Source organism: Brachypodium distachyon, chromosome 3, assembly GCF_000005505.3.
Source record: "Brachypodium distachyon strain Bd21 chromosome 3, Brachypodium_distachyon_v3.0, whole genome shotgun sequence".
Classification (NCBI taxonomy): Eukaryota; Viridiplantae; Streptophyta; class Magnoliopsida; order Poales; family Poaceae; genus Brachypodium; species Brachypodium distachyon.
The window spans coordinates 47266533-47402784 of record NC_016133.3 but is presented as its reverse complement, the minus strand read 5'-3'; the positions used below and the strand labels follow the sequence as shown (position 1 = coordinate 47402784).

General features: G+C 46.4%; 16 protein-coding genes and 2 pseudogenes across 26 annotated transcripts in view; 7 read left to right on the top strand and 11 right to left on the bottom strand.

The window, feature by feature from the left end:
• The window catches only part of LOC100826251 (pentatricopeptide repeat-containing protein At5g06540), a 2294-nt gene extending 846 nt beyond the window's left edge, over positions 1–1448 (bottom strand). The window contains exon 1 of one of the 2 annotated variants that reach the window (XM_024460809.1): positions 1–1448. This exon is cut by the window's left edge and continues 64 nt beyond it. In XM_024460809.1, coding sequence (XP_024316577.1) covers positions 1–1358 — 1358 coding nt within the window. In that variant the 5' untranslated portion in view covers positions 1359–1448. The other variant, XM_014900710.2, reaches the window with a different exon arrangement.
• Positions 1449–2617: 1169 nt separating this feature from the next.
• On the bottom strand, positions 2618–8999 carry LOC100834825 (beta-glucosidase 2). 3 transcript variants are annotated; one of them, XM_010237232.3, is made up of 14 exons: positions 7967–8986; positions 6637–7059; positions 6502–6565; positions 5978–6036; positions 5774–5849; positions 5612–5683; positions 5233–5320; positions 4849–5107; positions 4541–4656; positions 4374–4455; positions 4241–4282; positions 3363–3465; positions 3151–3238; positions 2618–3026 (listed from the first exon to the last, which is right to left on the bottom strand). In XM_010237232.3, the coding sequence occupies exons 2-14, from the start codon at positions 6763–6765 to the stop codon at positions 2795–2797; spliced, it is 1410 nt and encodes a 469-aa protein (XP_010235534.1). In that variant the 5' UTR covers positions 6766–7059; positions 7967–8986; the 3' UTR covers positions 2618–2794. The 3 variants fall into 3 exon arrangements, 2 of the variants coding, with proteins under 2 accessions (XP_010235534.1, XP_010235533.1); XM_010237231.3 differs by adding an exon at positions 3657–3685 and having other exon boundaries at positions 4241–4455; positions 7967–8968; XR_002964629.1 differs by lacking the exon at positions 2618–3026 and adding an exon at positions 3657–3685 and having other exon boundaries at positions 7967–8999.
• LOC106866417 lies at positions 7947–9812 on the bottom strand (annotated as a pseudogene).
• Positions 9813–10149: 337 nt separating this feature from the next.
• On the bottom strand, positions 10150–15009 carry LOC104583782 (transmembrane 9 superfamily member 1). Its single transcript, XM_010237233.3, has 12 exons — positions 14801–15009; positions 13978–14170; positions 13766–13870; positions 13606–13623; positions 13429–13517; positions 13188–13340; positions 12858–12992; positions 12595–12761; positions 11528–11622; positions 11061–11434; positions 10669–10942; positions 10150–10587 (listed from the first exon to the last, which is right to left on the bottom strand). The coding sequence occupies exons 1-12, from the start codon at positions 14894–14896 to the stop codon at positions 10520–10522; spliced, it is 1767 nt and encodes a 588-aa protein (XP_010235535.1). The 5' UTR covers positions 14897–15009; the 3' UTR covers positions 10150–10519.
• A 1105-nt stretch (positions 15010–16114) lies between these two features.
• LOC100834525 (zinc finger transcription factor YY1) lies at positions 16115–20165 on the bottom strand. 2 transcript variants are annotated; one of them, XM_024460810.1, is made up of 6 exons: positions 19854–20165; positions 19643–19701; positions 18153–18352; positions 17957–18046; positions 16970–17113; positions 16115–16902 (listed from the first exon to the last, which is right to left on the bottom strand). In XM_024460810.1, the coding sequence occupies exons 1-6, from the start codon at positions 19898–19900 to the stop codon at positions 16390–16392; spliced, it is 1053 nt and encodes a 350-aa protein (XP_024316578.1). In that variant the 5' UTR covers positions 19901–20165; the 3' UTR covers positions 16115–16389. The 2 variants fall into 2 exon arrangements, with proteins under 2 accessions (XP_024316578.1, XP_010235528.1); XM_010237226.3 differs by having other exon boundaries at positions 16115–16890; positions 19854–20160.
• A 3720-nt stretch (positions 20166–23885) lies between these two features.
• On the top strand, positions 23886–29145 carry LOC100834225. The gene is made up of 13 exons (XM_010237225.3): positions 23886–24371; positions 24477–24802; positions 24897–25216; positions 25313–25405; positions 25499–25589; positions 25771–25864; positions 25975–26072; positions 27010–27079; positions 27178–27281; positions 27837–27953; positions 28043–28119; positions 28262–28306; positions 28423–29145. Exons 2-13 carry the CDS (start codon positions 24512–24514, stop codon positions 28958–28960), a joined length of 1938 nt encoding a protein of 645 aa, XP_010235527.1. The 5' UTR covers positions 23886–24371; positions 24477–24511; the 3' UTR covers positions 28961–29145.
• A 1370-nt stretch (positions 29146–30515) lies between these two features.
• LOC100825624 lies at positions 30516–31660 on the top strand (annotated as a pseudogene).
• A 12391-nt stretch (positions 31661–44051) lies between these two features.
• On the bottom strand, positions 44052–45067 carry LOC104583781 (vegetative cell wall protein gp1). Its single transcript, XM_010237224.3, has one exon. The coding sequence runs from the start codon at positions 44967–44969 to the stop codon at positions 44430–44432; it is 540 nt and encodes a 179-aa protein (XP_010235526.1). The 5' UTR covers positions 44970–45067; the 3' UTR covers positions 44052–44429.
• A 4997-nt stretch (positions 45068–50064) lies between these two features.
• LOC100833606 lies at positions 50065–52294 on the top strand. The gene is made up of 2 exons (XM_003575070.4): positions 50065–50249; positions 51478–52294. The coding sequence occupies exons 1-2, from the start codon at positions 50177–50179 to the stop codon at positions 51672–51674; spliced, it is 270 nt and encodes an 89-aa protein (XP_003575118.1). The 5' UTR covers positions 50065–50176; the 3' UTR covers positions 51675–52294.
• A 1304-nt stretch (positions 52295–53598) lies between these two features.
• On the top strand, positions 53599–55029 carry LOC100825319 (putative disease resistance protein RGA1). Its single transcript, XM_003572560.4, has one exon. The coding sequence runs from the start codon at positions 53599–53601 to the stop codon at positions 55027–55029; it is 1431 nt and encodes a 476-aa protein (XP_003572608.2).
• A 2849-nt stretch (positions 55030–57878) lies between these two features.
• Positions 57879–60599, top strand: LOC100825013 (protein disulfide isomerase-like 5-3). Its single transcript, XM_003572559.4, has 5 exons — positions 57879–58252; positions 58644–58747; positions 58836–59206; positions 59345–59652; positions 59954–60599. Exons 1-5 carry the CDS (start codon positions 58001–58003, stop codon positions 60188–60190), a joined length of 1272 nt encoding a protein of 423 aa, XP_003572607.1. The 5' UTR covers positions 57879–58000; the 3' UTR covers positions 60191–60599.
• A 31-nt stretch (positions 60600–60630) lies between these two features.
• Positions 60631–63960, bottom strand: LOC104583780 (trafficking protein particle complex subunit 12). Of its 2 annotated transcripts, none has more exons than XM_024462407.1 (2): positions 62875–63960; positions 60631–61739 (listed from the first exon to the last, which is right to left on the bottom strand). In XM_024462407.1, exon 1 carries the CDS (start codon positions 63856–63858, stop codon positions 62878–62880), a length of 981 nt encoding a protein of 326 aa, XP_024318175.1. In that variant the 5' UTR covers positions 63859–63960; the 3' UTR covers positions 60631–61739; positions 62875–62877. The 2 variants fall into 2 exon arrangements, with proteins under 2 accessions (XP_024318175.1, XP_024318176.1); XM_024462408.1 differs by having other exon boundaries at positions 60631–61712.
• Positions 63961–65958: 1998 nt separating this feature from the next.
• Positions 65959–70649, bottom strand: LOC100833103 (cytosolic invertase 1). Its single transcript, XM_003575069.4, has 4 exons — positions 70035–70649; positions 69506–69937; positions 67100–67658; positions 65959–66667 (listed from the first exon to the last, which is right to left on the bottom strand). The coding sequence occupies exons 1-4, from the start codon at positions 70425–70427 to the stop codon at positions 66372–66374; spliced, it is 1680 nt and encodes a 559-aa protein (XP_003575117.1). The 5' UTR covers positions 70428–70649; the 3' UTR covers positions 65959–66371.
• Positions 70650–81967: 11318 nt separating this feature from the next.
• LOC100832792 (probable mixed-linked glucan synthase 9) lies at positions 81968–89439 on the bottom strand. 4 transcript variants are annotated; one of them, XM_003575068.4, is made up of 3 exons: positions 89119–89439; positions 84392–85142; positions 81968–83787 (listed from the first exon to the last, which is right to left on the bottom strand). In XM_003575068.4, the coding sequence occupies exons 1-3, from the start codon at positions 89343–89345 to the stop codon at positions 82150–82152; spliced, it is 2616 nt and encodes an 871-aa protein (XP_003575116.1). In that variant the 5' UTR covers positions 89346–89439; the 3' UTR covers positions 81968–82149. The 4 variants fall into 4 exon arrangements, with proteins under 4 accessions (XP_003575116.1, XP_024317871.1, XP_024317872.1 ...); XM_024462103.1 differs by lacking the exon at positions 89119–89439 and adding an exon at positions 85241–86944; XM_024462104.1 differs by lacking the exon at positions 89119–89439 and adding an exon at positions 86364–86944.
• A 5250-nt stretch (positions 89440–94689) lies between these two features.
• Positions 94690–109014, top strand: LOC100824097 (histone H3-like 3). Its single transcript, XM_024460876.1, has 4 exons — positions 94690–94820; positions 108406–108471; positions 108592–108682; positions 108844–109014. The coding sequence occupies exons 2-4, from the start codon at positions 108419–108421 to the stop codon at positions 109012–109014; spliced, it is 315 nt and encodes a 104-aa protein (XP_024316644.1). The 5' UTR covers positions 94690–94820; positions 108406–108418.
• Positions 109015–110146: 1132 nt separating this feature from the next.
• LOC100832261 (exosome complex component RRP45A) lies at positions 110147–114329 on the bottom strand. 3 transcript variants are annotated; one of them, XM_010237220.3, is made up of 9 exons: positions 114094–114329; positions 113739–113948; positions 113563–113658; positions 113352–113466; positions 113030–113110; positions 112744–112932; positions 111788–112053; positions 111554–111609; positions 110147–110624 (listed from the first exon to the last, which is right to left on the bottom strand). In XM_010237220.3, the coding sequence occupies exons 1-9, from the start codon at positions 114219–114221 to the stop codon at positions 110422–110424; spliced, it is 1344 nt and encodes a 447-aa protein (XP_010235522.1). In that variant the 5' UTR covers positions 114222–114329; the 3' UTR covers positions 110147–110421. The 3 variants fall into 3 exon arrangements, with proteins under 3 accessions (XP_010235522.1, XP_003575114.1, XP_003575115.1); XM_003575066.4 differs by having other exon boundaries at positions 111891–112053; positions 114094–114328; XM_003575067.4 differs by lacking the exon at positions 111554–111609 and having other exon boundaries at positions 111891–112053; positions 114094–114327.
• Positions 114330–115493: 1164 nt separating this feature from the next.
• LOC104583779 (ammonium transporter 3 member 3) lies at positions 115494–118155 on the top strand. Its single transcript, XM_010237219.3, has 3 exons — positions 115494–116293; positions 116368–116653; positions 117558–118155. Exons 1-3 carry the CDS (start codon positions 115646–115648, stop codon positions 118064–118066), a joined length of 1443 nt encoding a protein of 480 aa, XP_010235521.1. The 5' UTR covers positions 115494–115645; the 3' UTR covers positions 118067–118155.
• A 9508-nt stretch (positions 118156–127663) lies between these two features.
• On the bottom strand, positions 127664–131706 carry LOC100831269 (serine/threonine-protein kinase SAPK7-like). Its single transcript, NM_001317347.1, has 9 exons — positions 131587–131706; positions 131418–131492; positions 131208–131309; positions 131043–131096; positions 130845–130937; positions 130456–130548; positions 128288–128392; positions 128098–128196; positions 127664–128011 (listed from the first exon to the last, which is right to left on the bottom strand). Exons 1-9 carry the CDS (start codon positions 131704–131706, stop codon positions 127664–127666), a joined length of 1089 nt encoding a protein of 362 aa, NP_001304276.1.
• Positions 131707–136252: the final 4546 nt, after the last annotated feature.

Below are 136252 nucleotides of genomic sequence, written 5' to 3'. Positions count from 1 at the left end.
ACGAGGCTCAAGCCCGCATCTTTCTTGGCTCCCTTCTCCACCATCATCTGCCGAATTGCTCTTGCATCATCCCATAGACCATTGACTGCATACAGATTGAACAGAATGGCATAACGTCCACCATGGTGTGGCTCTAGCTCAATGAGCCGCTTCCCTACACGTTCTCCGACAGTAATATCATTGTGCATCTGGCATGACAACATCAGCGCACCCCATTGTGAGGCATGTGGCTCCATTGGCATATCCAGCAATACAGCCTCAGCTTCGCCTACGCGCCCAGCACGCCCAAGGAGATCAGCAAGGCACCCATAGTGCTCCCTCTGTGGCTCGATCCCATGGTGCCACATTGACTTGAAAATCTCTCTCCCTTCATCCACATGGCCTGTGTGGGTGCACGCGCACAAAGCACCAGCAAACGTAGACTGATTTGGCACAAAACCTTCCTGGAGCATCCTTTGGAACAGCTCAAGTGCACGGTCACCATGACCATTCATTGCAAGCCCTCCGATCATTGAATTCCACAGCACAACGTCACGGTAGCGAACACCGTCAAAAACACACCAGGCCTCCTCCATGCACCCACACTTGCAGTACATGTCCACCAGCGCCGTCTCAACCATGACATTCCTTTGCCTCCCCGCAAACCCCTCCGTTTCCAGATACTGATGGGCCCATCGACCCCTCTTGACCGCACCAAGATGCGCACACGCCTTGAGCATGCTCACCAGCACTACCACATCCGGCTTGAAACCCTCCCTCATCATCTGATCAAACACCGACAATGCCTCTCCAAACTCCTCGGCATGCACAAGCGCGTCGATCATCGCGCTCCAAGATACCAGATTCCGCCCCGGCATTCTGCCGAACACCTCCCGCGCTGCCGCCAGGTCACCGCTCTTTCCGTACCCGGACACCATCGTGTTCCACGAGGCCACGTCCAGAGCGGCACCCGAGTCGAACACCCTGCGCGCGTGGGGGAGGAGGCCAAGGGTGCAGTAGAGCTTGAGGAGGGAGTTGGTGACGACGGAGTGCGCCAGCGCGCCGCACTTGAGCGCCTGCGCGTGCGCGACGGGCGCGGCGAGGCAAGCGCTGCCGGTGGAGGAGGTGGTGAAAGAGGACGAGGCGAGGGCAGCGAGGAGGAGGGAGAAGGTGAAAGGGGTGGGCGTGGTGACGGCGCGAATGCGGGAGTAGAGGACAAGGGAGGCGGCCGCGGGGGCGCCGCGGCGCGCGAGCTCGGCATGGAGCGGGCAGCCGTGAGAGGGCGCTGTGGAGGAGATGGCAGCGGCAACGAGCCCGCGGAGGCGGCGGTGCACGGGTGCGAGCGGCCACCTCGATGCTATCCGACATGTGCTGCGCATGATTTCGCCGATGCGGGAGCTGCCGGGCGACGGTCATGCGTATTCAGATTTCTTTTGCTCCTCAACCCTTCAACACCTACGGCTGGTTTTGGGCTTTTGGCGCCCTCCCTCCGTTTACATCTAGCTCACGTCCACGCGACAAGGGTCCGCTTCCTATGGAACAAAGGATCTGCGTATAAATTTTGTATGTCAAGATGTTCTTATTCAGTTCAGGTGATTAAGACATGTCAAAAAGATAATTTAATTCAGATAACAATTTTGTAAAAGAAAGAAACAACACTAACTGAATCATCCAAGTTCCTTTCTATAGTTTTGCCTCCCAGAAAGCACAAGCATGATAAATATACTTCAGGAGCAGTGTTCATCAAGAAACATCACTAGTATCATCGATCTTACAGTTTTGTATGACGAAATTCAGGTCCCATTGGGTTCAAGAATAACAGCTGCTGTATATCCTAAAGATCTAGTACTACTACTTGACAACTATGATCACAACTATATAACTCATCAAGCATGAAAAAAAAATTAGCCCGAAGAGGGGCCAGATGGAACAAAAGGGACGACAGGAACACAAAAAAAAACCACGGCTGCCCAGCTTGCTGTAAAATAATGATCAGATTTCACCAATGCCCTGGCATCTTGGCCACAGAAACAATGCCCCCTCGTCGAAACGAGGAATTGATAGACAGTTCCTCCCCACCAGTATAATTGGGGCTGATCTTTAGTGACACTTTATGTTCCTGTATATCCTTCTCAAAAACACTGTCGATCCAAGGTATCCTACAGCACCATGTATCCAAATTCCAACCTGTGTCAATTGAAACCATCCAATACTTGGTTTTGTACATGCTGTCAGTGAAGAAGAGCTTACCACAAAGTGTTCCTAAACCCAGGCAGAACATCAGAGTGTAGCCGAAGTAAAAGCTTGTCTGGAAGAATCCTGACATGTCTTCACATTGTAATAGTATATGGAGTAGAGGTAAACATAAACGGCAGTGGAAGCACCAGAGAAGAATGAAGTCCATTGCCAGTGGTAGTTCTCAGCATTGAGCAAGAACTATGTACCAACAATTGTTACACAGATGGTGACAATTAGGAGGATCAAAAAGACCAGCAACATGAACCCGTTTATTAGTACACCTGCTAATAAATTTTCAGAAAGGAGGCATCAGTATCGACTCCCAACTGGCAGGGCTCTTCACCAAACATACGAATCTTAAGGTGGAGTAATCAGATAGCTATCGCATCAGACTGAGCCATAACTAAATTTCAGGCAACTGAGATTTACCAAACAAATCTTATTTATAGTACTTGAGTTGTTTCACACCACCATTCTTTTCAGAAAAGAAAAGGAGTGGCCTTTTGTCAAACAGTCAAAACTCTAGACAACTGCATGCATACATACAGGTGCCATCTCTCGAGCACGTGAACCACACTTACGACACGGTGTTCCGCGTCAGGTCCTCCTGTGTTCTTGATATTAGAAGAGAGGATCCGTTCTTCTTCAGGAAGCCAGAGTACCAGCGAGCAGAGAGCCTGGCTTGCCGCGGTCGCCTCATGTCGTCGAAATCTACGCGGTACAGGCCATACTTGGACTGATATCCTGCCCGGAGTTCGAACAGGTCCATGAATGCCCAGGTGAAGTAGCCTCTCACATTAACCCCATTCCTGCAGAACAACAACAGGGCATCCATCTCGTCAGTGTGGAATACTTTCTTTCATTGTTTTTCATGGACAGAAATGCAGTCGTGTGCAGAAAAATCGCGTGTATTTGGCCATGAATCAAGTATACCTTATAGCATCTAGTGTGCTTCCCATGTAGCTGCTCAGGCAATCGACCCTGTAAGTGTCATTGAGGCTGTCCTTGGGAGATCCCATGCCTGGTGAGATGAAAAACAGGGTAAGTGAGGTTAAAGAAGCGACTTGAATAGTTTACAGACTTCGTGTCAAACTGTATGGGTTGCCATTCTTTTCTTTATTTTTTTGAGCGAAATATGTGCTTGCCATTCTCGTGGACATAAAGAGGAGGGTTCCCGTAGGTTTCTTTCAGGTACTCCAGTACTAGATGCAACCCATCGGGATCACTTGGAACATTTGTTGGGACACCCTGCAGACAAATCAAGATAGTAACTATGACAGTTATAAACAAAAATCCGTTTGGCAACCTTGATCAAATCTATTTTAAGCGCGTATTTTTTATCTAATCTCTTGAGTTAGTTTGGTATTTCTAATTTAATATTTGCAGTGCACAGTCAAAAGAATTGGAGTTGGCAACTTCACACGATGACAAGATTTTACCTGACCAGCTGGCGGATCTGTCCTAGAAGCTGCAGCATACAAATAGTTATCTAGTTAGAGCAACAAAGGCACACAAGTGCAATCATAGAGTTACTGTATTTCTCAAGCAAACAAAAAAAAGTTCTGCCATCTAGAAAATTGTGGCAGAAAAAAATGTAATTCGATGGAAAAACAATACTTTCAAGACAGCAAACATGTTTGGTGGTGATTTATGACCGAACACTGCTCTCAGAGAATTGTCCATGTTATATGACTCATTGATCAGGAAAGGCTGCTTTTCAATTATTAGTAGAGTAGGATCCATTGTAGCAGCTTCTCAGTATTTTGCATATCTTGCAGTGTTTGCTGTGTGCACCTTATTATAATTTAAGACAGGAATTATATTCTACTCCCTCCGTTCCATAATTCTTATCTCAAATTTGCTCAAAAATGGATGTATCTATTCCTAAAAAGTGTCTAGATACATGTAAGATTTCGACAAGAATTATGAAACGGAGGTAGTACATACTATGCCACAAAATCACTAGTAGCAGTTAAGCAACAATTTGATCTATCACCATGGGAAGAACAAAAAAGTTATTTACCTCTGTAAGAAATTGACATGTCTCCATAGAAGTCTCGAACACCTGTTTCCATAGGCCGGTCACTCACATAGAAAGAATAGTAGTGATTTATTCCAAAAAAATCAAAAGAATCCTTGACTAATCCAGACTGAACCATTGTGAAGGATGGAAGGCGAGAGCCAACAATATTCTTCATTACTTCAGGATAGTCCCCAGACACCAAAGGCTCCAGTATCCTGTCAGTATCACGGTCAGGCTCTCAGCAGGCAAGGATTAAGCATTTGACATGCTTCTACTGTAAGATTTAGGTAAATACCATACCAGCCAAACATGAAATCCTTAGATCTTTGAGTTGCTTCTAAATCCACAGTGGAATTTGTGAATGGATAACTCCAATAGGAGTAGATATTTATGCCGATGACTCCTTTTTGCTCAGCCTGCTCCAAAAGTTTTTTCATGAGTCCGTACCTCAAAAATTTTGCACTGGAAAAGAAAACAGGAAAAGGCAATATTGTACTGAAATGCGTATCCGAAAGCTGAGTTATGATGTGGTTAATGTGCAATGACTGAAAATATTGGATTCACCATTGAGCTAAGCTAAGTTTTTTGGTACAACATCATTCGCTCACTTTATATTTTTCTCTGTACAGTTTGAAAACTGATGCATGAGCCAATAGGGTAGTATGAACTGCTATGTATGGTTCGGTGCTGGAGTTGCCCACTGTGCACTTTGTTATTCCAAATGGATCTGAGCATCTGCCAGGTGGTAAATGACCGATGCTGTAAGAGGCAATTGCACCAATGTTTGGCTCATTCACTGTAGTCCAATATTTGACCCTATCTCCGAACTCTCTGAAGCAAACATCCGCATAAGCTGTGAAATCTTCGCTGCATTTTGCAGGTGCAAAACTATGAATAGGACAATTATGTTGTAAGCATGTCATGTTACTACAGAATTGCCACTCAAAAAGAAAGTTATTTCTCTCTTTTTCTAAAGCCTCGTATGAACTTACATAATTCTGGGGCTTAACCATCCACCATACTCGTCTTCAAGAATTTGAGGGAGATCTATATGGTGAAGTGTGATATGTGTTTGAATGCCTGGACAAAAAAAACTTATTGGTGTATACATCTCTTAAAACAAAGTGATGTTTAGATCTACCACATGAACCTAATCCTGCATTGAGTACAACATGAGCGCATACAAAGGGAAAACCAAATCTACAAAAGAGTTAATGAAATGAATATGCATAGCCTTATCAAATGGCAAACTTATTCTAAAACATTGAGAGTACAAGCATTGAATTAACTACTCTTAATTCCGGATAAATAGTTTGAAACGGAGACCCCCAAGGTCAAGGACAGATACAGAGAAATGGAAAGAGTATTTACCACGTTTGACAAGTTCATCTATGATGTTGTTGTAGTAGTCTAGCCCTTTGGGATTGACAGCCCCACGTCCATCTGTGAACCATGAATTTTGCTGAAACAGTTAGAAAAAAAATAGAAAAATAAACTGCCTTGTCATGATGGACCTTGTGACGAATTCTGTACTTGGAATAAGCCTTGACCAGGAGATGGAGAACCTATAGGCCTCTAGGCCTGTCTCATATATAAGCTTTATATCCTCCTGAAATATCAGATAAGTAAATGATTTCTTTTGGAATGCCTAGATCTGAGAAATTCTGAATTAGTCCTAAAGTTGATGCATACACATAGACTTCGAAACACGGGCAGAAGATTTCTCTTACTGTTTACCTTGTATTTATGGTACCCATCTGCAGCAATATCTCCTGTGCTTTTGTCTGGCATTTTACCTGTCAACACAAATCAACAATGCTCAACCACCTGTGGTGCCGGTTATGGCCTATCATCATGTTCAATTTAGTACTACTTTAGTAACAAAAACGAGATTCTATGGAAGTGTTAGTCTGAAAGGGAATTGGTCAATTTTCTACTTCATTCATCATGAAAATGATGTAACTGTGAAAACCTCTTGTTGTTAGACCTTCGAAATACAAAACAAACACTCCCTCCGTCCAATAAAAGATGTCTCAAGTTTGCCAAAATTTGGATGTATCTAGACATAACTTAGTGTATAGATGCATTCAAATTTAGTCAAAGTTGAGACATCCTTTGTTGGACGGAGGAATAACAAAAATAGTCACATGCTACCATGCTATAGTAATTCTTTTTATGAAACTTGCAGCCAAATTTTATAGCAGCACCCCAAAATCAGAAAGATAAATTACACAATAGGTAGCAGCAAGTTAGCAACAAACCTGAATGAGTGAAAGTGTCCCAATCGCTTGGGCTCCTTCCATCCTCAGCAACAGCACCCTCGTACTATATGCAGATGGAACATCAAACTTTAGCAAACCATGATTTTCAGAATAAACAAGATTTCATCGTATTACCTGGTATGCTGAGGTTCCAGCTCCAAATACGAAGTCTTGTGCAAAATCACATCTTGTGAAGTCAATAATGGCAGCTGCATCTTGAACCCAGAGGGACAGCAAGATGTAGAAGAAGGCAGTAACACCCATCTATGCCTATGTTCTTGCGTTGGTTCGCCCTTAGGGGGGATTTATATGACAGTTGACCTCAACCTCATCCTCATCCCCATGAAAATTTATCAAATTAAACAATGTTTGCAGTTGACATGTGCAACTACCATGTGCACCATTCTTACTTTGTTTCCTTGCCATGAGTGAGAACCCAGTACAACGTGATGGAGCTGACACCTTATTCTTTAATTAAAATGTCTCTGTCTGGAGTCTTTATACATTTTATGCACAGGTGATCCATACGCAATTGTTTAACTTCGACTTTTCGGTATCCTGCAATCAGCATTAAACAATTTTTTGGATTAATGCGTCAGAAATTAGATGGATACACAAAACACTGATTGGTAGACTAAGGCATGCTCACTTCAAAAAATAAGTCCCATGTGGATCATCAGAATGACGGGAGAAAGGATGAGGAATGGGATTGCGGAATTGGCTATTGTGCCAAAAACTACGACCGGGGTCGGGGTGGATGGCGAGCATCAGCATCTGCCTGCCTACCATCTTCTCCGGGTTCTTGCTTTATGGCAAGAATACGTTGCAGTTGAACAGGGGCTGCAGGTAGTGCACTACAATTGCCTTGAAAATGGAGAGCCTGGTGCGGTGTCACCAAGATGGAAAAGCAACGATCTTACGGAGGCGCTGATGTGCAGAAATGGAGCAGAAGAAAAAACACTTGTACAGAAGAAGTGTCATCGGGCCTGTCGGTAGCTTGTGTTTTTGCTGCTGATCTGCTGGAGAATAGGTAGCTGTTCGGGGTGAGGGTTACCTGTCTGTGCAGAACGTTGAATACTGTAGCTAGGTACTGTATGTCTGTAACGATACCCTTTATCGAAAAACGTATGTACCACATGCGCTTTATACTTGCTCTGGCTCACAATTACTTACAGAGTACTCCATCAGTTCCTAAATATAAGATTTTCTAGGTTTGTCCTAAGTCAAAAAATTTAAAGTTTGACCAAGTTTATAGAAAAAAATATCATCAAGATCTACGACTCCAAATTAGTTTTGTTAAATCCATTATGATATATATTTTCATAGTATACTTATTTGAAATTGAATATATTAGTATATTTTTCTATAAACTTGGTTAAACTTTAAGAAATTCGAGTTAGGACAAACCTAGAACATCTTATATATATATAGGAACAGAGGTAGTACTAGTCTAAGTTATTCGTACCTTTCTGCAGGGAATAGATCTGCCTTGTCCGGAGTGTGGATCGTGGAACCAAACCATTTCATTCCATGAGGCTCAAACCCGCATCTTTCTTGGCTCCCTTCTCCAGCATCATCTGCTGAATTGCTCTTCCATCTTCCCATCGACCACTGGCTGCATGCAGGTTAAACAGCACGGCATCATGTCCACCATCATGTGGCTCTAGGTCAATGAGCCGTTTCCCTACATATTCTCCGACAGTAATAACATTGTGCATCTGGCATGACAACATCAGCGCACCCCATTGCAAGGCATGTGGTTCATTGGCATATCCAGCAATACAGCCTCAGCCTTGTCCATGCGCCCACCAAGCCATCAGCAAGGCGCCCATAGTGCTCCCTCTGTGGCTCGATTCCATGGTGCCGCATGGACTTGAAAATCGCACTCCCTTCGTCCACATGGCCTGTGTGGGCACACGCGCAGAAAGCAGCAACAAACGTCGGCTGATTTGGAGCATCATTTGGAACAACTCAAGTGCACGGTGACCATGGCCGTTCATTGCAGGCCCTCCTATCATTGAATTCCACAGCACAACGTCATGGAAGCGAATGCCGTCGAAAACACACCACGCCTCCTCCATGCACCCAAACTTGCAGTACATGTCCATCAGTGCCGTCTAAACCATGACATTCCTTTGCCTCCCCACAAACCCCTCGCTTTCCAGATACCAATGGGCCCACCGACCCCTCTTGACCGGACCAAGATGTGCACACGCCTTGACTCCTTGAGCATGCTCACCAGCACCGCCACATCCGGCTTGACACCCTCCCCCATCATCTCATCACACACGGACGGCGCCTCGCCAAACTCCTCAGCACGCACAAGCGCGTCGATCATCGCGCTCCAAGACACCAGGTTCCGCTCCGGCATTCTGCCAAACACCTCCCGCGCTGCCGGCAGGTCACCGCTCTTGCCGTACCCGGACACCATCGTGTTCCAGGAGGCCACGTCCAGAGCGGCAACCTTGTCGAACACCCTGCGCGCGTGGGGGAGGAGGCCGATGGCGCAGTAGAGCTTGAGGAGGGAGTTGGTGACGACGGCGTGCGCGAGCGCTCCGCACTTGAGCGCCGGCGCGTGTGCGACGGGCGTGGCGAGGCGGGCGCTGCCGTAGGAGGAGGTGGTGGCCTGGTGGGATGGGACGAGTCGAGGGCAGCGAGGAGGAGGGAGAAGGTGAAGGGTGTCTGGGTGTGGGTGTGGTGGCAGCGCGAACGCGGGAGTAGAGGGCGAGGGAAGCGGCTGCGGGCGCGCGAGCTCGGCGAGGAGCGGGCAGCCGCGAGAGGGCGCTCTGGAGGAGAAGGCAGCCTGGGGGCCACTGCTATCTGGTATGCGCTTCGCATGATTTGGTGGCCAATGCGGCACATGGGAATTTTTTGGCCTCGACAAAAATTTGGTTTTTTTTTTTAATTGTTGTCGATTGACCCTAAATATTTGACTTTTAGCCGACTCTATTTCATTTTTTTACTAAAGTTGTTAATTTATGGGCAAGTAAGATCAAGACCAATATTTTGGGTAAGCCAAATTTTGTCAGGTCGCTCAAACCAAACACACCCTCTTCAGCTCTTCTGCTCTCTTACTAGAGTGCAAATGGCACGACACAGTTCAGAACCGTACGATTTACTCATCCAACGGCTGGATGCCCTTCAACACCTAAAGCTCTGGTTTTGGCGCCCTCCACCCCTTTCTCTGACAAGGCCTGTTTCCAAAGGATTTGCGCTGCAGCATACCTTACTGCTGAATGTGCATCTATCTCTGTACCATAGTGTGCCGGGAGTCCCAGGTGCCGGTGTTTTCAACCGGTTGTATTCAGCATGACTACTCTATTGCTGTTTAATGATGAATGAACATTATGTTTCACAAAAAAAGAGGACTTGCCTGTAACTATTGAATTCAGGTGATGAACATTATGTTTCACAAAAAAAAGACATGTGCTCCCTCTGTCCCATATTAAGTGACTCAATTTTGTCCAAATATGGATGTATCTACACATAAAATGTGTCTAGATACATGTAATAAAAAGTCACTTAATATGAGACAAAGGGAGTATAAAACGACAATTTAATTCAGATAACAATTTTGTAGAAGAAAGAACGACTAACTGAATCATCCAATTTTCTTTCTGTAGTTTTGCGTCCCAGAAAGCACAAGCATGATAAATATACTTCGAGCAGTGTTCATTATCAAATATCACTAGTATCATCGATCTTACAGTTTTACAAGACAAAATACATGTCCCATTGGGTTTAAGAATAACAACTGCTGTATATACTAGACTACTACTTAGCAACTATGATCACAACTATATAACTCATTGAGCATGAAAATTTTTAGCCCCGAAGAGGGGCGCAGATGGAACAAAAGGGACAAGAACACATAAAAACCACGGCTGCCCAGCTTGCTGTCAAATAATGATCAGATTTCACAAATGCCCTGGCTTCTTGGCCACAGAAACAATGCCCCCTCGTCGAAACGAGGAATTGATAGACAGTTTCCCCCCACCAGTATAATTGTGGCCAATCTTTAGTCACACTTTATGTTCCTGTATATCCTTCTCACGAACAATGTCGATCCAAGGTATCCTACAGCACCTGGATCAAAATTCCAACATGTGTCAATTGAAACCATCCAATACTTGGTTTTGTACATGCTGTCAGTGAAGAAGAGCTTACCGCAAAGTGTTCCTAAACCTAGGCAGAACATCAAAGTGTAGCCGAAGTAAAAGCTTGTCTGGAAGAATCCTGACATCTTGGTCTTCACATTGTAATAGTATATGGAGTAGAGGTAAACATAAACGGCAGTGGAAGCAGCAGAGAAGAATGAGGTCCATTGCCAGTGGTAATTCTCAGCATTGAGCAAGAAGTATGTACCAACAATTGTTACACAGATGGTGACAATTAGGAGGATCAAAAAGACCAGCAACATGAACCCGTATACATAGTACACCTGCCAATAGATGATCAGAAAGGAGGCATCAGTCTCGACTCCCAACTGGCAGGGCTCTTTACCAAATAAGTATATGAACAAAATAGAGGCAATGAAGAAACAGCATTGTCCTTTTTACCTTGTAATTCCAAAACGATGTGAAGACGAAGTACATCTCGATGAAGATACTGCCGAAAGGAAGCAATCCTCCCATAAGGGCAATTACAGAAGGCGTGAGGTACCATTTCTTCTCAGGGATAGGACGCGGAATAGTCTTCACTCTGCATGGATTATTTGGGGCACCACTCCAGTTTCTACCAACAACAGTTCCCAAAAGAGCAAGAGGGAAAGAGATGAAGGCCCAAAGGATGAACATAACCACCATTGTGCCAAATGGTATAGCAGCTAATGATCGGTAGAATATAGCAACAGTGTTGAGCGCTAGGCCAATTCCAAAGCACATAAATGGGAACAGTGATGCTGTCATGATCATTGACTTGATCCAGTTCTTCCCTGCTCATTAAAGAAATGACTTGATCAGATATAAGCACTTTCAGAATCATAGGTGTGGTATCGTTTAAGATTCTAGGTAACTGGAGTTCATACCCCCATGTCGTGAGTATAGGGCACCACTAACATATCCAGAAATGAATGAAGTAAGTGCATAACAAACAATGAATGTTGTGACGATAGCTCCTCGCCTGGCAGGAAAGAAAACAAGGTGTGAGAGACAGTTTTGCATAGCATTACAAAGAAGATTTAGAATGCTTATACAGAAAAGTAACACAATGCTTATGAAATATAGACAGATAGTCAAGATATACAAAGTGAAAGTAAACTTAGTGCTACAGCACCAGGGTTTCAAAGGAGCACCCAGTGCAAATAAATTATAAGAATAAGTCTTCAGCTTTTATTCCTGAGGAGGCTGTAGGTTTTAATAAAAAAATGTGAACTATGTTGTTAAAATTCAACTTAAGAAACTGTTCGAGCAACTAGACTGTCCATCAAACAAGTCTGGTTCTACGCACAGCTAACTTATCTGCTTATCTAAAGTTCGACATAACATTGATTTGACAATGTTTCTTCAGTAACTTGGAACAAAAATCTACATAGAGAGGCTGTAGTTAGAACAAGTTCAAGAAATATATTTCGGAATTGATTTCCAGTTGATAAATATTATAATAGATACAATTTGGAAATGTTTGGAAGGCGGTGTGTTTCAACCAACTCCATGTATACTACTCCCTCCGATCCAAAATATAAGGCATATAATTTTGTTGACTGTCAAACTTGCTACAGAAAAAGCCATCAATATCTAGTGTCAAATCAAGACCATTAGATCTATCATGAAATGTATTTTCATAGTGTATTAATTTGAAATACTAGATGTCAATATCTTTTGCTAAAGCTTGGTACAACCCAGAGTGACATGCATAAGTTCCTCAGCATGCAGAACAGCAACAATTTTATGCTTGATGCAGTAGTATTTGTGCATAAAAGATTTAGTGTTTAAAACTGAAGTACTCTCGTTATTTGGCTTGGCAAAACAAGTTACAAGCAGGAGAAAACTTTGGGGCCAAGGCAGGTGGCTTCATTAAACTGGCGCATTTACTAGAAGCTGCTTGTAAAGAGAAAGACATCAACTATAGCAACAGAACAAAGTACGTGCATACCCAATGTACAACATTCCGATGATTGCCAACAGAATCACTAGCAGAATAAGAGCGGACAACTGTGTACCAATACCGACGAGAGCTGAAAGAAGAGCTAAACTGCGAGGAGGCCGGAAAACATCCCCATGAACAAGCTTCCACCCAGATTCTTCATTGACATCTCTTTCCTGTTATGAAAATAGTTTATGGGTGCAAAACTAGAGTCAGGAAATCATAGCTTGCATAACAGAATTTGTCTTTTATTTGTACAGATAATCAATCACCAGAGTTTCCAGATCATCATCATCACGGGCATACTTTGCATAATCATTTCTTAGAGTGCGCATCAATATCATCGACACTAGCCCACTGAGAAAGATAACCATCATAAAAGAATTGAAGATTGAAAACCAATGTATCTGCAGTCAAGAACAATATTCGTGGTCAGAGGAAATGATCAGAAAACTCTACAGGAACATGGCATGTGCGTTGACAAGATAAATAGGAACAATAGTTGAAGCTGGCAAAGGATTAGATCAGGGGGAAATAACAACATTCATATGAAACAAAGTGAAGAAATTTGCTTTAATAGCAGAGTCAATTCTTGTTATTACCTGGTGTTCAAAGAAAGGATAGTCAAGGTATACATCAAAGCGATGAGCAAACATTACATTTGTTGGTTCCCACTTGACAGAATATGTCATATCCAATGCCTTACCCGCATCAATAAGCTTTGGACTTTCTTGAGTAAGATTAACATGGATAATCTGCATGAAAGTAGCAGCGATTATAAATGATAATCGAAATTTGAAGGTTCTGTAAAAGGGAAATGATAAAAGCTCATGAAACACAAACCTGATTGCCATTGTATCTGATGAGAATGTTCTTGTGAGTGAAAAGAAAATATTTGTTATCATTGTTTTTATCTGCTTCTCCAACAAAACCTGAATAGGCCAATTCAAAAAAGGATAAGCCTATTGAAGGTGATGTAGAGGGATAATCAGCTATACGAAATGAAGAGGATATACATACCCCAGAGAGGCAAATCATCTTGATTGTAGCAAAAAATGCCGAGCAGCATATTCAGAAAAGAGTAACAATTAATTCAGTAAGGCAGAGTTCACCGAAATTCTATTGTAAATTAGAAGGCAAGTAGGCATGTTAACGCAATAAAAGGAACTAGGCAGCTTACCGATGAAGAATTCAAACCAGTATGAATTCTCAATTGCATCTGATAATTGCTTGGCCTTGTCAGGATCAAGTTCCATCGAACATATGGTATCCTTATCAACATTCTCTGATATAAACCACGATCCAATTTAACAACACATTTAAACCTTCCCATTTCAACATTCAAGACTGAAGCGAGACGAAACAACAATCAACAAGGGATAATTCGCTTACTTCTGAATTTTATGTCAATCTGGCTATCAATCAGTTCATTCCCTCCGAGGACCTCACCAAGCCCTCCCCATTTGTGCACAGGGTTATCTGACTTGTGGCAAAATGGAAGGCTGTAGTAGTTGTACGTCTCCTGCGGGTTGTTATAGGGACCAACCTTGTTCACCCAGAGCGTAACCGGATCTTCCTCTTGGTACTGCACAAAAAAAAAGAGCACGAGGCAATTGACAAGGTCACACAGCTTGAAACAATAATTGCTCTGGGCAAAAGCTCTTTCCAAGGCCTAACATACACTACCATAGGTACAGAGTCCAGACATTATCGAACATGAAATACAGAATTGCAGCTGCAAGCTAAACCGTGCAGACTATAGGCACTTTATAGAAGAAGCAACAGTTCAGCAATGCAACAAAGGATCGTTTGCCCAAACCATATGGACAGAATATAACAGCAAGGACATCGAAATTTTAGAACGTTAGCAATGCAACCCCCCCACATTGCTGTTGCTCGTCTTGCTCCCCACCTACGAAATCGCGATTCCAATAGTCCATAGCCAACAAAGTGGAGTAAGATCTAGCAACCAAAACCAAATGACCACCCCGATCCAGCACGAGGACTATCCAGAGATCCCGTCTGCTGGAGGCCGCGCCACGCAGATCTGCCGCCGAGCGAGCAACAGATCTAGCAACCGGCGGAACCCCATACCGCGAACGAAACCAACTGCTCGGAGTTGGGTGCCACCGCTCCACGGGCTTGGCAGAGACGCGCATGCGCACGTTCCAGCAGAGCGCGCGGTACTGGAGGGGGAAGCAAGCTGGTGCGTTACCTTGTGGTCGGAGTCGGAGGCGGCGGCGAGGAGGGGGAGCAGGAAGGCAACGGCGAGAGCGGCCGCTGCTGCAGCGCCGCCGCCGACGAAGGCCATTGGCGACGGCGAGAGAGAGGAATGGGTTGTTTCTTCTTCTCGTTGCTCTGGAGGTGTGCGAGGTGGGTTGCTTCGCTTGCTTGCATGGCAGGAGACTGGGGGAGGTTTTGAGGAAGCATTAACATTGTACAGTGCATAGTACAGACTGCCGCCAGGAAGACTCTGAGATTTTCATTTTCATTTTTTATGGTGCTATTTTTTTGGCTTAAAGCATGTTCTTTTTTATTTTTGAAAATTTGAAAATAGCTTACCATGTTTGCCGCATGGTAGCTCTAAGAGTGTTCTTGCTTTTCTTAGAAAAATACTCCCTCCGATCCTAAATTGTTGTCGAAATATTACATGTATGTAGACGTTTTTTAAGAATAGATACATCCATATTTGAACAAAATTGAGTCAAGAATTTAGGATCAGAGGGAATAGCGATCAGAAACTCAAAGGCGTCCAAATGTAAAAAAAAACATGAACCAATGTAAATATTTTAGCTGGCCGTAAAAAAGAAAGAATGTAAATATTTTTCATGGCCCAAAATATTTATTTCTCACTAATATGTGCAACAAAAACTCACTAAACATTTTTTTTTCAAGTACAATTGTATGTGGAGGCAGTGGAGCAAGGCCATTGTAGATTCCACATTAGGAGCGGGCCACACGCATGCACGGAAAGTGCAATTTTAGAATCTTTTTGTGGTCCACGAAGTCTCGGGATCGGAGCTGACGCTAAGAAAGAGAACAATTGGTCAACATAGGCCTTTACCACGAATCGAAGGAATTTATAAGCACTGCAAGTCAAAATAAGCGAATGGGAGATGGACGCTCTCTGTCTTTTCGGGTGTAAGAACCAATGCAATGTGCCATCTCATGTGATCTGATCAGATCAAAGAACCGATGGCTGATTGCGTTATTCTCGAAAACATAAGGAAATGCACATCGTCGTTTGAATATTGGCTCCATATGCTCCCCATGCCCACGCCACGCTTGGCTGCTTGCGCCAAGATTACCTCTCGTCTCCGACAAGGGACAAAGAGACGGCTTGACATAGAACCACATTGCCACATTGCCGTTGCAATGTTAATGACACAGGATATGCATACAGCTTACCAAGGCAAAGGGCACAAAGACGCGCTTTGCCAACTTGAACGTCGCCATCTTTTTCCAAAGAAACATGATTAGACGAATGGTTATTCTGCAACACAAAAGAACCGACCCAACCACTGACAGATTTCAATCCACGCGTGCGCTTCTTAACACTCAAGCGCAATGCATATTAAGGATGCAAATAATGATCTATAACCAAACAGTGCATAGTATCCTTCCCAAAGTTAATAACCTGGCATCGGGAAGCCACCTTCAGAACCTGCATATGCCAACTCTCCATTTTCCTTGCCTACCTCCTAGCCAACCTTATTCAGATATATTGTACACGTATGAATAAACTATAACCAAAGCTTACGAATTATGTGCACAACTACCAAGATTCAAAATTTCAATTTGTGGTCATTCTTCATCCTCTGTCTCCTCATCATCATCATCATCGCTGCTGGCAGCTATGCGCCCCCATCCCATATCTGCCGGTTTATCCCCCTCTTCCTCCGTCTCCTCGCTGTCATCGTCATACAGCACTTTCCTTGGCCATTGGTGCTCCTCAGCGATGTTGATAGCTGGTGATGGTGTTGTATATTCAGCACCGCGCTTGGGGATCTTTGGCAATGGCATCTTGGCCGTGGCGCTCGGTCTGCTTCTGCGGGAACTCTTCGACGCGGTGCTCCTCGAAGGACCAGCTTGAGCACCAGCGTCCGAGAAGTGGTTGGGATGCTCCTTCTTCAAATGGAGGTTTAGTTTGTACTCATGAATGTATGCCTTGGCACAACCGTCGTAGGGGCAGACATATGGGCGCTCAGCCGAAGGAACTGGAGGCGTTACCGGAGGAGGTTTCACTGTGTTATGGGGGTGATCTCCTAGTGCATTGCGGTTCATTGCAGCAGGCATACCTGGGTTCTGCGCACCAGCCTTTATTAGTTTTGTAAGTAGAGGTTCTGTGGTAAGTGGCAAATTTATAAATATCCATACATCGTACCTTCTCATGCTGTGTCCTGAAATGAGCCCTCAGTTTAGATTCCTGTGTAAATCTTCGACCGCATTCTGGGTACGGGCATGGATGGTAGTTATCCGCAAAATGTGTTTTCATGTGTGCCTTTAAATTAAAATCCAACGAGAAAGCCTGAAATAACCAGGACCGAAAGCACATTACATAAGTTCCCAAAATCCACTGCTAAAAAGAGAACGCCAGTGTCATATCCAGCGCAACCTACTAAGCTTAACAGAAATCTCGAAAAGTACGAGAGTGAATGCAGACAGCTGCTGGTATTATTTGGGTTCTGAAACACTATTTAGGTTAGGTTGCACAGAGATGCACTGAAAATTCCCGTCCTATTTTTTTAGATGATCAGATAGCATGGCTCCCCGCTTCCATTTCCAGTAAACAAAACCATACATCGGGCATCCAGTTCAGGCAGTACAACTGTAAAAGGAGAATAAATTGACACAGGGATCTATTGCATGAATTTAAACGGAAGATCTAAGGCCTGCCTTCAGGGGTTGGATATCTTCAACTACGGATGCAAGCAGGATCTCACTTATCCTGATTAATTGACTTACTAGTTAAAAAAAAATGCTCAAATTTTGACTTGAAGATTTGAAGGTTGGAATAGAAACAGGATATATGCGTGATCTTGTTTGCATCCCTATCTACAACACAGCCACTGGACATTCTCTTGACTCAGAGAATATCTTCAATTGCAGAAAATACTGCGAGGATGTGAAATTTTTCTCTCTAGTGTGCATGTGAAAATTTCATATGGTGTGTGGGAAAATGCACTTACTGGATAACAACCCAAACAGCCAACAGAAAGATAATGAAATGGCCATAGCTCCAAGACAAGAAGAGTTGAACTCAAACAGAAACCGAGCATCGAGCTTTTCAATAAAAAATATCCATGCATGATTAACGAAATTTCAGTAAAGAAAAGCATAACGGATACAACCAAGAAAACATGGTAATTACCTTGCCGCAACCTTCATAAGTGCAGAAAAAGTTCTTCTCTCCTGTATGAATAAGAAAATGCCTCTTCAATTTTGAGCTATCTAAAAATTTCTGCAAAAACAGATTTAGCAACAAACTTTAGATAAGCAACTCAGTGGCAACAAGCCAACAATGTCACGGCCATATGGATGCAAGACTGATAAATATGACACAATACCTTGCCACATCCATCATAATGACAGATATACTGCCTCTCCCCATGGACGTGCGCATGTTTCCTAAGAGCCCCCGCGTCAACAAAAGTTTTCCCGCAGCCGTCATAGCTGCATAGGAAAAGCACCTCAGTGGTCGGTTCAGGCTTTGCAGTGTCTGCCCCTTGTTCCTTGTCCTTGGCTTTCAGAGCAGACAACCTATCCTCTGTAGAGGAATAATGTAAAAACATTATCAGAATGAGAAGGCTAAATCAAAAGCAAACATCATGCCAGAATGAAAATCCATTATTTTGTCCTCATTGAAGATTGCACGAGATTTCTAAATCGTTCATAAATAAGTTGTAAACAAAGAACAGGAGTGGGATAATGCAAATTGCCCACACCAAACACTTAAATTTGAACCGAAATGATTTGACATGCTAATGGCGACCTCCATATTGAATATCAACTTCTGCTACTTGTTTCGAGTGAACTCATTGCTCAACTAGTCAGTTTATTGGTTCTGAAGTCTGAACAGACTACAGAAAGTCAGAAACTTCACAAGCTTCCTGTCAATGTGTACTGTTCCGCGTCAAGAATTTTTGCAGTAGACTACATCAGTAAGAGGGCAGATAAATACTTCATGCAACTGGTAGAACAAACAGAGACACATAATTACAATCTAAATGGTGAAAACATATCACATACTATCTCACCGACCCATAATCACTATTCAGGAAGCCGCAACCTAGGTTTATCCTGATACTACTCCGAGGTTCCGTACTGGCTGTAGATACAACATTGATACGGTGATATACCATGATTTCGTATCACTTTATCGGGAAGTATTGGTGGATTTAGAAATCCAAAATAAATGAATAAAATTATGATACTTCACTGAGCCCATGACTACTCAAATTTGATTCTCAGTAAAAGTTCAATACAAATGGGTATCTGTACACCTCAGAACCAATACAAATGGGTATCTATACAATCCTACCTCAGGTCTATCCTCAGGTCTATAGTCTCTGAGCCCAGGACTACTCAAATTTGATTCTCAGTAAATGTTCAATACAAATGGGTATCTGTATACCTCAGAACCAATACAAATGGATAATGATACAATCCTACCTCAGGTCTATCCTCTCTCTTCCACTCCTGTTGCCGCTGCTCTCAATTTGTTTTTGTTTTTGTTTTTGTTTTTGCTTTTAAATACACATACATTATCCAGAGCTGCACCCGTATCGCATATCAGGGTAACTATTCACAACCAAGTAAACAGGTGGCCTAAAGTGAGGCGCAATTAGGCTAGCAGAACCAAAACCAAAGCCTCTGATAAACCTCTGATGTAATGCAATTTAAGCAACGGAAACCACAACCACAGCCGAAGGTCATTGCGAGTCGCAACCGCAGGCACGATGACGCTAAGCAACAGTACGTCACAGCAAGAAAGGTTGAATCTTTTTTTTTTTTTGACAGCAGCAAGAAGAAGGTCACGTAGGTAGGATTAGCGTACCTCGCACCCACTTGTAAAGCGCGCACGGGCCGCCGGCGATGACCAGGTCTTGCGGAATCCTAGGCGAGCGAGCAGCGCAAACAAATTCAGATCCAAATCACATGAACCGGAAGCTAAAGAAAGCTCCCAATAGAGAGAGAGAGAAGCGGACTAGATTTTTTCGAGGGAGAGAGAGAGAGAGGAAGGGCGTGGTGGGTGTTGGGAGACGAACCACTCCTTGACCCATCGGTGACGGAGGCGTGGGGCGGCGGCCTGCATCTCGTCGGAGCGGCGGGAGGCGGCTAGGGATTGCAGGGGAAGATTGGGATTTGGGGCGGGGGCGCTGGGGTGGGGCGGCGACTTATGTTGACCGGGCTACGGGTGGGTACTACAGGGGGCATGGCCCGGAGTCGGAGTCGGATGGCATGGTGGTGGATGGATGGGTGGCAGTAGCATGTCGCGGTGTGATGGCTGCGAGGAAATCTATGGCCAGCGCCTCGCGGACGCGGCTGCTCCGTTCCCATCAGGAGAGAGAGCAACAAAAAGGAAAAGAAGGACTCCCTCCCTTCCCTCCCTGCGATTTGTTGTTTGCGGTTGTTGTGGCCTTGTGGGGGCGTCCATAGACCAACAGAGCTGAACACCGGGACGCGCGGGAGTCGCTGGACCTCGCTTTACTGCCCGTATAAATAAATTCCGAATTTCCTTTGGAACATATATATGGAAGGGAATGGGGTTAGTACAGTATCAAATTTCATCCATGAATGTGTGTTTTTTTATGAGGTCTCTTTTGTGTCCGACAAACTGCCGTGTCGCCCTCACCCCCACCTATTCCAACTTTTTTTCCTCTCCCCCCTTTCTCCTCTTCGGCAGTCCGCTTCATCTCCTCCATCGGCGTGGCTCCTTACTTGAGGCGGGACGCCGTGTGTGGTTACTTAGGGAGTGTTCGGAAGTCCTCCCACTTCACGAAATCCACCGATCCAGCTTCCCAATCCCGATTCCAGCGTGGTTGGTGGAGCGAAAAAAGTTCGGTGCTGCTCCCATTGGCTGCTGGGCCGGAAGCCCATTGGTACAAGTTGTACCGAACCGAAGCCAAGAATTGGAGCACCCAATTCAGCCTGTTCTGGCTATCGAGGGAGATCGAACCTGCGGAGGAGGGGCCATCGAGGGGGATCGAGCCGTCGAGGGAGATCGAGGATTCGAGGGAGACCGCGAGACTGTACGGGCCGATCTCGCTGACTAGGACGTCGTCGGTGAGCTCGTCGCTTGCGCGTCAATCTGGAGAGGCAGAGTCAGGGGAGGCGGCTAGGGCAGGCGAGCATTGTTCCTAGGTTGCGGAAGCTGCTCCGGCGGGCGACTTGTCAGATGTGGCTGCGACTGAGAGGAGGATTGGGCGAGGATAATGGAGGATTGGAAGGAGGAAGTGGACTACCAGAAGACTAAGAGCATCTCCAATGGCCCCCCAAATTTTGTCCCTAAATGTCCTTTTTTTTTTGTCCGTTTAGGCGGGGGCAAGTGGACATGTGTCCACCCGGCGTCCGCCCCCGTCACCCAACAACGTCCCCCAAAACGGACAACTACATGCCCAACTTATTTTATTTTGCATTCAACAGAAACATACTATATAATTGCAGAACAAATACATATGATTTTCGGATACAATTGCATAGCAGATCTTCGGATACAATTGCAGAACAAATACAATTGTCCAAGACACCACTGCCATCTTCCAATCCAAGCGCACAAGAACACAGAACACACGTACATTGCTGGTAATTCAACTACAAAGGTGCACTCACAGGTGGCTGGTAGAATCGATGCAGCATCGTATCCAATAGTAGGGGGCAAAGATGGCGCGTGTGTATCGGTGGTGGAAGTAGGAGAAGCCGTTGTTGATGATGGTGCCGCTGACCGACTGCCATCGAACGCGCCGGCAGACCCACTGAAAGCTCCGCGCACTCCAGCGACGCCACTTCTGGCTCGCCTCCTCGTTGTCGTGTGGGAGTCGCTCCACCGCCTCCGCCGGTTGGTCCGCACCACCCCGCCGTTGCTCGGCCGAGAGGGAGGCAGGGAAGAGAAGGGGCGGTGCCAGGGAGAGGGAGGAAGGGAAGAGGGGGAGCAGTGGTAGCTGCCGGTGTTCTTGGTGGATCCGACACCTAGCCTTGCGGCTGGTAGAGCAAGGCCTGGTAGATCAAGGAATCACCTCCCATGGCGGCGAGGGCGCGTGGAGCCGAAGGGGGCGAAGGGGCCGGGTCGGTGGCCGGGCGCGAGGAAGTGATGGGAGGGACGGCGGGATTCGGCCTCCGCTTTCCTGTCGTCCATGGGGGAGCTCGGGTGGGGAAAGAGCACAGGAGCACGACGATGTGGGGAACGAAGAGAATCGGGAGGAGGAGGAGATTGTGGAAAGAAAAAAGGTTCGTGGGCTAGGCCTGGATAGAGGACAAACGGACACCCCACTCCCCCAAATTTGGGGCAACTTTGGGGGATCTGTCCGGACAAAAAGCCCATTTTGTCCGTTTGGGGTAGCCCATCGGGACCTTCTTTTGGGGCCAACATGTCCATTTGTCCTAAATAGGACATCTGGGGTAGCTTTGGGGTAGCCTAATGGAGATGCTCTAATGGAGGCGGCGGGGAAGACCCTACCAGCGACAAGTTTTTTTTATTGCAATCGGCTCAGGAAAAGGAGGTGCTCTAAACCGTTTTTCACTTATGCGGTGACAGTATTCCGTAATTTCACGCTGCTCCGTGTTTTGCTACTCCAGGAATTTCCAAAAGAGGTGCTCCGAGTTTTGTATAGCAAATTTGACTGGCTTCCCGGATCTAGCTTCTTGGAGTTAGAGTGTTCGGCGCTGCTCCACGGTGGAGTTTTGGGAAGCTGGAAGCCAGAGGACATCCGAACACACCCTTACTTGCCACATTACTTGTATCCTAGTCCGTATTTAACATTATAAATGAATAGCTTATGCTTATTTTTTGTTCTGAATCTGGAAAAAAAAGGAAAAAATGGGAAGCATGTGCTTGTCATGGTAGACACAACGCGGCTGTAGCCTGTTGGTGCGCCCAACGGCCGCTGCGGAAAGGGAAACAATGGGCCAGATCTTTTCGGCTTCGGCTTCTCCAGAAACAGTTTTAACTTCTCTACCCATAGAAACTGTGGTGGGAAGAAGTTCGGGAAAAATTACATTCCAGTTCTTTTTAGCTTTTGCATTGTGTGAGTTGCCTATTGAAATGTCTGTACTACGCTTGGTCTAAACTTCTGTCAACCTTACCTAATATGAGTATTATTTCATCAATTTGCTACACATATATACAAGAAAAGATTGATGGAACTGGTATCACGTACATCACATACATAAGCATCAATTTGCCAAAGATGAGTTCATAGTGCATCACGATTCGACAAGCAAAAAATGCTAAAAATTAATCAAGATCTCGAACACAGAAAACTAGCAATCTATTCCAAGAAGAAAGGAAAAAAAAACAAGCAAGTCTCAAAGGAGCACTAGACCGAATTGACAACGGCCGACGGAAAAGCGAATCGATCCTAGGTTGGCAAAATTGACAACAGCCTCAACTCCTGCTGCATCTTGCTCGCTAAGAACCAGCCGACGGCGGGGACTTCGTGGGGCGGCGTACCGACAGCCGGGCGACAAATCCGCAGCAGCCGGGGCACAAATCCACGGAGGCGGCGGCTGGGGGACGATTCCGGGGCGGCGGCGCCGCGAAACTGCAGGGCGGCGGAGGCGGTTATCCCGAAGCATATTGGCCGGCGTCGTGGTTTCCGGTAGGCGACAACGCGGCAGGGATTTCGTGGGGCGGCGGCTAGGGAGGAACCCTATCTCCACTGGAGAGGCAGATAGGAGACATGAGGAATTGCTTGCGAGGGGCTGCACAGGAGAAAACTGTTGGCGAATCGATACGTGCTTGCGGTGGCATTTCTTTCTTTTGAGCCAAAGAAATGTGGGATTTTTAGAAGTTATCCTGAACCACCTTTTTCTCATGTGAAAGATTTTAGGGGTTAAACTGCTTCTCCAAACCGTTTGGAATCGAGTTCTTTTTGGCTTCGTCTGCCGTGGATCTAGAAGTTGTCTCATAAACGAAAAGAACTGACACAATACAACACCACAATAGTCGACAAAGTTTGCAAAGTCAAACAGCCACCAAAAGTCAGTGCTTCGGTGGGCTGACAGGCCGTACAATTAAAAAAAAAATCCTCCCAACCGTGGACTTCGCCCATTCACCCCCACTCTCTTTCTTTTCTTCTTCGAAACAAATATAAATAGAATTCTCGCGCATCAAAAGGGAAAAGAAAAGCGGCCATTTCTCCGATCAAATCCACATCGGAATAACCACCGAAAAGCACAGGGTTCCTACTTCCTACCGTCCGGCCAGCCGCCATCACGCCGTGGGTGGGAGGTGCCTGTCGCCGCTCCGGGCGCGGCCTCCCGCTGCTTTAGCGCGGGTTTTCGGGCAAATTTTGGTCGCGCCAAAGGAGAACTAATCTGTGTGTTTTTTCTTAATAGTCTCCTCATCCTGCCTCCGACAACGCCGGCTTCCTTGACTAATCGGCGGGGGAATTTCCGCGGCGTTTTGGCCGATAGTTGTTCGTCTTCCCTCCGTTCCGTATGGTGCTCGAATCGAAAGAGAGCTCATCCACCCCCTTCGTCGGTTTCTTGGTGGGTGGGTCTTGGTCTTCCGTTGGTTGTCTTGCCTGGCGCCCCGTCAACGCGAAGGCTTTGCGCTGCTCTGACCGGTTTGATTGCCTACCTTTTTTCGTGGCCGCCAGCGAACGTATCCCGGTGCTGGAATTCGAGCTCATTCCTCATCAATTCTGCATCTACTACCTGTTTGCTTGCAGGTGTTGTTGACTTGTTGGGCATTGGCCCTCCTGCCATGGGCGGCGTGTGCTCGGCAGGGATCGCCGGGGACAGGTCGCCCGCGGAGCTCTCGTTCCGGGCCTTCTCCGGGTTCGTGGTGGAGCAGGAGTTCAAGGCCTTCTCGGCCGCCGGCAAGGCACAGGGCAAGAACAAGACCGCGCCGGTAGAGGAGACGGCCAGCTTCTCCGAGAATGGCTCGCCCCCGTGCACCAGCCGATCAATCCCCAAGGAGTCGCACTTGACCCGTGCCTCGTCAGAGAAGCACAAGAAGGCCGGTGGGAAGCCCAGGCAAAGCACCTCCGGCAAGGCAAGTCTGAATTTTCAGCCCACCCCCACCGTGCATGTCGGTGTGATCTTCTCACATTGCGTGATGATTCTTTTCTCTGTTTCTGCTGTTGCAGGTTTCAGACAGAGCTTCAGTGTTCGGCAGAGCGAGCACCTCGGCAGTGCAGGTCTTGGACACGCTGAGCAGCAGCATGTCCAGCCTGAGTCCCGGAGGAGGCAGCGGGTTTGCGACCGGGGCGGCGGTGAAGGGGAACCGGGTGTCGATCCTCGCCTTCGAGGTCGCCAACACGGTCGTCAAGGGCATGAGCCTCATGCAGTCCCTGTCCACGGAGAACCTCAAGCATCTCAAGGAGACCGTGCTCCGGTCGGAAGGCGTGCAGCGCCTGGTCTCCGCCGACATGGGTGAGCTTACGAGGATCGCCGCGGCAGACAAAAGGTCTCACATCATGAGTTCCATAGTGCAGCTTTCCTGCATGTTTTCGAAATGAAAAGGGGAAGCTTCAAGTCCTGGTTTGATTTCCCCTTTCATCAGGCAAGAGCTGGGAGTGTTCTCGCGGGAGGTGGTCAGGTTTGGCAACCGTTGCAAGGATCCCCAGTGGCACAACCTTGATCGATACTTCTGCAAGTAGTCCTTCTCCACTCTTCTGCACTGCATGTCTTGGTGGTTGGTGTTGATGTTTGATGATCTCACCGGCTTTGGTCTTGTTTCTGTTGCCAGGCTAGAATCGGAGATTGCACCCCAGCCGAACTTGAAAGAAACAGCCAAAGCAGAGATGCAGCAGTTGATGACACTTGTTCGGCACACGGCTGTGAGTACATTGCTGCACCCCGAAATACTCCTATGTACTACTCAGTTGTTGGGATGAATGGAAAACTGAGTTAATGTGTGCATCAATCACGATCTGTTTAGACATCTTCCAAACTATATCCACCCTTGCCTTCCTGAATCCCTAATTCAGTTGCAACTTCAATTTTGTTTCTCTCTCATAGGATCTCTACCATGAATTGCATGCACTCGATAGGTTCGAGCAAGATTATCGCCGTAAATTGGAGGAAGAGAAAAGATCAATTGTATCTGAAAGAGGTATATCTGTCATCATTTATATCTCCTCCCCCAGTAGCTTGAGATCCTATTCAATAAAACCAGTGCTTTTTTCCCAATACAACTCATGGTTGGGTGCAATGAATGATCAGGGGACACCATTCAGATCATAAGACAAGAATTGAAGAGCCAAAGGAAGTATGTACATAATTTGAAGAAAAAATCTCTTTGGAATAAGATACTCGAAGATGTAAGTAACTTATACCACAATGTTGCTTAAATATTACCCTTTTGTTCTCTAGTTGTCAGAGTGTCCATAATGACCCGATCAAAAACTATTTGCTCTTTTTACTCCACTCATGAGCTTTATTCCACTATTTACCATCCTATGTACCTACTCACTTACTCCTCACTAAGTATTTTCTCGGTGACACTAATTATCATCTTTTCTTCTTTTTTTGCCTCTTCGCACATCCCTTCTCTCTTCGGTCTAATGACTTCTTCTGAACAATGTTTCGTAGCAATGCGCGGAGCATCATCATCTAGTTTAACAATTCATCCACATCATCATCCAAGTCATCTTAACAATTGATGTAAACCTACTATTAGGGCCCTGTTTGGATTCAGGTATTTTTTGTTTGAGCTTTGGTATTTAGTTCAAATATGAAATAAATGCAAAACTTTACCGGTAAATACCCCTCATCCAAACAGGGCCTAGGGACTTTACGGTGGATAAAGGATAGAACGGCAGTTAATTTACTTCAAGAATTTTAAAATTACCTTAAATTCAATATCATAGTTGCAAATATATTTTTATTAAATACTGTATAGACATTATAATCCAACGCATTTTAAAGAACATGTACCCATCAATTTGTAACTGAAGGTACATATTTTTTTAGATTTGATTTTTATACCGTTGTGGTTTATATTGTGTACGTTGTGGCATCCGAGAGACTGCAGTCGCATGGGCATGGTTGAAAAAAAAAACGTTAAATGGATGAAACATGGGATAAAAAGGATGAATCTTTTCAAAATTAGGTAACTATTACTACTCCGTGACAACTATAGGAGGTTTAAAATCTCTAGTTTGAATTATATAGATAGGCTTAACTTGCCAGTCAATGTGTGCTTAATTGGTAATCTGAATCATCCAATTCTGCCTCCCCCTTTTTTAACAATTGCAGGTGATGGAGAAGCTCGTAGATATTGTCCATTACTTACACGTTGAGATTCGAGATGCTTTTGGGTATTGTGGTATTGCCTAGTTGCTCACTTCTACCAGTATTTATCAACTTACAATAGTAATCGCCCTGTTAGTATGGATTTATATAATGTTTTTTCGGTTCCTGTAGATGGAGCTGTACCATTGAATGGATCTTCCGAGAGCCATCAGACGTTAGGGTCGGCTGGCCTGTCGCTGCACTATGCAAATATCGTTTCGCAGATTGACAATATCGTAAGTTTCATCAGGTTATTCCGTTATTGACATATCTTTTGCGATCCCTTTATTTCTTCTACGAACTGATCTTTATGATTGGACATATTATTGGTTAAAGTTAAATCTTGATAAACACCCAAGTCAATAGTTCGGAATGAATGGAGTAATATATATTTTTCAGAAATAAGACACAAACATGAGTAATTGAGTACTGTATATGACAAAGGTATACATGGGCATGGGAGGCCCGGCCCGGCCCGACATCCCTGGCTGGGCTCGGGCCTCCCTTTCCAGTCCCAAGCCCGGCCCGAAAGCCCGAAATGATTAAAACCGGGTATTTTTAGGGAAAAAATAGGTATAAAATCATTTATTTATTCCGAAAATAATTATTTTAATGCTTAAATGGCCTATTTCTGGGGTTTTGGGCCGGGCCGGGCTTCAGGTTTGACCGTCGGGCTTTTACGAAGCCCGGCCCGGGGTTTGTCCAGGTATAGATAAAGGTTGACCAGAAAACCTTGCTAGAGTTGAACAGTCTTGGGATCGGACACTTACTGATTTTTGCTGTCATCTAAGGTTTCCCGAAGCTCTGTTCCTCCACAAAGTACACGAGACGCGCTCTATCAAGGGTTACCTCCAAATGTTAAGTCTGCTCTCCGAATACGACTGCAAACTTGCTCAGAGTTTCAGGAGGTATAAAACATGGTCCCATACATATAAATTCACGTTCCATCCCGGAATTCATTTTGTAAACAAATTTGCATTTCCTTTTTCCTTGCTAGGTTCCGATCACCCAAACCAGATCCTCCATGGAGAAAACACTGCAATGGATCGTCCCTGTCGCTAACAACACAACCAGGTATCTCAATTCTGACCATTTAACTTCTTCTTTTTTGACGGGAAGACCATTTAACTTCAGAACATCCAGATGCTGGTTCTTCTCCAGACTCCAGGTATTGACTGATCTATTGTTCATTATTGTGTCAATTTACTTGATGCAGAGCACACCATGGATTCGGATGGGTCGGCGAGTGGGCAAACACAGGGTGAGAGAGACAAAGATGCCGCTCATCAATCAGTTCGTTCCCCTGTTTGCCATTCCTTGATCATTCACGAGAATTCTTCTCATCTGGGTTTCGTTCATCCCACCGACTATTTCCAGGAACGATCTGATGCGGAGGGCGGCCGTGCAACCGGAGGCGCTCAAGATCGAGACGCTCCACCACGCGTCCATGGCAAAGGCGGAGGCGTGCATCCTGGACCTGGTGGTGTGGCTCCACCGGCTCATCAGCTACAACAACGGCGGCTGCAGCCCTGGAGCCGGAGGCAGGTCGCCGAGCAGGAGGAGCGGCAGATCCCCCACCCGCTCTCCGAGCCCGCCCAGCAAGACGGCCCTGCTCACCAGCGAGGACCGGGAGATGCTTGCGGAGGTGTACATGCGGCGGCGCCAATGGCGGCCACCAGGGAAGAGCAAGAGCCAGGAGCTGTCGTCGTCGTCGTCGAAGCGGGCGGCGGATGCGGCGCTGAACAAGGACGACAGGCTGAGCAAGAGCAGCAACCACTCCATGTTCCCGCTGGCGAGGAGGCCCCGCGCTGCGGCTCCCGCCGTCGTTGGATTCGACATCGACGGCATCGAGGCGCGGGGGCCGGGCGCGGTCCGTGGTAGAGCGGCGGCGGACGGCGTTAAAAAACAATGGTGAAATCACACGTCTCGCCGCCGTGAATTGTATTTTTGTTTTTTGGGAAGCGGATTGTATATTGGTTTTTGGAACTGTTAATTGTAGTACTAGCATAGTATAATGTTTTGAAAACGAATTACACTAGTAATATGCTTTTTGTTGATGGCTTGTACTCCTACTTGATAAACTTTCTAAAATTTGACTAACCTCATAGAAAAATATGGACATCTGAAATGCCAAATGAAGCAGATTCATTGTGAAATATATTTTCGTAATATTTTGATTTGACACTATATATGTTATTAACATTCTTTATATAAACTCGGTCAAAATTTAGAAAATTTGACAGTCGACAAAAGTTATACAGCCTATATTTTAAAACAGAGAAAATAGTGTACAACGTTGTTGTCAACAAATCATGGACTCGCGGTGTTGAAAACATAACAAAAAAGAACGGAATTAAGTAGGAAATACGGAAGAAACTATGGTCTCAAGTTTGAAACCATATTGTGTTGTTTTTCTATTTCTGGGAGAAGCATTTAAACGAATATGGAAGCAGGAGACAGATACAAAACGAAATATGCGATGACATGAAAGCAAATTTATTGAAACAAAAGGTTTCCCTTGAACCAAGCAAATAAGGTATTATCTTCGACCCATATTACGTGTCGTTGATTCAGTGCTACTTTGTAATAAATCTGCTTCTTAATGAGCTAATTAGTGCATATTAAACAAAAACAAATTTTTTATGGGGGCAAAGCCCCCCCTCCCCCCCCCCCCTTGTCTCCGTCCATGGTAATATGTGTCGGAGGGACTTTTTTAAATCTGCGACAAGTAATATGGGTCGGAAGGAGTACAACAGAACGACCAAACTTGTTAATTTTCTTTTTAAACCGTGGGCGCTCCCCGTCGATTTCCCATAAAAAAAAGACCACCAACATAATCTTACAACAGGCACCAGGACCGAAAGTTTAAAAAAGAAAACAGATTAATATTATCACGTATCATAGTTACGCCAGGTATGCAAGAGGGAAAATAACCAGTTAACTCAAAAGGTTAAATGGTCTTACAATTATTTAAAAAAATCAAATTTGAGATTTGACCTTTATTTCTTGATGAAAAAGATAGTATTTTATAAATTCAGAGCATAAAAATAAAGTACCTACCATACTCATCTAACATCTTCCAGATTTTCATCTCCCCCGATCGATTATTCTTTCCCTCTCTCTCCACTCATCTTCCTGATTTCCGGCGTCTGATTTCACGGCAGCCAACCACCATCAACTTCTCCCAACGTCAGAATTCAGATCGAGTCCCATCCTCTCCTCCGACGGCGCCCCCGGTGGAGTTGCTCTCGAATTCCGATTAGCTTTACCTTTCCCAATTAGGGCGAGGCCTCGGCTTGTGATCGGAGTAGTATAAGTATAGTCGGAAGCCCCGCCTATCCTCTTTGTCTTCCATCCAAGATTGTACTTGCAAGTATTCCGTAGAAGCAATTCGAATTCCTTTCTAGTCTTCAGAATTCTGCCCAAGCTGGTAGACCTCCCTCACAATTTGCTGAAGAAATTTCAAAAAGATGGACATGTTGTCGGAGCTGCCAGAGGACATATTGATGGACATCTTTGCCACCCTTGAGATCCCTGATCTCATACGTGCCGGATCTGTCTGCCATTCATGGCGCTCGGCCTACACCAGCCTGCACAACCTTGGGAACTACTACAAAAAGCCCTAGATACCTTGCTTGCTGTTCACTTCTGAATCTGCTGGTGAGAGTGTGGCATGCCTCTACAGCCTCCTGGAGAAGAGGGTTTACAAGTTAACTCTCCCAGAGCCACCTATACGCAGTAGGTTCCTGATTGGGTCTACAGTTGGCTGGTTGGTCACTGTCGATGAGAGATCTGAAATTGAAATGCACCTTCTCAATCCCATCACCGGAGAGCAGATAGCTCTCCCTTCTGTCCACTCGTATGAATACTCGAGACGCACGGCTAATCAGGTTCTCCGCACACGTGATCTTGGTTTCCTGCCGGTATTGTTCCACCGCAAGGCTTTTGTGTTTTTTGATACATCTACAGGAAGCTTCATCGTGGTGCTCATCCACCGCCTAGCCTCTCAGCTCTCGTTTGCAAGAGTAGGGATGAGAAGTGGACCCGGCTGCCACCACACACATCTGGCTATGAGGACTGCACCTACAAGGATGGGCTGTTGTATGCAGTATCTTTATCTGGAGAAATCCATGCCTTCGATCTTAGTGGCCCTGCTGTCACAACAAAGATTATCATGGGAACGCCACACGATTTTGATTGTGAGAGCATGTACATTGTTCAAGCTCCATGGGGTGATCTTTTACTTGTTTGGCGTGCAAAAGACTTTGACTTTGAGGATCATGATCCTGATGCTGATCCTGCCACACTTGTGGTGAATACCGAGCAAATTAAGATGTATAAAGTTGACACTGATGTAAAAAGGCTTGTGGAAATCAACTTCTTGCATGACCACGTGTTGTTTCTTGGGCTTGGCCAATCACTTTGTCTCAACACTGAAGAATATCCGTCTCTCAATGCAAATCATGCCTATTTTACTGATGATGATCAATACCAAGCATGCAGGAAGAATAATCGTCGTGATATAGGAGTTCTAGACTTGGGTAATAATAGAAGGGAGAATCTTGTTTCTCCTCAGCTTTGGTCCAACTGGCCTACGCCCGTGTGGTTAATCTGATGAAATTGGCAGCGAATAAGAAGGTCTGGGGTTCAATTAGTCATTAGGCGCTTGCCTATGTGCACGTAGCCTAGGCCCCAAGCGGTGGACGACTATCAGAAAGAAGTGGTGATTGCTTTAATTAATAGAGCATCAGAGACCTTCGATCAAGTATCCAGGTTTTATGAACATCTGTCATCTTTTCATACCTTGTTACTCTCTCTTTTGGGGAGGATTCCGTTAATCTGGAATAGTGTTGCAATCGCCTTGAACTGCCTCAACAATTTCAGGGGCTTGTACAAAGTTCAGGGGCCTGCAAGTGGGCATATACAAATTATTAATTAAGATGCATTTTTGTTCTTCACAAGTACCGGGAGGTTCCTACTAATCTGCTCTATATACCAAGATGGCGCCATGAAGTTCTTAGCTCGCCCCTTGCGTCTTATGTGTTTGCTTTTGTCATTTGTGGTGCTCTATCTTATTTTTGACGGGCTAAGACAGGTGTTCTGCCGATTCATTAAAGAAGAGGGAAAACCAGTCTGAAACAGTTACATGTGCCTAAGAATCAACAGAGAAAACAAAAAGAACAGGAAAAGCAAAGAAAAATCGATGCCAACCTACATAGCTCGGCTGTACAAAAAAAGGATTACAATCCCCTCGCAGAATAAAAACTCTCCATTGCCCCCTCAGGCGTTGTTCGGTTATGAAATTCCCTGCAGCGATTGAGAGAGATTTGAGGGAACTTGAACTAAAATGGGATTGATGCCTCCCAAACCCCACCAGGATGGGAGTAACCGAACAGGCCCTCAGGGTTTGTTCGTTTTCATGATTTCCCCTTTGGATTGAGGGGGATTGGGAGGGATTAGAGGGAAAATGAACTAAAATCTCTGCCAATCCCTGTGGTTTTGTGGGCATCGGGCATAAGCGGACGGTCCCTCAATGATTTCCTTAAGCATCGCTCTGTCAGCTTCTCCCCCCCCCTCTCCCGTCTCATGAATGGCCTCTGGCGACTCACGGGGCGACCCCCTAACCCTAACCCTAGCGCAGCCGCCACCCCATCCTTCCCCCTCACCGTCGTTGCCGGTGGAAACTCCCTTACTCTTCCTTCTGCTGGCGTTGGGGCTCCTCCTCCTCCCGCGGGGTCTGGCGCCACTGCTCCTCCTGTCGATGGCAGCGTGAAGGCGTGCGACGCAACGAGCGATCGGTCGCGCCTGGCGGCAGGCCTGCGCCAAGGCTGCTCTGGCGCCGCCCTTCGAGTCGGGATCTGCAGGCGCCTCCTCTGCCTTGCTACCGACAGTTTGATTCTTGCTTCCCTGCGGTAGTGGTGATCTCCGGTGGTCTGCTGCTTCCCTGCCTCCGCCTCGCCGTTTTACTTGGGTCTCGGGGGTCGGTGGTTAAGGGAGGGGCGAACTCCCTGCCCGGCAGCGTCCGGTGCCAACGATGGCGACGCTTGTGGGCGCCGTTACCTCCTTGGAGGCGTCATCGTGGCCCCTGACCATTCCTTCTCCATCCTCGGGCTCTAGGGGTAACCTTAGGTTCGGCTTGCCAGGGCTCCAAACCAAGCAGTGGCAGTGGCGCCTTGGCGTCGTTCCCTCTTTGGAGGCGCTACCTTGGTTGCCCGTGGAGTCTTCAGGTGTGGCGGCGTGACATGGCAGTCTCTCTTCTTGGCGGTGAGGTATCACGATGCTGGAGTTGATCCTCTGCTCTGGGTGTTGGACTTCTGGGGCGCGATGTTGGTCGCTGCCGGTTCCCTGGTTGTTGCCTCTTCCAATTCAGACCAGGTCATTCATCTACTTGTCGACCGGGGCATGATCTGCTTCCAGATCGGCCTCCCTTCTTAGGCGTTTTGGTGGGGGAACTGCCCGGGGCAGTCTTGGTGTCATGGTCACAGATTGGGGTGTCTTGCAGCTGTCGTGAAGCGGCCTTTGATGTCTTGTGCTTTGCTTCTTTGCCTTAGTACAGGAGGTTGGGCAAAGCGAGTCTCTTGCCACTGTGGTTTGAAGCTTGGTGGCATCTCTTTTACCTGCTCCGATCCTAGGCTGGCTGAAGGTCTGCTGTTGTAGCTCCAGGCTAGCTAGGGCTCCGTCTTAGGTCGTCCGATGAGGACGGTCGTGTTCTTTTCTTTTGTGGCCTCGTCGTTGGCGGGTGCATCGCATATGTTGTAAATCTTGTAAGATTTGGTTACTCACGCTTTATTTGCGCCTTCTTCTTAATGAAAATGACGCGCTTCCAAGCGTGTTTGAGAAAAAAAACTCGACAATTTCACTCTTTCCACAGATTCCAGATCACACATGCAACAAAAGCCACTGCAGCTTTGCGCTCCGGCGAACGAACGCCTACAACCATAATTTTCCGACATCGCTGAACAGAGGAAGCAGCCGTCATCGCCTAGAAAAAATCTTAGTGCAGCTAGGTGCTACCCATCTTGTGTATCAGTGTATGGATTGAACGTCTATGAGAATTTTTATTTGCTCTTGGAACGTCGGAGGTCTTTTTTTTTTACCAATTAAAATACCTCTTTATTCATTATCGATAATGGTTACATCATTTAGGAGAAGAGGTAAAATACTCTCAGGAGGATTTTCCATCCAGGTGAGGGAGGGAGAATATTTAGTAGGTTGGGATAACTCATGAGCAACAATATTCGCTTCCCGAGGGCAGTGACAAAACGTTACTCCTAGGTAGAAGCAGTCATAGCACCGAGACCTGCAGATCTACCTCCCTTGTTCATGACATCGATAACTTCCACACTATCTGAATTCACTAATAGCATGTTGCATCCGCAATGTTGGCAAGCTCCAGGCCCATGCGAAGTGCCATTGCTTCAGCGATAGGAACACTTGGACAACCTGTGATCTTCTGATTAGCTGCAGCAACAAATTCGCCTCTATGGTTCCTAAGGACAGCTCCAATTGCACCGTCGAGTGAATCTTGATCTAGCGCTGCATCCACATTCAACTTGAAAATCCCTTGCGGTGTTTTCTGCCATCCATGCCTCTCTTAATGCTTGCTTTTTTACCCCTCGCACGGGCAAAGTTCTCACCCATCACACGGATTGAAATAGCAGAGCGTGCCGGGGTTTGGACAAGCTCCCCGCGAACGCCTTGCCTTCGTTCCCACCATAAGTACCACGAAGCTGTAGCAATAAGATTACCAAGGTCAGACGATGCATGCTCTTCCATCAGGAATTGTAGGACGATCTGACTAGAGCGATCCACAGCACAAGCATGTTGGACAACATCCCCGAGGTCAAGATTGTCCCATACCTCCTTTGCTCGACAGCAAGTAAAAAGCAGAACGTCGAAGGTCTTGGTGATGACAAGAAATGTGCCGACGTGCTTACAATCGTTTACACAGAGCCCAAGCACACATCCAGGCACATTTTCCGGTCCGGCATGGACGCAGCACAGGTTAGTTGAATTCGAAGTCAGTCAGCCGGACCACCAACATGTGTGTCGCGAGTCCGCTGGGCCACCGTGTGCATTGGCGAGCAAGCCGTCTCAGCGAGTGTGATTCCACGAGCGCGGTGACAGAAAAGGCCCGTTCTCGTTTGGTCTGTCCAGTGGTGTCTGGGCTTCGCTGGTGGGAGGATAACCCATTTGTCTTGGCCCATGTTGACTACGCCAGGCCAGACAGAGATGGGGCGGAGATGACAGCGAGCGGGCGACCGACCGCAGCATCATGGCTAGAAGGGACTCAATTCTCCATAAGTTCTCGAAGCTATTGCCTGTTGTGAGGCTCTGGCACTGGCTGCCAACCTGAATATTTCCCATGTTCAGGTTGCGTCTGACTGCCTTGGAGTTGTGAATAATTTTCAGGAGTGTACGTTGTGTTCCTATAGCGCCATTGCTAGAGAGTTCCAGGCAAGGCGGAATCTGTTCCATGGAGTCATCCTAGCTCTCATAACCTATCCAAGGATGCGTCTACTCTCACTATGGGGCGTCCTTTGTGGCTTCTCAGCACCCCTGACATTTCTTGTATCCCAACTAATATTCTGAGTTAATAAAGTGGGGTACTTCGCCAAAAAAAAGGCTAGAAGAAGATCTTTGGCACAGAAGCTCGCTATGCTGGAGAGACTCTTGTGTTGATAAGTTGAGCATAAACCACCACTAATGGCGGATGGAGAGAAAGAACACAATACTAATTGGCACATGTAATTTTTTTTTAAACGGAGGCAAAAGCTTTGCCTCATCTCATTAAATAAGAAGGAGTTCGAACAAGGTTGAAAGGAAAAAGAAAAGAAAAAAAAGGCTAGAAGAAGAGCTTTGGCACAGAAGCTTTGTCTCATCTCATTAAGACTCTTGTGTTGATAAGTTGAGCATAAACCACCACTAATGGCGGATGGAGAGAAAGAACACAATACTAATTGGCACATGTAATTTTTTTTTAAACGGAGGCAAAAGCTTTGCCTCATCTCATTAAATAAGAAGGAGTTCGAACAAGGTTGAAAGGAAAAAGAAAAGAAAAAAAAGGCTAGAAGAAGAGCTTTGGCACAGAAGCTTTGCCTCATCTCATTGGCACATGTAAAATAAATTAGGCATATGGTGTAGGGGCATAACATCTTCTCTTTATCATTTCACTTTTCCTAAAATGAATTCAGCTGAGCCGTATTTATAGAGTAGCACAAGTTCTGTTAAGTTCTGGAGGGAATTCCATATATACCATCTAAAATTTGTCCAAATGTTCAAATGCCACTAAAAATTTTCGCTTTTCAAATCTATTGTTCAAATTTAGCACTGTGTTTAAATTAACCACCGCCGTCAGTTGACTATTAGTTCAACATTATCTGACCTTCAAGTGGAGAAAATTGAACAAAATTTGAGTATATTATTTTGAACACTATTTCGGCTGTGAACTACGATGAATTTAGGTATATTATTATGCTGGACTTTATTGTGAAAATTGCTATGTTAAGCTGAACAAAGGAATATGTTGCTGAAATATTGTTTTCACACCGATTTCTTTTTCTATTTTCTTGCTGAAATTTATCCCAAACTTGTTTGCTAAACTGATGGCAACAATTATGTAGCAGCATAAAGAAGAATTGTTGCTGACCATGTAAAGGTGCTAGGGGCAAAATAGTCTTTTCATCAGCCACATGACGGTCACTCACTGTAGTGAACTCAGACGCGGTGCAAAATTTGAGTGGTAGATTTGAAAAGCGGAAATTCTAAGTGGTATATTGAGTGTTTGGAAAATTATTGATGTTGTATATGGAATTGCATCTTGCTTCCACAGGCGCCACAGAAACAAACTAAAAATTTCGTGATATTGGCTTGGATGGAAGTTTTCTTTTAGAAAAATCACCCGGGCTTTATTTTCAGCACCACAGAGCGGAGGTTCCGTATCTTGCAGCCATTAGATGAGAATATATTGGAGATTAGGATGTGTGCAATTACATGGGCTTAAAACGATCAAATTGGCACCCTGCACTTGGATTAATTAGTGCAAACCACACTGACCCGCTTGCTTGATGGTATCCAACGGTTGAAGTTGTGGAACCGCTGCATTATCGTGCACACAAACATTTCTGTCTTTCTGATAAAATTCCTCTGAATCAAAGGGAGAGTTTCAGAGCAAGTGTTTGCACCTGCGCCTGTAAAAATCGATGATCCAGGATTCCAGGGTGATCGAGCACTTGTTCTTCCACTTGGGGTCTCCAGTCTCCACGTGCTTACTGTTAATTGGGACCCCTCCAAGCTTTCCAGCTATTTTACCCGGCCCGTGTCATGGTCCCAGGATGATGGGGTAGGACGTAAGTAACGACGCCCGACATGGGATGGAATCCTCCATCTGTCTCATCCTCAGAGAGATTGCCGTGAATCCACTCCAGAATGATATGCAGCAGGAAATGGAAGAAGGGCTGCATGTGTGCACCGATCGGCAAGCTGGGATCCGAGTGACGGTCCGACACACACGAATGAATCACGAGTGATGCGCAATGATTCGATGCTACCACCCGGTGAATGGCGACGGGTGAAGAATATATACGGTGACCCGTGTGTCTTGCCTCCACATCACATATGCCCCTGCCTGAGAAACCGGAAGCAGAGCAAATGATGTTTTTTTCTTTCTTTCTAGAATACACCCAAGAAGGTGTATATATCATCGTCATTTATAGAAGAAGAGCAAATGATGTGCTTGTAGAATTTTTTGGCTGAACGTCTCCTAGTCGCTCTTGGCCAAGATACCTCAGCTTGTGCCTTACAACGCATCCTAGCTTGCACATAAATACACCTTTGCCAATTTGCCATGGCAAACATAGTAAGGAAAAATGTTCCATGCTTTTCGGCAAAGAATTAATTGGCTTTGTATGTTAGCAGATAGTACTATATGTAGCTAAATCTATAGTGAATATTCTTTCGCTCCCCTTTCAGTTGTCCTGTAGTTGAACCCGAATGCAAAGTAGTATGCGCCTTGTACAAAAGGAAGATACTTTGCAAGATCATGTGTGATTAGCCTATGGCGGTTGGGGCTCGTTTTCACGAGGAATCCGTGTTTAATTAATATACTTAGGGGTGACTTGATCAGAGAAAAGCATGCGATGGGATTAGGTTAATCATATCAGGAGAAGAGTTGCCCAATAGCATTTTTCTTTTCATTTCTCGAGAACGAGGTGGGGGTAGGTTAACGTGTTAACAAAGCTATCTTAGTACCAGCAGGCATAGGAGACTGGAGATAAAGTCCTAGACAATGTCGCCATGATCTAAGTGATCGATAGTTAGGGAGAACTAATGCGTGTGTGCACGCGATGTTATGGTGCATGTACACTCAACTAGCTGGGTCTGTTAGTGCAATCTATCTTTATTTATCGCTTCCCGATCAAAAAAATATCTTTATTTATCGCTAATTATTTGGTATTCCATTGTTGGCCATATGCATAATTCAAAACGTGAGTATATGTGCATATGTAAGTATGTAACCATTAACCATGGGCTATCTCTCCTAACAAGGAGAGCACGAGTTTGACAATTCATCTGTGGTTTCAGTTCAGAACTTTTAAAAGAGTTTTTTACTGGTAACCCCGTTTACACGGCGGAGGCGCTGGGAATACCAAGAGGTAACCGAAGATATATTGTTTAGTACTCAAATGAATTGACACTTATTATGGATCAGAGTGACTAATAAAAATCAAAATACATAGTAGTATCCTTTTTTATAATCAAATTTGCCATGTATTGCATTTGTGTTGTTTTGTTCGTGCAATATATACATGCCTTGAGACTGATCCATGCATGCTCATTTTAAAAATCCAACAGCGACTTTAATTTCATATAAAATTTGTTCCACAATATATCTATCTATGTAGTTTGTATGAACGCCATATTGCTATTTTATTTAGTTTTTATTCTAACTTTGTTTTCCATGTACATAACTTTATCTAATAATTAGCTATTTTTTACTTCATATCAATTTCATATTAAGACCAAGCTGTTATTTTACATATTTTTTTGATGGAAAGACCGTAGGGAAAATCCCTAAAACATAATTTTGAGCACAAGGATTTGAACCATGGTGGGTGGAATCATGCACCCACGACTCCACCATCACACGAAAAGGTGTTTCTCTGTTATTTTACATTTTAATGTCAAATTTAATGCATAAAGAGACTATTCAACATCTCTTCCTCGACTATATATCCTAAGATTTGCATACTGTGGTGCATCATTTTTGTGAGTTTTAACCTCCCTCCACCACGATCAGTATCAAATATGTTTAGGAAATTGTTACTAGCGATTCCTAAATCTATCAAATCACTTATTTTGACGGGCACATATGATATTTGTTGGTCTAGCTACTTGGAACCGACGTAATGATCTTGTTTTTTACAAGAAAAAAGTTTGCCCTTTCTTGCAGGTATTTCGGCTGGTACTTCACTGGCTTCGTATCTGGTTTCTACTACAAAATGTGGAGGCACAAGCTTTAATGGACTCTGGGTGTGATTGGCTTTTTTGTGTGTAACTTTGGACTGTGTTTTTTCCTCTTCTTTGTAAGAATCTTGACGATAATATATGATTATGTTCTCAAACGATGCAGAGGCCGTGTTTTAACCCTCCTTTATGAAAAGATAGGTTATCTCTTTCAAAAGAATTGTACTCTTTATCTGCATAATAAAAATCAAATGCCCTTTCGGGATTTTGTATGAATATCTAAATTCATCGACACAATTATAATCTTGATTCATTGTGACCAGACGGCAAACGGTATAAAACGGTGCACATATTTTACTATTTTAGCATTTGTAAACAAACGTGATGTCTTTATACATTGAAATATAGATTAGCTGCAAATAAGTGCGTAAAGTATTTTTTTAACTTCTGCGAGCAAACGTGATGTTCTTTTTTAGTATGATCTAGATATAAATTAGGTGCAATTAAGTGCACGATCGAGAGAGAAGACGACCATGCCTGCATGAACAATGACATGCATGTACGTATAAGTATAACTAAAAGTACTTGTGTGCAAAGTGCTATGGAAAGAGAAGCAATTTTTTAACCTGGGGTGGACTATTGTTCTGCCAAGTTTGAAAAGCCAATTTAGACTATTATATCTTAATTAAGTGCCGTACCCATAGCTAGGTAGGACTAGAGTATATATAGCCATGAAAGCGTCGTGAAACAAGGAATTAAATGTCGCAAAGAAACAAGGAATTGAAAGAAGGGAGAGAAAATGAGCTGGATGACATTTCTTGAGCTAGGAGAAAACTCGGTAGAGATTATTGAAATTTACAATTTAGAAAGCAATCGGGGTAGAATACTAATTAATAAGGCTAGTGGGCCAGATGGCTTTCCCATTGAATTTTATAAAAAATTGGTCTTTGGTCTGTCATGATCTTTTGTTACTATTTAATACTAGATATTTCTAGATTTAACTATGAGATCATTATCTTACTTCCGAAAGGGCAAGATGCAAATAAAATTCAAATGTATAGGCCCATTTGCCTATCCAATGTCCTTTTTAAAATCTTCACTAAATGTGTGCATAATAAAACTGCCTTGGTAGCTGACAAGGTAGTAGATGAGATTCAATCTGTATTTATCAAAGGTAGATATGTCCTGGATAATGTGGTACTACTTCATGAGTGCTTAGATGACCTGCATAGGAAGAAAAAACCTGGGGTGCTATTTAAGGTTGATTTCGAAAAAGCATACGATAAAATAAATTGGTCGTTTATGTTTAATGTTCTTAGAATGAAGGGCTTCCCTTCAAAGTATATAGACTGGGTGATGAGTACAATTAGTGATGGTCATGTAGCTGGCATGGCCAATGACATCATAGGACCTTATTTCAAAACTAAGAAGGGCTTAAGACAAGGAGACCCCTTATCCCCTATTTTGTTCAATATTGCTGATGATACTCTTGCGGTTCTTATTAAAAGAGCACAAGAATTGGGACTTATTAAAGGGTTGGCTTCCAATTTGCTAGATGATGGAATGATTATTTTACAATACGCCGACGACACTATTTTCTGTTTTGAGGATGATCTCATTAGTGCTAGAAACCTAAAATTTATACTGTGTCTTTTTGAACATTTAACAGGGCTGAAAATTAAGTGAAGTGTACTGTTTTGGGACTGAAAGATCGAGTACGCCACAGAGGGGGGGTGAATGTGACCAGTTTTAATTCTTTCTTAAAAAATGAAGACTGAAGACTGAAGATAGTCACAGTGCTTCAACAACAGAGATTTTACTTAGCAATTTTAGAGTAGCAGTGGAATGAAGAAAGATGAACAAGTAAAGCAGTAGCAGTGAAAACAATAACAGTACAAGTCCACCCAATCCTACGTCTCCGTTGAGTGGGCTGAGTCACACAAGACTCGCGGATATACAAGTCCACCCAATCCTATTGAGCTAAGACCTAAGTCTCGCCCAGTTACTCGTGATAGATCTTGAGGTGATCTCCGGACCTTCACAGACTGGTTGATGGCGAATCACAAGCGTCGATTGCTCTTCAACACTGACTCCTAGCCGTCTAGGTGATGCCAATCACCAAGAGTACCAAGCTTCAAGTGCTCGGCTAGAGAGGGGATCCCATTCTTATCTGGTGTTCTTCAAAACCACTCGCTGGGGGATCACCACCGAACCCGTTCGGGGTGGGTCGTCTTATATGGCCTTGGCCACGACCGATCTAGCCGTTGTGACCCGTTGGATAAAGTGATCCCTGAGACTCTAGTTCATACTTTATCTCTTTGTCTCACAACGATTAGATTACGTGGTCAAAATGTAAAACGACAAAGATTTTCAAACACATTTGAAATCAGAGTGAAGACTTCACGCGGAAGTTTCTGTGAAGCCTGAAATGCTTCATTCTTCACTCCGATGAAAAACACTCACGCAGAAAATGGTTTTCGCCTAAGCTGAACATGAAGAATAGGTTTCACCTGAACCAGCTCCACACATCAAACCCCCCTTAATATCACTGCATTCCTATACTCAAGTGAAGAAAAAACAACGAAAAGACCTATGAAGAAAGCTACGCTTCACATTTTTCACTGAGTTCTTCATACTTCAAGCCAGTACCTGTACTTCAATTTTTAGGAGTCATCGATGCTGGTTAAACCAACTTTTCTGAGGAACTAAAACCTGAAACACTCCGTGTAACTCATTAGTTTCTCAACCATGTTGTCATCATTCATCAAAACCCATACAGGAGCAAGGTTTCCCTTTCAGGGACAGCAACTGAGAAAAATGATGAGTATTCGTTGATTTTTACATGTCAGAAAGGGACAGATCCTTTTAGATATCTAGGGATTCCAATTAAGGATAAGAGACTCACTAATAGTGATTGGAAAGTAATAGAAGATAAGGCAGAAGGTAAACTCTGTTGCTGGCAAGGAAAGATTTTGTCCTTGGGGGGGAGACTGGCTTTAGTAGAGGCTGGGTTAAGTAATGCTCCTAGCTATATGATTTCTCTGTTTATAATTCCTAAAGGGGTTAAAAAAAGATTAGATTTCTTTCGAGCTCGTTTATTGTGGCAGGAAGATCAAGGGGTAAAGAAATATCATTTGGTTAATTGGCAAGGAATCTGTCAACCTAGAGATCAAGGTGGTTTAGGAGTAACTGATTTAGATATTAAGAATATTTGTCTTTTATGCAAATGGTTATGGAAATTAGAGAATGAAGAGGGTGTTTGGCAGGATATGATTAGAGCCAAATACCTGAAGAAACAAATACTTTACAGATGTGAACAGGGCTGTGGCAGTCTCATTTCTGGCAAGGGTTGATGCAAGTTAAACCCATTTTTATTAACTGTTGTAGAAAAATAATAGGTAATGGGGAACGGACATGTTTCTAGGAGGAACATTGAACATGAGACTAAGCTCTTTGTGATAAATTTCCTAGATTATATGGAATAGTTAATAAGCAGTATGTGTCAGTAGCTGAGGTAGTAGGTTCTAGATGGAAGTGTATCAGCTTCCGAAGATCTTTCCAGGAGGAAACGTTGGACATGTGGAATCAAGTGGTAGACCTATGCCAGCATGTTCAGCCGACAGAGGAAGAGGATAGGTGTTTTTGGACATTGACTAAGTCTGGTCAATTCTCAGTAAGATCTTTATATAGAATGCTGAAAGATAAACAGGTTGCTATCCCATATTTGCAGCTGTGGAAAACTAGGATCCTTTCAAAAGTTAAGGTCTTCTTATGGTTAATGTGCAGAAACAGCATATTAACAAGGGACAACTTAGCTAAACGAGGTTGGGATGGACCAACTAAATGTGAATTTTGTGGTGATCAAGAAAGTGTTGATCACTTGTTCTTTTCCAGTTCGGTGGCGAAATTCCGCTGGAATGTGATATGTTGTTCCATTGGGATCAACAAGGCCACTGAATCGATGGATGATCTTATTAACATCTGGATACTGCAATTCAAAGGGCGGCAACGCACATATGTATCTATGGGCGTGGCCTCTTTGTGCTGGAGTATTTGGAAAAGCCGCAATTTATCTTGTTTCCAAGGAATAGAGCTTAAGGAACCTACTAATATTATCTTTTATGTATGTCATTGGATAGAATTTTGAGCTGGTCTTCAAAAGGATTCTGATCGTGAGAGGTTTAAGATTGGGGCTTCCAAACTCTCGCATAAAGCATCGGAAGTTCTGCGGACGTCCTCTGAATGGCGGGCGACGACGAGGAGGACTACAGACTGATGCTGCAGCTGCTTGTAGTACATCAAGACATTTCTGTAGTCTATGTCGTTTGGCCTATAATTTGCAGTTTTGCTGGAGTTTAGCAGTTGTATGCTGCCAGCATTGTTTTGGTTTTTACTTTTCGCATGCTGAACTCCTAATTAACACCTGTTGAACTGCTGATTTCGCTAATGAAATCGGGAGCTGAGCTCTTTTATTATGAAAAAAACTAATTAATTAAAGGAGTACATAAAAACCCATGCACGAAGGCTTTACAGATTTGATCAGCAGCGTCCAGAGCAACACCAACTAGCACAAATTAAGCTTAAAAGTTTGGTAATCCCCTATATAAACCCAGCAATTAGTGTAGTAGTAAAAGCACACCACGACAAGCGAATTATTGAGGCACGCTTAATAATTCAGCACATGCAGTATATGGAACCAACAAATCATATGCTCTCTCTCTCTTTCCATGAAACCCAACATGGCTAATTTACACCAAATAACCCGGAGGTAACATTAATTGCTACGAACACGCGGCCGGATTGACGGAGACGGACGCAGCTATAGCTAGACTGAGATGCATGTCGTCAATGGCGGCGCGGGGCGCGCCCGCAAAGGCGCAGCACGAGCAGCAGTAGCACTTATCTCGAATCGATCGATCTCACGGCGACTTGACCTTGTCGGCGAAGCAGGAGGCGGCGCGCTTGCAGGAGCGGTAGAGGCCGAGCATGGAGAGCCAGTCGGCGAGCGCGTCGGCTACCCGCGTCCTCCGGCGGCGGATCCGTATCCGCCCCCGGTTTTTCTCCGGCGGGAAGGAGCAGTCGTAGTCGGCGGGGACGACGGAGGAGGGGTCGTAGGGGTCGGCGCCGGACCTGCAGAGGAGCGAGGGCGGAAGCGGGAGGGGCTTCTTCCCGCCGCCGCCGCCGCCGCCCTTGGAGGAGGAGCGGGCTGCGGAGCGCGCGGGGGTCTTGGGGATGCCCGGGCGGTGCTCCCAGGAGAAGGGCACGGAGGAGGCGCGGAGAGGGGAGGGGAGGAAGCGGTGGAAGGGGGACGGGGAAGGGGGGAAGAAGGAGGAGATTATTGGGGACGGCGCGGCGGTGGAGAAGGAGCTGGAGGGAAGGAGGCGGTGGCGGCGGCGCCTGCGTCGAGAAGGGGCGGCGGCGGGGGTTGCCGGCGCGGGTGGCGAGGAAGAAGTGGGCATCGATGTCTGTGGTGTTTGTTGTTGGTGGTGGCGATGGGGCAGGCCTGCTGCTGCGGTCTCGTCTCCGGGTTTTATCGTGCGCGCGCGGCTTTGGGTGTGGACTGACGAGCGGATGGACATGGGCACTGGAATATTTTTCTTCTGTTTTGGACCTCGCGTTGGCCTTCCAGGTGGGAGTGTGGGCCGCTGACATGGCTTCCTGGCGCTTTGCGCGATCTTTGTTGTTTCATACCCTTTTCTCGGAATCGTTTCCTACTTGTTTAGTTTTTTGAAAGAAAAACTCCGGCCGTAACCACCGCAAAATAATTGTTTCTTTCTCGCATATTCATATCAGCAGCATGCATGGCCATCTCTTAATCCTTTACGATTTCCGAATAACTATTAGGCATGCGAACGCCATTCCCCTGCTAGATGTTTTCGTATTATCGGTTACATGCACACTATCATCCGAAATATAATAGCGGAAGGGAAAAAGTTGCGCAAAAATAACTACAGTATTTCTCCGTCCAACAAAATATGTCTCAACTTTGACTAAATTTGAATGCATCTATACACTAAGTCATGTCTAAATACATCCAAATTTTGACAAATTTGAAATATCTTTTGTTCGACGAAGGGAGTACGTAGTACATTTATTCTTGCATTGTACAAAAATGAAAACGTAGATGATTTTTTTCAATGTTGTTTTAAAAAAAATTAAGAGTGGAGAATCTCGTTTAGTGCTGAAGAAAGTGGTGTTCAAAACTGTGTTGTAGTACTAGTTGAAACCGAGTGGGCGAAAAGCAGCCTTGGACTTACCAAGTTGTGCAGTATGAAAACAAGGCAAAAATTCACTTTTCCTAAAAGTGGGAAATTAAGAAAGCGAGGCGGTGACGAAAGTGGAAAGACAATTTGCGCACCTGCACTATCGGTCCATCTGGTAATACGTCGTGCATCACGTCTGGCTTAAGCTTTGCATGCCCCCCGGAGTTATCAGGAGTAGTTATAGTTAGCAGCAGTAAAATGGAGTACAACATTTATTTCTGTTTCAGAGCTATTCCCTCAGTTTCATAAAAATTGATATGGTTTTAAACTTGTCAATTTTTATGAAACGGAAAAGGTACCGTAAATTGAATTAAATTGACTGGAAGGGCACCTGGACCGTACAGAGGCTATTGGAGTGAAGTGGAGTGGCAGGAGGCAGTAACTTGCAAACAAACCAAGTACCGATATCGAGGCGTACACGTGCACGGTAAAAAAGATTGTTGGCTTACGCCAGGGAGCACCGTTTTCAGCTTAGCCACCAGGCCCGGGAGCACCGTGGCCGACTGGCCGGAATGGATGCACTGCACGCATGCCTTTAGCTCGCACCTTCATTCCCCAACATCACAAATTAACGAACATACATCCGGGTCATCGGGAGACAGGAATGCCCAGAATGCAAAGCAAAGCAAAGCGGATCCAGCGAGCAGGCCTCCCAAGAAAAGGAAAACGAAAGAGAGAGAGAGAGCGAGAGATGCTTTCTCTTCCATCGATCGATCCCCACATGTCTATCCTGCATCCGCATGTCATGTGCATCTCATCGTACGCAACCTAGCTTGCACTCGCTCTCGTTGCAATGCATCACGGAGATCGACGCTGATGGCTTTGATTCTTCCGGCTAATAATTTCGTCAGGCGTATAGCGCGCATTGCCTAACCATACTATATTCTGAGTACATGTGTTTATTAGTTAATTGTTTTGTTTTCTGGACTTGTCGCGCTTACTTAATTCATCTCTTCGCCGTCGCGTCGAGTACGGGAGCGTTTTCAGCTCGCAAACGGACAAAACGCAAGGTCACGAACAATTGATTTCAGGGCGGGGTTACGAGTTTTGCCTTCAACCGAAGGAACCGTGATTTGTTGTGTTTGGCTATTTGGCATCGTCTTATAGTATAGAGCGAACGAGAGTGATTAAAAAACGGTTCTAGGCAAATCTCAATTCGTGGAAATTGGAGGTGATTCTTCTCTCTCTTTCAGTGATGCATCCTAATTACGAGTAATTTATTTCTCGTCCGTTGTGTACGAGCCATGTGGTACACGCTGACCTAACCTCGTTTGTCTCGCAGCAAAAATAGTCTTGCAGTTTTTTGGTTTTTACGTACGGACATATATTCTTGCTGCTACAACGACCCGGAGTTTGTTCTCCCATCAAATCCGATATTTTGCTTCTAATGGCGACTAGCTCTCTCTTAGTTTGCAGTCAAAATACATGTAGGATTACCTCTAATCCCGCTGGCAGAACAATTTGCCAAAACATACATGTATACTTGATTGTTTTGAAGCGAACAAAACATGGACATGAAAAACGGCAACGGAAGGAATTCATACTCTTAACAGTTGTTTGGCCGGTCAGGGCCTTGCGTCGCGCCTGATTCGTGCGAGACTGGTCGCCGTCAAACGTCGCCGGGGGCAAATGCAGCACCGTGAAGCAAACAAAAAGCGGTGGTCCGGCCAGCGAACCGCGGGGCACTAGTGGACATACTGCCCACATAAAGTGTGTGCGATCTGAAAGCTATATCTGGTTCTGGAGCACCTTCCACGACCATGATGAGAAACAATTCCCTCTCCTAGTACTTAACATTCTGGCTGTTAATCAATCATTATTAACATGCAGCCAGTCTGACTGTATCTTCTCCTTCAAAAACGAGTGTTTTTTTAGGAACAAAAAAAAAACGTGTGTTTATATATATAGGCAGGAAACAGAAAGCATCAGTGCATGCATTAATCCATTTTTGTGAGGTGCTAGGTCTGTTACTTAGCAATACAAAAGCATAAGAGAAAATTAATTTTTTTAGTCCCTCAACTTGTCGCAAATTTCAGATTTCAATCCCTTAACAAAATTTTGTACTTTTACTGTCCTTCAACTTTCAAACCAGACACATTCGGTCCCAACCCCGATCCATAGAGGTATTGCTGTCCACATCCATATGGCATGGGTTTCCCCGAACCCGCCACCGTCAACGGGCAGGAAGCCGGCCGCCACTGGCGTGGACCAACACGGGGTCCTCGATGAACATGGACCGCACGTCCACAGGACCTCAGTGCACCTCCGTCGCCATGCCATTGATGAACACCATTGTTGTATTCGCATGCCCCCCGTGGGCTGCTGGCACGAGAAGTATATCTATGATGACGAGTATTGCTGCTGGTCGTGTTGGTGGTGGTGTGTTGTAGCCATCCGAGAAAGATGATCTCGACCCATCCGTTTCCTACCCTATCTGTCACGAGATAGCGAACATGTCATCCACGCCGCCCACATCATCCCCACGAACAAACATGGACCACATCGACGAGGCCGAGGACAATGAGATGTACCCAGCATGGATGTCACCATGTGCCGCCACCAGTGTCGACGGCGGCCGGCTGCAAGGGAACCACCAGATAGCGCTTGCTAGGTCAGCGTGTCGTTTTGGGACATAAAATCATTCAGATGGCGGTTCAGACTTCAGAGAAAACCGTGCCGCGTGGACAAAAGTACCACTTCAAGTCAGCGAAGGGACGAAATGTGTCCAATTTTGAAAGTTGAACGACGAAAAAAATACGAAATTTTGGCAAGGGACCTAAAACGAACTTTGCGACAAGTTGAGGTACAAAGAAGCATTTTTGTCGAAGTATAATGTACTAATAAGTAAAATGAGAGTGCGAGGATCATTAATTATTGTTGACAATTATAATTAAAACGTGGTGTTATGCTAAGAGACGAAGCCGCGTCATGAATGGATATCAGCTCGAAGCCTCTAGGCTTGCTTTAGAAGTCGCGTTTATTTTCTTTTCAACTTTGGGGAAGGACCAAAGCACTTTCCAGGAAGAAATTTGTCGGTTACTAGTCAGAACAGTTCTGAGCAAGGAACGCTCCATCCAGCTAGCTGTTGGGAAAATAAATTATTTGTGAACCGCACGCTACTGGCTTGATCAGAGCAGTGTTGGAGTACTGTTCCTCGTGTACGTTTGTTGTTTATACTCCATTGTCATCGCGCTTTAGAGTTAGGGGACTGTATTTTGTACTTGAAAATTGAAGCCCGCGTACTCCATCCCCCGTGCATACATAAATATAAATGTAAGTTAACATTTTAGCTATCTTAAAGCATTGACCTCACATGCAAAAATATATGGATTGGGTAGGTAAGAATAAATTTATCGTATTTGTTATGTGCCTTTCTAATACTACCACTGTTCTAAATCCAAAATGGTGTATGTTTGTCCTACTAAATTTACAGAAAAATATACTAATATCTACAATATCAAATATGTATACTATGAATATATATACTCCCTCCGTCATATATTAATTGTCAAAATATTACAAGTATCTAGACGCTTTTTAGGTATGCATCCATATTTAAACATTCGACACTTAATATGAGATGTAGAAAGTATATATCATTGGATTTAACATCAAATAGTTTTGTCCAAAGTCAACTTGATTCTGGATGATTTGTTAACATTAATGGTGTCAATGGTGAAACAACTTGACTCGTAGCTAACTCTTGGCTAAGAGTCTGACTTTTCACATGATCGGTTCTCTTCTCTTTCCTCACAAATTCAAATTAAGAGTCAACCTTTCGCAAATGGCCTAAGAGTTAAACTTTTTTACCATTATACTCACATTTAAGGCCAAATAATGATAGAGTAATCATTTAGAGTCGGTTTAAACACATGACACGTTGTGTATGCCCTCAACCAGAACCGGGGAGAGGAGAAACTATCACAATATCTGTCAGCCGCCCGATTCTGCATCTGTGCTCACTGTAGGATGGTCACTTACATTTTTGCTTCTTTTGTTTTGCTTCCTAAGGAAAAGTAATACTCCTGTATGAAGACTTCTCAGTTCAAACATCTAAACAAAAAAAGACTTCCGAGTTCAAAGGTTCATACGCGCAAATCTTTTTTGCACGTAAAACACGAAAATTACGAGTGCCGGAGTGGAAGGATCGCGGCACGCAGCAGGACTACGGCAGCCGGCTGATCCGCCGAAAACCCATACTTGCCACCGAACGGCCCAGCCCATCACGCGTGGGCGGCCCACAACATTGGGCTATATTGGAGAAACACTTTCGGCCCCTCCTGGTTTCTCCCATTCTTCGCTCACCTGACGTTACGGCGTCGCTCGAAAAAAACAAAAAAACCTGACGTTACGGCGCACCGCGATCCCGGCGGCGACCACTGTAAGAGAAGAAGACGACGACGATGGCGCTCAACCGCGGTGCCCTCTCGGGCCTCCGCCTCATCTCCGCTGGCGCAAAGGCGGCCTCCGCGCCAGGTAAGCCCACCTTACCTCCTAGTCTTACGCGCCCACGACGATCTGATTGGCGTTTCTTTTCCGTGGCGTGGTTCGATTCCCTTGTTTCCGCATTTGTTCGTGACCGATTGTATCGCTCCGGACGCGTGCATACGTAGACGTAGCAGATCCGATCCATTTGTTTCGGAATAGATTGTCGGAGAATTGTCTGTCGTCTCGGTTTGGACCCAATATATTAGTAATGCTGTTTGCAAATGCTCGTTACATTTTAGTTATTGGCATAGTATTTCTGGACAATGCTGTTTGCAAATGCTCGTTACATTTTAGTTATTGGCATAGTATTTCTGGACCTTCATCGTGGAATTGATGTCCGTTAGAGCTGTCTCTCAATCTTTCAGAGTCTCATTTTATCCGAACTTCTGAACAACAAGAAGCCCATGTTATTGTTGTCTAGAAGGATTATATAAACAGGTGGGATTTGTGTGTTCGTTTTATTTCAGCAATGGTGCGGTTTTTATGTACATAATTTTCTTTTCTTTGGGTATGTCGAGTTATCAGGTTGCCTTGCATCGAGTTCTGTCAGAAGGCTACTACGCAATGTCAGAGTTAAATGTTTTCTTTAATGCGTTCTAGCACAAAGTCTAAATCCTGAAGATGATAGGTGTAAGATTATGTTTTTGTTGCATTGCCTTGGTAGTTGGCCTTTTTTTATTCTGTATGTGCATTTTTTTATGCCAACCGTTGGTAGGGACATTCTACATGGACAGTTGTTGTAATTTTCAATCTCTAGGTGCGGTACTGCAAGGGTTTGTGGATATTTTCGTTATAGTATGATAAGGAGGAAAAATAGATAGATATGTTCATAATACTGACTTAAGTGTGTAGTAGTTCTAGCTGTACTGTACTTATGTTACATTCTTTGTCAGATTGACAATGCATAATTGCATCATTTAGACATTTGAGGAAGGTTCTTCTTCAATCGTATCAATTCTCTGCAAAGTCTTCAAGTTCAAGAATTTGTAGGTACACCATGGACTATGCTAATACACAGAGTACATAATGAACTCTTTAAATGAATGCATGTCTTTCTTAGATGTCATCACGTTGCAATATTAGAATTCGGCAAACCATTTTGCAAGCATGGAGATGTTGGTTGCACATTTGTTATGTTTTTACACCCAAATTAGCAACCTGTCTAGTTTAACACTTCTTTGTTTCACTTTCCTGATTTGTAAACTACATATCTCAGCCACAGGCTTGCGAAGGATGGGAGCGCACGCCCACGATGAGCCTTACTACATCCACGCCAAGCACATGTACAACCTTCACCGGATGAAGCACCAGGCTCTTAAGGCGTCTCTGTCCGTGGTGGCTGCAGTTGGCGTTGGCATTGCAGTCCCTGTGTATGCAGTTGTTTTCCAGCAGAAAAAGACCGCCTCTGGATAAGCTAAACGCCAAAGACAGCTTCAGATACTTGCCCATGGCACTTCTTTCTATTCGCTCGCAATTTGAGAAGCTCAAGCTGGAGCTTCAATTTTACTCTGGTCACTGCTGTTTTTTTCTCTTTCTGTAAGGTTGATCCTTTATTTCGTGGCATTTAATGTAAGAATACTAGTGGAAATCCCGGGCATTGCTGCGGGCCTCCAAGGGCACCACATCTCTCCATACGTGAAAGAAAATTGGATTGAAATGAAGCAAAATAAATTGTATTTAGGTTGAAATACATGTTGCTTCTTCCATAAGAATAACTTGGAGATGTGGTGTCCCAATTTTCAAGTAAGGTGTTGAAAAATGGATGATCACATGGTAGCTGGTTTGAGATGTGAGCATGAGAAGACATACTCTTGAGAGTTAGCCACACCGGTGGTAGTTTAGTATCCCAAGGTCTTTTTATTGCATCACTATATTTTTTATGAGCTTCTTTTGCTAGAATGATGAATGGAAAGAGAGCATGGTTTGGTGAAATGGATGTCGTCCTGGAGGTAAAGAGTTATGATGAAAGTGGCTTGAGATGAAAATTATATATTTCTGTGGCACATGAGAATGATACAGAGTTTTCCTTGGGCTATGCAAATGCTAAGAGCTGACTGAGTTGATGTTGACATGGATATTCTGTATATTGAGTTTACAAACATTAAATGAAACTCAGCGAGCATCAATGGTGATGATGTGGACAGTTTGCATATTGAGCTTGCAAAGTTCAAAGAAATTTTAGTAGAGATCAATAGTGATGATGTGGATGTTTTGCATGTTGAGTTTGTAAACATTAAATCAGTTTTAGTGAAGATTAACTTTATGGATATCATTATAGGGGATCAACTTTATAGATATTATAGATTACTTTTTATTTTATTTTCAGTCAAATAATATAGTAACACTTGCCTTTGGCATGGGAGGAGAAAGAGCAAACCAATCTGTTAGATGTTTCATTATTGTCTTTTCTCCCATTTATTATTCCTACTCGCATTTGCATTGGCTCTTTTATTTCTTCTCTTTTTTTTGCACAGATCACAAATCATCTTTTGAATGAAATTATGTAATATAACTGTAAAGTTTCATGGCTAAATATTTTCATTTGTGACCGAGAAAAGAAGATGCATCTACCTATAGTAGCAGATAGTATACTCTTTATAGAGAGAATGGAATTTAACCTTATAAATATGGTTCTTGAATTTCCGATCCCCCCTCCACCTTTCACAACACATCACTTTTAGACACCTGGTGAGAAGGGAAAACTTTTTAAGAAAAATATCAATCTTTATTTTTCTTGTGTGTCTTACCAATTGTTTACTTTACGTATGTCTTGTCAGTAGTAACACTTCCTGACCCCTAACAATGAAAGAGAAGAACTCTCTCCGTACTTTCTATTAAGAAAAATCGCATCTTTAGTTAGCCCCAAGCCCAAGAAAGAGCAGAACTCTCCCCGCTCTCCGGTTGACCCCCTCTTGATTTTGCCGTTGTCAATGACAGAATAACTATGCCGTCAGTGCATCTTTGTTTTAACTTGAGTTGTGACACCTGGTGAGAGGGCAAAATTTTCTTAAGAAAGACATCAATCTTCATTTTGCTTGTGTGTCTGAAGTCTGAACAATCGTTACTTTACCTGCCTTGTCGGTAATACAATAGTTCCCAGCCCCTATCAATGAAAGAACAGAAGTTTCCCCGTACTTCCCACGAAGAAAAATGCATCTATAGATAACCACAGTCCACAGCTGTTTGCTTCAAATATTTTGTTCGTCAGAAAACATAAGACGAACACCTTGCAATAGAATTCCTCTCTGCTTTCAGATTAATTGTCGATCGACCCATTCCAAGGAGAGGGAGAATGGATGTGTTCCCCAAAATAAAGGATGCAATCGTTGGCGCTATTATGGGTGAAGCAGTCAATCGATCCATATCTTTCCTCGTGTCCAAATGGAGATCGCCGACTGAGGAAGAGAGGCTGCGACGGCTGCTCCTGCGGGTCGGCTCCATGGTGGAGGAGGCAGAGGGACGGCACATCACGAACCAAGCCATGCTGCTGCAACTCCACACTCTGAGAATGGCGATGCACAGAGGCTACTACACGCTGGACACATTCAGATGCCCAGCCCCGGATCAGCTGCACAGAGGCCACTCTTTCGCTCTCTCTAATGTCTGCCCAGCCAAGCGTCTCCGCGTGGGAAGCCCGAACGAGCAGCAGGGTGTTCTAGCCAGCCTCGAAGCCGCCGTCCAAGTTGCGGGGCCAGAGTTGGCCACGCTTTCCGGTGGATACCCTCGCCTGTTTCGGCAGCCGTACAGCATGTACCTGCTCATGGACAGGTGCATGTTCGGCCGCCAGATGGAGATGGAACACGTTGTCAACTTTCTGCTGCAAGCAGAAGCAGATGAGCAACGGCTCGGCGTCCTCCCGATCGTTGGCCCGGGAAAGGTCGGGAAGAGCACCCTCGTCCACCACGCCTGCGCCGACGAGAGGGTCCGCGGCGGCCACTTCTCGCGAATCGTCTTCTTCATGAGTTCCCGTGATTATCTTACAGCTGTAGAGAGCAGCGCAGCTCTCGTCCCAGATGGAGCTGATCATCAAAGGGTGCTGATCATCGTTGAACTAGATGGGGATGTCGATGAGGGTTCATGGAAAAAACTGCGCTCAGCTTCAGAAAGACTTCGCGTTGGACATGGCAGTAAGATGCTCGTCACAAGTCGATCTGACAAGATCGAGAGTCTGGGGACGACTCTGCCGCTCAGGTTAAGCTTCTTTACTCCGGAGACCTACTGGTACTTCTTCAAGGCGCGCATATTTGGGAGCGCGGACTTGACAGAGCACCCAAAGCTTGTATCAACAGCCATGGAGATAGCAAGGGAGTTGAACGGCTGCTTCGTAGCTGCAAACATCTTCCGTGGGATACTCAAATCAAGCATGAACCCTCGTTTTTGGAGTTTAACTCTGACAACATTCAAAGAGTTCAGGCAGAAGAACTTGTTCCTCTTTAGTACCGTGCATCCGGTTGATCCTTGGGAGGCAGACAAACCGGTGCATGTCCCGACACCAAGAAGCAAACCCACATCTCCGCCCGGCGGGTATAGCTTTGTGATTCTTGGTAACTACGAGACAGCCTCCGTTCATAGCGGAGCTGAAGCTCCCGCGGTTTCGGTGCAAGATGTCCTCTATGGAGGTGCTAGGCCTCAAGGGAAGTTCAATGTTCTTGCATGCACATCTCACATACCACCCCACTACAGCTACGCATATAACTGTGAGGTACGGAAGCCATGGCGTGCTGTCTCCAGGAAGAAGAGGGACCAGCTTATGATTTGCAGCAGCTGATCCATCGCGTACGTCCCGACCATTTGATGCATAAAAGATGGAGCTGCTACTAGTTTGTTCTCATATGAATCGCTATCATTTTGTTTTACTTTCAATGATGCTTTCAAACCAATAAATAGAAAATATTACTACGAACAAAGACATCATGTAGTAGGGATACTTTCTCCGGTTCATTTTACTTGTACATGCATGTTGCCTTTGTAAGCTTTTCTCTCAAAGTACTTGTGCATTTGGAATCTCAAAGTTTACTTAATTATTCTACTCTTCTTTTTGCCGCATCATTTATAGTGCTCCCTCTGTTTATAAATATAAGATGTTGTACTTTTGTCTTGAGTTAAGTTTCTGAAATTTTTACCAAGTTTTATAGAAAATTCTATCAAAATCTACAACTCTAAATTGGTTTCATTAAATCCGTCATGATATACATTTTCATAGTATAATTATTCGATATGTTATTTTTTTTATAAATTTCATAAAAATTTAATAAATTTGACTTATGACAAAAGCAGAACTTTTTATATTTATTCCTTCGTTCCACAGAACACTTTATAGAGATTTGTGCACTTGAATCAAGGCAACTATCGTTTCTAATGTCCGACCACTCATATTGGATCAATACTGATCAATTGTTGATTTAGCAGTAAAATTGAAGTTCTTCTTAAGGATTGAGTTAATTTTAATTTGCTTTCCAATTCTCAAGCTACACTCACAAATATTTGAGGTTCTTTTTACTGAAATTTAAAACAGCAACATAATTGAACAAATCTTTTTGGAGTTTTCTTTAACTGTAGCAAAACTTGACAAAACCTATCTGAACTAACTGAACTTTAACTGAAGAAACAAATACCTACTAGCAGATTTAGGAGAAAGACAGCAAGTTGCAGATAGGGAAAGAATTCGGGATCAGGAAGAACACAGCACGCAGTTCAAGTTTATACTTCACATCAAGAGCAATTGACACGACAGAAAAGTAACAACACACATGAACAATCACTGGACAGAAAAATATAGAACAAACATCACAGGGCAACAACACAATAATCTTTGAGTTTCTAGCAGTTTAACAGGGTTTACAAGGCAAGGATTCAGCAGTTTACAAGATCAGCAAGATGAACAAGAGAGAGGGAAGATTAGAACTAGCTTTTACAAAGTTTCTTGCTGCAAAGATGAAGATTAGACAAGGAAGAAGATGATCTAGCAGTTGATGCTCTTCGAATTTGGGGTTGATGAAGCCCGATCATCCACGAAAAGCTTCAGATCTGGCTTCCTTCCCCGTTTTCTTTCTCTCTTCTCTTTTTCTGGATCTCAACTTTCCTACCCCTCTGGCTGTGTGTGTCTCATGTAGGAGGGTGCACCTTTTATGCTCTCCTCCTTCCTCACATGGAGCTGTCAACATCACCTTTTAGATTCTAGCCCTGCTTTTGCTTCCTTTGTTCTCAAGAAGATCCCTACTTTAAGCCACCTTTTTGCTTGATCACCCATTCTAGCTCCTTCCTGCTGCTTTATGCTCTCCTCTTGTTCAGGATGTAGTAGGTAGGAGGTTTAGGTGCCTTTTTGCACCAAATCTGCAAAAGTAGAAGCCCAAGCCGTAAAATGACAAAAGAAAGCACTTTTAATTAGCACCTTATTGCAAGTTTAGAAGCCCACACTTAACATGATCAGCACCGAAAGCTCATTAAAACAGTCGTAAAATGGGTACTGATCAAATACTAAATGGATGAGAGCTGTGATTGGCCAGGTACGGGAGTCAAAAGAAAAATGAGCTGTATTATGAAACAAATTAGCCATTGTTTTGTGGAACTGAACGAGCACAAAGGATGGTGACTTTCTGCGGGACCTTTGCTTGCGTTGAATCGAGTAGAATAGCCATTTACCACCTTCAGAATTACGACTTCTTCTGGCCCTTACGCTTCTGGGCCGAACCAAATTTACGCCTTCTCAACGACACCTTGTGCACTGCCTCCGGATGGCAACAGGTACGAAACCCGTCGGGTAGTGCCCGCCCAAACTCGTCCCCGTGACTTTGATCGCAACCTGTCCCCAAACCCATCCCCGCTAACAGGTTTCATTTTTTTCCCGTCCCCGTCCCCATCAGGTTTTTCGGTCCGGTCGGGAAACCCGGACCTATGAGAATACACAAAACACTCAGGAAGAAACAACAGCATAGCGACGCAGAAGTATCATGTTTTGACAGCACAATGATAGTCAAACAATATAATGACGATGCAGCGCTGAGGAGTGGGTGGGACGCGCCATGGAGAGAGCGACTGAGCGAGAGCGAGTAGGCGCGGAGAGAGTGGGCGGCTCGGGATGTTGATAGAATGGGGCTAGGAATTGGGGCTGTAATTTAAGGTTAGAACTATGTTGTATATCTAAGGTTTTTCTGTAGGATGGGCTGAATTAGGACACGTATATGAGTTATATCATTTTTTCATGAAACCCATCGGGTATCACGTTCGAAGAGTGCTGGACTGGATTTGAACCGTGAAACCCGCTGGGTTTCAATTTTGACCCAGGAACAACCCGCAGAGTTTAAATTTGACTCAATCCCGTTCCCTATTGGCCCAGTCGGTTACACCTATCCCGATGGGGATTGGAAAGGATCGATGAGATTTTAGGTCAAATTCCCCCCAATCCTTATCTATTCAGGTGGGGTTTATCACAAACGAACATGGTCTAAGGGCTATTTCGGTTACAACAATCCCTGCAGTAATTGACAGAGATTAAGGAAAAATTGGATGGAAAAATTGGATTGAAATTGGCATAACTGAACTAGGTCTAATGGGGCTAAAAACCCGCGAGGATACGGGTTCGGGCTCATTGCCATCTTGAGCACTGCCTCCTTACGCAGACACGCAGTTCGCTTTTCTTTTTTGCGTAAAGAAGGCGTAATTCTGAAGGTGGTAAACGGCTATTCTACTAGTACTCCGCCGCTCCTAACCGGAGTAGCCGGCGAGATCGACTCGAACGCATGGCGGCGGGAAAGCCACTGTCGCTGCGGCGGCTGCTTCCTCTCCTCGCTCTCGTGCTCGTGCTCGTGCTGCTGCCCACGACCTGCGTGTCGAGCGGCGGAGGGGAACCGGCGGGGTTCCAGATCCCCCAGGACGGGAGCGTGGTGGAGCTGGATGACAGCAACTTCGAGGCGGCGGCGGCCGCCGTCGACTTCCTCTTCGTGGACTTCCACGCCCCCTGGTGCGGTCACTGCAAGCGCCTCTCCCCACAGGTACCCTACCCGCCCGCGCCTCCATTCCGTCCCGCGCGATCCGCTCCCACCAACGTTTGGTAGAAGAGACTCCAGACTCAAGAGTGCAAGGGAAAATGCGATTCGGCTAAGGCAGCTTAGCGCCGACAGGGAAAGTGAGATCCTTCAATGATGCTCGGTAGTACTGGTGATTGTTCAGATACAAGGTTTGAATTGAGTTGTAGAGACAAAACGAAATTGGCACCGGCGCGTCTCAGATCTACTTACTATTCCACTCAGCTCCTTCTTGCTTGTAAATATGACCATCACAAGACAGAGCATGGCACTATCACTTCGTTTCCAGTATTCCTGCATCCATGCGGTCTGCCTCGATGTGAACTGATAAGCTCTCCTTCCTGTTGCCTTTGTGCAGTTGGATGAAGCTGCTCCAGTGCTTGCTGGGCTGAGCACGCCCGTTGTAGTTGCAAAAGTAGATGCTGAGAAGTATAAGAAACTTGGGTCCAAATATGGAGTAGAGTAAGCGACCTGATCTGATCGATTACCTCTACTTGTTGGTTCAAATTCAAATTTAGAGTGTATCGATTTCTGTTTTTCATGAATGCAGTGGCTTCCCTACTCTGATGCTTTTTGACCATGGAGTCCCCACGGAGTATACTGGTTCCAGGAAGGCCGATCTACTCATCCAGAGCCTTAAGAAGCTCGTTGCACCTGATTTTTCTGTTCTCGGGTCCGATTCAGCAATCAAAAGCTTTGTTCAGGATGCTGGTGTGGGTTTTCCATTATTTATTGGATTTGGGGTGGATGAATCATCTATTGTTGAGTATGGAACGAGGTACAAAAGGAAGGCATGGTTTGCTGCAGCCAAGGATTTCTCCGAGGATATGATGGTTGTGTATGATTTTGACAAGATTCCAGCATTGGTTTCTCTCAACCCGAAGTATAACGAGCAAAGTGTTTTCTATGGCCCATTCGAAGGTATGCTTGGATAACTATTCTTTATATTTCTTGTTAATTCATGCAATTCACCTAGTTTACCCAAATGTTCATACTCTGTTTTGTAATGCATGTCTTCTCCAGACTGATGGTACATAGCAATAATTGTTGTGGATGCAGGGACCTTTTTGGAAGATTTTATACGGCAATCCCTACTGCCTTTAACTGTGCCCATCAATGCTGAGACTGTTAAGATGTTGAAAGACGATGAGAGGAAAGTTGTTCTTACAGTTTTGGAGGATGAGTCTGATGAAAATTCCATGCAGTTGATAAAGGTATTGAGGTCTGCAGCCAACGCAAACCATGATCTCGTGTTTGGATACGTGGGAGTCAAGCAGTGGGAGGAATTCACCGAGCCTTTTCATGATTCAGAGAGCTCGCGGTTGCCAAGGATGGTAGTCTGGGACAGAAATGAGGAGTATGAAGTGGTAAGTAGAGAACTGTTTTATCCCTGTTAGTTTCATAATGATATCAGCAGCAAATTTCAAAGGAGTGTCTTTCTTCTGCAACAAGAAGTCTGTATATTTTCTTACATGCATGTTACATTGTACTATATAGATATGAAATTGCACATCTGCTTGCCATGACATTTTCTTTATCAAAGTGATCCCTTCGTATTTGTTTGGTTACACCCCAACTTTAATAAACTTGACTTTTGGCATTGCCATCTTGTTTACTGTTTAGCTGTGCCATGTTATTGATTGAAAATTGAAATGCTTGTTGTTGCAGGTTCAGGGTTCAGAGAACCTGGAAGATGGTGACCATGGATCCCAAATTAGCCGTTTTCTTGAAGGATATAGAGCAGGCAGAACAACAAAGAAGAAATTGGGCGGCCGTTCCCCAACAATTCTCGGGGTTAATGCCATGTACATCCTCCTGTTCCTGGTTGCTGTTCTTGTTGTGCTGATGTATTTTTCCGGGCAAGGCGAGGAAGATCGTTGGCCAGCACGAGCCCATCAAGAATGACAGTCTGGTGGTTATCATCTGCAAGACTAAACTCGAGGAATTCCTGCAGCAGGAGAAGAGAAGGCTGCTGTAGAGAGGGGAACCTGGGGATGAGGATTGTTTCCTGATCTTCATTTGACATGCCGCCTGCCTTGGGGAGGCTCAGCTTTGACCTCTCCCCTTGTCTGTCCTGCCAGTTACTATCCCCTGTTTATATATGTCATTCATGTAAAGTTATTTGATTTGCACTCCAGAACTGACCAGGTTAGGGGAAAACAATTAAGCACAAACGGCAGAACAAGAAGGCAGCGTCACTGGACTAGCCTGGCCTAATTTAGAAGTATTTTTGCATCCATCATTAGTCACATCACATGTAAACCAACAGCAGTACGCTATATATCTTATAATTACAAATTTGTTGTTTACCCTTCGACAACTACCAAGTCTCGAGGATGAGTCGCTCTTCGAAATATCACGTGAGCTTTATTGATCGAGAAATAAGATGATTACAATCAATATGCAGAAGCACATTTATGCTGCAGGAGGGGAGACAGGCTGCCAAACAGCAGAATTATTCTTCCTAGCTAACTGAGCTAATTCATGGGTTACTTTGTTTAAGTCTTCTAATCGTTCGCACGTTTGGACCAAGCCTGAACAATCCCTTCAGCTCAGAGAAGATATACCGAAGCAAAGATCTGGCACTTCCAGCCTCCTTTCCTTGAGCGCAACCACACTCCCTTCCTTTCCTTGAGCGCAACCACATACCTTCCATCCATACACACAGGCACTTCTGCTTCCTCTGCACTAGCGGCATGTTCCTGATGATGATGCCCGCATCTGCGATGCCCTCGAGAAATGAAGCATCACTGTCATCTTCGGCAAGAACCTCCCATCGCTGCACACTTTTCAGATCTTCATTGTGATGTTGTCCCTTTGGTTTTTTCACTGGGAAAATAGTAATGTGTGGACCAGTTGAAATCAATTAACCACCGTGCTATCACCTTCTGTTTCTAATGTATCATTGAAAGGAAATAAAGTCGATCTCTCAGGAAACAAAAGGACAAAAAACAGAAAATGGACATAACTGGTTCTATTAAAAACGTGAAGTACAGTAGAATAGGAAAATTAAGGAAGTGCAAAATTAGAACAGATCAAGTGCAACTGGTACATACCAGATGCTCAAGTAACATCAAGTGTCTGAATCTCCACTCCCCTCCCATGCACCAGTCCACCAGCCTTGTCATCCCGCTTTGTGGTTTCCAGGTTCAGAAGATTGTGACATTAGGCCAACCGCTAGACAAGATCATCTATCACATCACTACCCTTCTGAATCCACATCTTTGTACCCCATTAAACAGGCCTGCAGAAAAGTATTTGCAACCAAAGGATACATGCACTTCGGAAGATGTACTTTGATCTGGAACGTGTTTGAATCTGATTAGCTAGAGGAAGGGACCATAGAAGCAAGAGACGTTCTGATCACTTGCATAGATGGTGCAGAATTTCCAAGCTTACAGGCCTTCTTCAAGGTGCCAACCAATATCTGGACAGAACTGTAAGCATGAGTCCCCTTGCGTGAAGTGAAAAGAATGTCAGTTTGAGGACAACTTGCAAGGATCTTAACACCAAGATAGTCAGCTGGTGACATCACCTTCATGGCACTATGTCTCGGAACAAGTTTCACATTGAGAGTAGTTGGACTGACAGTTACAACACCGAGCTCAACAATGCCGTTGACACCTCATACCGATTTATTTTGGCATCCATGAAGTATGGAACTTAGTGGCATCACTGTGGGTATCAGCGATTAAGTTCAAATGATCATTTGGGAACGGAAGATTTGAGGTGCTCACCACCTTTTGAAAGATGCTAGTGCAACCATAAGAGTTTACTTACTCTTTTTAGTGCTTAACTATTCCAATTTATGTGTTATAGTGTTTATGTGCTTCTTTTCTTCAAAGGGGGCGTGCTGCAAAGCTGAAGTTTTATTGATAATACTTACACAGTTCAAGTACAAATAGGTCATTTTCTCATAGGAAAATCAGCCATAGTTGTCATTATAGTATGTGTATGACCATACTGGATCAAACTGCAAATTGAAAAGCATACCAACGTGTTGATAATAGCTAAAAGTCAGACCACCCGGTGTGAGGGTGGTAGGGTGAATTGTTAGACTACTGGAAAATATTCTATATTTCACCAACCGGCGATATTCTTTTGACGACAAAATATATTATTGCATATGTGCCACCTTACAGGATTTAATTAAGATTTTCTTCAATTTTGCAATGATCACAATGACATAATTTTATCACGATGCAGAGGTAGAACCTAACATTACAATGTCGAATTGCTTCCAATATGCATAACAATAGGAACAAACTCATCATCAAACACGAAAACATAGGATTATTGTATTTCAAGCTTAAATCCTCTAGCACATATTAAAGCATTATAAAGTATGCATGTGTATTCCAAACACGAACGATCACTCCACATTTGTTACCCACATTGTACATTCAAGTGGAGCAAGTCATAAAACGGTACAACCACACAATTTTCACTAAGAAAATCTTTAAATGCCACAGAAACATGAACAATCGAATTACAATGTGACAACTATAGAATACCGTCTCTCTGCCATAGAGCACATCCTACCAGTATGGTGAAATAATTCAATGATGAATTGTAGTAACCAGTAGTACCTCCTACATTCGTGTGCAGGACTTATCAAAGTCGTCAGGCGCCACCCTTGTGATCCAGTCGGCCAGGGTTCGCTTGACCTCGCTGTGGTTGACAAAGGCAAGCTCGTACATGCTACACAGGTTGACCACCACCGTCTCATTGAGCGCCGCCGTGGGCACCCTCTCCAGCGCGCCCTCAAGCACCTTGATGGCGTCACCGAGGTCCCGCGAGTACATGAGGCACAGCGCCTTGTTGTTCAAGGCGATGGCATCCGCAGGGTCCACCTCCAGGCAGCGCTCGTACTCCCGCACTGCCGCCGCATAGTCCTTGGCCACGATGCACTCGAGGGCGCGGTTGCGAGCGAGGAGGTTGGCGTGCGAGGGGTCGTTGGCCGCGACGGATTCCACGTGTCGGAAGACGGCAGAAGCGGCGGCGAGGTTGCCGATCTGAAGGTGGGCATAGGCGAGGCGGGAGAGCAGGACCGGGTTGTCTGGCTCGCGGGCGGCGAGGTCGGCGATGAGGGCGAGGGCAACATCGAACTCGCGGTGGGCGAGGTGATCGGAGGCGAGGAGGGACGTGACGAGGGCGTCACGACGGCGCCACTCGGGATGCTGGGCGTCGGGGCGGGCGCGGACGGAGGAGAGGAGGGTGTAGAGGCGGTCGAGCGCGAGGGGGCGGTCGGGGAAGAAAAGCGGGAGGAGAGCGTGAAGGAGGCGGAGGAGGAAGGGCGGCGGCGGGCAGGCGGGGTCAGGATGGAGTGATGCGAGGAGCGCGGCGGCGTCGGGGAAGCGGCGGAGCTTGGCGAGGGAGAGCGCCGAGAGCGCGGATAGGAGGAGGCGGTGGTGCGGGTGGTGGGTGCGGGAGGGGTGGGCGAGGTGCGCGAGCAGCGCTTGCCACTGTCCGCGCGTGGCTAGGTCGTGGGGGATGGAGAGGTCGGGCAAAGCGGCGGCGGCGGCGGAGGTCGCCGGAGACCGAGGAGGGTCCGGGGAGGAAGCGGCAGACATGGCGGGATCGAGATCTCGAGCGGAGGCGGAGGAGGAGGGGACGGCAGCGGAATTTTCTTTCGGGAAAACTGGACTTGGACGGATTTTTTTTCTTCTTTTTTTTAAGCGAGGACTTGGACGACGGATAGAGATTAGAGGCTGGTCGATCGACTGGGCTGGTATTGCTATGGCTGCAGGCCTGGGCTCTGGGCCTGTGATTTACTTTAACCGTTCGTGCTCTAGATTTATTTCAGAAATAAATAAATAAAGGTCCGGCTTCATATCAAAGAAAAAGAGTAGGTAAAAATCCCACCGAACAACTCAACATAATTTGAAGTCCAGAAAAACATAGGCAACCACCCCATGTCCTTATACTTTTCTCGAGCTGCTTGCCACAATGGCCTATTGGACCGTCCACGTGTCTGCCACGGTACTTTATCGCCGGCATTGCTGGACGATTGTCGACAAGTTGCAACACTGGTCGTCATCAGCAAAGCGAAGGCTCTGGCAGACTAGCTGCCTCTGTGATGGAGAAATAAGAAAACACCAAAGCCAAACCATGAGAAGATCCCAATGCCCGAGAAGCGAAAGAACCCCTTCAGTAGGGAAATGATACCGGAGGGCAGGAAAAGCACCGTAGTGGATCGGCTGCCAAACTGTCTCATCCAAATTCCCAAATTGGGGCCTCCGAAGGCGGAGGTTGAAGAGGATGTAAGCAAAGGCCAAACGACACCAACAACAAGAGAAGGGTGTCGTGAGAATATGGAGAAACCATTCAATCCCTTTCTACCGATTGGTTCTAATTGCCAAGCATCCAAATCAGAGCATTGAAGAGGGTCAGTAAATAAGGTTATACATAAGACCGACGAGATTGAGATTTAAAAGTAGAAAAGATAATCAAAGAAAAAACAGTGGGAAGGGAGCTTATTGGGACAGCCATCCTTCTGGAAGTGCGGCATAAGGAGGCCTTCTCTAGCATCTCCACCGGGAAAAACCTTGTCACTATTGAACCAACCGCCGCTGCCACTGGTGCTCCAAACTAGCGACCGCACGGATAGCAGACAACATACCGAGAGCCTCTAAGGCAGCTACGGACATAATACTGCGAGGATCTAAGAGTCGGAGCCCTCTCCTCCTCTTTTTCCAACCAACAACGCCGACGGAGAAGAGAGGACGGCGAGGGAAATTTTGAGGACGGAGGCTAGGAGGTGCAGAGGAGAAAGAGCGCGAAGGGAGAAAGAAGAGTCCCTCATATTTCATCCTCCAATGTACACCATTGGACAAATGGTCATATAGTTAAATTTGATTTCATTTGCGCTCTCAGATAAACCATTGTCCCGAGTGGTTTTAGCGCTGACATAGTGACATGGGATATATTAGGACATCTCCAACAAGGCATGGTCAGAATGTACTATAACTTCTCTCTCTTACTCTAATCTGATGTGGAAGAGAAAGGTTGATGGAAAAATAAAAGATGTTTTCTCTCCAAGATACCACTAGGACACGGATACCAAAACTAAAAAAGAAGATAACAATAGGCCAGATAGTTAAGAAAAAAGTATAAAAGAAAACACCCCCTATATAATAAAGAAGAGATGACATGAGGATGTAGAGAGAAGTGATGACATGGACCTATATATTCGTACTCTGTTGAAGATACCCTTATCATGATGTGCAAAAACCGAACTAAAACCAAAACCAAACCAAAATTTAGTTTTCTTTTTGCTATGGTTACCTTGATTGATAAAAAGAAAACTGTGATTTAAAAATAATAATGAAATAAGCATCACCACTTACCGTTGTCACGAGAACATAACTTTACATGTTGCTTGACATAAAATAAATCCTGATTTTTTTATTTCCTTTTCATTTGAGTCTATCTCACAACTCACATAGATATAAGCATGAAAAGGCAACATGTACTTTGACCAAACTTCATACAAAGCCGAGAAACAATTTTTATTTCTGGTAAAAAAAATAAGACGATAATTTATTAGAAAATAAGGAATCTTTTGAGCATTTTTTCTTGAACACAAGTACAACTTGAAAGTTACAAGAAAGTAGCACAGCACGCACACTTTGACCCGCCTTGAGAGATCATAGGCAGCACACTGAAGGCAATTGATTCGCAGGCATGTAGCACTGCAGAAAATGGGGAGATCTTTATTCGTTAGAGTGGCACTTCTGTTCATCACAGAGAGCTGGAATCAGCCTACTCATCTATATAGTCAACTCATACAACAAAGTTTGAGTCCAACCAAAAGGATCCATAACTTCAGGGTGACCCAAGCAAGAATCAGAGTATCTTCTTACAATGGAGTGAAAGAAAACACGAGAAAACAAAACGCTCACTTCCACAATTGCTTCTTTTTTGACTCAAGGAATGAGCTGGGATATTGTACAACCAAGGAATCCAGTGGAAAATAAACCTTTCCGGTTAGGAAAGTCAAAGGAAGGGATGAGCAGAGATGTCCTACCCGAAAGAATTCGTGTTTCAATCCGACTTTGCTCCCCTAAAAGTATTCGTCGATATCTTAGTTTGTCCATGAGGCGGACCTTCTCAAAACAGGCTTCATCGCCTTGTCCTCCTCCAGGGCTATCATGCCAAGATGCGAAGGGTCCTCCAGCAGCATCTTTGCAACCAAATATCCTGCAATGGACCAAGTCTGGAATTTTCTTGCCTGCTTGCCAACGTATTTTCCAAGCTTCCCATCATAATACTCAGGCCAGCCGTCCTTCAACAGCCTCCTCTCAGCTAGGTCAATTGCTCTTCTTGCAATCTGCGGCCGTCCAGTTTTGATGCTTGCTGCGGTGAGCAGCCAGAGAAGTACTGCAGGAACAACATTTCATGTATTATAAAACAAACTTGAATATAATGATTGTCCAAGTTTGAATCATTGAATCAATATGTCATGTTATAGATATCTACTAGAAAATGAGTGTTCATCTAGATTTGATGCACACACTAAATGAAGGGAAAAACATAAATGCAGCACATTCAATAAGGGCCTTGTTCTTATCAGCACACAGAAGAAATTGGTTAAGAACAGAGCAGCAGACGAATGGTATAGATCACAATTCATCTTGTTCATAGCATTACGCTCCTTTCTGTGCTAGCAGATACTGTTATCATGGTTATCATTAAATATCATTTAGAATGTAAGTCACAGAAAACACAAAAAAAAACAAAGCAGGATAGTTTTCACATATAAAACTAGAAATAATCACATTGAGCGATCCAAGTAATACAAAGCTTGCTAACCTGGCCAAGATCCTCCATTGTGGTAACTCCATCTCGTATTTTTCGGGTCACATCCGGTCACAATTCGCCATTCATGGTTCTCGATAGCAGGATAGCATATCTTCAGAGGCATTTCACCAATTAGCTCTTCCCAGCGCTCCTCAATAAGATCCATTATGGCCATAGATTGCTCAGGTGTAGCGAGAGATGATACTATGGCAATCATGTTTCCAAGTGCAAACCAACGGAAGTCCATCCTTGCAGGACTGACATTACCAACAAAAAACCCACCCTGACAAGGCATAAAATCAAATAGCCAGTCCGGAATAGAATCTGGAATGACGTTGAATTTGTTGACAGCTGTGTGGGAATATTCTTCAGTCTTGTAACGATAAATATCATTTAGCTGCTGGAAATCCAGCCAAAAATAGCTCCGCATGTGATAACTTAAAGCATGGAGACGAGTTGCAATCCGCTCCACGAAGTCTTTCCCTTCAGCATCATGCTTGAGCATGAGAAGAGCACACCTCAGTGCCATGAAGAAAAGGGATTGAATTTCGATGGGGTAACCATACACACCCTACAAAAGGATGATGAGAATGAGCAAAAGAACCTCTGATAGAAACCAATATGGCATTTTAGTCAGGTAATACAAAATACGTATCCATCGGTAACTCACAGAGAGAGGAGTACACATGCATACACAGAAGTCAGTGGCAAGGAGGGCAAAAAAGATATTCATCCAACAAATGCTTACAAGGCCACTAGACATCATTAACAGAGAAACGATTTTTTTGTATTAGTCATAATTCTATTCTGCACATACTGAATCAAAGCAAGAAAGAAATGGACACATTTTTGCAGAATTTAAGGTAGTGCCGTGCATGTCCCTGTATAAGGCTACCGAGAGTAAACAATGTTATTGTATAGCCATCAGTAGAATGCAAGAGATAGGAGTATCAGTTTTCATGCAAATTGTTCACATGCAGATGCCCCAACAAGATTTGGGTGTAACACCTGGAGGTGTTAATGGACTTGGGTAGTCCATGCCCATGGACCAGTGGACACAATGAGCGTTGGGACATTTTGGATTTTGGATTTGGACAATTAATTGGACCACGCCAATTAAAAGTATGGCATTTGGGTATATTTAGATTTGCTTTTGGACCGTTCAGAAAACCTGGTTCAACTTTAGTTCCAAAGGAAACTGCACTCTGGTACCTCGGGAATAACAAATCGATTGCACCAGTGTGGTATGAAAAATAGAACATCACAAAGCCCAGGCAAGCAGAATTCTGATGGAAACAAAATATTACGAGGCATGAAAATCCATACCGCACAACAGGCACTGAAATTTGCATGCCCAATAGTAATGAACAAACAGGCACCGTACATATTTATCCAATCATTGAAACCACAACAAAGGTATGACTCAGGACAGAGAAGACGAAAGCAAGCAAATCATTAAAGCATCCAAAATCTTAGACTTGCCGTCAGTTTGGGGTTGCTGAACATATTGTCTAATCTGATGTGGAAAAATAGCTATGTAAGTGGGAAATAGTTGGTTAAGCAAACTGTAAAATATGGACAAGCAGGTTAGGTCTACATGATTATCGTAATCCACTACGATGCCAAACAGTGCCTTAAGCAGCAATGTTAGAGCACTAGACGTATGAGTTAAATATCACACACACACCATGGTGTGTAGGTAGGCTGTCGAATGATCAATCGAACTGAGTGAGTGGTGTGCCTGAAAGCTAGCAAGCAAGCGATCGGCAAAACACAACCGCTCTTGCTCAAAGCCAAAAGCTTTAGACCTAGATGACTCCAACCATAATATTTGCACTCCAATCAATAAAATGTTAGACACTGGTAATTATAGAAGTAAATTTCACAGAACTATCTCTACGTTTTCCCTCTTTTTTTTGAAAGGGCATCACTGCTTTTCTCCTCAAAGTAGGCAAAGAGATCATGTAGCTATCACTTCTTCAAAAGTAAACAAAATTTAAAAATACTCTGAACTTTGCGGAGAGCCGAAACAGACATGAAACTTGTTTGAACTTCTCTAAGACTTGCTCAAGAGACATGCACTTGTGTTTGTATGACATGGAAATTGTTGCGGTATTATTTCCCCTTCAGCTATTTATATGATCGAATAAGTTTCACCGAACTACTACTGCAGTACCGCTATCTCAAACTGTGGCAGTGAAGTTCAAACAGCAATTCATAATGCTGAGACAAATTCAAAGAAACTTCTAGAAGTTGATAATTCTGTGACATGTAGCCCGAAGTAATGGTAGTAGGTATGTGAAATGAGCCACAGATGTTGCAATTCATTGATTGTTAGGATAAAATAGTTGTACTTCGTAATGTACTCATACTAGACTTGAACGTATTGAAAAAGTAGCGTCTGGGTATATAACTTACCATCCTGCGATCTATCATGCAGCAACCATCAGCGCACAACAATGTCGGGAAGGTATCAAACCCCTCAGACAAGCACAGGCTCAGTATGAGCCTCATCGCCTTCTGGCACTCAGGCTTCTCTGCCAGAGTCAAATCCCCGGTGGACTTTGTGTAGGCCCGCAAGAGTATGATCCACCAAAATCCTGAATCGACCGGCGCAACCCGCCCAATCGCGCTCTCCCCGAAATCAGCATGCAGGGTATCAGTGCCCTTCTTATCATCATGAAGCACTTTAAAGCTGGCGGGCATGGCCCCTTCCCCGAGCTTAAACCGATCGACCTTCTTCTCCCACCCCTGCAGCAGCACGGTCTTGAGCAGGAAGTTCTTGACAATCTCCGGCTCACCATTCATGAGAAACGCCATGGCGCTGGGCACGAAATCCCTCACAAACACCTGCCCGGGAGTTCCCCCAAATCAGATAAGGCGGCGCGTGGTGGGAATTTTTTTTTGACAAACATGGAAATTAAAAACCATTACAATCTGTAGGTACCTGGTCATAGTTGAGGACTTCCTCGGAGGCATGGTCGTAGGCCGCGATGGTGCCGAGGGGCTGGCCGCGGAAGAAGACGAGGGATCGGCGGAGTGCCTCCCAGGCGTCGCCGACGATGGGGTGGGGCTCGAAGGAGTGGAGCGCGGAGGAGGCCGGCGTGCCGACGAGGGAGCGGAGTCCGCCGCCGGGGGAGTACATGCCGTCGAAGCCCCCGCCCCCCCTGGCGTGGCCACCGGAGTAGGAGACGTCGCTGAGCGATCGGTCGTCGAAGGAGCGCTGGCGCTCGACGTTGATCCGCGGCTTGTTGAGCAGGCGCGAGAGGTCGAAGTCGTCCGACTCGGACAGCGAGGTGTGCGACGCCGACCGCCGCATCCCGCCGGCCCCCAGCTCCATGGCTTCCCCTTCCCCCTGGCCTCACGAAGAATCTCCGGCCGGCCTCCGCGTCGTCGCCCCAGCAGCCAGATCTATAAAGCCGCCAAAGCGCCGGGAGGGCGAGAGCAGGGGGAGGGAGAGAGATCTAGCTTGGGACGCTAGACAACGGAAGCCGAGCCAGTAACACGGCCGCGCGAATCTCGAGGACTGCAGAGAGCCGAGTTGGGGAAAAAAAGAGCCCTCGCCGTGGGGGCATGGTTATATAGCCCTCGCCGGTGAGCTGAGCTGGGTGGCCTGGCCGACGCGGGCGATGAAAAACCCGTGAACCACGTCCATGTCGTGTGGGGGCCGTCTTTTCCCCGGGGCCCGCAGGCGGCGACAGCGGGTAGACGACGCGGAAGGTGGTTCTGGGTTTTGGCGGGGAGGCGAATTGGCTACCGGTGAGAGAAGGGGTCAGGGAGTGGGCCCCGCTGCAGCTGCACGTGGGGTTGGTGTGGGCTACAGTACCAGTACTGGATTGGAGCGAAGACGAGGCGCTGACGTGGAACGGTGACCGCGGTTGAGTGCTGGGGATGGTTGTTGGGTGCATCCCAAGGAAAGGAAAGGTGAGCAGCGTGGTGGCCGACCGGAGATCGGCTGCCCGGCGATTTCCGGAGCCAAAGCCGTGATGGAGCCTCATCGGTACTACTCCTAGATGGCTGCACTTTGCTTGGCTCCGTATTGGCAATGCCTGCCCTGCCTTAATCATCGCCCTGTCGTTCCATCGCCGCGTGAGGCGAGGCACGTTAGTCACGTCTTTGATCGCGCGTCTAAAGCGGAGCAATTTTTGGCACTCAAAGTCGCCGCCCCATGGTCTCGATGGCTTAATTGTGGAACAACCACCTATGCGTAAACCAATTTTGGTGTTCTTTTTTTCTTTTCTTTAAAGAGCAGGAGCGATTTCAGGAAACCAGCATAGATGTATCAGGTCTGGCACGCAGCATCCGAATTATAGAATCTGAGTATACCGTGGTTAACTGTAATCAGGCTTTTTGTGTCATGGTCATGGGAGAATACAATGCATTGACCTGGAGTGCCGGCAAGTTTCGGCTCCCCGGGAATCGTCATCTCGCCGCGCAGGTGACAAAATAGGATTTGAGTTTGCCCGGCCGAGTTCAACGTATCAACACCTCCGTGTAGCTCGCGTAATCGTGACAGTGAAATCGAGGGGACATGCAGGTTGAAAAGAAAAGTTGACTTTGCCTTTTCGGAAAGGAAATCATATTTTACTTTGCGGTAAAAGGAATCACCCGCGCAACAACAAATGGTAGGAGTAACAACATTCCACAGGAGGCTTTCGGAGAAACCAATAACAATCCCACCAATACAATCGCATAAACTCCTCACAGCTGTTTCCATCGTAGGCAGTGTAGATACTCGCATTCCACAGGACAACATGACAGATCGGAATTTCATACATAGAGGCCATTTCGCCCAAAGTATGTTCGTGTGCATAATTTCGGTGCGAAGACCATCAGGATGAATAAAGTAGCACTACGCGTGCGTGGGATGCTGGCAAGCTAGTATTAAATCAAATCGAGTAGATTCTTGGACAAAATAGAGAGACCCATGGCCAAAGAAAATGATCTGCATATCTGTTGTCAAGTGTCATAGTACCGTACGTCGTCAATTCGTCACGAGTGATGCGTAATTTACATGTTTAAAACTTCTAAACTTCAAGAATAGCGTCGTAGTGCTAATACAAGATGCCTGGGAGCAAACGAGAAATAAATATTTATTCGGATACCTTGTTCTTTTCGAGTAAAGGCTTTGCGGCTAAGCTTTCATAGAAAACTACAGAAGTTCAGGCTGGGTATACCACCGTACCGCTAAAATACTTGTCTAAAAGTCTGGTGGCTACCGAGTATTACGTCCATGGCAGATCGTTCTTTACTTAAAAAGTAAAGCCAGAACATTTCAAAAACAACCGAAGCAGAGGAGGGGCTTCTTTTCTCACGAAGCAAACATACTGGTGGTGTCGCCATAAGTTTGAAGAGATTCTTTTTAGCTCCCTGACAATAAAAGTTCGGAGTGACTATTTATAGTAGAGTTAAAATAACTGTTTATCAGTCATCAATTATGGTCATCACATAGATATCATCTTATCCCATTGCAGCTGCATGAATCAATTTCTCAGTCACCCAAGAAATAACAAAAAAACACAATAAGATCAGATAGATTAGTCATATTAATGTCACATCAGACACGCCTATTCAAAAATTACCTTGCGCACGGTGTATAATGTATTACATTATTTATCTATAAAATTGTTAACATGTGGTTTCTTTCCTTGATTTATGGTATTTTGTTTAGCATCAATTGCCGAAACATCCTTTTGTCCCTGCAATAGTAGAGTCGGCATTGACTCTCCGTATCATGTAGAGTCGACGATAAAATAACACCTGTAATATGATATGTTTTTAGATTTACTATAAATGATTTGTTAGCATTAAAGCGACATTGTACAATGGTAAATAACTCGACTCTTAGCTGACTTTTAGTCGATTTCTCCTTAAGAGTCTGACTTTTCACGAAGATTCAGTTCTCTCCTATCTTCTCTTTCTCTTTCCTCCATACAAGCAAATTTCAAATAAGAGACAGGTAGGAGTCGGCATTAACTCTCTGTGTTATCTAGAGTCAACGACAAAATAACACATATTAATAGGTTGTCCGCAATAAAAGAGTTGACATTAACTCTCCATGTCATGTAGATTCGAGGACAAAATTATAAATATTAATAGGTTGTGTCTTTAGGCTTACAGTAAATGATTTGTTAGCAATGTTGTACAATGGTAAATTGGTCGACTTTTAGTTGACTCTTAGCCGATTCTTTCCTTAAGAGTTAGACTCTTCACAAAGCTTTTGTATCCTAGACTCTTATACAAATTCACGTCACTTAATTTGAGAACCTAATTTGAGACGGAGGAAGTATAAGAGTCGATTAAAAGTAAGCTTTTCGGATTGCAGGTATGCTTCCTTGCGGGGACTCGGGGGAGTCCGATCATAGAAAAAGATGCTACCGCTAAGAGAATCAACTTTTGAATCACAATCCATGGCTGTTTGCATACCTCTAGAACTCAGTATTGGCATTTTGCCCCAAATGGCGTGGAAATGGCAGTGACAAGAAGACATCTCTTTCGTCCCAGCGCCGTTACAGTTATTGGACCACTCCCAAGAATGGCGGCATAATACATTAACATTTCTCATATCCCAGGGAGTGGTTATTATTTTCGAAGCCTCGATCTCATCGAGCGGCCGATACCGACGTGTAAATGTGTAATCGCGATCGTCCATGGCACAATTGTCACCCGTCTGGGGACGGATCGAGCAGCTGCGACCCCCCCAAATGGCCTAGTCCGGCATGCTTCGCATTTAACAAATCTTTTTTTTTTGCGCTGGATCATTTAACAAATCTTAACGGGCGGTCCAGACACAAATCGCTACGGAGTACACTAGAAGGCGAAAGAGCTGAGCTCACGGATGCACCATGCACTAATCCCGCCGCCGCAGGCAACAAACTACGGACCGGCCGGAGAGGAAAAGAGATACAGTACCCCGGAATGAAGAAAAAGAAATGCCACGAGCTCCGGCTAGCGTCCAAGCGAAATCCGTCCGGATTACCCCTCGAATCTCCATCTTTTTGGCGCGGTACGCCTGGGATTGAGATTACTCTGGAACCCCTAGAAAGCAGATTACTCTACTGAGTCCCTAAAAAGAAGATTAGTACTCTACTGAGTAAAAGGGTTAATCGTTGTCCGGCGGGAAAGGTGGGGAAATTTTTTATAGTAAGTTGATCGGTACGTAGCGTAGGGGTACGAACGGACGGGGCGATCTCCAGATGGACGTGCGAGAGAGAAGGAATTGTACACCGTACACGCTATATGGGACCGTACGTGCTGGAGCACACAGGACGGCACGAGGTGCACGCGGCGCGGTGGGGGGGCACGCTGGCACTGGCTGCAGCCGGTGGACGGACGGACGGCAGGGCCAGCCGTAGGAGCTGGTGGTTGGCCGCGACGGGCCGGCAACCACGCGAGACACGCTAGGCCGTGTCCACACGCCAGAGCCAACCCGCCGCACGTGAGCCAGCCGTAGACCGGCCCCCCCATCTAACGGAACGGACAGGCGACTCGATCTGACGCCCTGGCCCCGCACCACCTACCTCTTATCCTTTTTTTTTTCTCTCAACAGGACCCACCTCTTATCCTTGGTCTGCTGCCAATTTCATTTCTCTCCGGTTTATTGGAGCGACCTGTGTGACATGGCTCTCTGCCGCATTGAATTAAAAGGCAATCTGACGGTCCAATCAATGGATCAACGAGCCACTTGGATGAGGTTACTGGGCCGGGGCTTGTCACTTTTTGTCAGAGATCATGTGGCCTGGTTCTGCTGCGGCAGCTGGCCGGTGGGCCACTCCGTGCTTACGCTAGAGAAACCAAACCAACCAGCACCAGTCCCTGTACAATGCTGTTGCCGCTGCAGTACTGCACATCCCGATAGACCATTGCTTTCAAGCACGTGGAATGCGGAGTGATCGTATTGCAGATGGAAAAAAGGTATACTCATTGAAAGAAAAATGTAAATTCATCCAACGGCCGTTTTTTCTTAAAGTGTCCATTAAACAAACTCAACCGATCTGCAAAGATTATCAGATCGGGATGGTAAGCTGACACGCAAAGTGTGTGTACTAACCTATATATCATGGCACCAAACGAGCATCCGCCAAAAAGGATATGACGCGCAGAAACATCCAAATAATAAAATGTATCACGACTTTTTATTACATGTATCCATACGTTTTTTAGTTAGATTTATTTAATATGAGACGAAGCGAGTACTAGTCATGTTTGGTTGGGGTTCTTAGTCCCGACACACTTGACCTGGCCTGAACACTTCCTGGTTGACGTTTTGACTGTTTCCCTGCATGGCTGACCCGAGCAACATGATTAGCCTGGCTCAAGCTATCGATTTTGGAGGCCTGGCTTCACGCAGCTAGGGTTAGCAAAAAGGTTACTCTAGCATATGTATTCGTATGGACCTCACGTCATTTATCACTTATATCTATGCCACACGCTAATTCATTTCTCAGGCACGTGAATCCAACCAAACAAGATATTGCTTTGCTGCCTTACCAAGCAAAAGTTGTTCAGATTTCAGGTTACCTTATGGCAGCATTTTTTGTCAGCCACGATGCTCAGGGTGGCATCCAAACAGGCCCTAATTCCGTGGCACAACTTAGAGGAGAAGATAGATGGAAAATATATAACGGTTTTGCTGTATATATTTTTCGAAAATGAGTGTATCCCTCAGCCTCAAGGTTTACAAATGAAAAATCAAATAAAGGAATGAAAGGAAAAAATGGATCTCCTTGCAGCCTAAGGCCGCCACGCCATCCAAACCGGCTGAAAAACTCCCGTGCTATCATTTTCAAACGGTTGCATCAAAATTCCATCAACCTCGCCCTACGACTCCGTCCAAGTAGTAGGGACCAAGAACAGAGCCATCCGACGCCCCAAGAGGCATCAAATTAGACCGTTTCCTGATACGGAAAACAAGATCATTCATACAATTCCTGATATACCGGCAAATCTCACAAGCTCCTACAAGGATAAACAATTTAAGCAACTTACCCACACCCCAAGCCACCGGCCAAACATATTAGTTTTCTGATAGAAAGACTATAAGGGAAACCCCTACAACATAATTATGAGCACCGGGATTTGAACCCTATGAGTATAGTCATGCACCCACAACTAAACCACCACACCAAGAAGTGTTTCTCCAAGCCAAACATATTAGTGACACAACAGGGAAGAGGTAGATTAAATGTCACAAAGACGGTTCTCAGAACCAAACATTTAATTTGACAACGAAAACAACAAATGCTAAGTAGTCTCATCTTGATCGCAAAGATCACATTTCTTGCACCCACCTCAATTCATCTTAACCAGATTATCTTCCATGAGCACCACACCACGACAAAGGTAGCACACAATTTTTTTTTAAGAGGAAGCTTAAGCTTTCAAATAATTTTTTGTCTAGATTGGCAGCTGGAATTGATTGACAAACTATAGAGGGATTTTAATGAATAAATACCAGAGAATTTGTTTTTAAGAGGGATCTTATTGACGAACTATAGAGGAATAGGAAGGTGCACCAGAATTCTTTGTCTAGTAATTTGCATTTTCCTAGAGAGAAAAAAAACGTCTTATTTCCGCACTCTAGAATGGGTGAATGCGACGGTGACTCTGGATTTTGTTCAGATGTGCTGCTAAACAGTGTACTTTGTTCCATATCAAGTGACTCAAATTTGTTCAAATATAGATATATCTATGCTTAAAAAACGTATAGACATAAGTAATAAAAAGTCATTTAATATGAAACCCAGGACGGAAGAGCACATCAACAGGGAATCGTTTACCTTATCTCGGTAAATCAGGGATCATGTGCTGCTGCGCGGCTGGCCCGCCACCCCCCACGCGTGACTGTGCTAAGCTTAGACGAAGAGCTGTTGCTTTGAAACATGTGGAAATCATTTCTGATATTGCTGGAAAAATAGGAGAGAAGGAAAAGGTGTGAGCCGGTAATCAAACAGACTCGACCATGCCTCCTTTTCAAGGAAAAAAAAGCTAGACATTGCTTTGATGAAAAGATTTGTTCCGGTGGGGAGAGATGATCCAATACTGAACGTGTTATTGCTTAGATATATGAAAAAACGGTTTTGCTATTGTCGGAGCACGGGTCTTCGGCACCGGGGATGCCAAGCACCCCTTTTTGGTTCGGTGGAGGGCGAGGCGATTACTCCGGCGAAAGACACGAAGTGTCGACACGTGAATTTACCCAGGTTCGGGCCACCCGAAGGTGTAACACTCTACGTCCTGCATTTATTTGTAATCAAGATTATGTGTGTGGTTTACAGGGTGCCCCGGGGGTTCCCGGGGAGCTACTTGGCTATCACTCTACTAGGGCTAGAACAGAACTGATCGGAACCCTTTGACCGGTGGCATTGGTTCTTCTTCTATAGACAAGGGGATACCACATGTGCCGATGCGTGCAGCGTGACACATCTCCTAGACGCGTGTCACAGCCACAAGGATTACACTGCCGTTGATCCACGCTGGGCGCCATGCAGCGCCCAGTCCACTGTACGCGGTAGAAAAAATGATTTGTAGAGTAGACGCCCTAGCCTTGCTGAGCAAGACAAGCCCTGCCGATGTGACTCCTGTCGGTGCATTAAATGCACTGTGTCCGCTGTCTCGTCCTGTCTTCACGGTTTTGCGGGCCCCGCCTGCATGCCCGCACGCGGGTTGCTGGGGCGTCCCTTCCCGGCTAGCGCACCCGGCCAGTTGCCGGGGAGGCGTTCCTTCCACTTTCCGGGACCAGGGTTCCCGGGCGCTTCTTCTATTTCGGCCCTTAGCTTTGCCTTCACCAAGGACCGTCTCCTTGAGGCAGTCTTCCCGGACCTATAGCTTCCCTGGAGGCCAACCTGACGGGGCTTTGTCACTGGCGACCCACGCGTCCCGTATCAGTGGGAACCAGTGGGCCACTGGTACGATAGTAGCCCACGAGCGTGGGCCGGCAGCCTTGAGGCTCCCGGTAAGTGCTATCCTCGGTTGGTTGCCGGGCTACGTCCTATCCGACGCGTGGGTCCCGAGGGGGGTCCCCCCGGCACCCGGCCTTGTGGGCCGCATTTACGGTTCTACTCTTCCGAGTGAAACGGTTGGGCGCACGATTTTGTGCCTTATCCCCCTTAATCACTAGAGAGTTAAGGCCACGTCGCGCACCGCCGTCTTAATCCCCGATTCTTTATGGCACTTTATTGCTGATCGTGGGGGTGTCCGTTGCAGCCTGCCAGCCTCGATAAATACCCAAGGCTGGCGGCGGGCACTCTCCATTGCCTCTTGCTTCCGCCATTGTCCCCCAAGCTCTCCACGCCCCAACTCCAGCCAAATCACTCCCCCCGCTCTCGCCGATGTCTTCCAAGGGCCAGAACCGACCCAAGGGGAGCACCAGCAAAGGGGAGAAGCGTGAGAAGGCTAGCAAGAAGGAGCTGTCGGACCGAGCTCGGAAGGACGAGGAAATGCGGGCCAAGTTTTCCTTCTTCCCCCCCCGGGTGGACAAGTTGGTCTTGGTGCTCGCCACCAAGCACAACGAGTATGGGCCGACGCGGATTCTCCCCGTTGGCGTGGAGCGCGACCTGCAGTACTTCCGGATCTTCGGGAGATTCATCCTACCCGGGTTCGTGCCTTCGCATTCTTTTTTCCTTTCTGCCATCATGGAGACCTCCGGGCTCATCATGGCGCAAATTCACCTCACGTCGTTCTTTACATTGGCTGTCTTACAACACCTCTGTGAAGCGTTCGTGGGGGTGATGCCATCGGTGGCTCTGTTTCGCCACTACTACTACCCGTGGGTGGAGGGGAAGGCTCCACTGTCCTTGGGAGTGGTGTTCCGGTTCCGTGACAGGATCAAGGCGGAGTTCATCTGGTTGGGGAAGAAGAAGATCGAGCACGAGTGGCGCCACAGTGGCGCCGCGACTGGTGCTGGGTGCTCACCGATGAGCTCCAGGAGTTACACGAGGAGCCCCTCGGGCCCCTGAAGGGCTCTGACGACTGGACGCTCTGCAACCAGAAGGACGAGGAGTTGGCCCCAATCTGTGCCAAGATCAAGGCGCTCCGTGAGGCTAGGCTCACGGACACGGATGTTGCGCGTCGCTTCATCGGGAGGCGCGTGGCTCCCCTGCAGCGGCGCTTACATCCGGCGTGGATGTACACTGGCCAAGCGACCAAACCCGGCTGCAGCGCACAAAGCTCCTGCTGGAGGAGGTGCAATTCGGGGTGAAGGGCATCACCAGCGAGGACGGTAGGCTGCAGTCGCTCGGAGCGCACCCGCTCCACGCCGGGATCCCGAACCCGGGAGCCCAGGATCTCCCACTCTGCGATGAGTGGGGGATCGTGGAGGACCCCTCGGCGCAGCCCTCCCCCCCCCCCCCCCCCCCGCAGCCTAGGCCCCACAGCAAGGGCAAGGAGCCGCCTGCCGATTCGGGGAAGGGGGACCCAGGCCAGGGCCCCGCCAAGCCCGAGGACTCGGACTCCGACGACTCCTCGTTGGGCGTCGGACGAGACTCCGACCATGATGTCGATGACGACGACGATGATGACGCCCCCCCGGAAGCCAGCGGGGTCGCGCCGGAAGAGGACGACGAGGAAGACGATGTCCCCCTGGTGAGGCGGTTTGCGGCGGAATGGGCGAGCGGGCTGGCCTGCCAGCCCGCAGCCTCAGGAGCCTCACGCCGACGTGGGGGCTTGGGCCTCTAGCGGCAGCGATGCGGCTGCAGCAGTCGCTCCGACTACCCCGGCGGCTCCGCCAGTTCCCCTCGTGCGAAGCGGCCCCCCGGCAAGGAGCATCCTGGCGGACAGGGTGCTCAAAGTTAAACCGGCGGGGTGAGTTCGACGTTGTTCTGAACACTCTAGATTTTACGAATTTTTTCATGTCTGCTTAGCTTATTTTTACATTTTCCAGTTCTTCGAGTAAGAGGGGGCATACCAGTACGTCGCCGGCAGCCCCGACCAAGAAGCCCCGCCCGGCATCGGGTGGCGGTGACCAAGATGCCGCAGTTGTGGCGGCGGCAGCGGCCGCTGGGGACTCAAGAGTCCCTGACTCGAGCTCGCAGGGCACCGGCCCGGCGGAGGTACGTGCAAACTTCAACATTTCTTTTACTTATCTGCGCCATCTCCTGGACTGACGCAGGTGCTCTTCGCGCAGTTGCCGGGGATGCTCCGGCTGCGCCCGCGCCCACCGAGGTGCGGGTAATCGACAATCTGCCCCGAAGCCCTTCAACAATCTGCCTCAGCGCCTGCCAGGGCCGCGACTGCTACCGCAGGCGACGCCACGGAGGCGGCGCCATCCGTGGCAAGTGACACGGAGCAGTCTCCGCCAGCCGGAGCAGGCGGCGGTGCTTTGGAGAAGCCCCGAGCCCCCAGCCGACCCCTCTAGATGGGCAAGGAGCGGCGGGTCTTGGCCAGGCCAGGATCTCAGACGGTTGCGGCAGGGTCCTCCTCCGGCGGAGCCGCCTTTAGCCCGGGAGCAGGGGAGCTCGCCGGGCGATCATGGGGTCGGATCAGCGTGTTCCGGCAAGGGCACCAAGTGATCGACAGCATCCAGTAGCAGCATCGGATGTTCGTCGATTTCTTCAACGACGCGCAGCAGCACTATGCCCGCATGGTGGCGGAACTGGGCGCAGCGTGACGGGAGGCGGAGGAACAGCGCACCGAGCTGCAACGGCTCCGAAGGAGCTCCAGCAGGCGCATCAAGCCAGGGCGACCCCTGCCGTGCAAGGGGTCTATTACTACAGCCTTGTTGGAGAATACAATGGCTACAACGTCCTTGGAGGAGGATACGGCGGCAGCAGCTTATTAGTACCCGGTTGCTTTGATGGAGAATTCAATGGCTAAGGTGGCCTTGGCGGTGGCGATGGACCTTCTCTTCGCAGACCACCACCACTATTCTACTACGGCCTGGACAGCAGGTATTCCCGTGGAGTGGCGCCGGTGCACACAGGAGCCAATCAGCAAAAACATGCTGTTATTGAAGTTACAGAAAAGTCAATCGCATCACTCAAACTGGGCCCAGCCGCAGTGATAGATGCAAGCTAAAGTTTGCAGGAATCAAGAAATGAGAAGGAACAGCAAAGCCCTGCAATCGCAGAAAATTTATAGAACATTGTTCACAGCTTGAACAATATTTTGTCCCAACTGGCAACTAATTTCTGTTTCAGTGGAAGGGAAGTACAAAAGACATAATCCAAACAAGAAACCCAATGCAACTGTCCTTCGGTCACAAAATCTTGTGTAGGCACTACTACAGAGAAATTCCACTTATGAACACATCCATTGTTTGAGATAGGCACTATAGGCATTCAGTTACCCCAGCTTCTGCAGAGCTCTGTTTCATCTTCTTTTCCAAGTTCGTCCCCAGCTCCTTCGAACTCCTTCCCCTTGGTGTTGCTGTTAACTTCTATTTGTGAGCTCTATGATGTGCAGATACATGTGATGGAGGATTCTTGCGTTAATCAAATATAATTTGCTAGAGTCTGTTATAGGTTAATTGCTTGCTGGGCTAGCTTCTGTTAGTTTTCGCTGTAACAAGTCATGTACTGTACAATTTCCGTTCGGTGATATGTTGTGGCAATGTAATTTCTCTCCTTTTCCAAAAAAAAAAAAATGTAACTTCTGTCAAGTACTTGTACCTAGTCAGTTTTGTCGCTGAAAGTGGAGTAGTGGTACCAGTAACCGTGTAGATGGCCTCTGTTCGAAGTTCTTGGTTCCTACCTTGCTCAGTGATAGCACGTGGTAAGCACCCTGTAAGTCTGGTGTGATCACTGACCAGTAGTTTCTATGTTCGTTTTGTGCCAGTGTGTTTGTGTGTAGCTACCATTGAGGATAAATTCTCTCCTTGCATCTAGACTCCGACACTCCATGTTTCTGAAGTCTGAACTCCCTCCTTTTGTCGGAGGTGGCACCGGTGCAGAAACCGGGGGCTAACCCCGAGTCATCCTGGCATTCATTTGAGACTTCAGATAAGCATATCACCCAGATGGCGCAATCTGTATCCGGTAGAGCACTGATATTACTACAACACAAGCTGTTTAGAGCCTTTGACGCAGATCTGTCACAGGCCTGCATGCAGCCCTACTCAACAAAATTCAAACTAGCTTACTAGATGGAATGGAGCCAAGATCCCGAGAAGAGAGGAAATCCGGCACGGAGCCAACCAGAACGACATAAACCGAGGCGGTGGCAGCGACCGCGGCCAAGAGCAAGGCGAAGAGGACATACGGCCTCTTGCTCCAGAGCCCCATGATCCCAAGCGCGAAGGGGTAGAGCAGCAGCAGCATCCACACATTGAACGTCAGCCCGGTCGCTGCCTCGGCAACCTGCACGGTCGACCATCGCCAGGCAACTGCCTTTCCCACCGCCGCGCCAATTGCGGCCACATTCACAGCCAACACCACCACCGTGGGTGCCAGCAGAGGCGCCCATTGCACGTCGTACAGCTCTGCAAGCCTCTCCCTAGCGCTGCCGGCCGTCATCAGCTTCTTGGCTGTCAACTTGAAGGACACCCCTTTGAGGCCGAGGGACCTGAGCAGGATATGCAGCATCGCTGTCGGGTACACCCCTGTCGTGCCGATGATGTAGAACTGCTCGTTCCGGAACCAGTCGAGCAGCGTGAGCCCCGCCCACTTCACCTCGACCATGCCGATCACCTCCACCGTGGCGATGATGACAGCAACGAACAGAGCGAACGTCTGGAACGGCTTCTGGATGTAGAAATGGCCGTGGAAGAGCCACATCACCGGGTACAGGTCATACATGACGATGAAGAAGGTCGAGACTGGGTAGGTTGTCATGTTGACGTAGGCGATGCGCTGCATGGGGTGGAGCCGGCGGCCGGCGAGGAGCGGGCAGAAGCGGGAGAAGAACATCTCCAGGGACCCCCCCGACCAGCGCAGGATCTGGTATAGCCGCTCCGTCAGGTTGATCGGTGCCGTGCCGCGGAACGCATCCGGCTCCATGGCGCAGTACATAGACCGCCAGCCTGCCCGGTGCAGCCGGAAGCCAGTCACCACATCCTCTGTCGCAATGTTGTACACCCAGCCGACGCCGTTGCCCCACTCCGTGCTGTCCTCGTAAGCGCACGTCATCACGTCGCTCAGCTCCGCCTCATCGAGCGTCACCGGTGTCGCGACGGAACGTTCTTGGTCAGCGGCCATCGGCAGCGAGTTGACGAACGCCGCCGATGTGCCGAAAATGTTTGGACTGTGTTGTTGCAAGGCCTTGGAGTCGTCGTCAGGCTGCCACCGAGGCGGATCAGCACCATAGAGCGCGACGCGGCGAAACATGCAGCCGGTGCCAACGAAGGAGGGGCCCTGGATTCCATTGAGGCCCAGCAGGGTGGCATCGAAGAACATGCGGTTGTGGTTGCAGTACCGGTCCGTTGGGTCGACATCGTCGAAGCGCTGTGGGAACTGCACAAAGGCAGTGTCGTCGCCATCACGCCGGTCCAGCATGAAGCACATGGCTGCGCGGAAGGCCTGCGAGTTGTTGATGTAGTGGTCGCCGTCGAAGTTGATGATGAAGGGCGCGTTCGACAGCAGCGCCGACACACGCAGCTGCACGTTCATGGCGCCCGCCTTCTTCTGGTGGTCGTAGCCCGGCCGCTTCTCGCGGGAGATGTACACCAGCATTGGGAGGCGCACATCGACCGTGCTGAAGTCTAGCGGGTTGTCAGAGCTTGCTGGCATGCCGAGCTGAGGCTCATTGCTTGGTTGATTCAACATGACCTGTTGAACAATCACATGTTAGTTTCGAATAAATCAGGACAACCTTTTGGAAACATAGATCACCGTTTGGTCCTGTCATGCATAGCTCTAATCAGGGAAAATCAATTTCCGTGAATTTTTTGCCTGAAAACTCTGTTCAAAGTTTGAAATTTTGGTTTGTTTAGTATGCCTGTGTAAATTATATTACATTATCTATATTTTTTGTTGTGGTGGTAAACGGGCTACAAAAAATATATATGAATGAGTCCAACCCCCCCAAAGGTCACAATTCCTAAATAATCAATTTTCAAATGCCCAACTTTGAATTTTACAGAGAATTTTAGAACTTTTTCTGGATTTCAAAAGAAAATACAAAACTGAAATTGGTTTCTCTGACTTGCATGCACATCAGCCTACAGTGTGCTAAAATTGTAAGATTCTGGGACTTCGCATGAACAAGCCTTGTGCTAGTTTTATGAGGCAATTTTGTTTTTCCATAAGTCTAAAATTGAATGATTTAGTCATGCAATGAACTAGGAAAATCATCTCAGCTTATGAACGCAAACACTTTTCTTAGATGCCAAATTCACATGGGCAACATACAAGGGCATAATTTGATTTGTACCTGAAGAATTGCAGGGTGATGTCCTTTCCTATGCCCGGTCGCTGGCTCAACCCAGGTGCCTTGCCATTGTGTTCCATCCAGCATCCAAGTTGCATTTTCACACCTTACTTTGGTGTTTGCATGGTTGCAGGCCTCTGATCGTTGCGCAATGACAGTAGAAAGCGCATCCAATCGTGCCTTAAACTCTTCATACTCCACGTGCATGCACCTATGGTCATCAACGAACTCCTCGGGGGCGTTCCCGGCATAGAGCCGCGTCTTCGTCCAGAAGTAGCTCTCTGGTGCTCTTGGCTCGACGCAATGCTTCCGGCAAAATGGAACCCACAATGCAGCAAACTTTGCAGTTTCAAGTAACCCCTCATAGTGCACCAGTGACCCGCCATCATCAGAGAAGTAGGTGGCGTGCTTCTCAGCTGGGTAATCGGTGGCGAGGATGGACAAGACAGAGTTCATGGTATAGAGCATGGGTTCATCCACTGGGTCGACAGTGTTAATGAACACGTCAAGGACAGGGAGGCCAGAGCTGGAGCCATCGACAGGCTGCTGTTCAAATTGTTCTCTCAGGAGGGAAAGGTTGGGGATGCATTTCCTGGGCTTGAGCTTGGTCAGTTGGTTTAGCAGCCAGCTTACGCCGAACCACAGGTCCCCAACGACCGAGATCCACCACAACCACATTGCATCGGAGTCCCGGTGCTTCATGCGCCAAGTGAAGAATAGGATAACCACAATAACTCTAACCAGGGTCAACAACCTGTAACACATGGAGGAAAAATATACTGTATCAAATATATGTAGTGATGAGAATCGTTTTGGCCTTTTAGGGCCACAATCGAAAATTAGAATATTTACTGTAGGAGTAAAATGTTGCCAAGTTGCCCGTGCAATTATATGACTCTGAGCTCACGTGCTCCTGTGTATTAATTATTAAATTAAACTTACTTCAAGACATATTTCAACTAATATATGATAATAAATATAAAAAAAGTCTCCTAATATTTACCAGTATACTTGCTCACTTTCTTACTCATACTGTCATACATGATTGCATTCCTAGCATAATGCGGAAGTGGAAGAAGACTAAAAAAAATCAAATAATCGTGTGCATTGCTCTCAGTTAATATAAACTAAATCAAAGATATCACGAGCGAATTTGTAAGCCATATATATATGTATTGATTATTAAACTTTCATAAATATTAGAGAATTGTCTAAAGCGTTATGTCTCATTGTTTCTTTCGTCATCGACGCCTCCACCAAGCCTACCCAAAGACGGAAACCCCAAGCTCCATCAGCATGGCGACTCAGATCTTGTTGTTTTGAGGAGGAACAAAGCTGACATCAGGCATAAACAACTAAACATAACAATTGGATCACCACACACACACATTTTATGAATGGAGTTTTATTATGCACAAGCCTACATAGCGAGAGATGGTGTTTCATGGAATCACAAATTGTTCAAGGTTGCAGCTGTTTCATCTGCAGAAGGTTATACACATTGTAGATGACAACTAAACTTAGCAGTTTCACTTATACATCCATTAGTATCAGAAAATCAGCCAGCATGCCTAAATTTAAGCCTTGTTTCAATTGAATTTATCTTTCTTGGAACATATTTCCCACAAACAGTTGTTTCATATGAACTGTGAGCCCAAATATATTTGATGGCTCAAATTTGTTAATAAAGACTTGATAATCTTCTTCTCCTCTCTTGTTTGTAAAACACTGAGAACATTGTTGAGACTTGTATAGGCCCCAGTGATTTGGGAAAAGACTTGTAGATTAAAGCAATAAAAAAACTATCGCACTTGTTCAGTAACCCCTGTAATTCTTATGTGCTTCAAGGGCGAACCAGTTTTCTCCCAAGGCGCTACAGCTCTTATGCGCCTTACGAATCAAAATCCTCACCCTGAATTCCTATGATTCCCCGAAGAAATTACAATGTTGAATGGCTATATAAGGATGAATTTACTTTTGTAATGTGTAAAACCTAAGAATTTTCTTGAACGGCGCCCAACAAATAAAGAGGAAAAGGAACGTTGTCGTCCCCTCCTCTCAAACCTTCCAGAATCCATGGGAGCCATCCACAACAGCTCCAGAACCTTCTGGAATCTCTTCATTCCATCGGTTCGCCTCCATTCTTCGCACCCAAAAACCTGACCCCAAATCTCCCTGCCCGCTCATCTTTACCGCCTCCAAAACACCGCTCGCCTCCACCACGCCGACATCCCTCGGCCGCAAGAGACCCCTACGCTGCAGCATCGACGTCGGTCACCGTCAGCAGCAAGGAGCCAAGGAGAGGCCCCTTGCCGACGACTTCTCGGCCGAAGCAGCCGCGCTCTGGAGACTGCACTCCTGCAGTGGCAGGAGTCGCGGCGGATGGCGACGGGACCTGGCTCCACGGCGAAGGGATTCGCGACCGGGAGAGAGCGGTGGACGGCTGCACGCCACGCGGCGGATGAAGGAAGAGGAGAAGGTCGGTGCGGGATAGCGGGTGGGGGAGTAAAGGTGGTCGCGCGAGGTTTTTCTTCTCTTTTCTTTGGCAAAATCGCGCGAGGTTACAAAGGCACAGAGCTGATCTTTTAGAAGCTTATGTCGAATTACCCGCGGGCCCGCAGAAAAATGTGAGCCATCTTCTGATTAAAAGGAGACAGATGGTCAAGATTGGTTGATTTCTATTCCCTCAAATCCATAACAATTGTTTTAGATTTAGTACAAAATTAGTATTCCCACCGTTTCATATTAAGTGTCAAGATATTAAATGTATCTAGATGTATTTTAATATATAAATACCGTTATATTTAGACAAATTTGAGTCACTTAATATGGTACGGAGTGAGTACAACTTTGTACCAAATAGAGTACATTTATTATGTATCAGAAGAAGTACAAAGTAGTAGGAGGAATGCTTTTTATTCATATAGGGTAATACTCATTCCATGTAAAAAAAATATGAGGATAAATTATGAAAAATCCAAAACTACAGCAACAAATTTATAATATCTATAAAGTTGATCCCCACTATCTTCATTAAATGTTTGCAAACTTGATATGCAAAGTTTCTACCTTATCATCCACATCATGCACATCATAAGCATGCAAATTGCCTACGTCACCATCCGCATCATGTGTTGTAGGCCATTAGAAATCTATTTGGGTGGTCCTTTCGAATTTAATATTTTGATACCTAGGATTTTCACTTCAAATTGTATAAATATTTTACCAAATACACATATTTTCATGATATGTACGTCAATCTTTCTAAGATCTGCAAATACACATATTTTGATGTTCATGTACATCAAAATTACTCCTATAGGTGTTATGAACAATAAATCGTTTTGTCCAACAATATTCATATTTCTTTTGCATTGAACTATATTATTATCATTTGTTCCTAACATCATATCCAGATGTGCATATAGAACTTTCCGCAGCAACGCGCGCGAGGAATCACATAGTTGATTCTAAAACTCCCGTCACAAATGCCTATGTCCTACCAGTAGAATGTAGAATCCTACTGCCACCTCTACCCAATGCTACACTTGGCCTAGGAAATTTTTTACTCCGGAGTAAAACTCATAAATTTGAATGGCCTTCTGAGAAAAAAAAAGGTTTTCCTTGTTTTTCTCAATCTTTTAATTTGTCTTTATGATTTTGGATAGATGGAGTAATGTCTTGTATCTAAAAAATTCCAAAGCTTCATAGGTGTATACATTTGGGGTTGTCTAATGATATTAGTGTCGTTCTGTATATATAACATTAAACAAATGTAACATCAAAATATGTTCGACAATGGCTCTAATGATATTAGTTTTGTTTTGTATAAATTGGTGTGTGTTTTCTCCATAAACTCAGTTAAATTTGACTTAGGAAGAAACCATATGCACATGCATTTCAAGACAGAGAGGTATGTTTGAGCAAAAATGTGATTTATTTATTTATTTTGCATTGGCTACAGAAATGTTGCAAATAAAAAAGCGAGAATCGGCAAAGTAATCAAATATTTGCACTGTATGCAATTTTTTATATGGTTGTGTGACTCGCATGACGGAGAACTGGAAGGATGATGATCCTTTAGTTGTTCATGCAAATGCACTTCCTGGAAATTTGTTGGCCGACCCGGGTGCCATTCGGTCGCATGGCGACACAGATCTCGGAAGACACTTGGAAAATATATGTATTTCTTATGCAATGAAAACATGATTCATTATAAGTTGTATATAATCTGACGCCACGTTACATAGAGACTAAGTCAAAAGATCACGCATCTTGGATCCTACAAAAACAGAGACTTTTGGCCTTTTCTTTAGCCGACGCACGTGCGGCACAAGGGGTTCTTGGGTGCTAGGCAATGGAGGCATGGAGAGTGTGCTGGAGATTAAAGCTTTTGCGCACTTTCCCTCTGTCCTGTCAGTTCCAATTGCTTCTAATTAAGTGCGCGGCACATACATTAAACATTACCCTCCTTTACTACTTACGATGGGCTTTTGCATTAACAAAACTAGCACTCCGTGTCACCGGCCAAGATTCGCTGATCGATTCAGGCAAGCTATGGTGATCTGTGTGCATTAGGATTCAGGCAAACATGGTGTATGTAGTACGCATACAGTTCTTAGATTTAGACTTAGGAAACTAAATACAGTTCGGTTAAGTAATAATCTCCTTCAGAACTTGGGACTTGGGAGGAAAGAAGGCTCTGTTTACTGAGCAGGACGCAAACGCACCTGTAGAGGTTGATGAGGGCGCCCTTGACCCTGAACGTGCGGTACAGCAACGGCTGCTGCGGCGGCCGGCCGTCCTCCTGCGACGCCCCCAGCATCTCCTCTTTCTCGTCGGCGGGAACCCAGTACTTGTCCTTGGCGCCAACGCCGCCGCCGTTCGCCGCCGCCAGCAGCGGCTCGGCTAAACCACCCGCATTGCCACCAGCGCCGGCCGCGGGCGCCGAAGCCATGACTTGATTCACCTAGCCAAGCTACCTACCGAGCAGTAGAGATTCTACACAGTGTGCTTGGCCTCAATTAATGCCTCACCAAAGACTTGACGCTATGCCCCAGTATATAAGAGACCCGATGGGGAATATGCGACGCACCCATGCCCTGGGAGTGGGAGGGATCATGTCGAAGCACGAGGGAGCGTAGCGTAGTGGGGCTTAAGCTACTCGACACGTGCATCGATATCCGTGCGGCTGATGGGCACTACGTACAGAGCTAGCTGGTAGTACTATTAGTAGTAAGAAAGCAGCTTTCCAGCAAGAAAACGTGCGCTGGGTACAGTCCATGTGCGTACGCTATTTGTTTACAGTGTCCCTAGCTCCCTCCATGGCTCCATCGTCCGCCTTTGGCGCAGTGTTCTGCGGTAAGTCGATCGCCATTGCTCGACCCTCTGGTGCGCGACATTGACAAGATGCTGCTGTCCCAAGTGGCCAAGTGTAACTGTTGCCAAAACTAAACTGTGGGCTGAGCCCTTCCTGTCTGCCTCACCGCATCCGGTAAAACCTGTAGATACTCACACGCCCAGATAAGAGTGTCGGTTGGACACTAAAATCTGCAGTTCTAGATCTCAGACTTTGTTGACAGCCCGGTAACCGTGAATTAAGTATAACAGGTGACCATTCGGACGCAGCTGTTCTTCTCAACTGACGTTATGGACAGTGTTTTCCTGATACAGTATAAAACAACCTTCACATTCAGAAAACAAGGGGACTATATGTCCACGGTGCCATCACTCGGAAAGACAGACCATGATGTGATGTTTGTCTACAAGAATCTTACGTCGCACACTGCTTATAATCCCTCCATTCCATAATATAAGCCATGCATGCATTTCAAGGTTTTGTTTTCACCACCAATAAGACCAACAAAATGTAATTATGTATTATAAAAATTATAACAAAATATGAATCTAGTGGTATTATTTTTATAACACATAATTCACATTTTGTTAGTCTAATTGATGGTCAAAATTGGACCTCAAAATACGTGAGTGCTTTATATTATGGGACGGAGGGTGTATCAACGGAAACGTTTGTTATCAACCGGCCGATCCACGAGCAACGTCGGCCACCCGCGCGGCCGTCCGATCTCTCGCTATGACGCGCGTTCGATCTCTCGTGCACCTATCTCTCTCCTCTCGCTGAGTACGTCTCTGTGCGTGTTCCAGCCACGCCTTGTAGGTGATGCGCCGCTGGTGTTGGGGGCTGCTGCTGCCTTTATGCCATTGCGTCCCTGCCGCACACGGGACCTGATCGGTGCCACCGCCGAGTCCCTACCGCCACGCGCCGCCGTCGCTGCTGCTCGTCACTGCCATACCGCCGCGCGTCGCCGCCGCAGCGTCCCTGCTGGGCGTTGGACCTGCCTAGTGCCGCTGCCTAGTCCCCACATGCTGTAACCGCCTCCAGAGGCGGAGACAGCCCCAGGCAGCAAGCACCGCAGCCTGGGGCGCATAAGGTTTTCTCTTTGGTAATTTGGTGATTTCACGATTTGTCCCGGGTCTTGCTTGCTAATTCTAGCAATTTGGCGCAACGGCTCTGGTCTTGACGAAATCCTGGCTCCGCCACTGGCCGCCTCTGCTCACCATCGTGCCGTCATCACTAGGGAGTTGGCAGCACCAGATATTTTTTGATGTTGCAAACGGTGTTTATAAATACTACAAGTGTACATTAATTTTGCGACGTATGTAAGTGTGCCATGTTGCAACGATTATAGGTATGATGTGAGGGGATTTGCTGCAAATGTTACATAGATTTTTTTTATGTTGTGATTAGTTTCGAGACAAATGTTGTGACGAGTTTTTTATGTTGCATGTTGATTTCATTGATTGATGTATTCGATAAGTTTTGAGGGAGAAACGTGGCCATGAATTTTTTATGTTGCAAACGTACAACACAAATGTTCCATGCGGGTTTTTGGCTGCAATGATTTTGGCCAAAAGAAAGGAAACATTGCAACAAATTATTGAGGAAAGGGTCATGACCTTTGGTCCCTCGCAACATCCAAATCACACATGCAACATCTCCTGCAATATTGATCCCCTCGAAACATCAAAATCCTATATACATCGATCATCTCATCGCAACATTGGTCACTTGCAACATCAAAATACTTCATGATGTCATCGCAACATTGGTCGCTCGCATCGTAAAAAATCCGCATGCAGCCTCTCGTCGCAACGTTAGTCCCTCGCAACAACAAAATCCCGAATGCAGCGTCTCATCGCAACATGAAAAATCCCACATGCAGCATTTCGTCGCAACATTGATCCCTCACAACATCAAAAATCTTGCATGCAGCTTTTCGTTGCAAGATTGGTCCCTCGCAACATCAAAAAATCTACCCTCGTGGCACACTGGGAATCTTTGCAACATAAACCTAATGTGTATGTAGAAAAAAAAACATGTTTGTAGCATGTACAAACACAATATGCAACATCGAAAAAATAAAAATAAAATCAGTAGTTCTTCTTCACCGGCACCGGCGGCTCCCGAGGTAGTGACGGGCACGAGAACAGCTTCGAGGGTGGACGACGGTTGTAGCGGAGCGGAGGAAGCGATTGGGTCCCGGTTACAGTTGCCAGCGTGTCGGCAACGCTGGGGTCGGGGGGGGGGGGGGGGGCGTTGTTGGCAGCGACGGCCGCTGCGAGGCGCTTGGCGACAAGGCCTGCGAAGCCGGGCAAGCCGCCCGGATTGCAGCGACCGCGGGAGGCTACGGCACGTGCTGAGTGGCGGCGGCAGCAGGCGGTGGCTCCGGCAAGGATGCGAGCTGTGTGCTAAGCGCTACTGCAGGCTACAAACTGCAAGGGCCGGCAGATGAGAGCTGAGCGCGGCATGCGGCAGCGCTGCTGCAAGCCAACCCAAAACGTGAGCGCTGCGGCTGCTGCGTTCTGTTGAGCGACGCGGGACCTGAGCATGGCAGGAGTGTTGTCCATCCGACCGTCAAAACGAAGCGGATCAGACGTCTGGCCGGGCGGCCGATCGGTTAATCTGATCGCCCGGCCGACGCCTAACGCGTCGCTATATCAGTTTGTCGGATTGGCTGCGGTGCGGCATATATATCAACGGAGATTCTAAGTGGGGCATGTCCCACTTGGTCTTCCCGTACGGCGTTTGTGTTCCTCTGTCTGATTGACTTTCCCTCGATCCCGAACTGTCTAGTCTCTTTCCTTTTCTCCTCCCGGGCTTCCAATGTCTATCTCTCTGCTTCTGCTCCCCTGAATCCCGAGCAAGCACGGCCCCCAAATCATGGCGCTGGGGAAGGCTACACCGACCTCTCTCTCCCACCTCTCTTCCTCTCCCTGCTTTCTCTCTCTCTCTCATCTCCCTCTTCCCTGCTATGTGTAGCCTCGTGCTGCCGCGCCGCTGCCGCCACGCGTCGTGCTGCCGTCGCCGCAACGCCCGGTGCTGCCGTGCGCCACCGCAGCCACGCGCCGGCGAGCTGTGCCTCCAGCCGGGCATGCACGGAGCAGTCGAGCTCAGCCCATTTTGTGTCTCCTAAACGGCATCGCGTGCAAGGGCGGACGAGCAGACGACGACGGGCTCGAGCCTTCGTCGTCGTTCACGCCTTCGAGCCCGTCGCCGAAGGATGCGTCAAGATGGGCGCCCTGTATTGCGGTGTCTCCACGGACACCACAAGAAGGCCGCCATGAGCGGTCCGGGTTGGTGAAGGATGCACTGTGTTTGACATGAAAAAATACTGAGCAGTATGTCTCATGTGCCAGTGAAAAATAAACGTGGATGTGCCAGTGTACCTAAACACACAAATAAAACATATGGAAATATGCATTTTATTACTCAATTAGAGAAACAAAATTACAATTTCCCTTAATGAAGTGTGCTCCATGGTCGGCTGGTGTGGCCAATATGACATGGACGATTGTGGTGTCTTGGTTCACGAGGCCTCGTAAAACTCCCGCTTAATTACTCCCGCGACTCGATCGAGCCGCGAGACACCTCCGATTAAGCTGCTGCAATTAATGTTCGTCGTCTTCGAGTCTCGTCTTCTCCGCGTGCTTGGTGTAGATGGTGGTCGTGCGGAGGTGAAGGCGAGTGGTGGAGAAGTTCGCCCATCGCTCCGGCGATGCTTTAGCCATAGCATTCGAGCTTGTCATGTCCAATGATGAAGGTGTCTAAAGCCTCGTCGGCTTAGACATGTAGGCGGCCTTCGCCTTGTCGGTGGCGGACGGGATGACTTGCTAGCACCTCGTCGGTGCAAGCAAGTGATGGGTTGTCATCGGAAAAAAGACATGCCGGTGAAGTATAGCTTCACGCCATCGGAGTCTAGACGATGTCGAGGATGAGTCCTGGCATAGATGTTGGATTAGAAGGCAATGTATCGGTGATGTAGTCGGTGCCCTGCGTGGCGCGATGGTGTCTAGCATGACACCGTGGGTGGTGTCTCGATGGACACCACGTAGAGGGACGCCGCGCTAGTGGTGCACCACCACATGATCGATCAATTTCATGGACAAGTACATGTGCATGGCCAGCATGCACGTAGGATGATTGATATATAGCTAGGTGATGCATGCATAACCTCGATCTTTCTTCTTTGGCAACACATGCAAAAGTATGCTAACTTGCGCTAGTTTCTTTTTGTGTCGATCTAATTTTGCCACGAATTTTGGTATGCGTACAAAATATCGTCAAACTTTCAGAATTCACTCCCGGAGTCGTACATGGACATCGCCGGCGTCCTTGGAGGCTGCCATGCGAGTATGCGAGTCTGTACGTCTTTGCCTCCGACTCGCCGGCCTCGGCCGCGTGACGGCGTCAGTGCTTCGCCAATCGCCGCGCCACCGAGAAGCTCTACCACACATTCGGCATATACGAGGCGGTCCCCGACGTCACGTTTGGACCTCGATCCAGCCTCCAGGCCCTCTTCGATCGTGGTCAAGGCCTCCGTCGTGGTCGTGCGGCTGGGCTCCACGCTCGCCGCCGGCGCGGTTAACAGCGGCGGCGACGCTCATGCATGCCACGACGTCGACGCCGTCGGGGTGGTGCCTGGTGCGTGCGCGAGAACTCCTGACGCAGAAGGTGCTGGACGTACGAGACTGGAATACTGAATGGCCGCACCACTATCCTGGAAGGTAAACTTCCTCTCGTGGGATTTCTCTCCAATCCATGTCGTCGTAATACCGGCCAATAGGAGCGCGCTATCTACCAAGGGTGATCCGCGTGAGCACGGATCTGAGCCGTCCGTCCGGCCGGTTAAGATTAACTGCACCGCCTGTCCCAATCAATCTGGCATAAATTAAGGAACCTACACCCTAAAGTCGGTTCGTGTGCCTGTTAGTACCCTATAACTAGCCTCTGCTCTCAGGCTATTTCTACATCAAACACAAGGACCGATCAATCCCTCAAAAAAACACAAGGCCGGACCGATCAAACCTGAGCCTTCACAAAATCACAAGGGTTCCAACAACTGTCAGAGAGGTAAACCGATCGATCCCCACCTTCTTGGGTGTTCTAATCCCGACAATTTTTATTTTTAGCATGTCCTAGGTCGATCTTTGCTCGTGTTGGGTCTATCCGGCTATCTCATATCTGGCCTGGGGTCTCCCTAGAACTTGGTTGTGGTGTGTTTTGCTTCCGTACATGAAGCAGGCCCGGTGAGTGTGCCTGTGTTTCCTGCCTAAGCTGCCTGGATTTGTGGTGACCGCACGTACTGTACAAAACAAGAGCTTCACTTTCTCTTTTCTGAACTCCTCTTTCCCTCTCTAATTCTCCTATTTGACCATTTTGCCCCGGTTTTGGAAGCATAGAAACAAGGTAGTGTTCAACAATGCAAGACCTTGGGCAGCATATAATTATCATCTAAGAAGTAACTGGAGGCTGACATTTGGGAGAAAGCAAACTTGCTTAGAGATAGAACAGGAGTTTTGAGAGGAGAGGTAAAATTGCTGTGGAGAGACACTCGCTACAATAAATCCCAAAGACCGGTTAAATCGCCAACAAGGCATAGCCATGCCAACTAAGCGCCGGTCAAAGGAGTCAAAGGGTCAAGCCTCCCATACCATGGTCAAAGGAGTTAGAGTAGGGGCCAAGAAAACTCTAGGGGTGAATTTCCACTTTACCCTCACTTTCCCTCTCTCTCAAGGGTAGCTATGATCTTTTGTCATGGAGCCCTAAGCTATAAATACCCCCCATGGGGGATATGTATGATACACTCTCCATTGGAATAAGATCAAAAGGGGGAGGGCTAGAGCAACCTAAGGAGCCCGCTCTTGAGTGCTTGGGTTGAACTTAGTCTCGACTCGACCTCGAGGACGCGACTTAAGAAGTCTAGTTTCGAGATTCCGGGTTGTCTCGTACGACCTCGACTCGAAGTAGAGGGATCGGGTTAGAGTCTGGAGGGTATCCCAACCTCGCTACTTGGGGAGACAAGTTCGGCCCAAGTCCGAGGCGGTCCCTAGAGATCTCTCGCCATAGGTGATCTGGGAAGACGACTTCGGCCCAAACACCCGGCTAACGAGCCCCTCGAAGTCTCTCCTAACATAGGACCAAGTCGTGCCCGCAGGGTCGACTGAACCTATTAAAAAAAATCGACGTGTCAACTTGTCCAAGTGTATGGCGACCTTCGCTATAAGGCCGGGATACACCCCCTACATACTATTCTCGCATTTGTGCCATCGAGCATTGGTACCCCATACTCCTGTTATTTTCTAGAACAACAACAGTGGCGCCGACCGTGGGGAACCCTCGCCGCAATTGAAGATTTGATGACACCGACGAAGCCTACTTCATCGGGTGCCCAACTTGCCGCGAAATCTACACGTTTACAAACGAAGAAGGCAAATGCCTCGGGGGCTCCTGAGGAAGGAGAAATTCTCACCAATCCGGATGTTGCCGCAAGCATGGCGCTACGACGGAAGTCGTCGTCGCACCCCAGCTCCCGGCCGTCCCCGAAGGAGCCAAAGCACTCGGGACCGTCGTAGGCGGTCCTTCGGTCCTCACTGACGTGGTGGCAAGGATCGGCGAGCTACCTGTGGTTACCTCCCCCGCAAAGGACGCCACCTCCCCTGCAACCGGTGGTAACCTTGCCCTCGAAACCTACAAGGGGAAACAAAGTGGCATCAGGAGGATCCACGCTGGAAAACCAAGGAGTCCCGACTTACGACCCCTCCAACCCGGGACTACTTCCATTAGCGCTCGCCGCGATAGCCCATGGAGCTCCTTGGTACCACCCATATTGGGGACTTCCGCCGCATGGCGCTCTCCAAGTCGCGCACGCTCCGAACCAACCTCGCTTTGCGAGCGCTCGCAAGCGTCCCTTGCTCCCCCCGCCGGGGCCGAACAAGGTGGCAACTAAGCTCCACCTCAAGATGTGCCCTGCGGAGAACGAGATCCTAGCATGCATGGAAACGAGCAAGTAGCGGAGTCCGGAGCCCTCGCCGGCGGTGAAAGAAATCCTCGTCGATGCTCCGACCCTCCAAGAAGACGCCGAGATCCCTCTCCGAGTGATCCCTCTAGCGATGACAGCGACCCCGACGAAGGAGGATCTCGTCGCCGGAGAAACCAGAAGGGCCGACCATCTTGTAACCCGCTCACGCGGGAGATCCAAGACGCGGCTTTCCTGCCAAGGTTCAAGCCGCCGACGATACGGCCATATGACGGAGAGTCCAACCCTCTTCAGTTCCTGGACGTCTACTCCACCGCCATACGAGCGGCGGGTGGAGGCCCCACCGAGATATGCAACCTTTTTCCGCTCGTGCTCACCGGGATGGCGCAAACTTGGTTCTATAACCTACGGAAAAATTCCATGCATTCGTGGGAGCGCCTCCAGGAGGTCTTCATCGCCAACTTCCAGGGAAATTTCAAAGAACCTGTGCAAGCTCTCGAGCTTTACGCTGTGAAACAAAGGCCAGGAGAGTCTCTCCGAAGCTTCTTCCATCGCTTTGCGAAGGTCCGAAGCCAAATCGCCAACCCGTCGTCGACGACCGTGATCGACGCTTGCATGCAAGGCCTTCTCCAAGGAGAAGTGAATCGCGCTGTAAGTCGCAACCCTCCTAAGACGACCGAAGAGCTCTACCAAATCTTGCAAGAATACGCTCGGTGCGAAGATGGAGACATCACCAAGAAGGACACGCCGCGCGGCGCGCCCGAAGGGCTCCCTCATCAGATCAGCCCTAGGCATCCGCACCATCTTCCAAAAGGAAGAGGAGGCGGGGGAAGAAGGCGCCCGGCGATCAAGCCCTAAAGATCTTCGCCGTCAAAGGGCAAACCTCGTCCCAAAAGATTTGGCAGCCCAAGAAGCCTCCTCGCACCGCCGAGGGAGGTGCCGGAAGATGCCTCATCCACAACTCGGCGAGCCATAGCACCAAAGAGTGTAATACCCTCGTCGCAGCTCGTGAAGAGTTCCAAGCACGAATGCAAGCTTGTCGCAGGGATGAGAAGGCGCCCGAGGCTCCGCGCCGTGCTAACGTCCTCCTTGCCGACCCTGCGCCCAAGGAAGAGAACCTCCCGTTTCAAGAACCCGCTCACCATGTCGGGGTGATACTCGGGGGCTCAGCCACAGGCCGAGGGTCAAAGAGGCAACGCAAGGAGTACGCGCACGAAGTCAACATCGTTGGAACCTTCACCCCAATGCCACCACCCAAGTGGGCGAGTGTACCCATTTCCTTCACCGAAGAAGACGCTAAGGGGATATGCTTTCCACACGACGACGCTCTCTTCGTGACGGCCATCATCTCAAATTGCGAGCTCAAGAAAATACTTGTGGATGGCGGAAGCTCCGCCGACATCTTGTACCTGAGCACGCTAAAGAAGCTGATGGAACCACAAGGAGGATACAAGAGGGTTCCTTGCAACCGTCGCTTTACCCCCTAACCGGCTTCGTCCCAGGCAAGTCCATCCAGCCGCTCGGCCAAATTGAGCTCCTCACGATTTCCGAAGATGCCACTAATCACCAGACCGAGCTCGTGCGCTTCGACGTGGTGGACATGGAGGCCTCTTTTAACGCCATCCTTGGCAGAACGACCTTGAACCGCCTCTGTGCTGCCGTCCACCACAACTTCCTATGCATGAAGATCTCAGGCCCAAAAGGCGTGATCACGGTCCGTGGTGAGCAATCCTCCGATAGGAAGACGCTATATCGCCACGAGACTAAGTGCGCCGAGAAGGGAAAAGCATCCAAAAGTGTCCACTTGCTCTCGGGCGCAGGGGAGTCCAAGACCGATCACCCGGAGCGCTACATCCCTAAGCCCCTTCCTAAGGGAGAGCTTAAGGAGATACGCATCTCCGGCAATAACACCACACGCGTCGTGAAGATTGGGGCCGACCTCTCGATCGAACTCGAGAAGAAGCTCATCGACCTACTTCAGGAGAACTCCGACCTTTTCGCTTGGCCTCCCTCCGACATGGGAGGAGTCTCACGCGACGTCAAGGAGCATCGACTCGCCGTAAGGCCCGACAAGGCTCCCGTGAAGCAAAAACTCCGGAAACTCTCCGCGGAGCGAAGCGAGGTCATCAGGCAAGAAATTGCGAAGCTCTCCGAGGCCGAACTCATCCGAGAAGTTTGGCACCCCGAGTGGTTGGCCAATCCGGTCTTGGTGAAGAAAGCTAACGGCAAGTGGCGGATGTGTGTCAACTTCCCGACTTGAACAAGGCGTGTCCCAAGGACGACTACCCTCTCCCGCGGATCGACCAGCTAGTCGACTCCACAGCAGGATGCGAGAGGTTGAGCTTCTTGGATGTCTATTCGGGGTATCACCAATTCCACATGGCCAAGGAAGACGAAGAGAAGACCAGCTTCATCACTCCCATGGGCACCTTCTGCTATCGCAGAATGCCTTTTGGTTTGAGGAACGCCGGTGCGACATTCCAACGCCTCGTCAGCCTCATCCTCAAAGAACAATTGGGGAGAAACGCTGAAGTCTACGTTGATGACGCCGTCATCAAAAGCCAAATGGCGTGAAGCTCCGCAAATATGGCGTGAAGGCATCCCGAAGACTTGCAAGAAACCTTCAACAACCTCCGCAAATATGGCGTGAAGCTCAATCGTGAGAAGTGCGCGTTCGGAGTTCGAGGAAAACTCTTGGGTTTCCTCGTCTCCCAACAGGGGATTGATGCCAACCCGGAAAATATCTGGGCGATCCTAGAGATGGAGCCTCCTCGCTCCGTCAAAGACGTGCAGCGCCTAGCAGGGAGGATGGCGGCATTAGGACGATTCGTCGCCCGATCAACCGAGAAGGGGCTTCCTTTTTTCAAAGTCCTGAAGGGTGTTAACAACTTTGAGTGGACCGACGAAGCTCAAAGTGCCTTCGAGGAACTCAAAACCTATTTGTCGACTCCTCCACTCCTCACGAGCCCGAAGCAGGGAGAACCTTTACTCCTGTACCTCGCCGCGACTCCGGTGTACTATGTGAGCGAAGCTTTGGGAGGAGCAAAGGGTCGATACACCCAGATCGAAATGATCGCGTACGCCCTCCTCATGGCCTCTCGAAAGCTCCGTCATTACTTCATGGGCCACACCATCATGGTGCCGACGGTGTTCCCACTCAAAGAAGTCTTCGGCAACAAGGAGGCCACCGGGAGAATCGCCAAATGGGCAACAGAACTAGCTCCCTTCTCGCTGGAGCTCACCGCGAGAATGGCTATAAAATCTCAGGTCCTCGCCGACTTCGTGGTCAAGTGGCATGCGCCGCCAGCCCCGCCTGAAGAGACGTCGCCCAAGGCCGGGCCCCCCAAACCACATTGCATAATGAGGTTCGATGGCTCCAAGCGCCACAACGGTGCTGGGGCTGGAGTCGTACTCATCAGCCCTGAAGGAAAAACTTTGGAGTACGCCGCTCACCTCGACTTCAACGCAACGAACAACATGGCGGAGTACGAAGCACTCCTTCTCGGACTCCGGTTGGCCAAGACCATGGGTGTTCGACGCCTTCTCATCCAAGGTGACTCCCAGCTGGTGATAAACCAAATGGACAAGTCATATCAATGCCTTGATGAAAGGATGAAGAAGTATATCGAAGAAGTTCGCAAGATGGAACGGTACTTCCTAGGCATGGAGGCACGACGCATCCCACGAGGAGAAAATCACATCGCCGACAGATTGGCCCGAACGGCCGGTTCCAGGAACCGCTACCACCCGGCGCATTCTTCGAGGTGATCCGTGCCCCATCCATAGGAGAAGAAGCCGATGACTCTGACGAAACTTCGAAGGCCAGCATGGTCATCGACAATCCACCCTCTTGGATGACACCAATTATCCGCGCCTTGAAAAGAGAGGTGGATGAGGAGGCGGAAGGCCTAAGCGCCAAAACTCTGCTTGCAAAAGCAAAAATGTACGTCGTCCTCGACGGCATCCTTTACAAGAAGGGTGCGGCCACGCTACTCAAGTGCATAACCCCCGACAAGGGGGCTGAGCTCCTCCAGGAGATCCACTCCGGAGTGTGCGGCCATCATCTTGCGCCAAGAGCCACCGCGGCGAAGGCTTTACGGCAGGGATTCTATTGGCCCACCATGGTGCAAGACGCAATCACAATATTGCGAAGATGCATAGTTTGCCAGAAAATGGCTAAGTCAATCCACGCGCCGGTGACGACCGTGAAGAATATCCCGATAACTTGGTCATTTGCACGCTGGGGAATGGACCTTCTCGGGCCTTTCCCCACATGCATCAGGGGCTGCAAATACCTCGTGGTGACGATTGATTACTTATCCAAATGGATAGAAGCTGCGCCACTCGGCAAGATCACGTCACAGGCCATCCATAATTTTTTCTGGAAAAACATCATATGTCGATATGGTGTCCCACGAGAGCTAACCGTGGACAACGGCAAACAGTTCGACTGTGCGGAATTCATCAAATTCTGTGAATGTCTCGAGATCAAGCTGCATTTCGCATCCGTGGCCTACCCCAAGAGCAACGGCGCATGCGAAAGAGCCAATGGATTAATCCTCCAAGGACTCCGCCGAAGGGTAGAACACACAGTCAGCAAGGCAAGAGGAGCATGGGGGGACAAACTCGCCAGCGTGGTTTGGGGCATACGCACCTCCGTAAGCCGTTCCACGGGCCGAACACCATTCTCATTGGTGTATGACGCCGAAGCAGTTCTTCCTGCCGAGGTAGAGTTCCGCTCACCTCGGGTCGAAAGACTCCAAGAAGCTACTCCACTCGCCTTCATCGAAAATGAAGAGCATCACAGGACGGCCGTCGACCTTGTGGAAGAAGCTCTTGACGAAGCCCTCATGAGGCACGCCGTCTACGAGCAGAGTGCCGCATGCTTCTACAACACGAGGGTGCGGGAACGACCTTTCTCCCTAGGAGACCTCGTGCTGAAAAAGAACGTCGACCCAAAACTCTAGCGCAAGCTCGACCCTAAATGGGAAGGACCATACCGCATCGCCGCGGTATTGGGCAATGGTGCATACCACCTCGAGAACATGGAAGGCAAAAACCTCGTCCATGCTTGGAACGGCGACAAACTCCGGCGTTTCTACGCCTAAGGAGGAACCTCAAGGACGACCCTCACCGCTCCCGAAAGATGACTCTCAGCACCCAACCGGCCACTTCCCTACGAAACTTTGGGGGATCGTAAGCGCCAACGAGGCCACGTCTACATAAGGCTTGTAAGTGCCCATTGGGCCATACCTTAAGACAGGCAAGCGAGGGATCAATAAAAACGAGTCCTTGATAAGAGTGACACGAGACACATATACGACCCACCGTCGTAAAGGGAACCCCGTCGAACGGCTATGTCGCGAAGAGGCAATCCCCAAAACCGAGTCGCTGCCCCAGTGCCGCTCACCAAGGGACACCGAAAGGCCTACGTTGGCCCAGGCATCACCTAAAAATGTCTTCAGACATAAGTCGCCACCAGCGACCCGTTCCTTGGAGGATCATAGCGTGCCTTGAGGCCATCCGTCAAGTAGAACCAAGTCTCCCGAAGGCTGGAAGCTCCTTAAAATGCATTTAAGGAGAATCACAAATAAGTGAGTTATGCATGAGCTTACTTACCTCGGAGAACCATGCTACCCGCGTACGAGACGTCGCGCACGGGCCTGCATGATAGTAACCGAGTTAAGGCTTCATAATAATCGCGGGAGAGCATAGTTTCCTGAAGTCCGAAGAGGAAAAATTCCGCATGAATTTCCCCGAACGACAGGTCGAAATATCCGGATCACTACCGGCATATCGATAGCGACCCCCACAAGGGTACTAGGACCCATGGCTCGTAACCATGGTCTAAGGCACCGAACCCAAGTTGTATTCCAACGGCGACAACAATTGATTACGCAAAAGTGTGGTCATAGTGAACGATCGTGAGCTGTATAAACTGAGGAAATATAGTACTTCGCCAAGAAGGAAATATAGTATTCCAAAGAACACATGTTGAGCCAAGTTAACATTTCCGATAATGTTGACTACATGGTGAAAATATAAGAAAATACATGCCGAGCTAAGTTGACATTACCGACAATGTTGACTACATAGCAAAGCACGAAACACATCAAAAAAGCTGCCTTACAACCTCTATGTCTAAGCCTAGAACATGCAAGTCATGAGGCTATGTCATAAGTGGATATGCAACGTCGCATAAGTAAGCAGCTAAGGTACCTTGTCGCCTCAAAAGGCAACAAGACTCAAGCCCCCCCGTCGCTCTCCTGAAGAGCGGGCTCAAGGCATCGCATGAACCGTCGAGCCAGAGCGCGAAGAGGAGCTCCCTGGTCCGCCAGAAACTTCTTCGCCCCGTGAGTCATCTCACCCTCAAGTCCACTCGTCCCGGCACCGCCGTCCAGGACAGCCGCGACTGCGGACGAAACAAGTCGAGCACCCGTACTCAGAAGGCCCCTCTTCACGACGGGCTCAAGGAGCTCCACCTGTGAAGTAAGCACCCTACTCGCCTCGTTCGTCGTACGACACAGGGGAAGATCCGGCTAAGGGGAGCCCTTCAAGCAGAGTATCATCTCTCGAACCTCCGAAGCCTGGGCGAGTAGGAGCGAGACCACCTCTGGACGACTGTCCGAGGAGGCGCGAGCACGGGGGGCGAACACCGGTCCAAACCCGGCATCCTCCGACTCCGCCTTGAGGGAGGCGACCTCCACTCGAGCGTGCTCCACGTTGAGGCTGGCCACCACCAAGTCTTCCTCGGCACGACGGGTCTTCGCGATCGCATCCTTCTGGCCCTCCTCGGCAAGGTGAGCCCTCGCCTCCATGGCCGCGAGCTCCGCCGACACCCGAGAAAGCTCAGTCTCGGCGGCCTCCCGTCGCGCCCTCTCCGAGGCCAACTCACTCAGGGCAAGGGTGTCCTTCAAGGTCTCGGCGTCCAAGGCCGCCCAAAGCACCCCAACCTGAGCCTTGAGAGCGAGAAGAGTGCCCACGGCCTCGATCAAGCCTCTCACCTGGCAAAAGAAGAGGAATCATGGGCGCTGACCGACAAAATGGACCTAGCAAGAAAGGAGACGAGGAAAGCGGACTCACAAGCTCCAACGCCTCGAGCGGGTCTCTCACTCCTCCCTCGGTCCTCGGAAGCACCTCTCCCTCCTTCGGAATCGAGGGCTCGGCCTCGGGAGCATCAGGCGCCGCAGGCCCCGTACTTGAAACAAGACAAGAGAACCCTGTGAGAACATTCCCGAAAGGAAATAAAACGCTCAACACGCACGCACTCACCGGTGGCAGGAAGCTCCTCCTCGACAGGTCCGCAAGCCAAAGAGAACACCGGGACACCCGCGCCACTGGCTTCCGAGGAGGTATCCACCACGAGCTGAAGCCTGGTCCTCTGGGCAAAAACCGCACGCTCGTGAGGCGACGGAGGCAGGATCTTCCCAATGTCGATCTTCCCGGCTAGGTGCATGTCCATGGACTCTCGCAAGGGAGACCTCGACTCAGCCACGTCGGCTAGGTCAGGAGAAGGAGCCTTCCTCTTGCGTGAACTTAGAGGACGAGGGATCTTGGGCATTGGGGCCGCCGGCACACCCAACTCCGCCTGTGGTCGTGCCCTCATCATGAAGCGGCCCGCCATTACCATCTCCTCGAGAAGGTCGCGGAAGCTACGCTCCGAACGAGCTGACTTGATCCCGGCAAGCTCCCACTCCTCGACCAAGGACGTGCCCATGGGACGAACGACATCCCGAAGCCCCCCAGGCCCAGAGTGTCATGGGAGCCTACCGGAGTGACGCAAGCTCGTCTCCGAAACGTCGAGGAAGAACCACTGCGAGTCCCACCTATCAAACAGACGCACCACACTCTTCACCGGCATCAGGGGGAACTCATCATGGAAGCCGGGACGGAGCCTCACGGTGACCGACCCAAAAGCACACGTCAGGGGTGCGACGCCCCTCCACGTGGACGGTGAACAGGAACAAGAACAACCTCATGGTCGGAGGCTCCCGCAAGGCGGTCTCACAAAGCCATCTGAACACGTTCAGACGCAGGATCGCCGAAGGAAGCAACTGCGCCAACTTGATACCATAGGTATCAAGGAACTCCAGCAGGAATGGGTGGACGGGCAGGCACAATCCGGCGTGAAACCATATGGTGAACATGACGATGTGCCCTCGACACATCTGCACCTCCAGTCGAAGCTCACCCTCGTCAGGAAGCGAGGCAAGGCCCTTGCGAAAGTAACCCGCCTCCACAAGGTCCAACAAGTCCTTCTCGGTCGTCACCGACGCCGAAAGGATGTCAGGAATCCGTCACGGCATGGCCGGATGCGCCTCAGGCCTAGGTCCTCTCTCCGGGCGCGTGACTTTTTTTGACCTTCGTGGCTTGCCCCCTGACATCCGCACCTCGGCCCCGCTCCCATGGGAGGCCTCTCTCTCGACGCTCCCGCCGGCGCCATCACGACGCTCCACGTCGGATCCCGCCATCTCACCTACAAGAAGACGCCAAAAGATTAGTACAAGTTGCAAAAAAATCCTAAGGAAGCAGCTAGGGAAAATCTACGTCACAAGATCATATACAATCGCCATTTAAAAAAAAAGGGAAGAGCCCAACTCCCCCCGGTCGTCTTTTAGGCCCTGCTGGCTCTACGCCAGCAAGGGGAGCTCGGCTGCCCCTGCGGCCCGCTACCCGCCGACCTTCGGTCCGCTCGAACCCGCGGGGAAGATGGCTCAGAAGACCTGCGCGCACTACCGCCGGCCCAAGACGCGCAAACGAAACAAAAAGGAGAAAGAATGAAGGGAGCCCAGCTCCCCCCATGGCGGCCCAATTGTCGGCCTGATCCTCGGACAGGAAGGAGTAGGCAGACGCCTGCGAGGTGCTCGATCAAACGACCGGCACCCTAGGTCATGCTGCGCTACACCCGTGCCACCCCACAACCGTCGTCGGGGCGCGCCCCGCCCCCTGTCGCATCCACGCCCGCGCGCGTCCGCACCATGCCTCGCCGCCGAGCCCTGCATCGCCGTCCGCCCGTTTCACAACTGGAGGCAAAGGACGTCCCGCGCCACGCGCGGCCGCCCGAGCGCGCCCGCTTGGGACGGCGCTCCCGTGCCCGGCGCACGACCTCCTGCACGCACCTCAGCCGCGTCGGTCGAGCCCTTACACCGTTCCGAGCGCGCGCCGAGGATATTCGACGGAATGACCGGGCGCCCCCGCATCCCCGTTGCTCTCCGGCACTCGTGTTAAGCACGCCCGTCGGGCAAAGGCCAAACACCCCGGCGTGACTCACCTCGACAAGGACACAAGAGTACTCGAGCGCCCCCTCTTCGCAGCTCAAATTGCAGGCAATGCCGGCAACGTTTGTAGCCCGACGCTCGCCGAAATCTCGATCCCCACGAAGACTCGACGATCCTCAGCACACGCGGCGAACTAGGCAACTTCTTGGAGGAGCTACGCGCTCCCGAGGAGCTCCTAAACGCCACCGGTCTTGTCCCGTCCTTCGAATGCCGCCGAACTCGTCTTCGGCACCGGAAGGGGAGGAAACAAGAGTGGGCATGGCTCCCTGGGCGTCCCATGGCTTCATTTTATAGGCCAAGAAGCCCCCTCGACGTCCGGACCCAGCATGTCGCCGGTCGGCTTGGTCACAACAAGAGGACAAGGGTCAAGCCCGACCAAGGGACAAAGGGTGCAGAGCAGGGGAGGAAAAGCGAAAAAGGAGGGAAAAAGAGGATTGTTGGCTCGCCGCAGGCCAGCCCACACCGTCCTGGCCGAGCCCCGTGGTCGCCGGCGTCATCACCTGGCAGCGGTGCCCCTCGACGAAAGAGGAAAGGAGGACGACCTCCTTTCTCGCCCGTACCAAGAAAGACGATGCCCAACAGCCGTCGGATCTAGGGTATGGGAGCGATCCCGCCCGTCCGATCTAACCACTTAGCCCTGCGAACAGGTATGTAGGCCGGGGGACGAAGTGGGCCTCGGCCCAATAACGAGCATAAAAAAAAAGAGAAGCCTCCCAGTCCTGGTCGAGCGTAGCCGGCACGCCCGGGAGGCCCAAGAGGCCAAGCACGGCCCCGGAACGCCCCCAGGCGCGATGGGCAGCCCAGAGTGAGGGTTTCCTTCCAGGAACACCCCCCAAGATGCGGAAAATCACAAACTGCCCCTAGCGGCTCGAAAATTCGTGCAGGGACCCTCGGAAAATCCGAAATTCACAAGTACACCCTTGCTGCTTCATTATCTTGCAAAAGGAGTCCCCCGACCTCGAAATTTTGCAAGAAAGACCTTTGTGGCCATGATTTCTCGCAAGGGAGACCTCGTAAGTGTCTATTTCTTCAGAAATAGGCCCCACGACCGACGAAACCTCGCGAAGGAACCCAACTGGGCTTGGTTTCTCATCGAGAAACTAACCTAGCCGGTGGTTCTCCGCACCGAAGATTCTAAGGCCCTCATTTTCCGCAGGAAATATCCCCAGGGGCCCTTGGGATGCGCCAAGACTCACAAAGCCACAAATTTTATAAGCCCACCTAGGTCTCTCTTCCTCCTCGAGGAAGATTACCTGGCCGGTGGCTCCCCCAATGCAACGTCTCGAAGGTCACTCCCGAAACTACGAGCATCTCACAAGGCAGCCCACCTAGGCCCGGTTTCCTCATAAAACCTACCTAGCCGGTGGCTCGCCCCAAGGATAGCTACACTCCAAAGTGTCGGAAGAAGAATCTCGGCACGTCATCAACGTTGAAGTTGACCCGAAGGCATTACCAATGCCTCCGGCTCAAGGGGGCTACTGTTGTAATATAATAAATTCCTTACATGGGCCGGGCCGTAATCCTACGTGGCGACAACCAAGTCAATAAATCCCAAAGACCGGTTAAATCGCCAACAAGGCATAGCCATGCCAACTAAGCGCCGGTCAAAGGAGTCAAAGGGTCAAGCCTCCCATACCATGGTCAAAGGAGTTAGAGTAGGGGCCAAGAAAACTCTAGGGGTGAATTTCCACTTTACCCTCACTTTCTCTCTACCTCAAAGGTAGCCATGATCTTTTGTCATGGACCCCTAAGCTATAAATACCCCCCCATGGGGGGCATGTATGATACACTCTCCATTGGAATAAGATCAAAGGGGGGAGGGCTAGAGCAACCTAAGGAGCCCGCTCTCGAGTGCTTGGGTTGAACTTAGTCTCGACTCGACCTCGGGGACGCGACTTAGAAAGTCTAGTTTCGAGGTTCCGGGTTGTCTAGTACGACCTCGACTCGAAGTAGAGGGATGGGGTTAGAGTCTTGAGGGTATCCCAACCTCGATACTTGGGGAGACAAGTTCGGCCCAAATCCGAGGCGGCCCCTAGAGATCTCTCGCCATAGGTGATTTGGGAAGACGAGTTCGGCCCAAACACCCGGCTAACGAGCCCCTCGAAGCCTCTCCTAACATAGGACTAAGTCGTGCCCGCAGGGTCGACTGAACCTATTCAAAAATATCGACGTGTCAACTTGTCCAAATGTACGGCGACCTTCGCTATAAGGCCGACGTACACCCCCTACATACTATTCTCGCATTTGTGCCATCGAGCATTGGCATCCCGTACTCCTGTTGTTTTCTAGAACAACAACACTATGTATGCATATAGTTTGTCATTACGAATCATATCTTAATTTGCTAATTTACCAATAATATTGATTCCATTGATTTGATTTCATGATGACTTGACCACAGACCTCTGCTCGTAATGGGAGGAGTGAAGAAGCCTCACAGATACCGGCCCGGAACTGTTGCTCTCCGGTACGTGGAACATAACAAAATTTCTTGTGTTGTCTCTTATTTAGAGGTGCGAACACTAGTAATCATCTGATTATTATGACACTCTTTCCTCAAGTAATATTTCTCTATGTTATGTCCTAGCGAAATTCGCAAGGATCAAAAGGGTACGGAGCTACTTATAAGGAAGCTACCGTTTCAGAGACTTGTTCGTGAGATTGCCCAGGTTTCCAAAGTGTGTTTCCTCGAAATCATACATGTCTTCACGTAGTTGTGCTTTTTTCCATCCCCTATCATTTTAAAGGAAAAAAATCTGCATTTTTTCTAGAAAATTTTGTGTTTATATATATAATTAATTGTGATTGATATTACATTCTCATGCTTATATTTTTGCAGAGTGACTTGCGCTTCCAGAGCCATGCAGTGCTTGCGTTGCAGGAAGCAGCGGAAGCATACTTGGTGGGACTTTTTGAAGACACGAATCTGTGTGCTATCCATGCCAAGCGTGTGACCATCATGTCGAAGGATGTTCATCTTGCTAGGAGGATCCGTGGCGAGAAGTTGTAAAGCAGCTAGCAGATCGATATGCCGATTCCAACATGCTACGTGCTTCCACATTTCTGAATTTATGATGGCCGCCAACTACTTTTATTTGCATTGCACGCCAAACTATTTATACATTTGGTTATGCCGGCGTACACGTTGTCGATGTATATATGCAGACTTTTGGTATAAAGTTGCTTACATGTGCATGAACCCATGGAAAAATAAAGAGTGAATTTCATTTTTGATCCCTAAGTTTCAGTTTTTTGACAGATTTGATCCTATTTAGAGGGATTTCCGTTTTTTAACCCCATTAGCAAAAGTTTTGCCGCTAATGACCACATTTAAGCTTTTAACCTGAATCCTTTCTGTTCTGACAAGTGAATCGTGCCATCTAACTACCTCATCGCTGTCGATGCTACCTAATCTGAGTCAACTTGGTTAGTCGAGCTCAGTTTGTGTCTGGCCATGCATAAAACGTGTGTACCGTACCCTGTAAGATTCACCCAGAAAATAAAGAAAAGATCAAGACAAGCTCGATAGGGGCTGTAGCTCTCCAAAACGTTTTCTTGTGACCGAGGCTCTAGCTGGCTGCTCCCTACAATTCATAAAAAGTGTCCCCTACTTACAAAATTTGCATTAATTTAATACAAAATAGACAACACTTTTCACGAATCGGAGCAAGTACTTAATCAGTCGACCGGCTTTCTTCGTGCTTACGTACGTGCTCTGCTTTCGCTAATCGCAGCTTTGGCTAATAGCAGCGGCCAGCAGCGGAGATTTGAGACGAGGCAGATCGTGCTAGCTCAGCAAGCAGGTTCTAGCGGAAGTACTGCTGGGTATGAACTCTGAACCAACACACTCCGGTGGCTTACCTCTTTGTGTACAAACTGGGTCGTCGTCTTCTTCGGATTGTACGCTCTCAAATCATCCATCCATGTTTTGAATTGGAGCTCCTCTCTTGGTTTTGGCCGAGAAGATTAAATTTTTGATTCTTTGCTGGGCGTGTTGCACTAAGCGGTCTCGGTTGTCAAAGTTCAAGTGAGATTTTCCTGCGGCTCAGGGTTGCACGTAAACACAACACAGAAGTCATGTCTATTAGACCAGGAAAAGAGCGACAGTAATTAACATTGTTTTTTACTAGTAGCAGATTCCATTTCAAGAATAATGTTCTTCAGCTTGTACAAAATATGCCAAGTACTAGTACACATGACATAATCCAAACAAAACCCCAAAGCACATCCATAATTATAGATTATAGAATAGTCATGACTGAATAAAAGAGAGCAATATTGCTCGTTGGGGCAAAACTTCAAACGTCAGAGAAGTGTCTCAAACTGACACACTGCATGTGCATCATCAAACAGAACAAAAAAGTTATCAGCTGTTTCTACAGTCATCATGCTATTTTGACGCTAAGCTGGAGTTAGTCTAACTCTTGCCATGTTGTTTCTTCTTTCTTTTATGTTTCGGTTTGACAGCATCTTTTAAACTCTTGGGCGTTCTGCTCTCCTGGGCCTCATCTGTCTCTCCAGCGGCTCCAGAATTTGATGTGCTTTTCACCTCCGGATTAGATTCAGTTAACATTAGTTCGACATCCTCTTGCTTGTTGTCCTTCACTGTGGCTGGTGGATCTGCATATTACATGGAAAATTTCCAGAAATCAGAAGGATGGGTGAACAAAAGTTTTCTTATAACACAATGAATACCTAGGCCTTGTTTGGTACTAGAGTTTTTGTTTTCTAGGGTATTATCCACTCCAAAATGAAAAACACTAGAAACCCCAAATGGTTGTTTGGTAGGAAGGGTTAGAGGGGATTATACCTGGTTTTCCCCCACCAAACACTCCATTTTGTACCAAATTAAAACACTTCTCATACTAAAAAACACTAGTGTTTTGGGTTTTTGAGAGTTTAGGGTGAACACCCAAACCCCTCAAATACTCAAACAATAGTGGCTAAAAAATACACTACCACCAAACAAGGCCTAAGAGGTTTGCTGGTAAAGTTTGGGTATTTAAATCAAACTATGAACTAAATATCAAACTTTACCGAGAAATACCTCGCTTCGAAACAGGCTGTTAATAGCTCTGCTGATTGTTTGACTAAAAAAAAAATCTGTTATCCGAATAAAACAATGTAACATCCCTGGTTTGGAACATTTTCTCAGCAACATGCATGTTCAACAAAAGACCCAGCCAGAAGGATATTGGCCGACAAGTAGGAGGCAGAGTTATAAATATCAAAATTTGAAAAGAATCATAGAATGCTAATGATTATATATATAGATAGATAATTCTTGGCTCACAGAGCATCAGAGTCATAGAGAAACCTGAATATTGGCTCACACAGCTAAAGTATGTTAGGAAATAAGGAACACTATGTCTTTGAGAACTTTCATTAATCATATTTCATGGCTAGTAAGGAAGGGGATTGCCAACTAAAGCATGATCCCAAACTAGGAAAATTAGATGTTTGGGAAATTCCACTGTAGTTAGTAAGCACTCATATGTCCATGCAAATACAAAGGAATAATTATAACAGGCAAACATAATTCATGGTACCAGGCAATTGAGAGATTCTGAGGGAGCTTAATGAAACTCCTTTGGAGTATGGATCCCTACATTGCAAAAATAAGGTAGTTGGCAAAACTTATATCATGTAACTAATAAATGCTAGTCCCTCCGATCCTAAATTGTTGTCGTTGTTTTAGTACAAATTTGAACTAAAACAACGACAAGAATTTAGGATCGGAGGGAGTAGGATTTAGAGAACGAGTACAGCACACCAGTAACTACCAATTTGATGGGCCACCAATGCATGTGGATGTTTGTTTGTGTTTAACAGTTCGATCCCCAGTCAAGGGCAAATTCCTTTTCATATTTTGTTGATCGTCATCACCTTTGCTTATCTGCTGAACATCATTGGATGTCTTTGAGGCTTGGTTTTCCAAAGCACCAGTGCTCTCCTTCATAGCTACATCAGGGACATGAACTTTTTTAGGCACTAAGGCTGGAGTACGCTTTACTTTCTGCAATGCCTTCGTAGTGGTGTAGTCTTCAACCTGAACAAAGATTAAGAAAATAAGGTTGATGCTTAGCATGACTGGCATAACCAATCATTGAAATATAAGGACGGTAAGAAAGTTTTATAAGTTCGTAACTACCGGGTTCGCTCATACAGCAGTCGAACCCTGATAAATCCAGATCAAGGATCAATTTCAATTTCGATTCGGGTGACTACAATCTGGGGTCTGATTTGCTACATGGAGGCGAACCCAAGAGACCAAAACAGGGACAAATTTGATAGCAGATTGGTGCGGTGACCAGGTCCCCATGGCAGCAATGGTATGACCGCATGCATCGTGGCAGCAATGGGATGAAAGCAGGATCCCGCTTGTCCCACTTAATTGACTTGCTAGTTTAATTCTTTTGCTCAAAATTTCAATTGGAGATTTGAAATTTGGCCTAGAAGCAGGATATATGTGGGATCCCATTTGCACCAACCAGCTCAATATCAAATTGCTATTGTCCTTATTTTTGTTTCCTTTATGTTACACAGGGAACTTATGTATATGGAATCTTGTGGGTGGCTTGCTGCTTGGCTGTTTAATTCATTCATGAAACGCATCCAGATTCACGAACCGGAGAGGTACCCACCCACCCACCAACTAACCTGCTATAGTTTCTTTCAGATTTCATAGCATTACATCCATATTAATTGTAATTCCACAAGAGTGATGCTACTAACTCACCTTGCTCTTTATTTTGCTTGTTATATCAGCAGCTTTAACTGAAGCAATCCTTAAACACTGCATGATAACACTTGACATGACACCCTCTCCACCAGCTTTCTGAATGGAACATACATCACCATTCGAGTTAATTGTAGCTGTCATCCTTCCTCCCATAACAGCTTCTTCTTTGTATGTTGGATCGATAACCTACAGACATTAATTTAAACAAAGAATGTAGAATGACAACAGCAACATGATGGCTTCTAGAACAGGCCCTACCAGCTTTAGAAATATTAGAACATACCATGATATTACCGTCACCAAAATATGCAAAGGTTACGGCTATGGGGAGATGATGAATTGTTAGTGGGAGTGGATCCCTAACCTGTAATATAGATTGAAGATAACACATAAGACCATTCAGATAGCAGTGTTAACAACAGGACCAGCACGTTACATTTAACAAAGGGTTATGTTTGTGATTACATAGCACTGGACACTCCATAAGCCATACTATAAAATTGCTACTTCTTGTTACACTGGAGAATGCGGTGCTTTGTTGGTGAGCTCAAACTTCGAGAATGGATAAGCAAGATGATGTATGGTATAACACCTTGCATGCCTACCTCAGGGTCATGTACTGTAACTTGCTGACCATCTTCCCCACCAACAGTGCATTCAGGCCTCCGGAATGTTGACAAAGCTGCCAATGCAGCAATGTTAGCTGCATCAATAAGATTCCTGAGGGATAAAAATCATGGCAATTTGGCATTATTAGCACTCCAAACAGAAGCATTCACTCATTAATTACATCATTATGAAATATACAACTCATACCCCCCATTGTCCAAAATGTGAAGGTCCACACGCAACGACCAGACATGCTTTCCCGCAACAACACACAGGGACTCCATATCCACAGCTCGGCTCTCCCTGAGAAACACGAAAAATCCTCATTAAACTCAATACTCCGTACTTACAACTCTAGAAATACCAAACAACAATTAGGGGACCTTAGGCCACGGTCAATGACACGGCCCAGCTCAATCGCTGCTTCCCCAGGTCGCCCTGGCTCGAAGGCAGGATCAGCCATGGGCGAGAACTCTGTGAATATGGCCAGCGTCCCCTCGCTAGGCCTGTCCTTGTACGGCTGGACCAGCTGGGCAGTCACGTAGCCCATCACACGCGTTTCGCCGAGCTCCACCTCCGCCGAGCCATCCTCTCTACGGATTCAAACAGCAACTTCATCAAATGCCGAACCAAACATCGAAGCTAAGGCAAAACAGTTCGGCGCCTAAGTAGCAGAAGCTCAAAACGTGAGCGAGGGAAGACGAAGAAATGTGGAGAGGGGGATTGAGCCAAGGGTACCTGCCGAACACGATTTTGAGCTTGCGGAAGTCGAAGGGGCGGCGGCCATCGACGCGGAGGTCGGATTGGAGGGCCTGCTCGATGAACTCCCGCTCGTTCACCGTCGGACGCCACCTCTGATCCATCATCTCTTTGCTCGCCGGCGGCGGGAGCTAGGGTTTTAGGCGCAGCCGCGGTGAGGTGAGAGAGCTTTGGGTTTTTTTTGTTTTTTTGAGGGAGAGCTTTGCGTTAAAGCAACGTGGCTTTCTGTTTTCACGACCGGTTTCGAGCCATTTGGGTTTCTGAGCTCAACGCTTGGATGGGCTGGGCCGGTTCCTTCAGACAGAAACGAATGGAAAGCTTCTGTTTCTGCCGGTCGCTTTTGAAAAATTGAAAATAGAAAAGCGTAAATTAAATTTAACGAAAAATCGTGAGTTAATAATAGCACAATGTTTTGGGTGACTATTTCAAAAAATTACGTCAACTTTTATGGTATTTCATAAAAAAATGACCAGTAATCACAAACTGTCTCTCGACATATTTGTTTTCTTAGGGGTAAATAGAGATTTATTGATTAATCATGGAGCTGGTACAAATGATCACACATACGAAAATGGCACAACTACCATCTTTATCGAGAATAAAAAAAAAACGTTGCCCGATCTTCGTTTTAGTTTACTCTACATAGACAGTCGTATGAGAACCGAACAAGAAATCTGCTTGTCAAAAACAAGCGAGGTAGCTACGCCGCTCAAAAACAAAACTCTTGGTTAACAAACCACCTTTGGGATGAACATAAGAATCAAATGAGAAGAGTCAAAGGAAATTGTCCAATGGGAGGGAAGCAACATGCATTACCCAGCAACTGCTTCAGCAGCTACTTTCGACCCAGTCAACAGAAGTATCTCCATCGTCCTCGGATGGAGGAACCTGCAAAGTTACAAATGTATTATATGCACTGGCTGGTACTGATTCAGTTTAATACGGAGTAGTTCAACAGACGCGTCAGTGCTGGTGGTTATTTACTTGGTTGCTCCTCTTCCGTGGCACCATTTCCCCAAGTCGTTCTGAACTGGAAATGCAAGTCAACCAAAGTCCCTTTCCGTGTGCTGTTTTATTCTCCTTGCTTCGTCTGGTTCCGCCCTTCCGCGTGTCCGACTCTGCAAAGCAAGGAAAAAAATTACACAGACTGATACATCTCTCAGTTTTAACCCTTTTTTTTCTCCCATTAGTTGACAATGTACTGTCATAATTCCATAAGTGAGAAAAATACTGTCCAAGTACTGATATTTGATACTAACTTGGACTAAACTTGCAAAATACGCAAGAAGAAAACGCGGTTAAATCGGGTGCTGAGATCACAAATATGCGCGAAGCAAAGACACCAAGCTACAAATACGTCAGTGTTAACAGGGGATCTTGCTTTGTTTCTCCTTCGTGGAGCTGTGCATCAGTGACCAAAAGAAATCATCTCTTCTAAGTCATACTGTGGAGCTGTACTAGTGAGTTCAATAGAAGTCACCTCTTCTGTGTCCTGCTCTCTTCCTGCAGATCTTTCAGTGGAAGCCAAGCCATGGCCGGAACAGCATCGATCGCATACCAGAACACATCTACGTCACCAGACTGGCTAAACAAAGGCGACAACGCATGGCAGATGACGTCCGCAACCTTCGTCGGCCTTCAGAGCATGCCAGGGCTGGTGATCCTGTACGGCAGCATTGTCAAGAAGAAGTGGGCGGTCAACTCCGCCTTCATGGCGTTGTATGCCTTTGCTGCTGTCTGGTTATGCTGGGTCATCTGGGCATACAATATGTCGTTTGGCGACCGGCTCCTGCCCTTCTGGGGAAAGGCAAGGCCAGCGCTTGTGCAAAGCTTCCTGGTGGCGCGGTCAGAGCTCCCCGCCACTGCCTCTGTGCACTACCATGATGGATCACTTGAGGTGCACATGCTCAGGCCGTTCTATCCAGCTGCCACTATGGTGTACTTCCAGTGCATGTTTGCTAGCATCACCATCGTCATCCTTGCCGGCTCACTACTTGGGCGCATGAACATCAAGGCCTGGATGGCCTTTGTGCCGCTCTGGATTACCTTCTCCTACACAGTCTGCGCCTTCTCGCTCTGGGGCGGTGGCTTCCTCTTCATGTGGGGTGTCATAGACTACTCTGGTGGCTATGTCATCCACCTCTCTTCTGGTATCGCCGGCATTACTGCGGCCTATTGGGTACAGAAAAGATCTCTGTTTAAATTCATCTTTCCATTTCAGTATCAATGGTTCTGACATCTTGTAGCACACAGGTAGGGCCAAGGTCAGCAGCAGACAAGGAGCGGTTCCCCCCAAACAATATACTCCTGGTGCTAGCAGGGGCAGGGCTGCTGTGGCTTGGATGGTCAGGCTTCAATGGCGGGGCCCCGTACTCGGCCAATATTGATTCATCCATGGCAGTGCTCAACACACATATCTGTGCATCCACCAGCTTACTCATATGGACGCTCCTCGATGTCTTCTTCTTTGGGAAGCCATCAGTGATTGGTGCAGTGCAGGGCATGATCACCAGCCTTGTATGCATCACACCTGGTGCAGGTGAGATGCCATCCCTTCCTCCATTATCACTGGACTGCATCAACCAAGACCTAACCATTTTGAATATTGCAGTTTGCATTAATACTTTATTTACCATAGATACTACCTTCATCTGAATAGGTCTGCATGTGACGAAGTCAATACCAAGATTCAGTATATATACCTTCGATATTCTGGTCACACAGTACTATACACAGTAGATACAACAGGATTTTGTTCTATTTTTGGTCTACAGCATCATTGAGCTAAATTAGCACTTCGTAGGTCTCCCACTAAAGCAGGATTATGATAACTTTGGCACTACCATGTCTGTAAACTCATGACTGTTCAGTTAGGGGTATGCATGTCTCTAATTTGTAAGCTGCAGTACTAAGCTAGCAGTACAGGGCATCAGTTGACCTCGATGTTTAAAACTAATGGCTCTTCACTGTTTTCAAGCATTAAGATTCTATCCATCTAGCACTGCTGGTTGACATATCTATCAGAAAGGGATTTAGTCATTTAACTGCTATTTGTGAAGCTCTTATGTTATCTTGCTTTTAGTAAAATCTAAACTAACTTATTCTATGATTAAAAAATACTAGTTTTACCTTGCCTCTCCACTGGTTCATAAAATTTACATAGCTATCTTATAGTGAATACTCAAGGATAATTACCCATATGTTGGAGCATGATGCTGACTTTGCCTGTCCTTCCAAGTTACTTATCTGCTTTCAAGTTTCAACTGATAGCAATCTTCCTGATCGGTGTGAACAATTTAAGTCCCCTATTTTATTCCATACACCAAATGATATAAATTAACAATGCAGCAAAGCAGGTGTAATCAACAAACCTTCGCATCAATCTGCACATATCCTCCATTTTAATTGTTCGACAAAGATTGATTGTATATGTCATTCAACAGGCCTGGTGCAATGTTGGGCAGCTGTTGTGATGGGTATTCTCTCCGGTAGCATTCCCTGGTACACAATGATGGTGTTGCACAAGAAGTGGTCTTTCATGCAGAGGATTGATGACACGCTTGGCGTCTTCCACACCCACGCCGTGGCTGGGTTCCTTGGTGGTGCTACCACTGGACTCTTCGCAGAGCCCACCCTTTGCAGCCTCTTCCTCTCCATTCCAGACTCCGGAGGAGCTGTTTATGGTGGTGACGGTGGATCACAGTTTGGGAAGCAGATTGCTGGTGCAGTCTTTGTCATTGCCTGGAACGTTGTTATCACTTCCATCATCTGTATCCTCATCAGCATAGTCCTGCCCCTCCGGATGGCTGATGAACAACTGCTTATTGGGGATGATGCTGTACATGGTGAGGAGGCATATGCTATCTGGGCGGACGGAGAGCTCAGTGACATAACCCACTATGATGAGAGCACACATAATGGCGTTGCTGTAGGAGTGACACAGAATATCTGAACAGTATTCAGGAGGAAAAAAACTGAAGTGCATTTGTATAGTATCAGTTGATGGAGCAGAAACACCAACAAACAAACAAAAGTTTATCGGCAAGAAAAATGAACAAACAAGTTTATTGTGGTTGCCCATGGCCCCTATGCAGTGACCTATTCATGTACAGAAGACTTTAATTTCTCATGGGTTTTCACCAAGAATTTTTTGTAAGCAAGTGAAATCTTGTACTCCCTTTGATCCATAATAAGTGTCTCTAACTTTGTACAAAATCCAAGACACTTATTATGGATCGGAGGGAGTAGTCAACATATGGTACAAGCTAGAGAAAGATATCTAACAATCATAACGCACAATCGAAAGATACATGTCAGAAACTCAATTGTCCACACATATCAGACATTCATATAAATTGGCAATACTTTGTTGGTTTGACCAAACATACTGCAATCATCTCATTTGCCCAAAAAACATATCAAAATTGTTTTCACTTGCTGGTCTGCACTTTTTGCGGTCTAGCACACTAAACATTTCATGGGCGTACATCCCTATAGGGGCACAGCCCTAGGTATCCAAATAAGGGACGATATCCCGTTAGTATCTCCTAAATTAGTTAGGCAAGAGGTAAGATAGAAATATTAAGATATGGTTTGTTAGGGAAGTAGAGATATGGTTTGTTAGGAAAGTAGACATTAGTTTCTTGGATGTGAGTTCAAGTCTTCCTTATAAAAGCGCCCCCCCCCCCCCCTCTGTAAATCAATCTAGTTATACCTCCTCCCTGCCCTTGAGGTGCTGCTACCTTTTAAGGCGCCGTCACGCCTCTTGGGTCCAGGCTCACCTCGTACATGCTCTAAAGAACCTTGTAGTCACTGCTTTATAGGGCATTGACAATTTGGGCAAATGACACAATTACACCGTGTTCTTACAAAATGACAACGAAGTGCAGCAGCGCCTTATACTCTTATATAAAAAAAATCCATATAAAGAAATAGAAATGAATTTGTGTTTCTCTATTTTCTTAGGCTGCAGAGGTATTAGAATGTGACACAGCAAGGTTCTTTCTAGTGGTCATGGATTGCGGCAGTGAATTGCACTTCGTGCTTGACATATCATTGTGTCACATGGTGGGTGATGTGAGAGGATTGGAACAGGTGGATAGCTCTGGGAAGTAGGAAGCCAAACCCCTGGACATTTGCGGTGCGATGCCAGCCAGAAGGCCCGGAAAGGAGCTGTAGCACAGCAAAAGCAGGGGGAAGAAATAACAAGGGGAGATAATAGATTCGTTCAATGCCTGCTTGATAAAGACTAGAGGTAGGCATTATATAGCTCATGTTACAAGACTTGAGGCCTAAGGGGAAATCCAAACAAACTTGGAAGGAAACTAACTAAACAGGGAAAAAATAGGGGTAAAATTATGCCAAACTGAAAGGATACAGCTGATCCTTTCCTTTAGCCAAATACTGTATGCATCTGCTGGCGTTGCTGCCTTTGTGCGGGCCTACTGCGCCCATACGAGATGCCCCACATGACAGTTATGTCTATTGGCTACAAAATTCCCATTTACACAGCCCTACACCCCTACCAACCACTATTCTAAATAGAGAATGATATATAGGGTCCTTTATATTATGATTTAACACACACTAAATGTTTACTAGCCCATTTTATAGTAGAATCTCTGTATCTCATGAGAAATTATAGCACAGGGCCACCTAGTATGGAGCCTTTAACAAGAATTTAATCAGATTTTTCAGCTGCTGCCATGAACAATTCCTGGGAGTTCCATATAGGGAAGATGTATTAAATGTTTGTGTACTTACTGTATAAATGCGTCTATATTTCGATGTATTTTAAATAAGTAAATTGTATGCAAGAACATTTACCACATAATCGCCACAAGGCAGGGTTACCCTTTATTAACTACCATTATCTGGAACATTGCAGAACGGTTTGGCATCCTGGTCCTTATTATTACCACAACCAGTTTCAACCCAGTTAGGCAGTTACCAGTGATATACAAATAAGAGGCAGATGTATTGGGCGTAACGTCTCACTTAGAAACCAGTTACTCCGCAATGCAGTTTAAATACGTGGTGTTTATATCTCATTGCATAGTTCTGAAATATTTAAAATATGGTGCTTAGAGATGCCATCACCGAAAAGCTAGCTTAAAATAACCATACTTGTTACTTATCTCTCATTGCATAGTTCTGAAAAATTGCCACATCTCACTTAGAAACCAACTACTCGCTTACATTGTCAATACAGTTTAATTATTTGGTGTTTATCTCATTGCATAGTTCTGATACATATAAATGTGATGTAGAGATGTCATCACTGAAAAGCTGGCTTAAAATAACCATAATTGTTACTTATCTCTATTGCATAGTTCTGAAAAAAAATTGGTTTTCAGAAATGGCATCACTGAAAGATTGGCTTAAAATAACCATAACTATTATTTATCTCCCATTGCATAGTTCTTAAACATTTAAATGTGGTGTTCAGAAATGTCAATTGACCCAAACTCAACCTACCCATATACTCCCTCTGATCCTGAATTCTTGACTCAAATTTGTCCAAATAATGATGTATCTATTCTTAAAAAGTGTCTAGATACATGTAATATTTCGACAACAATTTAGGATCGGAGGGAGTAGGTCCTAAACTCACCTATATTCATAGCACACTTGCCTCGAGATGAAAAATCTTTGCAGGTTTATATTGGTCAGTAGGTCGAAATACAGTGCCACCAATACAACCCTAAAAAGAATACCACCAAACCTTCATTCTAACGATTGAATAAACATCATGGATTCATGGTCATTGAGATATGGTACTGTACCAAAGTATCACATACACCCTCCGTTCCATAATAATATAAATATAAATATAACGTTCGTTAATATAAGTTTTTGACCAAGAATTACTACGTTCAGATAGGGTTTGTAACTTTATATGACATGAAATTGGTATTGCTAGATTCGTTATCAAAAGTACTCCCGCCATCCCATATTAAGTGACTCAAATTTGTCCAAATATGAATGTATCCATGCCTAAAAGGCGTTTAGATACATGTAATAGAAAGTCACTTAATATGGGACGGAGGGGGTACTTAATAATAGTTGTGGTTTCATATCTTGCAAGCTACATATTAATAGAGTAATTAATGGTCAAAGACTTGTCTTAACCAGACCTAAGACGCCTTATATTATGGAACAGAGGGAGTAAAGCACATGGTATTACAGCAAGAATTAACAACGAAGAGCTGAGAGAACAAAGACTTACTCAAGATTGTATCTTGTTTCAGAAAAAAAATACAATTAGAGTCAGCATAAGAGAAACTCTGCACACATCTTCTAACAAATTATGTTACCCATCATAAGTACATCTTGCTTTGTCAGCAATATTTGCCAAAAGGTCGATCAACGCTTCTTTCAAGTGGCATAAGAAAGTGCATATTGGGCAACATTTTCTAGGTATTTCTCCAATTCTTTTTCTCCACTCTCAAGAGTCTCCCAAAGTGATTTCCTCAATTCCTCCTGCCCTTGACTCTTCATGACAAGGTCATAAGCGTACCGCATAACATGGCTGCAGTATGCAGCTTCACTGTCCATACATTCCTGATATGATGATTCATATAGCTTTGGATTGAAAACCCACTGCTTAGCATCCTTGGTCCACCGCTTCAGTATATACGTTTCTGGAATTTTGCATACATTCTTGATACTAAGAGCTTTCAGAGCGTGTGGACAAAGTAAACCCATCGTCTCAAACTTACTACAGCTGCAAGTGAGTTGCATTGTAGACAGATTCAAATGAACTGTGCAGACTCTTGAGCCTCTGCCCTGCATGGTCATCTCAAATCGATATGTGTTACCGTCCTCACAGCGAAGCTCCTTGAATTTTGTGGCACCACACCCATCAAGAAAATATGTCTCAAACAACTTGTAGATTCTGTGTGTATAAAGTTTTGCTGCATGATTCAAAATATCACTATGCTTTATAATACAAGCAGGTGGCTTTTGGCAACACCGTGTATCCTCATCAAGCTCTTTCTCACGCCAATCTTCAGTCAGCTTATCCACGGCAACAATAATTGCAGAAAGAGAAGTCAATTTATCGGCAATGCAACTGAATATGTTGCTCAAACTGTCACATTGTGGTTCATTCTCGACCCCACCATCAAAAGTGCACTTGTTAAACGCACTACTCCACTTCTGCTTGAGCTTGTAAAGTTTGTTAAGCCACTTATTATCCTGCAACTTAAACTCACGGAGCATCTCGGCCCATGTTTCCTCAAATTCTGCTTCTGAGTCGCATCCCTGCATACACTTTTTGAACATCTTATTAAATGCTTTCGAACCATTGAGCGCACCAAGACGAGAAGCAGCATTCTTTTGGATATGCCAGTGGGCAATTCGATGGCATGTACTTGGAAAAACTTCTTCAATTGCTTTTGACATAACTTGGTCTTGATTGGTAAAAATAGACCGAGGATGCCGGTTCCCCATTGCCTCCAAGAAGGACTTAAATAGCCACACAAAAGATGACAACGACTCATCGGCTAATAGTGCACAGCCATATATAGCAGTTTGCCAATGGTGGTTCACACCAACAAAAGGCGCACATATCAAGTTCTGTCTGTTTAAGCGATAAGTTGAATCAAACACAACTACATCACCAAAACAGTCATAGTCAATCCTGCTCCTACCATCACGCCAAAAGAAATTAGTCATCCGACCACCTCGGTCTATTTGAACATCCCAATAAAACATGCCATCTTCATTTGCCCTGTTCTTGAGATGGTTTACAAGGCCTTGCAAGTCTCCAGTCCCCGCAGCTGGTGATTTTGGTATACCATTATAACTGTGGGGCAAATCTTGCTTCGAAGACTCTGGATTGTTGGTTACACTAGTGCTTACAGCCATTTGGGAAGGTGCACCCGCTACCTGATACCCACCATACAATACAGCATCTACAGAACTTGACCGGCCAGCTATAAGTGACCTTGCAGACCGCAAAAGGTGCCGCTCTTCAGGGCTTGCCAAGTTGTGGTTGTGATCAGAGACAAGCCGGATGACCTTCCACTCGCCATGGTCGTTCACTCTGAAGCGAACCATGGCCCTGCAATTCGTCCTGGTGTGCGGATCATTGAAGTTTGCATCTGTAAGCTTCTCCCCTTCCTTGAGGCCTTCCTTGGAACAGAAGTAATCCTTGGTCCTGATCCTCTTGGTGCCTGTAAAGTAGGACTGCTTCCCTTTCCGGATGCTGAACCCAGTGCGGTGCCCATAGTCACAGTACAGCTTGTACGCCTCCTCTTCGCTGTACACCACCTTCCGTAGCAATTCCTCGGTCCCCTCCTTGCTGCCCTGAACCGTCGCAGCCTCTTCATTCTCAGCTTCATCCCCATACCCTCTCCTACCCATTTCGTTGCCGTTAGAAATTCCTTCCCTGGTCCCATCACCGCCAATGCCGTCATCCTGCGGCTCAGCTCCTTCACAATGGTCTACGCCAGCAGCCATCACACCAATTACGCCAGTATTCTCGTCGATACACATCAGGTCTCCACCCCCGCCATCGCCGCCTTCACCTTCGGTGTTCCCCATGGCTGCCACGGGCGGAGGACCCAGTAGGGCGGCCGCCCTGCCTTGATTTTTGCCTCGGTTACGAATTGGGGGAGATTAGGGAGATGAAACGGGGAGCAAAAGGGCGGAATCGATTCGTGGGGTGATGGGAGGAGAAACGGTCGGGAGCGAGAGAATCGAAGGGGAGATCAACCGGCGGTAGCGGCGCTCGCGCGAGGAGAGAGACGAGCGAGCGGGTTGGGGCGCTCGGCAGCGGGATGGGCCAGAAGGAGGGAGGGATGGCGGCGCTCGCGCGAGGAGGAAGACGAGCGAGGGGGTTGGCCTGGGTTGGGGCGCTCGGCAGCCAGATGGGCCAGGAGGAGGGGAGTGGGGTTCGATCAAAAGGAAAAAAAAAAGGAGAGATAGATAGGCTCCAGCCCAGGGGGGGAAGAGAGTGGAGGTGAGGCCCACTGCGGTTGTGATCTCAGAATTCAACATAGTGCATTCACCGGAATCTCTTATTTATTTACCAGTACCGGCAAAGGATCGGCCGCCCGTTAAGGGCTCCCGTCTCGGTGGGTCTGGGAGGATTGATCCCATTTTAGTTCAAGTTCTCTCAAATCCCTCTTAACCTCGGTAGGAAATTTCATAACCGAACAAGGCCTAACGCTGAATATCAGCTGGGGATTCGGGCTAGTCAGACCGCACATGCAGGAGACATTAGGAGGAACGTTGATCTCAGCTGATGAACGGAGTATACGGTGCCCGTAGGTACCGGCACCGGTCCAAATCGAGTCAATTTTATTATATTCACATGAGTTGTCATTCATACATACAGACGACAAATAAGTCACTCCTACTACTCTCTCCGATCCATATTAATTGTTGAAATATTACATGTATCTAGACTTTTTTGGCATAGATACATCCATATTTGGGCAAATTTGAGACAATTAATATGGATCGGAGGGAGTAATTAATGTTAATATTTTGTAACTGCTAATATGGACTTCATGTGAATTACGTAAATTGTCAATTTCTCTCTAATTTTCATTTCAAAATTCATATAACAAAAAAAGTTGTGTTATTTTTTATACAACTTATAGTTTTCATATAAAATTACTTTAATATTTTAGTTATTATGGAATTATGATACATAAAGGCAAAATGCAATTTGAGAACTTTTCAGCTCTTTTTTTATAATTGTATTATTAAGCTCACCTTCTATATTTCCTACATAACTACTTCCAAAACTTAGCAATTTATGAATTTTATATGGAGTTAAAACCAAAGTACTGATTCAACTCATTTTCCCCCTGAAATTCATATATTCAGTTTTTTCCATATAGCGTAGTATCAGTCTGGTGTCGTTGATATGCAAGCTTAACCTTTTTCCTAGTCTATTTTTGACATCCAAATTGCTCTTTTTGGATCATGCTTCTATACATGTGAGAATCATACGCACCTAGACACATGGTGCTATAGTGTGGTTTCATCCTGAGTTTCCAAGTTCCCAGGTGGTGGGTGCTCTCTGATAGCCCCTTCGGAATATGCGGAACTAGACCACTGCATAACGGTTCGATTTTGGGGACCCCATTTATTTACCCCTTTGTCCCCAACGAGCCCCTCTGTCTGATCTTCAAGCCAAGAACACCATTTCCTCTCTCAAGAACACAAGAACTTCATCTCCTCGATCTCTCTCCCGAGTTGATTTCCCAAGCCAAAACTTTGAGAATAGGAAGAGAAGATTGAGATCTAGGGTTTCACCAAGTCAAAAAGTTGATTCCCTTGTGTCACTGGGAACCCTAGACGGAAGTGGTTTTCTCGTGCTCCTCCTTGGTGTGACGAGCTCGAGGATTGGATTGGGAGCATCCGATTGAGTTGTGGAGTGTGCCCCGGTCAAGTTTGTAAGGGTCCGGCCTTCGCCCTCAAGGAAACCACTAGTGGAACTCACATTGTCTTTGTGGTGTTGTGAGAGGAGAATAGAGTGAGCCTTTGTGCCTCCTCTACCTTTGTGGTAGAGCACTTCTCCAAACAGAAACGTACACCTATCCCAAAAGGTGGAACTCCGGAGAAATCTTCGTCTCTCGTGTGGTATCATTTTCACCCCTTTACATTCTTGCAAGTTATATTGTTTATCGTATTGTTTCGGCTATCGCACTTCATACTAGGGTTACATTCACTTCAGAGAATTTAGTAAGCCCTAGGATTAAGTGTTTGTATTTTTCAAGAAAAATAAAAGATTAAAATTTATTAGTCGCATATTCAAACCCCCTCTAGTCGACCATACCGATCTTTCATCTTGGATTCCATACCTCCTTGAATGTGTTGTTTTATGAGGCTTCAAGGCCGGTGCGGGGTTGGACATAAGTTGCGGCTTCAAGTAGCGGTGACTCGAAGTACACGGGTTTGCTAGTTAGGGTGATTTCCGCTTTGCTCTAGTCGTCAGAGAGGGCAAGTTCGGTCTGCCCTTCTTCTTCTAGCGTGTGGATGTCTTCTCTCTGGCATCATTGGAGCACGTGGAGGTTTTCTTTGTTGTCATAGTTTGTTCGTCCGATGATGTTCGAGGCATATATAGCTTGGTTAGGCAGCTAGCTCGTTGTTGGTATTTCCGTATGATTTTTCTTGAATAAGTCCTACCTTGTGTTTTTTTAACCCAATTTTTCTTATAAACATGATCAACTCCCTCCAAAATGCATGGCGGGGTGAAATAAGCTACGTTTCTTGTGGTAGAGCAAACCCAGTCAAGTTCAAGTCCTAGACTTGGCTAGTTGGCATGGATGCCCGTATTACCTGAATTATTCATTGGCTCAGTCTCTCGTAGGGACGAGTGTGCGTGCGTGTTTGTGAGCGTTTGCATTTGTGTTGTGTTTTTTTTTAATTGCACGGTAAGGACATCCTGTCTTGAAGAGGTTGCTAAAAGAAATGCAGGGTGCAAAGCCGGTCATTCCATGTATGCGTTGGTTGGTTCCATAGCAGCAAGAACCAAAATAGACATGAACATAAATGTGTTTATATATTCTTAGAACTTTGAGATGAGACTAATAACTCTAATTCTTGCTCACATCATGCAAATCAAGCAGTCAGCCAGGTTCGATTGTTCGGACCACCACCAGTTGCATTGAGTAACTTTTTTGTTTTTTAAGAAAACACAGTCCAGACACAGACCCTCACAAGTACGCACGCACACACACTCACCTATATGAACACACGCACGCACACACTATCTCCTATGAGCACCTTCGAGAGACTGGTCCGGCACATCATTTTGAGATTGACAAAGTCACCACAGGCGCCTCGTAGTTGACGGATACGTCACTCCCATTGAAAGCACAACGCCGGTTATGTTTTGAAATAAATCCAGAAAAATGCGAGACCCACATCAAGTCGGAGACTTGAACCTGGGTGGGCTGGTTCCACCGCAAGGAACCAACCGTAGCTCAATTCGCGAGTAACCGATTATTTGCCTCCCTGGAGATTGCTGGAGATTGCCGCTTGCTGAATTGTGGAAAGATACTTTTAGACAACCTGGTGTTCGATTAACTCCTTTTTATCTTAATTTTATTGCAAGCGTATATATTCGTGTGTTAAAACAACATTTCATCAAAGATGGGATGACAATCATAGAAAACAAATTAATTTATGTTTAATTTGATTTACCAAGCTGGGAATAAATCTTAAACAAATCATTTTCCACATGATCTTAGGAAAATATGCACAAGGCATCACTGTTCAGTAACTTCACACTAAGTCTAAAGTGCATCTAAAGTCCAAAACTTACACATCACATTCCACAAATTACATTCCATCTTCTTTTTCTTTCTTTTTCGGTGGGAATTACATTCCATCTTGCTAGCTTAACCACTCAACCATTCACTACAATTACACAGACTGCCACTTCGATAATTTACAAAGTTATAATATCACACCAGGAAGAAAAAGGACCCTCAACGACAGGAGTTCGACATCACCAACATAACTACCAAAAATATAGACAGTATCTCATGTAAGGAAATTTCCGCTTGCTGGCAACCGAATCTCATCAGGGGATCTGAAACTCCCCGCTCGCACGAACTTGCTCCACATGCTTTTCATACTCGTCCTCGACATCATATTCCTCATCTTCATCGTTCTTTTCTTCCTCGTCTGGTCTCTTGCCATCTTCTTGATCTTCTTCCTCTGCCCACCCGAAACCAGTCACTGGAGTAGATGATGGAGGTGGCGCCCGTGCATCCTCAACGATCTTCATGATTTCTTCAACGGTTTGATCTGAGAAGGTCGGGGCACTGTTGTCCTTCTTGTAGTACTTTTCTTGTACCGTTTCTGTTAGCTCTCTAGGCAAGTTCTTCAGAAACCAAGGGTGGTTTCTGATCTCCCTGATTGTTATTCTCTGCATGATGTGAGGGGAATTGCATTATGCCAATGATAGGGAATGAAATAAAGTCAAGTTTGCCGGCATTGCTCTCCAATGAATACCTTCGCAGGATTCGCGACAAAGATCTTAGAGAGGAGTTGCCTACAATCTTGTGATATGTGGACATACTCTGGTATTTTGTATTGAATTGACACAATTCTCTACAAAACAAAAATTTGGGCCAACATATTAGTACATTCGCAAGGCCCTCCGTCTAGAGAAATTATTGGACAAAGTGAGTGAGTGTATTACCCCAATCGTCTTTCGGAAATTCTTGGGATCATCAGGGTCTTCAAAAGGGTATCCACCAACAAGCATCACATATAGGGTCACTCCACAAGACCACACATCTGCCATCTGCACCCAAAAGAACCCACCAATGATGCAACAAATACTTGAAGCAGATCACAAGAAAGAGGACCATATACAGAAACAATATCAACGAAGCATGTTGGGCAGCTGCCAAAAAAGACATTTGAGATGGCCCAAAAAATTGAGCAGACTGCACTTCGCCAAGTAATATAGGGAGATAGAAATATATTTGCACCATGAGTACAAACGACGATGCTCATAATGTGTTGTTACATGAAATTACTGGCTAAGAACCCGATAACCAAAACAATTCTACAGTATAAGTAAGGACTCTTAAAAGCATGCCCATATGTAGCGCAACTTCAAAGAAAGCAGTGAATTCAAGAGAAATAACATGTCACCTGGGAGTCGAGTATATGTGAACCTAGAACAAATGCCACTAAGTACTGTGAAGAAATAAAATATCAATTGCATAACATAAGAATATTGGGGAAAATAGGTTGGTTACAAATTTTATCATCAGAGAATTTCATGCATAATTGCTCACTGAAAATGCTATACGGCTACCCACAAAAAAGAGAAAATGTTATACGGCAAATGTATTTGGAATTAAATGACTCATACAGTAGAACTATAAGATAAATTGAAATTCGGAGCATCCCAATGGTGCAAATCAGCAATACAAATTTTATCAGCCATGTCCATTTCCAAAACTAATCTCAAATTCTCAATACTGTTGTACTACTATCTTTCACGAGCAAAGGCAACCATGTTCTACATGCTAGAAATGCAATTTTTTTGGCAGATTGGCATGGCACCACAGAAAGTAAGAAATAAAGTGGTGACATAGCATCTACATAACCAGGACAAGTAATATATTTAATTGTTAATTTGTTAGCAATAATAAATGAGCAAAGGACAAATAATACATGACAAAAAGGAAGCAACAACCAAAACAAATAGCTCGGAAGGACCACAGCTGACCAACCCAAGGTTCAGCCTAACATGGTTACATCAAAGATCAGGTCTGAGGGCCCGTCGTACACATCAATTAGGGTTGGAAACATGATGCCAATACTAGTCAGAAAAGGACATAAAGTGATGGATGAGAACAAAATAACACTCATGAAACCCGCACAGGGCATCCCAAGACTCTATGCAATACAGAGCTTGTCAGACGCAAGGATTTCAATTCTGTAGGTGCTTCCTTTTCTTACTGTACCTATGAAGAAATAATTTCTTGGAGCTTCACAAAAAAGTGTGCACGATCGAATAATTTTTGTTTGTTGGTCAAGGATTCATCACACAACAAAGTGCGCGACAAATATTATATTGATTCTCAGTTCAAGTACAACGTTTAAATTAAGTATGACAAACAAGATCTGCATTAACAGAATCTTGTGCTTTTCTCCAGCAAATCTTACTTTCTTTTGAGATCATTACCTCAACAACGCCACACAGACAGGCCTCCACCATGTAAATCAATTGTGAACCAGATCAAGGATAGAGTTTTGCATGCAAGGAAAGTAGGCACACCCAGTGGGGGCAAAGATCTCCATCAGGCGTGATCTGTTTACTGATTGATTGCTAGAAAGATAATGTCCCAATGGCATCGAATGAACTAGCAGCATTCGGTTAGACTATCTCTTCTTCTGCTTCTTTATGACAAAATTGTCAACACAAATAATTGGAGCACTTGGAACTTGGAATCCCCCCTACAGAGATAGCACAACAGACCAATATTGACATGTGGGACCAGGTCCACCCGCTTTTTACCTGGCCTCAGAACAAAATTCCAAAATCTAAAGCCACTGATTAGGGAGGTGCAGCAGGAGGCTAGTCCAAGAGGCCCAGATGCATGCTGCATTGGGGCCACATACCAATGCAAGTGGCCCTTTCATGCATTGGGTCCAAGAATGCAAAGGGACAATGAGTCTACTTGACTACGTTGGTTTAGAGCAGGCTGCCACCAAAAAGCAGCGATGCACAATTGGACATAAGGATTAAGCATGTTCTGCAGCACTGACCCTTCATATCTTGCCGTCATAAGGATTAAGCACAGTTGCAGTGACGTGAGCAAAGGGGATTCGTAAAATAACAAAACTGACCTTGCCGTCGTATTCCCGACGAGAGAGCACCTCCGGAGCAATGTATGCCGGAGTCCCAACCGTGGACTTGGGCTTCGAGTGCAGCAGCGATGACTGTGAGGACGAAATATTTGCAAAATTAAGGCATGGGTAACTGAATCCACAATAACGAACAGTGAGTTATGCTGTTTTTGTGTTGTTTTTGCTCGTGTCTTTTTCTCTAGTTTGCAAAAAAATATGCTTTTGAACGATTTGTTGCAAAAAACACTCAATAAAGCTGGAAAAGGAGTATACTTTTTCGAAGGCAATAAAGGCACGAGATTGATAAGAAAAATGAGGAAGTCAAGACAGTTTCGTGTCAAAATTTTGGTCTTCCTTCCCAGGATGCAAAGTTGAACAAGAATTGGTACCTTGGAGTATCCAAAGTCGCAGATCTTGAGGCGCGGAGCTGGATTGCCATCCAGCAGCGTGTTCTCTAATTTCAAGTCCCGGTGGCAAATTTGCTGCAAGCTCAAACAAATTTGCAGTGACACACATCAGCAGCAAGATTTTTTTAAGATTTGTTTTTTTTTGAAGAATTGTTATTATCACTTCGTCGCTATCCTCACCATGAAGTGGCAGTAGCTAACACCGCAAATTAGCTGCTGGAAGAAATACCTCGCCTAGAATAGTATGAATATCCCCAAGAAAGAATTATTAGTACCCCAACCTCAGAATTGTGGGCGAAATAGGAAAGATTCGGAGCCGTCTAATTCGAGCAAAATAATGATCACCTCATCCTCGCTGAATCTGCCGGCGCTGCAGATCCGATCGAAAAGCTCCCCGCCGGCCGCGTACTCCATGACGATGGCAAGGTGAGTAGGAGTGAGCAGAACCTAGCAACAACAAGTCCCAAATGGACAAAACTGATCAACTATTCACCATCTAAGAACACAATAAATTTCCCCCAAATAAATCCTGAAACCTCCCTCCCTTGTACTCACCTCCTTGAACCGGATTATGTTAGGGTGCCGTAGCGAGCGGTGGTTTATAATCTCCCTCGCCACATTCTCGTCAATCTGCGCACACCGAAGACACGACAAAATTAACCCAGAAACAGCAGAAATCCCGCACGAATTCGAACAGAGGAGGTCGAATCCAGAGCCGGCGCACCTTCTGCCCGCGCGGGATGTACTTCACGGCGAGGAGCTCCTTGGTCTCCCTGTTCCGCATCAGCCGCGCGACCCCGAAGTTGCCCGAGCCGATGTCCTTGACGAGCTCGTACTTCTCCATGGGCGTGCTCCGGCGTGCGCCTGGTTCGGGGCTCGCGGCCTGCCTGATCGAATTGGCGGCTAGGGCGCGGGGAATTCGGGGGGTTTTGGTCCTGGGAAGCTGCTGGTGAGAGGGGGGGGGGAGGGCAGGGGGAGCGCGAGGAGGAGGAGGAGGGAATGGAAGAGGATTCGAAGCTTCAGCAGGAGGCTTCTACGGAGTATTTTTTTAGTTGCTTATCGTGTGCTTTCTCTTCCTGGTTGGGTTTGGATTTGGGCGTGATTAGTTTAGGTGATTGGGATTTGCTTTGTTTATGCGGTGATTAGACGTTGCGGCGTGCCGAGGTATGCGACTGACTATGCGTGCGAGCAGGGCTGCATCACCAGCGGTTGGTCGTCATATGATGACCTGCGTACCTTTCATTTAAAACATTTTGTAACATAGCCCCTTTGTACACATTTTGCATATGAAATGCACACAGCAAATTTCCCCCGAGATAAATGTACAGTGAGAGCACAAGGGTGACATCAGGCTTCTTTCCCAAGGTAACTAGAATAACTACTGAATTCGAAGACGAAGAAACGGAAAATGATATTTGTCTTATTTTACTTTGACTAAAATATGATTTTTCTTGTCTTTTCATGTTAAAAGATAAGACAAAAAGGAATCAATTGTACCAAATTTCATCACGGTTTTTTAGATGAGAGCACTCCTCACGAGGGTCTCCTTGTGACTAGTTCTTCAATTTACATTGCCTTCAATTGAAGAGCCTAATTATTGATGCCCCTCTTAGGAGTAAGCTCTGATGGAATATCACAATTACATAACTCAACAATCAATATCCATTTATGGTTAGCTTATATAATTTGTGTGGAGTCTCAGGGTCTACTTTGCGTGAATTCTCCATTTATTAGAACTCCTTACATTCCCCGATGGTAACTATCTTTGGATTCTCTGATTCATTCCGCTACGTAATTCCTTTTGGTTTCATTTTTCTCTCTCTATGAATTAGGTTCCAAGCCTGATAACTTTTGACCAAATTCATATTCTCGAATCCTATTGGAAATCCTTCACGGCCTCCTGACTTGCTTGTGCAGGAGGAACCTATGAGGCATAACCCTACCCATTAGGCACCCAACACGATCTCCATCATCGCCACTAGTGGTGGCTGCCACAGCAGCGACGTGACTCTCCCCGTCTTATTGTCGGGTTCGGCAACATGGCTTACTTCGTACGATGACTCGACAAAAAGTGGTTGATCTCAAGTGGCCATGGCCTATGGGGACTAAATCTGCTCCCTGGTGTCGGGGTAGCAGAACCCTGCTCAAGCAGCCCAAAGAAGCAACCACAATGAACTTTGGCCTAGGAAACGAGTCCTTCCAAGGACCTACGATGGCGGAAGTCTTCGACTCGGCTTTAAGCAACGACCAATGACTCGTGGTGCCAATGGCATTAGCGTTGTTGTTTAACCTGTCCCGGTGTATTTCGTTTTCTTTTTGATGGCCTTGTATGTATAGGGCATGCGGTCTCTGGATCTTGCAGGGATGGCGTTCTTATGGGAAACAACTTATTGACAGTCCCTCGTGTGGTGGTGCGGTAGAGACTGGATGCGGTGTAGGTGATGATCCTCAAACTTCTTTCGACAGTTCGTCTTTTGGTATGAGCGGGCTAGAACATTTTTGAATCAAGAGCCAGCTAATGCGATGCTTTGTTTGAGCAAGCGGCCGCTGGTGGCAAGGATGGAACATAGCATTGCCAATTAATAAGTAATGTGAGCTATTTTGGATGAAAATCCATGATGTAGACTCTCTCTCCCTAGGTCCAGCAGCGCAATTTATGTGTTGTATCCTTGTACAATATCACCGACGATCCTAGCTTGGGTCATCAGTAATGTGTATGTGCTCGGGAGGTGGTTTTCTGCCAAGTCACCATGGATGATCGTTTAGCTAGCACCTGTCAGTGATAATGTTGCCGCTTCCTATTTAGGCCCCCCTCCCCTCACCCGCATAACCCTAACAACATAATAGCACACTCAATGCACACATCCGTGGCGGCAGTGGCATGGCGCATAAGGCGAAGCTGAGATTTGTCCAGCCGCCAACAAAGAGGGCCGCCTCCGCCTCTCCTTCCTCTGATCCGGAGACGACATGCGCCGGTAAGGGGTGAAATAGGGAGGAGAGGGGTGGCGCGTGAAACAAGGAGGAGGGATCACCGAGATGCGAGCCACCAAGGGATGGTCGAGAAGAAGGTTGGGTGCATGCGGTAGGAGGAGGAGGGTGCCAACAGGACATGCATGGTCGATGGATGGGCAAGGAGAAGGGCGGCAACACACGGGACAAGAAGGATGATATATGGCACGGTAAATTGGAGGAATGGGCGCCTCCTCCTCACACCACCCCCCCCCCCCTCCGATTTAGTCGCTTCAAAGGAAAACGAGAGGGCATCCCATGGAGAACACACAAGAGATCAAGGAGGTCGATCCGGCATGGAAGATCAACGACCCTCTCTTCCATCTCCATATTTGTCTGCCTCCCCACGTAGGTAACCTCCTTGTGTTACCGGTCTTGGTGTCAATGAATTTGTGCTACCAACCTTTAGTTTATGCGTTGAACTTGTGCTACTGGTCTTCGTAGTTTGATATCCTAGATGTTTTGGTAGTGTTCTATTTTTTGCTTAATTAGTCAAATTATAGTTGGTAGCTAAGCTTGCATGATTGTTTGTATATTGTTGTATCGTTGTTTATTGGTTGCTCGTTACAATCTATTGTGGATGATACATTCTCTTTTTACACGAATAGATTCTTCAGTTGGTTGCTAGTTAATTAAACATCAATTCTTTACATGAATATTTCTTTTACTTGTATGGCTGATGAATAGATTAAACGCCAGCTGATGATCATATTCTTTAGTTCCGTTTTTTAATTGCAGTTCTATACATGAGTAGATGTTATAATATTAAGATGCTAATTTTTTTGTATGTGTGTTATGTGGTTACTATTTAATATTCTAGAATTTGTATGAAAATCTAAGAGTCTTCTTCTCTCCCTCATCTAATTCCCCACCTCATGTTTATCACTATAGTTAATTAGCTCATTTTCTTTCTCTTTCCGTCATGTCTTTGGAAACCTTTTTGTCAGCTAGCAAATAGTGTAGTAATGATGGGAATAGCAATATTGAGTTCATCAGGAGATAAAATGTGATTTCAAACATTGTAGCATCAAACCATGCTACTATGCTTAAAGTTGCCATTTATCACCTTAATGAACCTTGTCTTGTTCTCATAATCATTCCAACATCATGTAGGAAAAATATCACTAAATCCTCATAGAAGTATGGTCCTTCTTAGCTCGTATCGGATGATCCGTGATGGCTATTTGTCGTCTTGTTTGGAGTCTTGCTAGTTGTTTTTGTCAAACGGTTTTGAACCATTGTGTCAATTAGCATTTCTCATCTAGTAGTTATCATCATCAAAATATCTGTCATTTCGGCATGGACGTGCTAAATGGATTGATTGTTCGGATGATCTCGGTGTTTGATGTTTATAGTCAGCACGGTATAGTTACTCTCCTAATATAACGTGCCGAAAGATTCATCTGTCAAATAGGACGGGATACCACTGCAGCACTAGTTCATTGGTGTCTCAAAAATGAAAATAGCCAATATCCCCTTATTAGGCGTTTAAATTTATTTATTTTCAAAACAATGCAGTCTTGAGGACTGCATGAACCCATGTATTTTGACCAAAACCGATGTCAGCTTAAGCATCCTACGGTGATGGAATGTTGTGTGGTAGCCGGTCTCAAAAAATCAGCGTGTGGCCTAACTCTGTGTTTAGATACCATGACTTTCTCACAAGGAGGACTGTCCTTTACATATGAATCCAACTAATTTTTCACATCCTTCTCGCATCTCGCAGGAAAAGAAAAGACAGAAATATCACAACCTAGAATATTCGTCCTTAGATAGGCCGGTCGCCAAATCTCCGAAACGGCGAGGTGCGTTTCGTGAGACGGCCAAAAAAAACCCAGCTAGGTGTGAAAAGAAAGGGACAGAGGCCTCACGTTGTGTCAGTTCGTTGGCAAAGAGGATAAAATACCCACAAAATATCACGGTCGTAAAGGCAGCACGTGGCGCTGAGGGCGCGTGTATGAGGACGGCGTGCCATGTTGGTAGTATCACGCTAACCATCAACCCCAGGAAGGAGTATTGGACTTTTTCTCTGAACTGCGACACGATGAATTGATGATGGCTGCCGGCTGCGCTTACCTGGCTCCATCCCCCTACCTCATCTTGACCAACAACCACCACCGCACCGATTCGGCGTCAGTTGTGTTCTTCCTCCCTCCATGAAATGAAGAAAGTATTATTCTTCCTTCACACCATTTGGAACATTCCGCAGAATCTTTAGAAGAAAGAACATTCTACTGCCCTGGAGTTGGATGTTAGAATTACACCACCATATTCTGCTGCTGCTCCTCTTCTTTCTTGAACTTGTACTGGTTCTCAGATGCACCTTCCTTCACTTCAAAACGTCCTCGTTGCTTACACACGAGATCTGAAGGGCACACAGC

What these genes read in the sequence shown, in the direction of transcription:
- LOC100832261 (XM_010237220.3), bottom strand. Translation starts at nt 114,221, where the DNA reads ATGATGGATCAGAGGTGGCGTCCGACGGTGAACGAGCGGGAGTTCATC. An exon ending in GTCATTGACCGTGGCCTAAG is followed by an intron (nt 113,659 to 113,738) that starts GTCCCCTAATTG and finishes CGTGTTTCTCAG; the next exon opens with GGAGAGCCGAGCTGTGGATA. An exon ending in CAGAATCTCTCAATTGCCTG is followed by an intron (nt 110,625 to 111,553) that starts GTACCATGAATT and finishes TGTAATATGCAG; the next exon opens with ATCCACCAGCCACAGTGAAG.
- LOC100833103 (XM_003575069.4), bottom strand. Translation starts at nt 70,427, where the DNA reads ATGGAGCTGGGGGCCGGCGGGATGCGGCGGTCGGCGTCGCACACCTCG. An exon ending in AAGTCCTCAACTATGACCAG is followed by an intron (nt 69,938 to 70,034) that starts GTACCTACAGAT and finishes ACTCCCGGGCAG; the next exon opens with GTGTTTGTGAGGGATTTCGT. An exon ending in CAATGGAGGATCTTGGCCAG is followed by an intron (nt 66,668 to 67,099) that starts GTTAGCAAGCTT and finishes TTGTTCCTGCAG; the next exon opens with TACTTCTCTGGCTGCTCACC.
- LOC100825013 (XM_003572559.4), top strand. Translation starts at nt 58,001, where the DNA reads ATGGCGGCGGGAAAGCCACTGTCGCTGCGGCGGCTGCTTCCTCTCCTC. An exon ending in GCAAGCGCCTCTCCCCACAG is followed by an intron (nt 58,253 to 58,643) that starts GTACCCTACCCG and finishes GCCTTTGTGCAG; the next exon opens with TTGGATGAAGCTGCTCCAGT. An exon ending in TTTCTATGGCCCATTCGAAG is followed by an intron (nt 59,207 to 59,344) that starts GTATGCTTGGAT and finishes TTGTGGATGCAG; the next exon opens with GGACCTTTTTGGAAGATTTT.
- LOC100825319 (XM_003572560.4), top strand. Translation starts at nt 53,599, where the DNA reads ATGGGTGAAGCAGTCAATCGATCCATATCTTTCCTCGTGTCCAAATGG.
- LOC100834825 (XM_010237231.3), bottom strand. Translation starts at nt 6,765, where the DNA reads ATGGGTGTTACTGCCTTCTTCTACATCTTGCTGTCCCTCTGGGTTCAA. An exon ending in TGGTTAAGCCCCAGAATTAT is followed by an intron (nt 5,108 to 5,232) that starts GTAAGTTCATAC and finishes TGCAAAATGCAG; the next exon opens with CGAAGATTTCACAGCTTATG. An exon ending in TGTACAGAGAAAAATATAAA is followed by an intron (nt 4,657 to 4,848) that starts GTGAGCGAATGA and finishes CTTTTGGAGCAG; the next exon opens with GCTGAGCAAAAAGGAGTCAT.
- LOC104583779 (XM_010237219.3), top strand. Translation starts at nt 115,646, where the DNA reads ATGGCCGGAACAGCATCGATCGCATACCAGAACACATCTACGTCACCA. An exon ending in GCATTACTGCGGCCTATTGG is followed by an intron (nt 116,294 to 116,367) that starts GTACAGAAAAGA and finishes TGTAGCACACAG; the next exon opens with GTAGGGCCAAGGTCAGCAGC. An exon ending in ATGCATCACACCTGGTGCAG is followed by an intron (nt 116,654 to 117,557) that starts GTGAGATGCCAT and finishes GTCATTCAACAG; the next exon opens with GCCTGGTGCAATGTTGGGCA.
- LOC100832792 (XM_003575068.4), bottom strand. Translation starts at nt 89,345, where the DNA reads ATGGCTTCGGCGCCCGCGGCCGGCGCTGGTGGCAATGCGGGTGGTTTA. An exon ending in GCCCTCATCAACCTCTACAG is followed by an intron (nt 85,143 to 89,118) that starts GTGCGTTTGCGT and finishes CATGTGTTACAG; the next exon opens with GTTGTTGACCCTGGTTAGAG. An exon ending in ATCACCCTGCAATTCTTCAG is followed by an intron (nt 83,788 to 84,391) that starts GTACAAATCAAA and finishes ATTGTTCAACAG; the next exon opens with GTCATGTTGAATCAACCAAG.
- LOC100831269 (NM_001317347.1), bottom strand. Translation starts at nt 131,706, where the DNA reads ATGGAGAAGTACGAGCTCGTCAAGGACATCGGCTCGGGCAACTTCGGG. An exon ending in ACATCCCGCGCGGGCAGAAG is followed by an intron (nt 131,493 to 131,586) that starts GTGCGCCGGCTC and finishes CGGTGTGCGCAG; the next exon opens with ATTGACGAGAATGTGGCGAG. An exon ending in TTGTCGCGAATCCTGCGAAG is followed by an intron (nt 128,012 to 128,097) that starts GTATTCATTGGA and finishes CACATCATGCAG; the next exon opens with AGAATAACAATCAGGGAGAT.
- LOC100833606 (XM_003575070.4), top strand. Translation starts at nt 50,177, where the DNA reads ATGGCGCTCAACCGCGGTGCCCTCTCGGGCCTCCGCCTCATCTCCGCT. An exon ending in AAAGGCGGCCTCCGCGCCAG is followed by an intron (nt 50,250 to 51,477) that starts GTAAGCCCACCT and finishes TACATATCTCAG; the next exon opens with CCACAGGCTTGCGAAGGATG.
- LOC104583780 (XM_024462407.1), bottom strand. Translation starts at nt 63,858, where the DNA reads ATGTCTGCCGCTTCCTCCCCGGACCCTCCTCGGTCTCCGGCGACCTCC.
- LOC104583781 (XM_010237224.3), bottom strand. Translation starts at nt 44,969, where the DNA reads ATGCCCACTTCTTCCTCGCCACCCGCGCCGGCAACCCCCGCCGCCGCC.
- LOC100824097 (XM_024460876.1), top strand. Translation starts at nt 108,419, where the DNA reads ATGGGAGGAGTGAAGAAGCCTCACAGATACCGGCCCGGAACTGTTGCT. An exon ending in CCCGGAACTGTTGCTCTCCG is followed by an intron (nt 108,472 to 108,591) that starts GTACGTGGAACA and finishes GTTATGTCCTAG; the next exon opens with CGAAATTCGCAAGGATCAAA. An exon ending in AGATTGCCCAGGTTTCCAAA is followed by an intron (nt 108,683 to 108,843) that starts GTGTGTTTCCTC and finishes ATATTTTTGCAG; the next exon opens with AGTGACTTGCGCTTCCAGAG.
- LOC104583782 (XM_010237233.3), bottom strand. Translation starts at nt 14,896, where the DNA reads ATGGCCTTCGTCGGCGGCGGCGCTGCAGCAGCGGCCGCTCTCGCCGTT. An exon ending in ATCGGAATGTTGTACATTGG is followed by an intron (nt 11,623 to 12,594) that starts GTATGCACGTAC and finishes CTTTCCTGCCAG; the next exon opens with GCGAGGAGCTATCGTCACAA. An exon ending in AGGTTTAGGAACACTTTGCG is followed by an intron (nt 10,588 to 10,668) that starts GTAAGCTCTTCT and finishes ATTTTGATCCAG; the next exon opens with GTGCTGTAGGATACCTTGGA.
- LOC100834225 (XM_010237225.3), top strand. Translation starts at nt 24,512, where the DNA reads ATGGGCGGCGTGTGCTCGGCAGGGATCGCCGGGGACAGGTCGCCCGCG. An exon ending in GGCAAAGCACCTCCGGCAAG is followed by an intron (nt 24,803 to 24,896) that starts GCAAGTCTGAAT and finishes CTGCTGTTGCAG; the next exon opens with GTTTCAGACAGAGCTTCAGT. An exon ending in CACTTGTTCGGCACACGGCT is followed by an intron (nt 25,590 to 25,770) that starts GTGAGTACATTG and finishes TCTCTCTCATAG; the next exon opens with GATCTCTACCATGAATTGCA.
- LOC100834525 (XM_024460810.1), bottom strand. Translation starts at nt 19,900, where the DNA reads ATGCAGGCCGCCGCCCCACGCCTCCGTCACCGATGGGTCAAGGAGTG. An exon ending in ATTATGATGGATGTGGCAAG is followed by an intron (nt 18,047 to 18,152) that starts GTATTGTGTCAT and finishes CTGTTTTTGCAG; the next exon opens with AAATTTTTAGATAGCTCAAA. An exon ending in CTTATGAAGGTTGCGGCAAG is followed by an intron (nt 17,114 to 17,956) that starts GTAATTACCATG and finishes TGGTTATTTCAG; the next exon opens with GCTTTCTCGTTGGATTTTAA.